Source organism: Lytechinus variegatus, chromosome 15 (genome assembly GCF_018143015.1).
Source record: "Lytechinus variegatus isolate NC3 chromosome 15, Lvar_3.0, whole genome shotgun sequence".
In the NCBI taxonomy this organism is placed as follows: Eukaryota; Metazoa; Echinodermata; class Echinoidea; order Temnopleuroida; family Toxopneustidae; genus Lytechinus; species Lytechinus variegatus.
This window is the reverse complement of record NC_054754.1, coordinates 18,858,478-19,002,656: the sequence shown is the minus strand read 5'-3', so window position 1 is coordinate 19,002,656 and position 144,179 is coordinate 18,858,478. Positions and strand designations below refer to the sequence as shown.

The window sequence follows — 144,179 nt, the reverse complement described above, 5'->3', positions numbered from 1 at the left end:
TTCTAAATCCTTGATATTTAGTGTGTAAGATGGCAGTTTTATCTTTAGATCTAGCTGAAGGAAGTTGTTTGAATGCTCACTCTATAATCTTTTTTTTACAGCCTGAAAAGCTACTATCACTGACCTCATGCAAGTCAGATACGATTGGTATCTTAAGATCCGCATGCATCCATAAATCCACTGGCCCCGTTTTACTCTTTTCTCCATTCCTTCCCTAATGCATCTTTACACTTATCCATAAAAAAATTACCAAGTGTGAATGAACATGTCAAGAAGTATAAATGAACATCTCGGTGCGAATGACCAATCCATATTGCCCTCCTGATCTTGCCCCATGGTAAAAAAATAAAATGTCAAGAGCAACAACTTGCTTAGTGAACATATGAATTAGCGTTTGTTATGCTTTCCCCGTCATCATCATTGTCGTCACCATCATCATCATTATAATCATTATCATCATCACAACCGTCATCATCATCACCATCACCACTACCATTAACTTCACCATCATCACAATCATCACCACCATCACCATCATCGTCATCATCATAATCATCATCACCACCATCATCATCATTATCACCATCATCATCATAATCATCATCATCACCATCATCATAACCACCATCATCATCATCATCACCATCATCATCATCATCATCACCATCATCATAATCATCATCATCATCATCACCACCATCATCATTATCATCATTATCACCATCATCACAATCATCATCATCATTACCACTATCATCATTATCATCATCATTAGCAGCAGCAAATCATAATTTTTACCAGGTCATGATAGTCACGATCATCATTAATGTATCAGTTCTGCCAAAGAGAAAGGTTGGGAGAGGAGAGGAAGGGAAAAGTGGTTGGTAGAGTGTGAGAGAGGGGTAGGGGAGGAAAGACAGAGATGGGGGGAGAGAGATTGATAATGAGCAGAAATGAATCCATTCTAGACTTGTTCATCTTGAGTAGATGTAAAACAATTCCCTGGATAACAAGTTTGAAGTTGAAAACCTTAATTCGTGCGACCCCTCTTTCCACCGTCCTTAAAATTGAACATATGAATTTCATTTGTTGTTATGATTTCCTCTTCATCATCGTCGTCACCATCATCATCCTTATCATTATCACCATCATCACAATCATCATCATCATTACCACTATCATCATTATCATCATCATTAGCAGCAGCAAATCATAATTTTTACCAGGTCATGATAGTCACAATCATCATTAATGTATCAGTTCTGCCAAAGAGAAAGGTTGGGAGAGGAAAGGCGAGAGGAAGGGGAGAGAAGAGTGGTTGGTAGCGTGTGAGAGAGGGGGAGGAGAGAAAGACAGAGATGGGGGAAGAGAGATTGATAATGAGGGAAATGAATCCATTCTAGACTTGTTCAACTTGAGGAGATGTGAAACTATTCCCTGGATAATAAGTTTGAAGTTGAAAACCTTAATTCTTGCGACCCCTCTTCCCGCCGTCCTTACAAAGTCTACAAATCTAGACTTGTAGTTATTTTAAAAATATTTCCATGGTCAATGACGAATGTTGACCATCTTATTGTTTATATACCTACAGTTTCTATTTTTCTTCATTTGTGTTCTTTATAACAGTTCGCTCCATCAGTAAAGGACATACTGTTGTCCGCTGAGACCCTAAAAAGTAACACAAATTTTAAAAACACAGAGGAATACATGTACATCAACAAGGTCAAATATCTAGAAAGATTTATTGTAAATAGATAGCAAAATAGATGGTTTTGGTTCTAAACATTTTTTTAAAGACAGAAACCATATAAAAAAAAAGATGATTCCAGGCGATGGAGCCAGCAGAAAGGTTTGTGTATACTGCTCCTGTGAGTTTTATGCAAAAATGAACAATTCAATCATACAAGTATTTTTTTTCTTCATTTTGCTGATCATTCTATAATGAAAAAAATTATCAAATGCTATCATTTTACCAGGAATTATTGAATATATCACTAAAATAATATTGAAAAGGTCTGGAAACAAGACTACGCAAATGAACACTAAAAGGTCCTCGTGGTGCCTTTGGGCCAACAAATACGGGTGTCTGGAAAACGAAGACCGAAGACCGAAGACCGGGGACACATATCACACTCGTGTGAAAGCGTTTGTAGTTCACGCACGAAGTGTGTACAAAGCAGTGCAAAGTGTGTACAAAACACGTGCGCGGGTTAGAATGGACTTTGGACCTTGCCCCCTACACATGTTCTCCCATTGACATAACGCATGTCCCCGGTCTTCGATCTTCGTTTTCCAGACCTGTTGTTGGGTGTCTGGAAAACGAAGACAGAAGACCGGGGCCATCGCATCCGTCTAGCAAAAATAAACCATTATTATATTCAAATCAAATTCAGGAATATTCTGATATTGGATATGTAATGAATTATGATTGGTTGATAAGTTAATGATAATTGATTGAGCAATATATCGCGCTCAGCTCAGCTGGCATTAAAATTTTATACCATTGACATAACGCATGTCCCCGGTCTTCCGTCTTCGTTTTCCAGACCTGTTGTTGGGTGTCTGGAAAACGAAGACAGAAGACCGGGGCCATCGCATCCGTCTAGCTAAAATAACCCATTATTATATTCAGATCAAATTCAGGAATATTCTGATATTGGATATGTAATGAATTATGATTGGTTAATGATTAATTGTATGGATATCGTAATGTGAATGATAAGTGATTGAGCAATATATCGCGCTCAGCTCAGCTGGCATTAAAATTTTATACCATTGACATAACGCATGTCCCCGGTCTTCGATCTTCGTTTTCCAGACCTGTTGTTGGGTGTCTGGAAAACGAAGACAGAAGACCGGGGCCATCGCATCCGTCTAGCTAAAATAAACCATTATATTCAGATCAAATTCAGGAATATTCTGATATTGGATATGTAATGAATTATGATTGGTTAATGATTAATTGTATGGATATCGTAATGTGAATGATAATTGATTGAGCAATATATTGCGCTCAGCTCAGCTGGCATTAAAATTTTATACCATTGACATAACGCATGTCCCCGGTCTTCCGTCTTCGTTTTCCAGACCTGTTGTTGGGTGTCTGGAAAACGAAGACAGAAGACCGGGGCCATCGCATCCGTCTAGCTAAAATAACCCATTATTATATTCAGATCAAATTCAGGAATATTCTGATATTGGATATGTAATGAATTATGATTGGTTAATGATTAATTGTATGGATATCGTAATGTGAATGATAATTGATTGAGCAATATATCGCGCTCAGCTCAGCTGGCATTAAAATTTTATACCATTGACATAACGCATGTCCCCGGTCTTCGATCTTCGTTTTCCAGACCTGTTGTTGGGTGTCTGGAAAACGAAGACAGAAGACCGGGGCCATCGCATCCGTCTAGCAAAAATAAACCATTATTATATTCAAATCAAATTCAGGAATATTCTGATATTGGATATGTAATGAATTATGATTGGTTGATAAGTTAATGATAATTGATTGAGCAATATATCGCGCTCAGCTCAGCTGGCATTAAAATTTTATACCATTGACATAACGCATGTCCCCGGTCTTCCGTCTTCGTTTTCCAGACCTGTTGTTGGGTGTCTGGAAAACGAAGACAGAAGACCGGGGCCATCGCATCCGTCTAGCTAAAATAACCCATTATTATATTCAGATCGAATTCAGGAATATTCTGATATTGGATATGTAATGAATTATGATTGGTTAATGATTAATTGTATGGATATCGTAATGTGAATGATAATTGATTGAGCAATATATCGCGCTCAGCTGGCATTAAAATTTTATACCATTGACATAACGCATGTCCCCGGTCTTCGATCTTCGTTTTCCAGACCTGTTGTTGGGTGTCTGGAAAACGAAGACAGAAGACCGGGGCCATCGCATCCGTCTAGCTAAAATAAACCATTATTATATTCAGATCAAATTCAGGAATATTCTGATATTGGATATGTAATGAATTATGCTTGGTTAATGATTAATTGTATGGATATCGTAATGTGAATGATAATTGATTGAGCAATATATCGCGCTCAGCTCAGCTGGCATTAAAATTTTATACCATTGACATAACGCATGTCCCCGGTCTTCGATCTTCGTTTTCCAGACCTGTTGTTGGGTGTCTGGAAAACGAAGACAGAAGACCGGGGCCATCGCATCCGTCTAGCTAAAATAAACCATTATATTCAGATCAAATTCAGGAATATTCTGATATTGGATATGTAATGAATTATGATTGGTTAATGATTAATTGTATGGATATCGTAATGTGAATGATAATTGATTGAGCAATATATCGCGCTCAGCTCAGCTGGCATTAAAATTTTATACCATTGACATAACGCATGTCCCCGGTCTTCCGTCTTCGTTTTCCAGACCTGTTGTTGGGTGTCTGGAAAACGAAGACAGAAGACCGGGGCCATCGCATCCGTCTAGCTAAAATAACCCATTATTATATTCAGATCAAATTCAGGAATATTCTGATATTGGATATGTAATGAATTATGATTGGTTAATGATTAATTGTATGGATATCGTAATGTGAATGATAATTGATTGAGCAATATATCGCGCTCAGCTCAGCTGGCATTAAAATTTTATACCATTGACATAACGCATGTCCCCGGTCTTCGATCTTCGTTTTCCAGACCTGTTGTTGGGTGTCTGGAAAACGAAGACAGAAGACCGGGGCCATCGCATCCGTCTAGCTAAAATAAACCATTATTATATTCAGATCAAATTCAGGAATATTCTGATATTGGATATGTAATGAATTATGATTGGTTAATGATTAATTGTATGGATATCGTAATGTGAATGATAATTGATTGAGCAATATATCGCGCTCAGCTCAGCTGGCATTAAAATTTTATACCATTGACATAACGCATGTCCCCGGTCTTCCGTCTTCGTTTTCCAGACCTGTTGTTGGGTGTCTGGAAAACGAAGACAGAAGACCGGGGCCATCGCATCCGTCTAGCTAAAATAAACCATTATTATATTCAGATCAAATTCAGGAATATTCTGATATTGGATATGTAATCAGTTATGATTGGTTGATAAGTTAATGATTAATTGTATGGATGTCGTGATGTGAATGATAATTGTTCGAACAAAATATTGCTAAATTTTAAAATTCAATAACTTTGTTATCCGATTTTGATGAAATTTTCGGTATTTTACTCAGTGAATTCTACTCTATTCATTAAAGTGATTGGTTAACATTGGTTTGACTTTTAAAAAATCTGAGCTAGAAGGTCACACTTGTCACCTGTGTCTGTGATATGTTCCAAAAATGAAGCCCAGAAAAAATTGCGTTCGAAAATGATTATTTAGTGCTTCAAAAATTGAAATATAAAGTGACCGGAAACACCATCTTAATTTCATCCCATACACTTATGTGTACTAGTTAGGTGTCTATTAAGACGCCTATTTACAAAATCGGGGATTGCCTTGTAGTTTTAGCTTTTTATTCTCAATTATGGTTGTTTTCAGGGTTTATTAGTTCTAATACATGCACTTGTACACATGTTTCATCTTGGTTTGAGAATTTTTTTAATCGGCTGCTCACAAAGTTAAACAATTCCTTTAAGCTATACATACTTTCAGCCCGGACCATCCCATTAAAAACTCCGTATAAAATAAACCTAATTGTAATAGAAAGCAATGTCATCGACCTAAGACAGGTGGCAAGCGCGCCCTTGTGAATGTATTTTCCATACGGTCGGCGAACATGAAACAATAGTGCGTCGCTAGCTTACTACTTTGCGGTTAAACCGGCCGAGACGTTCCCACGCGTACATTTCGAGACAGCAACATTCAGTACGCGTTTGGAAGCCCTGTTTACACGTGCATCGGCTTTTGGCTCAGAACCATAGGCCGATGCAGAATTGGCTTTTATGGTCTATCTTGCACCGCAGAATCGGCTAACCCTCTCTGGGAATCGACGGGCGGACGACATTTATACCGTTTTCATACTGAAGGCGAAGTTGAGTTACTCCGGAATAACTCCGGATTGAGTTTATACGCTTGTACTGCGGACCGACTTTAAACCCCCTTTCATATTGGCAAACACCGCAGCGGTGTATCCGCTGTTGTTGCCATGGTTTCCAAGCGAGTTCGCGCCATACGTGTTGCGAGATCACAGCGATAAGTGCATACCGCATTTCCGGTGCGGAGTAACTCCGTTTGTAACCCTCTTCTCGAAGTGGGTTGAGTACACCGCTTTCATATCAATTTGTTTGCGCTCCTTTTTTGCAGTGCGTAGCGTGTTAAATTATTTCCCTATGGAGAATAATAAAAAAATACGCCTTTTTTGACGGATTTGCTAAGATATCTCCCAAACGCGTCAACAAGGTGATCTATCAAAACAGAATAGAATAGAGCAGATTCTCACCTTGAACATGATATGATTTTCATTTAATTTTAGTCAAATTAAGTTCTGTCACTTTTGAGGTTTTTGGAACCTTTCTTGATGATTTTGGAAATCCATTTGTACATGAGCCAATGGGCAAGTGCAGGAAACGAAACGTTTGGTGCGACTTCACATTGTTGTAAAAAAATATATACGTCACAATAGACCCTATCAAAAAAAGACATTTTGCAGAAAATGCTGTAGATTGCGAATACCTAAGAATTATTTTGATTGGATAAAAAAAACCTCTGTCACTTTTCACATTTGCAAAAGCTTTTGCAATAATTGGTCACTATAGTTTGGCGGGTTCAGCCGATGGCATTGTGTGTACACAGTACACACGCATAGCTAGGCAACGCAACGCGTGAAGAATTTTGCACGTTTTCATTATTCGTACAGCGACGACTTGAGTGTATGTTGGATAGGACCGTACCACTTTTGACCGGGGGGTGTGCCAATGAATGCAAGTGATCAAGAACAGTTACAAAACTGAAGGGAGTGAGAAAACAAGGAAAGTGAGAGGGAAATTTATGAAAACAAGTAATGCCAGGAAAAATGATAAGAAAAGGAGAGAAAGGAGAAGAAGTGAAAACACGCAGCTGAGTGCGCTCACGATATGTAAGTTGAACACCCCTGCACCGCAATGTAGCAGCCCGCCACTATACACGTAGATTGCCTGCACGATGCGAAGACAGCGGCGCGTATTAGTGACTGTGCGTTAAACGTCCCATTTTTATGCCTTATAAAAGGAGCGTTTTTTGTACACAACAAATTGATATGGAATCCGGATCAACTAATCTCAGAATTTTCATATTGCCCTCCAAAGTGGAGTAACTCCTCCTGGACTCCGGACTAACTCCACTTCGGCTCTCACTATGAAAGGGGTATTAGTCTCGCCTTCACCTCTTGTGGGCGAGACAAACAATGAGAGTGGGAAAGAATAAAGAAACAAGAGGAGAAAGGAAAAGGACCAATAATTGGAGTGAACACATCTAATCATCCTGAAATAGGGCCTACTAATAAACAAGTGAGAAAGGGGTTAGAAATAAAGAGATGGCAAAGTGAAACAGAAATTTTAGTCGGGAAAGAAATGGATAAGAGCAAAAAATAAACGGGATGCGAAAATGCTAACATGAAATCTGAATAGAAAACAGAAAAAACAAGAAGGAAAAAAAATAAATTAAGAACGCAACAGCTAGTGGCTGTCTCAGGCCCCCCCCCCCCTGAAAAAAATTGGCAGAGCAAAAAAAAAGGGAGAAAGAAGAAAAGATAAAACGAAAAGAAGAAGAAAAGATAAGTGGAAAAAAGAGGAGGAAGACGAGTGAATGAAATAATGTGAGGGGAACACTTGCCAAAAAAAAAATCTTTCATGTTACCATAAATAAATCTTTGCGCTTCGAGCCAGAATTGCCTGTTCGATGAGATTCATATCTTGCTCAATACATCTAGGCTGATATGGAGCAAGTTTTGAATTTATTATACAAAACATAATTAGCTCGGACATCGAACTTTCAATATTTTTTCATTCACAAATGTAAGTGCTCTGTAAAATGTCCGTTTTTGTCTCACCTGCGAAGCAAAGTGAGACTATAGGCGCCGCTTTTCCGACGGCGACGGCGGCGTCAACATCAAATCTTAACCTGAGGTTAAGTTTTTGAAATGACGTCATAACTTAGAAAGTATCTGGACCTAGTTGATAAAACTTGGCCATAAGGTTAATCAAGTATTACTGAACATCCTATTAGAGTTTCATGTCACATGACCAAGGTCAAAGGTCATTTAGGGTCAATGAACTTTGGCCGAATTGGGGATATCTGTTGAATTCCCATCATAACTTTGAGAGTTTATGGATCTGATTCATGAAACTTAGACATAATAGTAATCAAGCATCACTGAAAATTTTGTGCAAGTTTCAGGTCTCATGATTAAGGTCAAAGGTCATTTAGGGTCAATGAACTTTGGCCGAATCGGGGTATTTGTTGAATTACCATCATAACTTTGAAAGTTTATTGGTCTAGTTCATTAAACTTGGACATTAGAGTAATCAAGTATCACTGAACATCCTGTGCACGTTTCAGGTCACATGACCAAGGTCAAAGGTCAATGAACTTTGGCCGAATTGGGTGTATCTGTTGAATTACCATCATAACTTTGAAAGTTAATGGATCTGATTCATGAAACTTGTACATAAGAGTAATCAAGTATCACTGAACATCCTGTTCGAGTTTCAGGTCACATGATCAAGGTCAAAGGTCTTGTAAGGTCAGTGAACTTTGGCCATGTTGGGTTTTTTTGTTGAATAACCATCATATCTCGATCTGTAAGTTTATTGGTCTAGTTCATAAAAAGTGGACATAAGAGTAACCATGTATCACTGAACATCTTGTGCGAGTTAGAGTAGTATTCAAAGTCAGCACTGCTGCTATATTGAACCGCGCGATGCAGGTGAGACGGCCAGAGGCATTCCACTTGTATTGTCTACATATCAGCATTTTTTTAAGCTCACGCTGCGTGGTCACATTGTTTGATTTGCCAAGTTCCTATTATCTATAATATTCTATTAAAGCTTGTGTATAGTTTTGGTAAATCCACCAAAATGCACCTATCACTATTCCAATTCATTGCTAGCTAATATGAATGGATATGCTCTCTAACAGTTATGATGTGGAGGATATGAAATGAAAATGTGTTTTACAGGATAACTTGCGATTTTACATGGAAATTTAACTTGATCGGGTCACCCGATCAAATTAAAATATCTGTGTGTTTTTGTCTTTCAATTAAATCCTATTCCAAATCATGGAATGGGCTGAAACTTTCAAGATATTTTCTTTGTAACTTTTGGATATCTAATTACTAAATTTATAAGATAAGTGCTTGAATGCCCATTTTTTTAATTTAGAACAAGCATCGCCGAGAGAGGACGCTATATATCCAAGATTTGAATATTTGAATTTTTCTCAGAGAACACGAGCTCTACGCTTCAGTAAGACTGTCATATTAGATAATATTCGATTATCAATCACATTATTGACCCTTTACCAAAGCTATACCGAGGCTTTAAAGAATGTATTCAAAAAGCCCAGATTCTAGGTCCAAATCTAAAACATGCGCGATAGCCTGCATGTTCTTTTTTTAAAATCTACTTGAATTATCCAGTTTCACATCATAATATCAATAATTGTCTGCTCGCGCTTCACGATCGCATTAGTAATGATACCCAATTAACTATATCTTATTTATGATTTACAAAATATGAATAGTGTCCCGCTTTTAGGTCTGAAATCTCTTTTTTTTCCTCTCGCGCTTCGCGCTCGCATCCATTGTTTCGTTACATACCTATCCCTTTTATTGATACAAAAAGTAATTACCATTCTTTTAGGTCGGAATGTTAAAAAAATGCTTTATTGAAATATATATACCGTCTTCGTGGGTACCTATAAACAGTCCTTAACAGGTCCCTTTTCGATAATGCTATAGGACAGTTAATAACAATTTCTGCTCGCGCTTTGCGCTTGCAGTAATTATCTAGTTACATACGCATCTTGTTCAGGTTCACAAACATTGCCCAGAATAGTCAATTTTCAGGTTAAAATATATACATGCAATTCCAAAAATTTTCAGCTCGCGCTTCGCGCTGACATATATGGAGCTTAAAATATCAAGATTTGAATTTAATATACAAAACATATTTTATCTCGGATATCGAGCTTTCATTATTTTTTCACTTTTACAAATTGATTTTTTCTTGAAAGTGCTCTGTAAAATGTCCTTTTTAGGTCTAAATATTAACATTTTCAGCTCACGCTGCTCAGTCGCATTATTTGATTTGCATAGGTCTACTTCTTTATAAATTCTTACGTACCGTCCTTAAAATGCATCTTAAACGAATTGTTTACTATCATGATTGCCAATTTGTTTAGAAAAATCAGTTTTTGATTATGTCATATTCTTTACAATTGTTTACAATTTAGTAATTTTGGTACTTAATTTCCTTCTTTAATGTTGCTTTCACCCAAGAGTAAAACACAAAACACTTCTTGTAATTTTACCATTTAGGGCCTAAATGGTAAAATTACAAGGTGTTCTTGTTTGTATTATCTTTGCATAAAGTTTTTGAGCTTGCTGGAATGTGCACCAATCGTTTCATAATTTTTAGCTTCTTATTAGTTGAATTGTTTTAAAATAACAGGATTATAAGTCCTACTTGACAGTGTTAGTGTTGATAGATGCGTTATCGACTTTCAATATATTTTTACCTATAAAGGTGTCTTTTTACGTTTGATCTATTTGCCTGATTTCTTTCCTGAAATTGAACCCGAAATAAATATTCAAAAAATGAGATCAGTTGGAATCGGAGATATTCAGCATTTGTGATTATTATGACTAATCGTGTTCAATTCATCTATGAAAACTTAGTATGAGGGCCAGTTTACACATTTTCTGATGAATATATGCATAGCCAAACGGGAGATTTCGGGTGCAAGACCCCCCCCCCCATTTTTTATGATGCAGAAGGCGCCGCTAAACAAACAAAAAACGGAAAAAAGAAGAAAGTGAGAGAATAGGAAAAAGAGCAATATCAAACAGAAAGAAAAAATTATCAAGGTAAGATAAAGAAGAAAATATTTCGAAAAACCTGTGCCACCTACCAAAACTTAAAAAGGGTCCCGCTTCTAACATTGATGCTGGAGAGAAGGGATGATTTTATGGGGGTAATTGTCCTCAGGCAGGGGAAATTGTCCGGGGGATAATTGTCCTCGGGGGTTATTGTCCAGGGGGTAATTGTCCTCGAGGATAATTGTCCGGGGGTAAGTGTCCTCGGGGGGCTTATTGTCCGGGGTAGTTGTTCGAGAGTAGTTGTCCGGGGGGAATTGTCCGGGGGTGATTGTCCAGGGGGTAGTTGTCCGGGGTGTAATTGTCCGGGGGGTAGTTGTCCTCGGGGGGTAATTGTCCGGGGGTAGTTGTCCGGGGGGTAATTGTCCGGGGGGTAATTGTCCTAGAACCATTCACACAAATAACCATAACTTATCCGCAGCCAATCATAGCAGATGACGTATCCAAGATCAAAATATTCTTGAACTGGTGCAGGCAGGGGTAATTGTCCGGGGATAATTGTCCTCGAGGGTAATTGTCCAGTGGGTAATTGTCCTCGAGGATAATTGTCCGGGGGATAAGTGTCCTCGGGGGCTTATTGTCCGGGGGTAGTTGTTCGGGGTAGTTGTCCGGGGGGAATTGTCCGGGGGTGATTGTCCGAGGGGTTGTAGTCCGGGGGTAGTTAAATTGTCCGGGGGGTAATTGTCCGGGGGGTAATTGTCCTAGAACCATTCACACAAATAACCATAACTTATCTGCAGCCAATCATGGCAGATGACGTATCCAAGATCAAAATATTCTTGAATGGTGCTGAATGATAGGCCTACCTTAGCTAGACAAAATTATACGCGATCCCCGGTCTTCTGTCTTCGTTTTCCAGACACCCAACAACAGGTCTGGAAAACGAAGATCGAAGACCGGGGACATGTGTTATGTCAATGGTAGTAAAATTTTAATGCCAGCTGAGCTGAGCGCGATATATTGCTCAATCAATTATCATTCACATCACGATATCCATACAATATTAATCATTAAATTATCAACCAATCATAACTGATCACATATCCAATAACAGAATATTCCTGAATTTGATCTGAATATAATAATGGTTTATTTTAGCTAGACGGATGCGATCCCCGGTCTTCTGTCTTCGTTTTCCAGACACCCAACAACAGGTTTGGAAAACGAAGATCGAAGACCGGGGACATGTGTTATGTCAATGGTAGTAAAATTTTAATGCCAGCTGAGCGCGATACATTGCTCAATCAATTATCATTCACATCACGATATCCATACAATATTAATCATTAACTTATATCAACCAATCATAACTGATCACATATCCAATATCAGAATATTCCTGAATTTGATCTGAATATAATAATGGTTTATTTTAGCTAGACGGATGCGATCCCCGGTCTTCTGTCTTCGTTTTCCAGACACCCAACAACAGGTCTGGAAAACGAAGACGGAAGACCGGGGACACGCGTAATGTCAATGGTAGTTGCAAACGGCAGTTAAGTTGAGACTGCTTGTACGTGATTGCGCAGTATGAGGTGTATTGTACGTTATAATTGTTATGTATTAATTATGCCCTAGCTGATAACGACATCCTTACAATTAATCATTAACTTATCAACCAATCATAACTGACTACATATCCAATATCAGAATATTCCTGAATTTGATCTGAATATAATAATGGATTATTTTAGCTAGACGGATGCGATCCCCGGTCTTCTGTCTTCGTTTTCCAGACACCCAACAACAGGTCTGGAAAACGAAGACGGAAGACCGGGGACACGCGTAATGTCAATGGTAGTTGCAAACGGCAGTTAAGTTGAGACTGCTTGTACGTGATTGCGCAGTATGAGGTGTATTGTACGTTATAATTGTTATGTATTAATTATGCCCTAGCTGATAACGACATCCTTACAATTAATCATTAACTTATCAACCAATCATAACCGACTATAAATATCAGAATATTCCTGAATTTGATCTGAATATAATAATGGTTTATTTTAGCTAGACGGATGCGATCCCCGGTCTTCTGTCTTCGTTTTCCAGACACCCAACAACAGGTTTGGAAAACGAAGATCGAAGACCGGGGACATGTGTTATGTCAATGGTAGTAAAATTTTAATGCCAGCTGAGCGCGATATATTGCTCAATCAATTATCATTCACATCACGATATCCATACAATATTAATCATTAACTTTAACCAATCATAACTGATCACATATCCAATATCAGAATATTCCTGAATTTGATCTGAATATAATAATGGTTTATTTTAGCTAGACGGATGCGATGGCCCCGGTCTTCTGTCTTCGTTTTCCAGACACCCAACAACAGGTCTGGAAAACGAAGACGGAAGACCGGGGACACGCGTAATGTCAATGGTAGTTGCAAACGGCAGTTAAGTTGAGACTGCTTGTACGTGATTGCGCAGTATGAGGTGTATTGTACGTTATAATTGTTATGTATTAATTATGCCCTAGCTGATAACGATATCCTTACAATTAATCATTAACTTATCAACCAATCATAACTGACTACATATCCAATATCAGAATATTCCTGAATTTGATCTGAATATAATAATGGTTTATTTTAGCTAGACGGATGCGATCCCCGGTCTTCTGTCTTCGTTTTCCAGACACCCAACAACAGGTTTGGAAAACGAAGATCGAAGACCGGGGACATGTGTTATGTCAATGGTAGTAAAATTTTAATGCCAGCTGAGCGCGATACATTGCTCAATCAATTATCATTCACATCACGATATCCATACAATATTAATCATTAACTTATATCAACCAATCATAACTGATCACATATCCAATATCAGAATATTCCTGAATTTGATCTGAATATAATAATGGTTTATTTTAGCTAGACGGATGCGATCCCCGGTCTTCTGTCTTCGTTTTCCAGACACCCAACAACAGGTCTGGAAAACGAAGACGGAAGACCGGGGACACGCGTAATGTCAATGGTAGTTGCAAACGGCAGTTAAGTTGAGACTGCTTGTACGTGATTGCGCAGTATGAGGTGTATTGTACGTTATAATTGTTATGTATTAATTATGCCCTAGCTGATAACGACATCCTTACAATTAATCATTAACTTATCAACCAATCATAACTGACTACATATCCAATATCAGAATATTCCTGAATTTGATCTGAATATAATAATGGATTATTTTAGCTAGACGGATGCGATCCCCGGTCTTCTGTCTTCGTTTTCCAGACACCCAACAACAGGTCTGGAAAACGAAGACGGAAGACCGGGGACACGCGTAATGTCAATGGTAGTTGCAAACGGCAGTTAAGTTGAGACTGCTTGTACGTGATTGCGCAGTATGAGGTGTATTGTACGTTATAATTGTTATGTATTAATTATGCCCTAGCTGATAACGACATCCTTACAATTAATCATTAACTTATCAACCAATCATAACCGACTATAAATATCAGAATATTCCTGAATTTGATCTGAATATAATAATGGTTTATTTTAGCTAGACGGATGCGATCCCCGGTCTTCTGTCTTCGTTTTCCAGACACCCAACAACAGGTTTGGAAAACGAAGATCGAAGACCGGGGACATGTGTTATGTCAATGGTAGTAAAATTTTAATGCCAGCTGAGCGCGATATATTGCTCAATCAATTATCATTCACATCACGATATCCATACAATATTAATCATTAACTTTAACCAATCATAACTGATCACATATCCAATATCAGAATATTCCTGAATTTGATCTGAATATAATAATGGTTTATTTTAGCTAGACGGATGCGATGGCCCCGGTCTTCTGTCTTCGTTTTCCAGACACCCAACAACAGGTCTGGAAAACGAAGACGGAAGACCGGGGACACGCGTAATGTCAATGGTAGTTGCAAACGGCAGTTAAGTTGAGACTGCTTGTACGTGATTGCGCAGTATGAGGTGTATTGTACGTTATAATTGTTATGTATTAATTATGCCCTAGCTGATAACGACATCCTTACAATTAATCATTAACTTATCAACCAATCATAACTGACTACATATCCAATATCAGAATATTCCTGAATTTGATCTGAATATAATAATGGTTTATTTTAGCTAGACGGATGCGATCCCCGGTCTTCTGTCTTCGTTTTCCAGACACCCAACAACAGGTCTGGAAAACGAAGATCGAAGACCGGGGACATGCGTTATGTCAATGGGAGAACATGGTGTAGGGGGCAAGGTCCAAAGTCCATTCTAACCCGCGCACGTGTTTTGTACACACTTTGCACTGCTTTGTACACACTTCGTGCGTGAACTACAAACGCTTTCACACGAGTGTGATACGTGTCCCCGGTCTTCGGTCTTCGGTCTTCGTTTTCCAGACACCCAAACAAATACCTCTCAGAATCTTTTGTTTCTCTTTATGACATCATCAATTCCTGGAAAATGGAGATATATTTATGCAAGAAGAGAAATGAATTTCCTTTCATCAATCTGAGAAAATCTTGTTAAAGCTAGAGCTTTACAATTAAGCTTTGACTTCATGCCTGGCAATGTGAAGAAGATGTGTGTTATTACAGATTTTCTACAACAAAAATCTCCATTCTATTTTAAATGAATAAAGAATGATACCTTATTATTTTTTTTTCATTTCTGTTAAAAATAAAAAGCACAAATCATTTATCATAACTGCCCAGTTGGTCCATACATGTTACTCAACAACACAAATCCAACAATAAGTCACCCCCCCCCCCAAAAAAAAATGACCCCGTCTTGAAAATGTAAGTAGTAATTTTTCTCTTCCACACTGTCAAAGTATGAAGTTGTAATGTTAAATAATAGAAAAGATATCACATTTTTACACCATTTTTTCGCACTGCTTGGATGTTTGCTGAGATTGTGCAGTATGAACATCTTACTATGCTTGATTGAACTGCAAATTTCAAAGCTTGTTTTCTCCTGAATCTACTCTTAATGACTTTTATTTTCCTCTTTTCAAACTAGTCTAGTTTTTAAAGTATTATTTCTCCTTGAAATTCCTCATCCCTGCTGTAAACAAAGCGTCACACAGTGTATTCACATGCACTGTTAAAAGGCTAGAATTCAACAGTGTGAAAACATTTTCATACTGTGAACACCTAGACAGTGTGCGACTGTAAAAACATTGATATTTTTTATACAATGCTGATTACTATAGAACTTTATACGGTAGTTGTGTAACAGTTTAAACAAGTGTTTAAAATTTGAAACACTTGTTAATAGCAGGAAGAGCGAGTCCTCTTTAAGCTAAGAACACTGATTTCGTGAGAAAGTCTGTAAAACCAAGGTTAAGCATTACTATATCATCATCAATCTAGATCTCATACAGTTAAACTGAACTTTGTGAAATCATAAAATCTAAGCTAAAAAGCAATCACACTGAAGCTCGCCAACACAGATCGGCACACGTGGGACAGTGTATATTATATTGCTGGAATGAAGACCCAACAGAAGTACCTGAATCCATGCTTATTTTGCTTATTTCTCAGCAATTACACAATTTCTTCCAATATCCTTCAGCACATATCTTTTATTCATATAAACAGACACTTGGGTGGTCATTATATTGGATTCTGTAAAAAGTCACTTTGAGATCGTTACCACAACTGGCATTTATCTTTAATGTGATTTAATCAATGCAGTGATGCCTTTCTTTTGCATTGCATGAAGTGGCTGGGAACTAAAGTGCAACTTTAACCCCCCCCCCCCCCCCCGGTAATCCTCTCTAGCCTGGTCTAAGCAATAGAATCATCAAGGGGGTTGGTTATTAAAAGTTTTACACCATGTTTTGTATATAACAGAATACCACAGAGAGTGGTAATGTGAACAGTCATCGCAAGTCAATAGCCACGCAGGTCTGGAGGGTTCGTAGAGGCCTGCATTGATTTGCAAATTGGGCAGCTGTTTTCAGACAAATGACCAAAGCTTGTGCTGAACTCCGCCGTTCTCCTTAGTCTAGATCTAGACGTTGGTAGTTATTTGTTCAGAAAACTCTACATTCGCTCATGTACGCACCAGTACACATGCTCCCACTTTTCACAATCTCGAACTGCAGGTGGTAAGTATATACCTGTACATTGGTGGGTATGCGACACGCAAAGAATGAGTGAAGCGTTTTCCAAACAAACAAATAACTACTAAGTTCTAGATCTAGACTACCATTCTCCTTGCAAAGAGTCATTCAGATCCTGTGGCAAGCTTAGACATGATACTTCAAAACGTTCAACTCTGTATAATGCTAATAGCCTAAATCATGATGTAATTCAAACAATTTTACAAGATGAAAAAGCCAATTTACAAGGTCAATTAACTTATTTGTGAAATACATTAAAATATTCATGCAGTACATCAACTGATTTGTGAAATTGATTTATATCAAAGTAGGGCTGTTATAAATTATAGATAACGTCTTTATTGCTAGTCCTGTCGATAATCGCTTGTTTTTGCCACTTAGCGATATCAATAACCTTCACTCGTTATTGATAATACCTGCTATTATGTAGGGGCACAGTGATTTTCCGCCATTTCACAGAATTCACGAAAACGACCCTTTGAAAGTGGCTTATCAAAGAGAAAATCAGAGAAAAAAATATTTTTCCTCAAACTGCACAGAGCAGGAACTGAAATCATTCCAAAATCTCAACAAAATACTAACCACAAAACACGATCTCACCCCCACTTATAATATTATAGCGAAGTGGGGGTGAGATCATGACAATCCAAACGTGACTACACTCGACTACATTTGATCGAATAAAAAAACAGCACAAGCTCAATTTTAGCAAAGTACCAACTAACGTAGATGGCAGCTAGCACACAGCCGTGTGTTGCTGCCCTCTACGTTCAAAGATGTACAGCGCGATATCAAAATGGTGGATAGGTGAAAACGTTGACTGCTCAGAACGATGTCCATAAAGCCCCAAAATTATCTATAAAACTTCATCCAACCCTAAATTAATGAAAGGTGAGGATGTATTTTATGCTAAATATGTTTGTTAAAAGATGTTATGTAGTCATTTACATCCAATCAACGTGGATTTTAAAGCATTCTTAGTACAGTGGCAGATAAAAAGTTTGACCAACGCGAGTATGTGACATCGCTTTAATGCATAAAAACTGCGTACTGATTATGTTCTTTTGTCGATAGTTATCGATATCGGTAAGATATTTTTAGCATGATATCGACAGAGAATTTTCTCAACGATAACAGACCTATATCAAAGTGAAATTGATGATTTCTAACAAAATAAACTAATTTGCATATTGAAAATTTACGTAATAAGAATCAATAAAGATAAAGGTGCGCAATCACGCTTGAACTTCAACTTTTCTTCCAAAGTTGTTTCACAGGGCTTTTTATATATATTCAAATCAGCTTTTTTTCCATAAGATAAACAAAGTCACTGATCATTTGATGTAAACTATTCTCAATTTAAAATTGTCTTTTCTACTCATCCCACCACCCACCCACCAACAAAAGGAAATGAAGAATTAGGAATCTGCGCTATTTCCGTACACCACATAAATATAGTATCTAGGATACCAAGCTAATGTCAAAGCCTAACAAGTAGGCCCATATACTTTATCTTTTTCAATCATGTGAATATTACTCTATGTATTCATATTCATTCACGCAACCTCCATTTCTCAACATAATTTTCCATTTAGAAAACATTGTGCATACCACATGATCAGGACAATCGATCTTGATTAAGCCAAGCGTTAGTATTATCATTCCCGGTTGCAACAACGTCACACAATAAATTGCAATATAATTATCATTATTGTTTCATGCAAGGAAAGGTCTTTAAAATCATAGTAAATTGTTAACATAACTTGAAATTCATATCATTAGAAATGACATACACTATAGTTAGGTCAAAATGCGATGAAATGGGAATTCAAACTGTACTAAAAAGAGAGTAATGCTAAAAAAAGATGAATATCACCAACACTAATAGCAATATGTGGGCACTGACATTGATTACACCTTGGGGATGGACACCTAATGACAGAATACCTCACTTATTTTGCTAATTAATTAGTATTCAATCACTAATCATCGACTGGAATCGGTCAGGACTTATTCAAATAAAGTAACACTTGGTGGCCAATTATTAATTTTCATTGTTATAGTTGTATCCCCTGAACAGAGTTCGGAGGATATTATGGATTTTTGGCCTCGTAGCACTGCGTCCGCCGCCGCCGAAGAGATTTTCTTGTGAGCGCTCTATCAGTTACATTTCGATTGTTATAACTGTATTTATGATGGATTTTGTCTACTGTTTTGTTGGAAATGAGAAAAAATAAAACTGAACTGAAAACTGAAGTTGCATTTCTTCTCCGATTATCTTCAAATTTGGCATGAAGGTAGAGTATGGTATAGGGAAGCCGCCTATCGATTTTGGTGTGGGCGCAGACATCGTTGCCATGGTAACAAGAGTTTTTGTCTCGCCCACCAGAGGTGAAGGCGAGACTTAGAGATCCAAATGTCGTCTGTCCGTCACAAGCCTTGCAATATAGAGCTCACACAGAAATTTGACAAATAAATACAATCATTATGGCGACAATGACCCTGCCCACATTCTGCCTGTGGGTACCAAGTTTGATGACAATAATATGACGTAGCAGATCTCTAGGTCGTTTTGTGATCATCACCAAAACTGGATTGCTCTTTGAACCATTGTACTATAAAGTGCTGATCAGACATTTCAACCATGTACATGAATAAAATTATCTCTTCTATACATGGCAATCCCACATCCATTAGGGATCAATTTGAAATGAAGCATTCATTACAGCCTTGAAGCTGAGTGACATTGATTAAATATCCAATATAAAGAGCTAATCTACCCCCACATTAATACACTGAATGAGCCCCCCCCCACAAAAACATTAAATTGCTGGCAGGCCCACATTATCTGTAAAATAGTCACATATAGATAGTGAGTAAATGGGCAATTCTGATTAAAAGCACACTGAAATTGTATTTTCCCTGATATTGTAGATCCTTTAATAATGTGAAATTGTGTTGAAATCCTCTACAAATATTCATTACAATAAGCCCCCCCCCACTACCTCCATTAAGTAATGGTCTTCTAACTCCAGCATAATGGATAATGTAGCAACGAATGAAAATCTAATAACTGAGTGAGCACTGAGTGTCTTTTTTGCTCTTTCATCCCTTCAACGTGAGCAACATCGGTAATACATGTTTTGATGTGATTACTGAATACCGATGACTTTTTCTATGAACAGAAACAGCACTTGAGTTTTCACTTTTTCTATTTCATTCTCCAATGTAAGATGCCCTGTCACATCCTGGCGGGTAATCACTCGCAACAAAACTTTGAGCATGCTCAAAACTTTCCTCCGTGCAAATCGGACTCGCGTGCGCTTCTGCGGGCCACCTGCCAACCTCTGGGAATGAAAAATTGTATTCCATGATAAAAAAGGTGTATTGATCCCCAAAAAAGTGTATTTCAAAATGAAATATGTGGCGCACTCGCTCATCGCAGCTCTCAAGCTGCATACAAGCTAAAATGCGAACTGCTCTTGCAGATGAAAAAAAATTTAACATGTGTATATCTCACCCTGGTTTTAACAAAATGATTGAAAAAAAAACAAGTTACCTGAAATTACATTGATCTAATAACCATATTTGTGTAAGTTTTATGAAATAGAGACATACAGAGACGATTTTCTCAATAAATTACGATTTAAAAAAAAAAATATTTTTTACAAAAACATTTTTAAAACAAAAAAATGTACTGCTGTATTTTGGTTGCAAAAACGTACTAAATATGCCAAAAACGTACTGGTTGGCAGGTCTGGCCATTGCGTGTGAGATTCATGCAAGATACTGTCAATGCGGGTGACATGTGGGTTGCAAAAATCATCATCCACAAGTCACACGGAATTATGTTGTTTAGGCCTGTCACTCTAACAAACATTGTTTAAGAAATAACAGGCTAGATAGGAGAGACAGAGAGAGAGAGAGAGAAAGGAGGAGACATGGATATCATATGTAGTCTTGGGATATATCCCTTTTCCAATTAAAATATTAAGTAGAGTGCAAAGGAAACAAACAAAAAAAGAAAATAGAGCATATAAAGAGAAGTACGATGGGGTCCTCAGGTCTGCGCATCTAACAATTTGAGTTAAGATTAAACATGAATTTCTTTTTATTTCAAAAAATCTTTCAGTTGATATTTATAATGTTCCTTACATCATTATGAGTAAGTGTACCAAATATCTCATAAAAATTGAAAGAAATCATAGGAATTTCTTGGAAAAAACGTCGGGCAGTCATTGTCAGATTGAACAAAAAATGGCACCCCATGTCTGTGCACCCCATTCACTTTGCACACAATTCGGGGAATTTGATGAGAAAGGCTGCATTTTGAGGCCGTCAAATGAAATGCCCTAAATTCATTATTTTTCCACCGTTTTGAATCAGATTATTTAATGAATATCTGTATATGTATTGCATGTGTAAAGTCTGTGTTTGTTGCATATCTTCTCTTACGAGAATCTCGCAGACTTGGGGACCACCATCATACTTCTCTTTATATGCTCTATTTATTTTCTTTTTTTGTTTGTTTCCTTTGCCATCCTATGGTAACTTTCATGAAATCCTTGATTTTTTAATAGTTGGTGATCAGCGTTACCATGGTAATTACCATTGGATAACAAAGCTACCATAATAATAACTTTTATGCAATGGGGCCCTTGCGAGCAAACAAAATTATTTTTGACACAACTATGTCAGTTACATTGATTGAAGGGCATAGAACAACATTTTCCCCTCATCCATGAATACGCACACTATTTCAGTGTTGTCAGCATGAAGCGCTCCGTAAATCTAAAGCAGGCTAAGTATGAACGCACCATGAGAGAGCTAATCTCTCCCAATCTTCCAAGCTTTGGGGGTGATAGATGCCTAAACGATGGCATCCAATTTCCTCCAAAAGAGGCTGATATTAATGGCTTCCCTTTTATTGTTTACATAACGAGATGGTTGTTTAGATCATCCTAATAAACACAGCCAGATCGTGAAACAGATACTCCACAAAGCTCCAGGATTCTTCCAGTTAATCTAATATGCTTTTCACACTGCATTTCCTTAACCCCATACTATCCTTAACCCGGACTACCCTTAACCCCATACTATCTTTTTTTTTAATTCACACTGTCTTTCTTAACCCCATACTATCTGCTAAATCATGGTTAATGCCTTAACCCCGGACTATCCCTCAGCTCATGAATATTGATGATTTTACGTACCATACAGAGCGCGATTAACGTGCAATTCGACTTCTGTGTTTGGATAATGCTTAGCCCCACTTTCCTTAGCCCTGTTTCGTTTTCACACTGCATCTCTTAGCACCGCAATGATGGTGCTAGCACCACAATAAGCCAGCTAACCCTGCTTTTTTACAGGGCCAGATAGTACCATACTATTTACCGTGCTAGCCCACTTTGCTAAAACGTAGTGTGAAAACGAAGTGGGCTAAGCTTAACCCCGGGAAATTGATGGGTCTAAGACCCCCCCCCCCCTTAGCCCACAAATTTCCCGGGGTTATGGAAAAAAAAGTGAAGTGTGAAAAGCATATAAGAGACTTTGGAGTCATTTAAGAATTCTTAAGCATGCCTTGATTTATATCCATATGGGATTCAAATATTGAAATTAGATTACTAGGTTAGGGTATGAGTTTGATCAGCCTATATTTAAATGGCTTTTTAATGTGCATTAAAACGTAAATCTATGCCAAATTGATTTTCATGGAAATAGAGAAATCTGTGCGCTCTCTCTCTCCCAACTATCGCTCCCTATCTTTCTCTCTCTCTCTACAATTAAGCATATATCTCTCGATGTCTCATCTATCTACATCTCTCACCCTCTCCCCTCTTTCTGTATTTTACTCTCCCCTCTCCCTGTCTTTCTCTCTCCTTATCTTACTTCCCTGTGCTTCATTTCTCCATTTGGCCCCTTTTAGGGGAGTTGGGAAGTATCCTGGAAGTAAGTAAGTAAGTATAAGTGAGTAAATAAGTAAGTAATTAAATAAGTAAGTGAGTAAATAAGTGAGTAAATGAGTAAGTAAGTAAGAATATGTGGCTAAACCCTGCTAACTAGAGTGCATGAGAAGAGATTAAAGTTAACTTCCAAACAGTTGTAGGGACTAGATGATCTTGAAAACAATATTGTGCAAAAGAGAACAAACCCCTAGCTCTGAAAGACACACCAAAGCAGGGTCACATTATTGTAGACAAATTCAATCTAGAAATTTTCAATCATTCTAGTATGCACCCTAATGCAATTGCCATTGCACGCCAAAGATGAATGAAAATCCAAAGGGTAAAATTCAATCATTTACATTTGTTTAAAAGCTCTTAAAGCTTACAGAACAGAGTGTATAGTTTTGGTAAATCCACCAAAATGCACCTATCACTATTCCAATTCATTGCTAGCTAATATGAATGGATATGCCCTATAACAGTTATGATGTGGAGGATATGAAATGAAAATGTGTTTTACAGGATAAATTTTGCGATTTTACATGGAAATTTAACCTGATCGGGTCACCCGATCAAATTAAAATATCTGTGTGTTTTTGTCTTTCAATTAAATCCTATTCCAAATCATGGAATGGGCTGAAACTTTCAAGATATGTTCTTTGTCTATACTTTTGGATATATAATCACTAGATTTATAAGATAAGTGCTTGAATGCCCATTTTTTAAATTTAAAACAAGCATCGCCGAGAGAGGGCGCTATATATCCAAGATTTGAATATTTGAAATTTTCTCAGAGAAGTGCAGTTGGAAAAATATCTAACGGTCTCTACGCTTCAGTAAGACTGTCATATTAGATGATATTCGATTATCAATCACATTATTGACCCTTTACCAAAGCTATATACAGGCTTTAACATTTTTTGTTTTTTATATTTCTGATTTGCAATCAGTTGTAGAAATAATAATGACAATAGTCTGCTTTCGTATGGTGTTCAATACAACAGAAAACTAAGTCTTTCAGCACTTTATCCTGGCTTGCCCACACACATTGTATGCACTTTCTCCACTCCCTGGGGAACATTTTACAAGAGTTTTCAAACTCAGTAGGTATGCATACGAGGCCTCGCACCCTACCAGTTACTTTGTAAGCACCTGGGTGGAGAGTAGCAAAGTGAAGATTAACATCTTGCCAAAGGATAATAGGCTGGATTTGAACACACGACCCTCTGATTACAAGTCGAGAGTCAGAATTGCTATACACCAAAACCCTCCACAAATTCAAGCCAGAGAGTGAATCCTAGTTTCAGATGTCATATCGGTAACATCCTTTAACATTTTACAAGATGGATTAAAATCAAAAGAGCTAAACTACATCATTCATATTTTTCCAAAGCTCAAAAGCATGAATTGCATCCTAAAACATGATAAGAGCAAGAAATGACTTTTCAGAGATGTCAGGTGAAACAAATTTGTTCAACATCGCTTAAAACATTTAAAACATCTTAGAAATCATTTCAATGAGATGGATAAAATTCCAGACATTTAACTCCTCTCCGAACCATTTTTTCAAAAGCTCAAAATATTTGTTTATGTATTTCTGACCAACAACCACTGGCAGACCAAAAAGCACCATAAGTCTTCTTGATGTTAAGTCAGATGAATATGTTGAACCTCCTTTTAAAACAAACACCACATTAAAGATTTTCAAAGAAGAATGATATTCAAGAGTCTAAACTGCTTCCTGATTTTTTTTTTTGAAAAGCTAAAAACATTTGTTGGTACCAGTAACCTCCAATAAGTAGTATAGATGAGATAAAAGCACCCAAAAAAAAATTCGCAATGACAAATCAAAGAAATTTGTCAAACAACTAAGACAGACAATATGGTAATGAGATGAATAAAAGTTCAAAGACTTAAAACAATTTCCTGCACATTTTGCAAAAAAATGCAAATTTATATCGTTTGCTGGCATCACTAACCTCCAAAAACTGGTAGAGATAAAAGCACAAAATGATTATCCTAATGTAGATGTCTGTGACGGAAATTTGTTGAACATCCTTTAAAACAATGGCACACAATAATAAAGATTTTCCTGATTTAACACAATTCCTAGATTCCTCCTCTCAAGATATTCTCCAGCACACGTGTGCATACCTGGCTTGGGCAGAGTTCGGCTAATATCGCATTGACTTTTTGGGGGGAACGACAATCGGGTATCATTTGCCCGAAAAACTGTGAACTCCCGACATTAAAAGGGCGCTGTGACACTGAGAGCTTCGCCACCCCGGTGCAATAATGTGGAATGGAGTGAAACAAGAGTGACTGGCCGCACTAATCTTGCTCCTACCGCTCACTTCTCTCACTCTCATCATCTCTTATCTTCATGGAATGCGGATGGAGAGGGAGAGAGAGGGGGGAGAGAGGGAGAAATATGATCACTGTCAAGATCTGACTTTTCTTACATCTGTAAAGCAGAGGTGGTTGACTGGAAGCTATACAGAAATCTTCGCCGGGCTTCATTTGGCGAACGTCCGAGACTTTAATAGGGTGATATCAATAACCCTCTTCCTCGCCTCACCTTTTTTTCCTACCGGTAAACCGATGGAGCGTCCGAGCAGACAAACCCGGGCAGTGTTTCATGGAGTGATTTGTCAGTGATATTCATTGCCAATTGTTATAAGCTACTGAAAGGCTTGCATTTGATTGGCTTAGAGTTAATTAGTCAGTGAAATACTGCCCAGGCTGCGTGCAGAAGATCTCCATGAATTGACCAATCCATTCATTATCCAGAGGGGGTTAATGTATAATGAGGGATAGAGTTCAATCTTAATTTGGGAGATATTAATATCTTTCGACCTTAACGACCTTCCATCTTAATGTCTTTCCAAAAAACTGATTATCCTGCAGGATTGAATAGAAAAGCAATTACAACAGCTTTCAGTGTGCTGGCCAATCAATGAAATTTCCTTCCATATGACAAAAGAATAAATCACTTTTCATTCATAAATATGAGAGTAAATAATAAAAATTACCATTATAGAAAGAAAAAGCACAGCAACATTAAAAAGAAAAGATAATATGATTATTTTCTAGACAACAGGATATGTCTGTCCACAATATGTGCTAGTCTGTACTCAACATGTACATACTGTGTTGTCCTAACAGCTCCTACCGTTGCTCAATGTTGCTTGTTTTTCTGTAATTATATGGACGAGTCAATACTAGACTAATTTAGGGTCTGTTAACAACAGCACAATTGACCTTTAAAGATCTGCCTCCAATATAGAAAGAACAATAAGATACCGCTGAAAATAGCTTCGAAGGATGTTTTTTCTGTCTCATGATAGGAGGAATTAAACGATCACTCTGCCATATACACACCATGTAAAGAAGAAAGTCTGGGTGCCAATTAGACAGTATTTCTTGATTTCTGTAGCAATGTAGGGGTTCTCCAGGATAAACTGTCAAAATGAAATTTACGCCAAAGTTGACTCTGTTTTGACTTGGAATTGACAGATTTCCACTTGTTTAGAGTCAAAGTGACTAGTTTCTGAGTTGTTTTGACTCGCATTGAGTGACGTTCACCTCATGTAACACCATTCCAAGTCAAATGATTTGAAATCTGAGTGCCTTTAACTTGGAATTCCATTGACTCCAATCTGGGTCAAATTTGACTCCATCAAAATAAGTGTAGAGAGCTCCAATGAAGAGGATAAAACTAGGAAGTAAAAAAAAATGAATGAATCGAAAGTAGGCCTATATATAATGTTGCATGCCATCTGAAAGCGGATATTACGCTATTACGAATTGGTGTTACAATCAGTCAAAGTTTGAATTCCTCTCTTGCCACACACCCGACTCAAATTCTGACTGCCATGATAGAAATATAGATACTTTTGGTCTTTATTCATGAGCGTAACACTTCCCTTATATTGCTTGACACATCCAAACAAAGTCAGTGGAAATGTTATGCAGATAAAAGTAAAGCATGCATCAGAATAATGAGTTTTCCTGTCATACACAAGGAAGCATGTTTGCACACAAAGCACATGGAAGGACGTTTGACTTTACAGAGCGCCATTCCTCAGGGAACAATTCTACCAATCTTCTCTTAATTACTTTTTTTTCCTCCACATTCTCTTTGATGTAACATCCTATATTTATGATGACAATCATCTCCCTGGTATATCTTGCCTTGGATACCATCTCGATAAAGAAATAAAACATGAGCCCCATTTCTAGTTCATCAAATCATACTAGCAAGAATGTCGCACCTTATTTGATCAGAAAGCGGAATGGTTGTCAGTTCTGTTTGCTGAACGACCAGGGAAGGGTGCCATGAATCATCTTCTCAGTGATTTTTCACTCACTAATTTGCTCTGAGCCTATCAGATCCCAGGATTTCGGTAGCTTGTAAAAGTTCTCTGTGCAAACCTCAGACGAGTGAGGCTGCGTGAAATGTGTGACATTCTCCCGACTGTCATGTATTGAACATGTGATCATTGTTGAGAGATTCAATGTTACACTCACATTGTAACTGGAGATAATTTTTTTTCAAACAAGTTCTTGATACAAGTAGGGAACGTGAAATTTATAAATAACAGCAAATGGTGTTCAAGTAACAACAGTTATGTGTAATATAACACAAATATGTGATGATAATAATAATATAGGGTATTTATATTGCGCACATATCCACCTTGTTAGGTGCTCAAGGCGTTCCTATATTACCCGGCTAAGCTAAGCGTTCAGAGCGCACACAGCTTCTTAAGGAATTACTTCCTACCGGTACCCATTTACCTCACCTGGGTTGAGTGCAGCACATTGTGGATCAGTTTCTTACTGAAGGAAATTATGCCATGGTTGGGATTCGAACCCACAACCCTCTGTTTCAAAGTCCAGAGACTAATCCACTGGGCCACAATGCTCCACATGTACAACCACAGCATGAATTCAAATACTGGATTACAATGCTTGGTGTGGTCATCTGCAAGCACTGGTAGATTTAACACCACAACATAAGACCCAAACTCTCAGAGAAAGCTTTTTTTTTAATATGCTGACAAAGCCCTGATGGGGGATTGGCAAGAAATTAACACTCAATTGGAAATCTATATCTAGCATCCCTACTTCAACCATACACTGCAAAATGCTGGTGTTAATTTAACACCAGCCTGGTATCTATATCATTCCACACCAGAGAGGTGTCAAAAGTAAAACACCGGTTTGGCATTAGGTTAACACCAATTAATGTTAAACCAATATTGGTCTAATTCTTAACTGGTGTTGTTTAAACACCTCTCTGGTGTGGACCGATATAGATACCAGGCTGGTGTTAAATGAACACCTGCGTATTTGTAGTGCTTATGTCTTGCAATTAATCTGCTAATTTGCGATTGATTTCTTTCTATTTCTTTCAACAAGGAGTGTTATCTCATTAATTGCTACAGCTAAAATTGATATATCAATTGTAAATTTTGTGAAAGATGTAATTGATTCCAAATATTTTCTTGTAACACCCCCCTAAGAAGCCTCAATGCAAAGGAACTCGGAAAGGTTGAGTGGGTGTCCTATTTACTTTGGTTACACATGAGATCCCATCATGTAATGAAGAGACTACTCTATCAGAGGCTTTGACCCCGTTCTCATCTACTTTATTGAACCGGTTTCCCCGAAGCCACTTCGAAACACCAGTTTAAGATTGCTTCGCTAGCGTTCTCATCTTAGCCTCCCGAACTGGCTTCCGAAACCGATCAGTGTAAAGCAATCTCAATGCTTTAGAAATGCTCTCAGTGGGGTCATGTTACGTGTGAAAGAGCCGCAGCATATAGGCATAACACGCAGCATACACCGAGTAGCGCACCCAAAATGCACACACAAATCGCACCTCCATGCAACATGCAAAGATATCTTTCCAAAGAACAGTTATCAACAGTTTAACGAGGCAGAGCGGTCTCAAAAACCATTTCCCATGGTGGATTTCCAAACTGGTTTGGTAGACCACTGAAGATCGCTTCAAAGACCGCTTTGACTTTCACATGGCACGTTAAAGTGGATTCCACAAAACTTGTTTTAAGAAAGCAGATGAGAACGGGTCCTAATAGATGATTTATTTGCCATGTTCATAAGGTAGGTACCTGTAAAATTCAATTTAAGAGTTCAGGGCTGGTATTCAATTTGATACATAATTTTAAGTATCCTACTCAGTATTTTGCTTGAATAAAATACTTATCCATCTTCAGTATTCAATGACATTTTTTGGCTAAGTCCTTTGCTTTAATCCAAGTTAGCCTCCTACCAGACTTAAGTCTGGCTCGCGCGCAGTTTACAAACGTGATGTGCGCAGTTATACATTCTGCGCACAGATGAACACATACATTGCGCGTTATTTGGCTCAAAAGTTTATGATGTCGCAATGGATATTAGTAAGTATTTAACTTAAATTTGACTTGATAAAGTAAAATACTGATCTGAATACGAGTTGAAGCATTTTCCTTAGCCAAGATAAGTGCTGAGTAAAATGTTTACAAAATCAATGTTTTCAATTGAATGCCGGCCCTGTGTGCCAAGTAAAACTGGCACAGCTCAAGGTAATCTTCTAAAGATATGAAACCATTATGCCCGAGACTGCCTTCATCTTGTTGGGGAATGTTGTCCTTCCTAGCAGCCTACCATTGGGCATACAGAACAAAAGGACAGCGAGACACGATTGCAAGTGGCAAAATAAGCAGATTTGAATCGGAACAAAGGGAAGTAGAAGCAATTTCCGCCGACAAGGACTACTACACGCTCTGAAGGGGACTTCTGTGTTTGCAGTTATTCAATTATACTCGCAATGCCAAAAGAAAATCAATATGAGCAAAATGCCAGCTAAATGTTAGCTGATGCTTAAGGGCACAGGACAAGGAGAAGTTGGGGTTGTATCGATACAATGTTACATTACATTCATAAAAGATGTTTTCACACCGGTCTGATCATGAAATATCTGTTAATCGTGAGAACTTGCTCAGACAACAAAATATCCGATGTTGCCTTTGGACAATCACACCTGCCGGCACCAGACTGAATTTCTTAAAGTTATGAGCCAGCACCGAAACTCTTGTGTAATGCTGTACAAATGATGCACATTAAACTTGTCTCACATGTCTTCCTAATTTCTTGGATTAAAGAATCATGACTAAATACATGCCACAATGGATCCTACAGCAAGTCCCTCTTATTTTGAAACATACCATCAATTTGCCTGTGTTGACTTTTTCAAGAGTATTTCTGGTTCTTTGTATTTCACACTGGAAAAACAAACACCTGGTATCTTCTAAAATGGTTCCATCACATTTGCTCTGGCAAATTCCACACACTTGACACTCTAACTTCAAACCTAAATTTCATGCTACACCCTACCCAAACCTAGCCCTACACATAACATAAAATCCCATTGCTACCTTTACCCCAACCCTATCTATATCTTAGACGAACTGAAGCCAAAAGCAAATGTAATGTCACCGGTAAAATCATACAAAAATGCCTGGGGAGAGTTTCATAAAACTTTATAGTCAGTGATTTCCACTGACTTTTGTTATAAGCTACTGAAATCTTCGCATCTGATTGGCTCAGAGCTAATTGGACAGTGAAACATCAATGGAAATAGCTGGATTTATAAAGCGCCTTTTGCCTGAGGATACAAAGCGCTGCTATCATTACCCCGGCTTTAGCTTGAGGTACCATCACTGGCACTCAGTGCATGCAAGGAATTACTCCTGCCGCATACACGAAATGCTGCCCAGGTATTGTTGATGACTGGGATGGTGTAGAAGGACCCAAAAAGAAGTGAAGGACGTACACGACTGGGGACGGGTAACAGATTTATCAGGACTTATGCTGCCTTCCATTCAGTCTTTTCTTCGTAATCTTCATATTAAACGTGGTGCTCTTTGCGATTAATCTTGATAAAATCAAGAAACCCCCATCTCCACCATCGCAAGAATAAGAGAGATTCTTGCTCGAGCGAAGTATCGATGCATTATGGTCTGACGCCGTGAAATAAATAATTCTGAGTGCGTCTGCTCCTGCAAATTAGCGGGATAATTTGTAAAATAGCGCGCTATTTTTTTGCAAATAATCCCAAGTTGACTTCGGATTGCAATCTCGAGATTGATCCTGCGATAATTGCGTCTCCATTACAAATAATCTCCAGATCAGATCAGGATAACTTGCCAGATCAGAAATAGCATGCTAATTTGAAAACTCGATATTGACATTACAAATTACAATTGAAGAAAATATGAATACTGTTAAAAACTGGTGGAAGTAATATAGTTCCAAATAACAAGGGTGAGGAAAAAAATGGTAATACATATGAAAAAATAGAAAAAATTAAGAAAAAAAATAGAAAAAATTAAGAGCAGCAGCACAATAAGGAGTTTAAGGATGTTTTTATTGAATTCCGACCTAACACATTTCTGCTTCGCAGAAAAAAAGACATTTTTCCCTGAAGAAAATATTCTTGCATTACTGTCAGGTAAATTGTTAGGGCTTCATCACATCATTTGCTATCATTACATGAAGTACGACTAGCCTTTATCTTCTTGATATATTGATTACTAGGAGTCCATATCAAACGGAAACCAAAAATCTAATTGGAAGAATGAGAAAAAATCTTTTTAGTTTGATCTCAGAAAAACAATATGAACAAAGGAGGCTTTGCGAGAAACTAATTTACTACTGACAATCAATTCTGGCTATTGATTTTACAATTGCAGAAAAGTATTCGAATTCAAATTGGCAAATTATGAAGACTTGTGATTGAATTTGGGACCTAAAATTGAATTACAACAAGAGAAATTGTCTCTCAAAGACCGTAAGAACATACCATTCTTGTCCAAATGTTGAGTTTAGGGGGTAGTCCTTTTCCGGATGAAAAGTACACAGTATATGAAGCCTCTATCAGGGAGTTCCTTACCATGGAAACTTTCAGAAATCAGTGGGGCTTGTAACACAGAGCTTAGCAATGATCGTAGAACATTTTTCTACGATTGATTCCATTGACTACAATGCACAATCAATCGTGAAAATCAAGTGTACGATTTATCGCTACTCTTTGTTTTACAGGACCCAGAAGCGTCTTTCATTGCGGAATCCCAAAGTGAAAGATGATATGGAAGAATTAGAAATCAGGATTAAAAAAAAAGAGTGATACAACATAGTGGTTGAATGTGAGTACTTGGATTATGGCAGGCAGTGTCGTAAGCAAGATGTTTGTTGTAAAGAGGAAATAGGGCCCCCGTTCAATATGGCAAGTGCAAGTGTTATAAGTGCAATTCAAAGTCACACTTAAATCTTAGTGAACCCCCCCCCACCACCACCCAGCTGATTATCACTAATAAAATGATTAAAAGGGCAAACTGGTATAAAAACCCTTGACTCATACAGTACATGTCACTGCTGACCTAAAATAACTGCAATTCTACATTACCGTCTCCTAAACATTACAATAAAGTCTGTGTTTGTAGACTAGTAGCAAAGTGCATGGAGCCAGTGCACAAAGGATAGAGAGATGATAATTCCGAGATAAGTTTCCATTGCTGTGAGCAATTCACCATCTACAATCAAAAGATCTTTGCAGTCTACCTGATTCCTCCTAATTCTCGTAAGTTTAAACTTCCCCTCAGAAGTGGAATAGAGTATTACGATGACGCTGCTTGTAATTCTACACTGGCAGTGCAAGGTTTTAAGGTTAAAAGGTTCATGGGGATTTTTTTTCTCTTCCGCTTCTAAAGTATGAAAATGAAGAGGGAAACAAGAAGAGACCTTACTTGATAGCTTTTTTTTCATGATTTTTCAAGAAATTTCTGAAAAGCATCCAAGAAATTTCTTCCTACCAGTTCCCATTCACTTCACCTGGGTGGAGTGCAGCACAATATGGGTAAATTCTAGCCAGAGGAATACATGACATGGCTTGGAATCAAACCCACGTCCCTCAGATTGAAAGACAAGACTCATAACCACTCGACCATGGCGCCCCTGTACTGCAGTGTATCTGTATCTTATCATTCAAGACTACACTGCAAAGAGTGTTGCATTGTGGGTTAGGAACCTGACCAGATATGAGCAGTTGAGGACTGGAGGTAGTGACTAGGCTGGTGGCTTGTTGCTTTAAAACAGACGCTAATCCTCGTGCCACACCCCAATGCGTTATTACACCCGAGACTTTAAATGTACACCCAAAGTGTTCAAATTCGAACTAAATGTATTAAATTCATACAGACAAAGCCAGGTGATTGCCATAATAAAGCAAATTTGAAACAGGTCTACGTAAATCGATGTGATCCTCCATGATGATTAACACAACACTTTGTACTTGAATCCAAACATAATAATAATAATAATTATCTGCTTATCTGCTTTTATATACACTTAATAGTAATACATCAGAACGAGATGTCTACGCGCTTTACAGTCTGTATATTATTCCCCCGGTCATCGGATTCAATCAGTCATTCCCGCACACAATGTATGCACATTCTCCACTCCTTGGGGAGTATTCCAGTCAGTCACCGGTGAGGCGCGCACGACTTTCACATCCTACCGAGTACCCATTGAGCACCTGGGTCGAGAGTAGCAAAGTGTGGATTAACGCCCTTGCCAAAGGACGCCAGGCTGCGGTGGGATGTGAACACATGGCCCTTGGTTAACAAAGCGAGAGTCAGGACCACTACACCACGGCTCCTCCACAAACATAAAATCTTACTCTGATACTAATCTTAATCCATATCCTTGTATCTTCATGAAAAATTTTAAAAACTCAAACTAAAATCAATATCAAAAGCAAAATCATATTCCCTAGTACACATACATGAATCTCTAGAAAAATTAATAAGAGCATTATTACTATTAGGTCAGCATAGTGGTTCTGATTCAATCTACTTAAAGGACAAGTCCACCCCAGAAAAATGTTGATTTGAATAAATAGAGAAAAATGAAAAATAGCAAAACACTGAATATTTCATTAAAATCGGATGTAAACTGAGAAAGTTAAGACAGTTTAAAGTTTTTCCTATTTTTCAAAAAAAATTGGTATGCACGACTCAAATGAGATAGTTGGTGATGTCCCTCACTCACTATTTCTTTTGTTTTTTTTATCGTTGAATTATACAATATTTCATTTTTTATATATTTGACAATAAGGACCAACTTAACTGAATCATGTAGTATTAAACAATACTCATTCCACATGTTCAGGAAGGAATTAATCGTTGTTTCACTCGATAATGAGGAGAAAAATAGAATATTCCCTATTTCATATAATAAAATACAAATGAAATAGTGAGTGGATGACCTCATCAGTCTCCTCATTTGCATCTATCCACCAGGATGTGCATATAACTGTTTTGTGAAATTAAGCAAAACTTTAAAATGTCATAACCTTCTTATTTAACATCCCATTTTGATGAAATTTTCAGTGTTATGCTTGTTGGATTTTTCTCTTTTTATTCAAATCAACTTTTTGTTGGGGTGGACTTGTCCTTTAATCAGAGGGCCATCAGTCCAAATCTCACCTTATGACAAAGTCAAATTCTTTCAGCCAAAATGTTACAAAATACCTTCATCCACTTTGTGGATACATCGCTTCAGCACCTCACGACTCTGATTTTATAATAAAAACAAGAAAAGAGGAAGATGTCCTGTTTTTTTTTTCATCCTTTCTTCGGGTCCCTCCTTTGATCATCCATTACCTTATGGGCAAAATCAACAAATTACTTTCCGACCATGCATTAGATTAATTGCAAATATTGCTTTAATCTCGTTAGCATTGTCCATATCAGGGAAAAAACAGAAAATGCTATTTTCCATCTAGAACAGAGGAGAGGTCAGAATATTTCAGTTCATAACAAGTGTTAAAGGGTGTGATTTCTTGGTACTATGACAAAAAGAGATGAGGGGTTATGTTTTATTACTGTAATTGTAAAGTATTGATAACATGATATGTATTGGAAAAGCGCTTAGAGATACTATCCACATATGTATTTGAGTGCTAAAAAAAATGGAATATTATGGTCATTATTAAAACATCATATATATTATTGTCATTATTACTACATTCTATGCAGGTCAAATACCCCCCCCCCCTCCCTTACCCTGTCTCCTACCCCCCCCCCTTACAATCAATACATAGAATCTATCAAGTTGTGTTCACTGACCACCATGAATTAAACATTCTCTCTTGGAAGCCAGCCACTCTACCACCTTCCAATCAATACTTTATCACATCTACACCTGATCAACAAAAGAGATACAAAAATTACAAGTGCATGCTCCAATAGCCTCTTTGCTCAGCAGGGGATCCTTTGTTTTACGACACTCACGCACGCGTACCCTCCGCCCACTCCTCACCCCCACGATCATGCCCAAGACCCGATCTTCATCACGAAAATTGCCTTTTTAACAATTCACAAGAAGTACTTTGGATCTGGTAAAGGTCATCCGCAAAGCTTGCATCATCATCATCATCGCTTTCCGTGAAGCTCGTCACCAACCCGGCACGATGAGAGTTGACATTATTAATATCCTCTCCCCGGAATCTATGGATATAATCACGCCGGCATTAGCACCACGGCTGAGCACAAAGTCGGCGGGGGCAAATTTGTCTCCGGAATTTATTGTGTTTTGATGAATTTGGACGGCCGGTCTGGCGGCAGATGCGGCTGATGATGAAGTTTGTCAAAGGTCACATCCAGTTCCAAGGGCCAGGGTTGGTGAGGATAACTAAGTTTAATTAATGGCTAGATTATATCATAAAAAACTTAACATGCAACTCATACATTGAATTGTGAATGGGTACCAAAACACTGAAGAACACTGAATGTAGTAAACCATTATTCACCTTTCCAACAATAATATTTGCACAAACTATATGCCCAACTGTGGAATGAAGTACATCGATGGCCATTTAAGACAGGTTGACTGTTAAGGTCTCACAATCTCTCAAGTATCAAAAAGGGAAATTTTATTCTTAGAAAGCATGATTAAGAAAACTGGGTCAATGGAGGCATCATTAGTCAAAGTCACAACGGTTTGCGATCAAATTTGGTGGTGAATCTAGCACGGAAAGTGGTACCATACCATGTATACAGGTCAAACACAATGCTAATGGAATAAACATTAGAAGGTGAAGAGTCCATGGGCACATAAATTAGGCGCAATTCAATTGTTTAAAAAAAGCAAGGTCTCGGACAAAATAATGATTATCGTGTGAAAATGCTCATATATTCATCTTTTTTTTTCTTTTAATGTTACAAAACAAAAGTTTTAAAGGTATTGAATAAATCATGACTAGAAGTGATATGTCCCTTGCCCATTTTTCTTCCCCCTTTCCTTTTATTATATTTTAAGCAATATAAGTGACATCACTTTTAAATAATGAAGACCCGGTATTTCTATCATGGTTTTCATGAGCCTTTTCTTTTCCCCCGGCTGCTATTATTTCAAGCTTTCAGCTTACGATTGCTGGCCTCTGCATTTAAATTTACTTTTTATTGTTAACATGAATTATGTCTATATCTACTTAACTACTATACAATTGTCACCTTCGTAATTTGATCATTATGTATGTTTGATGTTATATCATTGTTATAAATTTTCAATTTTGATTATTAGTATGTAGCTTGGAATTTATTCAAATTAGTGTTTGAAGATTTTTTAAAGGAAAAAACAATACTGTTGAATGCCAAATAGTAAAATTCCATGTCATAATGCTTTTTTAATGATAAAAACCTATTTCACGATACCTTTTCAATGACATATCCTGTTTCATAATGCTTTTTAAATGATATAACCTATTTCATAATGTCTTTTCAATGACAAAACCTACTCTAAAATCTAAATGTAGTTTCTATCAGCTGTAAATTGTGATCAGTCAATGTGTCCGATTATCCTGGGGTGTGTTCATGCTTCCATTGCGTAGACAGAATCAGCGTTTTCAAACATCGTTTCAGAACGCTGATCGTAAACGTGGTTCTGGGAGTGCTATTTATGCTTAACTTTTCAGAGACGAAATCATGATCTCCAGCTGGTTTTGCATCGTAATATTCGTTGAACAGGGAAACGAGATCGAAATGGGAGGGCCTTTTTTCAAAAGTTTATTTTTTATGAGTGTTGTTATGGTCGACTATTATCTAAACATCGAAAAATTACTGATATTTTAGTAATTGCATGGAGTTACTTGACATAGAATTTCCATGATGGTTTATGAACAAGGTTCTGTTTATACTTCCCCAGAAAGCCTGAATCTGGTCAAACAACGTTTACAAACGAACCTTTTTGTGAGCTTACAATCAGCGTTTTGAAACATTTAAACAAAAGTAAGCATGGACGCAACCGTGTTTTAGACTAATCACGTATGGAAATGCAGATTCTGGCCTGAAAAGTGGAAGCAAAAACACAGCCTTGGTTTATCCGAACATAAGTAGGTAGCAGAATAGTCCCACATGTACTGAAATCTGTTGGCTCAGGGTAATTATTTGATCAATATACCACGATACAAAAACCCTCCTTTAGAACACATAAAGGCTTCATTAACTTCCTATTACTAACACAAGCTTTGTTGTCTAAATGTCCATCACCTCTGTCGACGACGGGGATGTGCTTTACATTATCACTCATTGTACATAAATTTGCCAGCCATGGTTCCCGGCAACATCTTAATTATCAGTTCCTGCGAGATGTTTTCAGCATTTCCAGTGGATAGGAAATGAAATATTTTCCTAGCATAGATTAGCATTTAGCAGAAGAGCCAGAAGAGGCGTCAATTATATTGACAAACAAAACATTAGTCCCCAAAATGAAAGGGACTTTGATGGGTACGCCCTCCCGGTATCCTTGCCCCATTGTTATTCTTTATCATTGACGTATGAAAACGTCATCGTTCTGATTCAGTGAATAGTCTCTTCATTATCTTCACCTTCTTCTAAAATTACACTACAATAATACGTAGCCAAGATAAGTAGCCAAGATGCTTTTTAAGCTGGTGGACACCGACTTTTCATATTCCCAGTGGCTTTGTGCGGGTCTTGAGGCTGTGCGATGTATGTTGACGAAAGCCTCATTTTCTGACGTCATGTAAAGCATCTTCATATCAGCAAAATGCAGCTCTACAATATGGAATATCTTTCACTTGACAATGAGAAGAAAATTAAAATATTTCATATAATAAAATACAAAAGAAATAGTGCGTGGATGACGTCATCTTTCACCTAATTTGTATACCAAACAGGATGTGCATATAACTGTTTTGTGAAAATAAGCGAAACTTTAAAATGTCAAACCTTTTTTATTTTACATCCGATTTTGATGAAGTTTTCAGTGTTATGCTTGTTGGATTTTTCTCTGTTTATTCAAAATCATTTCTGTTGGGGTGGACTTGTCCTTTAACTCCATGTATCCATCCTTTTCTTCTTTCATCCACCTTTTATTCTCTCTCCCTCCTATTCCATCTTCTTTCCTCGTCTCCATCATAAGTTTGTCCTCTTCCCCATCCCAACTTCTACCCCTTTCCTCTCCCTCCCCCTTATCTACCTTCTTCCACTCCTCCTACTTCCTTCCCTTCCTTCCTTCCTTTCTTCCTTCCTTCCTTTCTTCCTTCCATCATTTTCTCCTTCCGATCCCTACATCTACCCTTTCCTCTCTCCTAACCTCCCTTTATCCATCCCTTTCTTCTTTCATCCTTCCCCCACGCACTCCATCCTTTTCACTCTGCCTCCTTCATAGTTTTGTCTTCTTGTCCTTCCCAACCCTACTTCTACCCTTCCCCCTCTCCTTCCTCCATGTGTCCTTCACTTTCTTCTTTCATCCACCTTTCATTCCCTCTCCCTCCTATTCTATCTTCTTTCTTTAAATTTCCATAAATTTGTCTCCTTTCCCATCCCTAATTCTACCGAGTACCCCCTCCCCCTATCCACCATTTCTTTTTGCTCCCTTTTCGTTCCCCCTTCCCGATTTGCATCATCTTCTCCTCTCTTCTCCTTCCTATCCATATTTCTACCCTTCCCTCTCTCTTGTTACCTTTACCCACTGTTTCTCCTTTCATTCCTCTTTCATTCCATCCCTCCCTCTCATTTCATTGATTTCTCCTTCCCTCCTTTCTCATTACATCCATCATATTCTTGTCATCTTCTCCTCATCATCCTTACTGTTACCGTTCCCTCTCTCCTTCCTCCCTTTCTTCTTTCATCATCCCCTTCCAATTCCATCCTTTTCTCCTTTCCTCTCCTTCCCACTCCCCTCTGCTTTTCTTCGGACTCTTGTTCCCATCATCTATCTGCTCACTTATCTCCAAAGGGAGCCTGGTCATAATCGGCATATCAGACTCTTTCAAAAGCCAGATACACAGGTAAACACGAATGCTGACGATTAATCAAAATGTATCAACAATCCCGGTGCCGCCACCGTAAGTCTGAAAAATAAACCATCCTTCAAACGAATTCCTAAGCATGTCCTATCTTTCCCGATTGATAGATTTCTTTCTACTCTGGAAGAGGAGAGTGGTCAAATGGTTTACAAGTGGGAAGGTCTGATAGCAGTTAAAACATGCAAGCAAACAATCAACTGCTTGCTTGTCACTGAAGTATTCACCGTGAGGCAAATGACACATGCACAGATTTCCTTTCTTATTTTTTTTTCCAATCAGGAATGGACTTCTCAGTTGCAATGTGGTGCGGTTGGTTAGAATAAACAAATGGTTACAGTTTTAGACATATGACAAACCTTCATTAATTTCAAATTTCCAGGGGCATTTCATGGGAAAAAATGGACATTTTAACTTTGTATCAAAACAATACAATCAATGGGGTTGTAACTTTGCATAATGGGGGAGTATTGCTCTACAGGGTGACTAAAAAAAATGTTAAAAATCTGAAAATTCCTAGACATGGTAATGACGGTATATATACAGTTATGACACAAAAAATAATAATGGATTGCATTCTTTACAAAGTACTATCATTAAATTTGGCCCGAGTTTGGAAGCTGTAGTTGATGACTCTTTATAAACAAATATAATCCCGTCACCTACACATACCCCCATAATTATCAATAATAATAATAATAACATAGGGAATTTATATTGCGCACATATCCACCTTGTTAGGTGATCAAGGCGCTCCTATATTACCCGGCTAAGCTAAGCGTTCAGAGCGCACACAGCTTTTGAAGGAATTACTTCCTACCGGTACCCATTTACCTCACCTGGGTTGAGTGGATCAGTTTCTCGCTGAAGGAAATTATGCCATGGCTGGGATTCGAACCCATGACCCTCTGTTTCAAAGTCCAAAGACTAATCCACTGGGCCACAACGCCACAATAGCAGGACTTACATGTCCAATCAAAAGGTTGTGATGGTGATGGTTAAATATACAGAGCTGCCGACCTTTCATAATAACGAGTAGTATTCCAGAAGCTCAAAAGTCATAATTTTGACATGTAAAAATCATAATTTCATATGCATAATGCGGTACTATTGTAAATTTCTTTGAAAAGGTAATATAAAGAACAGTTTCTTAAAAAAAATGAATCCTCTAAGGCTCAGATTCAGAATCATTTCTGGTAGACTACTCTCTCTTTTGTGTAAATCAATGATAAATCCAAGAGGAAAAAAGACAAGATCGAGTCAGTATTTCATGAGATGATAACATTCAAAGCAATGTAAACAAAGATACACGATCATGCAAATAAAAAAAAAGAGCATCGTTGGCCCTTTTCAGATGAGTTCACTACTGCCCAGTGTAGTATAGTATTATATGTTAACATGCTTCTTTGCCCTGAAAAGTGTAATATAAAGGTCAAAGCATATTGGCATAATTTGACATGAAAATCAAAATAGTTGGCAGCTCTGAATATCATCCATCACATTTGTAGTTTTATGATAATTTATTAGTTTAGTGTTGGTTATGAAGGGGGACATGTCTGAACACCTAACTATTTAAGTTAAGATTAAACGTGAATTTCTTTTTATTTCACAGAATTTGTCAGTTTATAGTGTCCTTTATATTCTGAAGAGGTGTGCAAAAAATCTCATAAAAATTTCAAAGAAATATATGATTTTATGGCAAAAAAAAAGCTCGCCAGTCATTTTCAGAATGAACAAAAAAGTGGTGCCCATCTCTGCGCACCTGCTCACTTTACACACAATTTGGGTATTTTGATGAGAAAGGCTACATTTTGAGGCCATCACAATAGGGCCTAAATGCCCGAAATTCATGATTTTCCCACCATTTTGGATCAGATCTTTTGATAAATATTTGTCTACGCATTGCATGTGTTAAGTTTGTGGTCGCTGCATGTCTTCTTTATACTAGAATCGCGCAGATACGGGTATGCGTGTGCGCAGACTTAGGGGACCTTACCATACAATTCTGGTAAGATCACGAGTTTGTTAACTGCAGTAGATATGAACTCATTATGGGGTGATATGTTCATATCAATGGGTGCACTGCTCAAATCCCTGGAAGATATGTTTCAATCATTGGAGATCGAGTTCACATTATTTAATCGGTAGATCTGTGAACATGTTAAGTAGATGTGTTAACATCATCTGGTGATGCATGTGTTCACATTATTGGGTAATGTGTTCAAATCATTGGAAGATAAATTAAAATAATTGGAGATGTATTCATATTATTGGGAGATGTGTTCATACAATTAATGTGTTTACATCACTGGGCCACTGGAAGATGTGTTCACATAACTGGACAAAGTGATTAAAAGATGATTAAAAGGAAAAAATGATTAAAAGGAAATGAAGGACATTGGCACTATTCATGCTAAATGTATAACGTGAATTTCCCAGAAAAACTATAACACAGGAATACATATTTTTATGATATACTGATGAAAACAAATGATAAAGGGGCCATTCAGGGAGGATACTGGAACAAACATGCATTTACACACAAGACCAAAGAAACAATTAAATAAAAACTTGTCCAACAATTGCAAGTAGAATATATTGAGATTAGTTTACCATTTTCTCTCTCTCTCTCTCTCCCTCTCACTGTTATGTTTTGCTACATAGTGACACATTTCAAGGAATATATTGTAAGTTGAAGATAATCATTTTGTTGACCACTTAGAAATGACCTCATCATATGAAACAGACAAGACCCTCTACTGCTGTTGAAAAAAACATTTTATTCTAAACAAGATGCCAGGGGATATTGTGTTAAAGGATTTGTACATGAAATTGTAATGGCAGAGAATTTGACCATGTGCTGTAATTGGAAGAAAACGGGTATATCAGGATGAATTTCTAATAGCCTATTAAGACAGATGTAGATATCTGCTTTGCATTGCATTGTCACGTTATCTTATTCAACAGTGATTTAAATATCACAGAGATCGTCTTTCATCATCGTCATCAATCAACATTATCATCATCCATGTCGGTGTCTCCATAAACGACATCACCACCAACAACATCAACACCACCAACATCACCACCACCAACATCAACAACACAATTATTGTTGTTATAATTATCCCTACAGCTCTCACTACCACAACCATTACAACCACCATCATCACTAGTTGTACCAAAGATGTAACCATTACTTTCATTAGAACTGTCATTGCTACAGCCTTTAATTGAAATCATGAACAATTTACTATCACAATAATTACCAACACATTACAACTACTACAATCGTAGACTATAATTAGTCTGCTATGCAGACTCTGAATGGCTCATGAGGTGGGATCTCAGCGGGCGAAGTGCACTGCTGCTGGTTTGTGAAGCAAACCAGACTGAAAGGGTGAGCGAAGGCGATCCACAATCTGCAGCCATACTAGACCTACATGTCTCGTTGAATCAGCTGTGGTACACACACTGCAGATGTGGGTCTACAAGACTTGACTATAATAATCACTACAACCGTCACCACTTTACACCACCCTCATCACCATCGTCATCATCATCAACTTCTTCATCACCATCATCATCAACATCATATTCACCACCATCACCATTATCATCACAATCATCACCATCACCACATCATCATCACCACCATCACTATCATCATCACCGTCATCATCACCATCATTATCATCACCATCATCATCATCATCACCATCATTATCATCACCATCATTATCATCACCATCATCATCACCATCATTATCATCATCATCAGCTTCATCATCACCATCATCATCATCACCATCATCATCACCATCATTATCATCATCATCACCGTCATCATCACCATCATTATCATCATCATCATCATCATCATCATCATTATCATCACCATCATCATCATCACCATCATTATCATCACCATCATCATCAACATCATCCCCATCATCAATACCATCACCACCATCATCTTCAATATCACCAACACCATCCTCCATCATCTACATCAAAATTCTCCTACCTTTCCAAGGCTGGTGTACTTGACCGCCATGGCCTGCTGGGTCAAGACTCTCTGCCAGGACCTCTTCAGCTTGACCGAAGGAGCACGGAACACGATGGACCCCTTGTGGCAGGCCGCATCATGACCCCCAGATGAGAGCACAGGAGTAATGTGAAACTCACGAGCTATAACGGTGCAGAGAAATAAATTAAATAATTTTTTTCATATTTTAAAAGCACAATTTTTATGATGGTATATGCATGATAAACTGTGCAATAGTGTACATAGTAAGAGTTTGCATGTTTAAGGGGATAACCTAGATAAGTAATTTTATTTTTTGTTATCCCCTCCACTGCTTTATAATATGCTTACTTTGTACACTTTCATTTTGATTGTGGAAATTCAATAAATTCATTCATTCATTTAATTCATTCAATTCATACATTCACTCACTCATTCATTCAATTAAGTTAAATTCAATTCAATTAGTTAAAGGTCAAGTCCACCTCAGAAAAATGTTGATTTGAATCAATATAGAAAAATCAGACAAGCACAATACTGAAAATTTCATCAAAATCGGATGTAAAATGAGAAAGTTATGACATTTCAAAATTATGCTTATTTTTAACAAAACAGTTATATGAACGAGCCAGTTACATCCAAATTAGAGAGTCAATTATGTCACTCACTCACTTTTTCTTATGTTTTTTTATTGTTTGAATTATACAATATTTCAATTTTTATGAATTTGATGATTAGGACCTCCTTGCCTGAAGCACAAAATGTTAAAATAATGAAATTCCACGTGTTAAGGGAGAAATAAAACTTCATTTCACATGACAATGACGAGAAAATACAAAATATTTCATATTTCTTATAACATACAAAAGAAATAGTGAGTGAGTGATGTCATCAGTTCCCTCATTTGCATACCGACCGAGATGTGCATATAACGTTTTGTGAAATGAAGCGAAACTTTAAAATGTCATAACTTTATTATTTTGTTGGGGTTGACTTGTCCTTTAATTCATTCATTCAATTCATTTGATTCATTCATTCATTCAATTCAATTCAATTCATTCATTCATTCAATCAATTCATTCAATTCAATTCATTCATGCATTCATTCAATTCAATTCATTCATGCATTCATTCATTCATTCATTCAATTCAATTCAATTCATTCATTCATTCATTCAATTCAATTCATTCATTCACTTTATTGTATGAATAGCAATGGAGTATACAAATAACAATACAGATACATTTTATACATTGAATAAGACATAACAAAAGAGAGTCCGAGGACCAGTGGCAAATCAAGCCAGGTAAAACACACAATACAATCTTGGATGCCTTACATGGTCTCTGAACAATATTCACCTATTGCGTCTAATCCGGCTAGATCAGCGCCTGCCCAGAACACCAAAGCAGGGCAGATTACCTTAATGTTGCAGTTATTTGCAAGAATAATACCATAACTGAATATCAGCTGAGTTCAATTAAAAATGTTATGCATAAAACTAAGATCAATGTCTGTCTTGGAAAGAAAAGGGAATACTGATGAGAGGACAGTTTTATTGGGGTGATGCGAAACCAATAAGCAATTCATTTTCAAAGGAAATTAGACAATGAGAAAAGTCTATTAGATTTTAGATTTCCATTTCATTTATTACTGCAACAAACAAAATTGTAAAAAAGGTCCAAGTATGAATAAAAACCAAATCATGGTTAAAGGACAGCGCAGGTGTGACTTAAAACCTACAAGTTATTATTGGTCAGAGAAATTAAAACAGTGGATTAACATATCTCTCAATGCAATGTATGAACAAAGCGGTACTATGAAAGAACAGGAAATCATGGTCAGAGGCCACCACGAGCATGTGAAACCTACAAGCTATATTATTTATGAGTCAGAGAAATTAAAGAATGAAAAGTAGTTTATATCTATGTTTTCATTCGTTACCATCTCTAATGCAATGTCCTAAATATAAGAGGCCCCACTGTGAAAGAAAAGGGAGAGTTAAAGGTCAAGTCCACCCCAGAAAAATGTTGATTCAAATAAATAGAGAAAAATCAAACTAGCATAACACTGAAAATTTCATCAAAATCGGATGTAAAATAAGAAAGTTATGGCATTTTAAAGTTTCGCTCATTTTTCACTGAACAGTGATATGCACAACTCAGTGTCATGAAATGAGTCAGTCAATGATGTCCATCACTATTTCTTTTATTTTTATTGTTTGAATTCTACAATATTTCACAACGAGGAGAAGATTAAAATATTTCATATTTTATACAATAAAATACAAAAGAAATAGTGAGTGGATGACATCATCAGTCTCCTTATTTGCATACCGACCAGGATGTGCATATAACTGTTTTGTGAAATTAAGCAAAACTTTAAAATGTTATAATTTTCTTATTTTACATCCGATTTTGATGAAAATTTCAGTGTTATGTTTGTTGGATTTTTATCTTTTTATTCGAATCAACTTTTTGTTGGGTTGGACTTGTCCTTTAAGTTCAGAGGTCAGCAAGGGTGTGATGTAAAACCTTCAAGCTATTATCAGTCAGAGAAAATACAACAGTAAAAGTTGAATATTCAATTTTCTACATCCATTATCCTCTCTTAATGCAATCCCTTAAGGCAATGTAAAAAAAATATGATCAAAGACCTACTGAGAAAGAGCACAAATTAAAGGTCAGAGTTCAGCATGGATAAGTGAAGGTGAAACCCAGAAGCTATGATTAGTCAGATATATTCAAACAGTAAAAGTATTCTATTCAAATGTTTAAATCCATTTTCATCCCTTAGGTGAGCTAAGTGATGCAATGTCCTAAATATGGAGAAAGCCTTTTGTGTAAAAGAACAGGAAGTACAGGTCAGAGGTCAGCTTGGGTATGATTCGAAACATTGATCAGAGAAATAAACACAGGACAATTCCATAAAATGATCAGCCTTTTGGTATGTCAGACCCAAATTTTCTCTAATCTTATTTCACTTCATAAACTGACAAGTCATGGTCTTTTGAGAACATTAAAGACTAAAATTAATGGGGTGCTGCAAGAAACTTGCGATCAATTGCAAGTCAATTATTGGTCCCTAAATCAATTATGTCTTGCGGTTAATTGCAAATTAGTGATTGATTGCTAATTTGCTACTTGAAACAAGAAGTTTAATCTCATTTACTACTGCTAATGTTGATCTATCAGTTGTAAAATTGCAACAGAATATGATTGATTGCAAATATTTTCTTGCAACACCCCCTAAGAACAAGAAATCAGGGACAGAAAATTTCATGAGGGTCCCACATATAGGGGGTCGGACCGTCGGACGTACATTGGACAGCAGAGAGGCAATTAGAATGTTTAATCCATTTTCATCATTCGGCAAGAACTAGGTGGTCCCTGGACTATGGGAATTACAGAATTGGGTATATTTAATCAATCGATACATTTAGTCTGAAAAAAATAATTAGGTGGTTTCAGACGGCCTCAAAGTTTGTCAGTTCCAGGTATTTTTTTATCAGGATATTTGCCCTGATCAGAAAATACCACATAATTTTGGCAGTGATAAAGCAAATTACACACAATATCCCCGAAAGAAAATACCCACTAAATAGTCGGTACTTGTCGATACTACGAGAGCTTTCGCGGGGATTCTTCCTAGATTGGAGGTATTTTGGCAGTGTGAAAGCAAATTATGGGAACTTTCTTAGTTGGGCACAGACCTGCCAACCTCTGGGAATGAAAAAGTGTATTCTGTGATATAAAAAGTGTATTTTTCAAAAAAAAAGTGTATTTCATAATAAAATGTGTGGCGCACTCATTTTGCAGATGAAAAAAAAAACTTTTAAACATGAGTATATCTCACCCTGGTTTTAACAAAATGATTGAAAAAAAAAATTACCTGAAATTACACTGATCTAATTACCATATTTGTGTAAGTTTTATGAAATAGAGACATATAGAGATGATTTTTCTCAATAAATTATGATTTTGTAAAAAAAAATGTACTGGTTGGCAGGTCTGGGGTAGTTGCAGAGCTAGCGCTTTTGAATCAAGCGCATTGCCTGCTTATTAGACAATTCTGTGCATGCTTTGTAACTTTGGGAACTTTCCCCGAAGGATATGTTTCGGGGTGGTGTGAATGTAGGAATGATTATCAGGTATTTTTTTTTTTGTAATTTAACAGGGATTCTCGTGATCAAGGCAGTTTGAAACCGCCTACTGAGATAAATCATTCAAATGTCTAGACTTGATCAAGAGAAAAACAAATAAAGGAGCTTTCATAATTGACTAGCATAGCAGATGTTCTGTTCTTTGTCAGGTGCAATGTACTTTACCTAAACAATAGATCCTCCATGATTTTACTCCCAAAAATGGATGTGATTTCATCAGTTAACTTCTACGTGAAATTTCTTTTTCAGGAAAAGTACTATATTTCTTAGAACCTCAGTCACATTTACTCTACAGCGGCTGTACGGCGAGTCAAAAACGGCCGTTTTACTAATTTATTGTAATAGCTACATGTAGGTGGTTTAATTAAAAATGAATAAAACGGCAGTTTACGACTCGCATAGAGCCGCTGTAGAGCAAATGTGACCGAGGTATTATAAATGATCTCTGCAAAGTTAGAGGGGGAAAAATACATGAGTTTTGCCTCCAAATTGTAGAAAATATCCCTCGAATTGGAGAAAAAAGGCCCTTGTATTATAAGCTGTGAATGAAATCTATCCAAGAGGAATAAAACTAGGGGGAAAAATCCCTCTGCAAAAAAAAATCATTTCAACCTATTTTGTAACCAATATTCATATTTCATAATGAATACCGGTAAATTCATGCAAAAGATAATTACTTTGAGTAAATGTGTGCATTGCGTGGAATCTTGCACATAAAGAGAGATTGGTAATTAACTGCGACCTTTTCAATTTTTTTTCAAATTAGTTTTACTATTCATCCAGGCATTCTCCGAGTCAATTTTGCATCAGCAAATATCGGAAAATGGAGAATTCAAGCGTCAACCTTTTGCCACAGTCACACTAACTCAATACTGACTAAAGTTATTGCGTTATTACCGTGACATAACATTCATTGGTTTGGTGTTAGTTTCATTGATGTGACTGACATTGATTTCCAGTGCGGTGCTGGCCTTGGTGTTGGAATTTGGATTGTTTCCCCTACATGTAGTTCTAAAATTTATTAAGTTTGTGAAACTGAACAAGATCACATTATTGGCATCTCAACAACTAGTGAGCGACTTTTCAGGACCATCTTCATTTTATGTTGGTGGTATGATGGTGTAAAAATTTACATCAGCATCAGCAATATATGGAAGAGAAGGTAGTCCTGTAAGTCTTCCGGTCGCTTTACCTTACACCAACACCAAAAGGTCAACACTGAACTTGAAATTCCCCAATGTTCCATCATGATTTGTTTTTTTTTATTTATTTTGCTTGGTTCTTGTTTTTTTTTGCTGCTTTTTTGTGTGTTTGTTTTTTACTAACTCTCCTCCCCCTTTATTATGCATTCCTTATCAGGGAGAGGAGTGGTAAAGCAGATGAAAAAAAAAAAACATTGAAACATCTTTATCTCACCCTGGTTTTAACAAAATGATAAAAAAAAACAATTACCTGAAATTACATTGATCTAATAACCATACAGTATTTGTGTAAGTTTTCTGAATTAGAGACATTTAGAGATGATTTTTCTCAATAAATTGCGATTTTGTTACAAAATGAATAAAAAAAATAAAGTTGTTTTTTACAAAATCATATTTTTTTTAAAAGAAAAAACGAACTGCCATATGTTGGTTGCAAAAACGTACTAAATACGCCAAAAACGTACTGGTTGGCAGGTCTGAAAAATGTTCATAGTATGAATTATGATTCAATTTATATAAATGATTTCATTTTATTCATTATTTTCACATGTTACATATAATGAGTGAAGAAATAAAATAAGATCTAAAAAAAAGTCCATCTACAAAGCTTTACAATCTCACCACAGTGAATCATGATCTTCAGATATTTTTTTCAAGTACATAGATATCAACAGCAGAGGGAGCTATCACTATTTCATGATGCTGTACAATTCATCATGCCATCACGGGTGAAAAATAAAGTAGATGGGTTTTGGTTTGGCTGCTTCTCCTTTCACATTCTTTTTTTGTTTTGTTGTCATTTTGTTTTTGTTTGTGTTTTATATATAAAATCTTTGTTCATATTGCTGTATATTCTATTTTTAAAGGTCAAGCCCACCCCAGAAAATTGATTATTTGAATCGATAAAGAAAAATCGAACAAACCTAATGCAGCAAATTTCATCGAAATCGAATGTAAAATAAGAAAGTTATGACATTTTTACATTTCGCTTATTTTTCACAAATCAGTTAAATTCCTAACTCAGCAATAGGCAAATGAGAGAGTTGGTGATGTCCCTCACTCACTATTTCTTTTGTTTTTTATTGTTTGAATAATACAATATTTCCTTTTTTACAGATTTGACAATAAGGACCAAATTAACCATAAACTGTTAAAATAATGGTAATTTCACATGTTCAAGGAGGAAAAACATACATGTATGTTTCACATGACAATGAGGAAAATAACAGAATTTTTCATATTTCATATAATACAATAAAAAGAAATAGTGAGTGGGTGATGTCATCAGTCTGCCAATTTGCTTACCAACCAGGATGTGCATATAACTGTTTTGTGAAAATAAGCGAAACTTTAAAATGTCATAACTTTCTCATTTTACATCCAATTTTGATGACATTTTCAGTGTTTTGCTTGTTGGATTTTTCTCTTTTAGTTTCCAATCAGATTTTTGTTTATACTGTCTTACATATATGAAGATACATATGAAGATATTTTTTTTCAATAATGCTATAACTTTCTCTCTCCATTGAAAAAAAATCATTTCATATATCCATTTTATTATCTGCTCAGAACTTAAGAAAAGCCTTATACTTTGGAATAGTTTTCATCATATGATAAATAAGAGTGAAATTAACTGTTTTCTGTTTGAATTTATAGATTATGATCATTTTTGTTTTAAAAATGTACATGGAGAGTTTTGTTCCGAAAAGAGCTCAATCCAGTTTGGTATTTTTCTGTAAATCAAGGGTTTTTTTAATTCACCTCTTTCCCTTAGCCACTGCTGTTTTATTTTGATATATGATAGCACTATCATCTTGGATTAATTAAATTTCGAAAATCTATAGCATTCATTGTCAGTTTTTAAAGAATTGTTGAAATTTAATATTTTTGATGGATTTAGCTCCTTTTGCAACAAAACCTTAGTAAAATGTCAATTTTGCCAATTAAAACATATTGATAGTGGAAATTGAACACGAAACACATAAATATTGCTAGCAGAGTACATTTCACATCTTTTCTGATGTTATCAATTGAAAATTACAAAAAGAAAAAAAAAGATATTCGTCATCTTTTCTAATCCAAAAGTATTCATAAAAATATCAGCAAAATTTGCACTGATGGTGTAAACTTGTATCCACAACATGTACCTAAACAATTGCATGCATAACTTAATGTAAAATACAGAATTATCCAATTTTACATAACCATGTAGTGGATTTAGCGCCTTATGAAACAAAACTGTTTTGGATTTAGCTCCTTTTGGAACAAAACTCATATTTTCAATCAATTTTTGCCATCTTTTCCAATTTTTTTTTCAAATGCAATATGTTGCATTTGATTCCCATGTCTAAGATACATTATACACATATTTGTATAAAAAATTTATTTGGTCAAAAGTGGATTAAAGAGCCCCTTTCGGAATCAAGCTCTTCATATCACGATGTATATCATTTACCCTTGTGATATTGCTCTACACTTAATTTTGTATATGTACTTTATTTACTATGTATGTATGAGAAAATGTAATATCTGTATATGAATAAAGGCTAAAAATCATTTTTTAGACAGATTATTGGTTTCTGTCTGTATTTCACAGGCTATGATAATATCTATCTATAATTGTAAACATTTATGTCACGAAGTACATTAGTTTCCTTTCTTTTTTATATTGGTGAATATCTCAATTTGTACCATATATACTATAAACAAGAAAAAGGGTAAAATTATCATCTGAATACAGGCTAAAAAAAATTAATACAGTATTGAGCAGATAAAGATGATGAAGATGATCATAAACATGATGATGATGATGATGATAAAGATGATGATGATGATAATAAAGATGATAAAGATGATGATGCTGATAATGATGATGATGGTGATAGTGTGGTACGGTATGTTACTGACACAGCTCCCGTAGGACTAGCGTGCCAAAATTGATTTTTTGGTTGTTTTGGCTTCAATAGGGTCCCCTTAGGCCAAAAACGATGGGGTTCAAATTTTCAGACCCCTCCTTCCCTTTGTGGGGGGTCATTTTTGGCGCCATATTGGCCTGTACAAAGCCCAATAGGATAATCCATTGTTTTCAACCTTATTTCTCACTTTTCTTCACCAATTATATTTTTAAGTTGTCTGACAGTGGCGTAGACAGGTCCTTAGACCTGGGGGGGATGATCCCTAGCTGGGTCATACTTTATAATATATATATATATATATATATAAATATACAGAATGAAGGAGATAACGTACTCGATAAAAACAAAATATCATGGGCTAAAGCAGACGAGTTAAAGATAACAAAATAACACGATCTGCCTCATGGATTATCTCGTGTGTCTTTTAATCACTTTGCTTTCAGCAATAAACAGGGCATCCAGTAATAAACAAACTTCCTTGCACATTTTTCATGGCAGTAATCTTTTGTTTGATTAATGACAATGAGTAAAGATGATCATAAGAGAAGTGTCATTTGTCGGATGTCTAGTTATCATCTTGGTCATGACAGTCCTGCTAAACATGATCTAGAATAACTAGTATTCCTTATTTTACTAGTATAGTAGTATACTCTTTTAAAAGTAGCGATATTGTTAATGATCAAACGAATGAATCAACAACTAAAGGAATAAACAAATAAACAGCCAAATAACTAAAAAAAAATCAATTACAATTATAGTAATACGGGTAAAATAAAAAAAGCTCAACATTATATTTCTTATCCACGTGCAGATATGCGGACACTGAAATGATAAGCACACTCTGTTTAAAATTACCATGATTACAAAGGCTTGATTGAATTAAGTATGGAAATGAAATAAACCTCACCGGGTTGTCGGAAGTAAACTGTATAGATAGTAACTTGTTATAATTTCGATTCATTTCTTATTATGTACCTTGTTATGATGATTATGATAAAAACATAGGTAAGGAAATGTAACAGTTTATAACCTTCAAACCTAGAAGACTGCGCACGTACAGAAATCACTGGTATAAGTAATTCCAAAATACATTGCGCCTCGACTTACTTCTTCTTGAAACTGGAAGACGTTTATTTTCACCCAATATAGTTATGCAAAACAGTCCTTAACAGTAAAGGATTATAATGCCCAACATGAAGGAAAAACAGGCATACTAATGCTTCATATGGCAGTATCAGGTAACACGCTCGAAAGGAACATACTTGCTAAGTTCCTATTCTCTTGCGAGTTAGGCTTGTTCTGTGATCTTAGACCATAAATTAATCTTATGCATGGATTGATTCAATCTGCCTTCGTGAATTAAGGCATGTCTATATATTGGATGATTCTACCTTCTTTGAAAAGCGCAAAGTACTCTGAAAAAAAATTAGTGAAATAGTTCACTCTTTAAGGAGTGAATATATGAAAGAGTGAATATTGAGTGAAAAAAACCTTGGATATCACTGAGGCCATCCAAAATTTGCACTTTCATTCCAAAATCATTCATTTACTAATTCGCTCCTTAGAGACTGAAAATTTTCACCTTTCCTTTGCAAAGTAGGGGTTGAGGACATGGCCAGCAGGGAAAAGGGTCAGTGTATGTGTATAGGTAATTTCTTATTAATTCGTTTGAACAGTGTTAATGTGTTATGAAAGCAATTGCTCTGAAAGGGAGTGATTAAGCGACACTTTCTTAAATCTGTAATGAAATATTTTGAACTTATCTCCTTTGCAAATACATAATTATTATAAGGAAATGTACTTGGTGAAACTCTAAATAACGATCCTTAAATGTATATGACGACGCAAGACAGTTGTTATTACTTAAAACTTGCAAGTTGTAAATGCATATAAGATGATTGACACTGAATAAAAGTCCAATTTTGATCATGTTTGTCATTGCTGTACGTTATGATTATTACTGCTATTATTATTGATTGATTTTAACTAGCGTTCATTGCTTTATTACTGTATAGTTTTGCTTCTTCCCCCACAGAAACCTGGGGGGGATGATTGTACACACCATCCCCCCCACCTAAAATTCTGGGGGGGATGCATCCCCCCCATCCCCCCGCTATCTACGCCCCTGTTGTCTGAGGTGTATGAGAATGAATATTTGATGATGTTGTGATGTCAATGTTTTTTAAATTTTACCATATGGGGGCGGACTTTACGAAAAATGCCCCAAAATTGTAAAATATTGCCCCCAAAATAATATTATTCCCTTTTTTGGCACTAAAATTAGGAAAAAAGGATTACAAAATGAAATGAATATGTCTTTTTATACAATCCAACAACAGAGGAATATATCACCTGTAATATATATCATCATTTTTGGTCAATTGATGTAAAAATCATCCCCATTTCAGGATTTTATGCAGTGAAAACCTTACTACAACACTAGAGGGCGCCATAACTTATGATAAGCACTTCCCTAAAAAAAATCAAATTCTAGGCACTGTAATTTTATCAATAAATTTGAAAGCTGACACATTTCAAGAGCAATTATTTCCAATGCCGATTCATAGTATGGGCATCTAATTTGTTTGATTCTACCCCCCCCCCCCCCCCCGGGGGGGGGGGGAATAGCTGCCTTAGGTTAAAATAAAAAAATCCTGGATTCTTTTTTTTTTTTTTAAATGACCTTTATTTGGTTTCTATTCAAAGATTTTTAAGGCTGAAGAAGTATATCGGGAAAAGTTGCAAGGACCCAGAAATCCAAGATGGCTTCCAAAAATGGAGTTTAAAATGGCTGTTGATACTTTAAATGGACATAGCACATTTTATATACCTGAGATAGATGGAATTGGTGTCTAGACCATGGTTTCAACGATCAAAATTGGGACAAGAATACCGTTTCCTTTTTTTATTTATTTAACTTTTGGAGGCCATCTTGGACTCAACATACCGGGACAGTCGGTGGTCCGGTATGTTAAAAAATCCAAGATGTCTTCCAAAAATGGGGTTTGAAATTGCTGTTGCTGCTTGAAAAACCAATACAGTTTGTTCAATATCCGGGAATATGAATGTGTGTGACTACCATGGAAAAGTGAGTCTAATAATACATTAGACATGTTAGAATAAGTTACAAGGAGAGTCGTTGGTCGAGTATGTTAAACAATAGAATATAAAATAGCTACTGTTATTTACAAGTGGACATGTAATATCCATCAAGAATATGGTTTGATGTCTAAACCATGATTTTTAATGTCTGAAAATTAGTTACAACCGTTCGGGTGTTATGGCCTAGTGGATTGGTCTTTTGACTTTGAAAGGGTCGTGGGTTCGAATCCCAGCCATGGCATAGTTTCATTCTGCAAGAAATTCATCAACATTGTGCTGCACTCAACCCAGGTGAGGTAAATGGGTACCCGGTAGGAAGAAATTCCCTGAATGCGCGAAGAAATTCCCTGAATGCGCAAAGAAATTCCTTGAATGCTAGAGCGCCTAGGCAGCCCATCTAAGGCAGGGATAATAATAATGGCAAGGCCAGCTGGGAGAACAGTTTTTAGTACTGAAGTGGCTTCCCTAGGTAAATATACCTATATTATTAATATTATCATAACAAGGACAGTCATTGGTATGTCGTTAAATCCAAGATGGCGTGAAGAAATCTGAGTCTAAAGTGAATGATGTTACTTAAAAATGGACATAGTTCATTTAAACTTCACCAAGGACATATGATTTTTGTGTCCACTCAATGGTTTCATGATTATAGTGATACTTTCGACTAGTTACAAAGATATGCACTTGTCCATTTTGCCTAAAAATCCATGAAAGTTTTCAAAATGACATCTAAAATGATTCCTAAAACTCATTAATAATGGTCAGAGCTCATACAATATTAATATATGTGAGGAATAATTTGGATGTCTACATGGTGGTATAAAGGGTCAGATAATACATTCAACAAATAACAAGGATATTTAGTTTTCCATTTTGTCTAAAATCCATGGTAGATTTAAAAAAAAATCATCAAATGGGTGCTAAATAACTCATGAATCAATGTGATAACTATATACATTTAACATGTTTAAGTGTATACATTTAATATTTTTCACAGGTTTGTATTGTTTGAATAATTTCTCCACTTTTAAGTAACAATAGTCATTTTGGAACCCATTTTTTAAAGCCAACTTGGATTTTAAGGCAAAATGGATAACTGCATAGTCATTGTAGCCAGTCCTTAATAAATATTTTTAATTTCAACTCTTGAAATATCAGTGTAGACACAAAAATAATATCCCCAGGTGTATGTTTAATGTTCTATATCCACTTTTAAGTAGGGGAAGGCGGGGTAAGTTGTGACACTTTTTGCATTTTGCATGTTAGAATTGATATGACTAATAATATTGTAGAAATAAGTACCTTGCCTTTAAATTTGATTCTTGGGAAATATTTTTCACCTTTATATAACTTTCTACCCCCACACTGAAATTCACTGTGACCTTTGAAAAAAACGATGTCAAATGGCTCAACTTGCCCCATATGTGGGGTAAGTTGTGCCACCTTCTGGGGTAAATTGAGCCACAAAAACTATGTACAAAATGTATGCGGGAAGAAGCAGCATGTCAATTTTTATTTACAAGTCTTTTCACTTGCTAATTCTCTATAAATACTAACATCCTCTAAAAGTAAAAGAACTGTCATGTGAATTTACATCTTTCTGCCTGCATATCAATGGCTTTTCAAGTTTTTTTTTTATTTTTCATTCTTATTACCATAAGAATTACCATGGCTCAACTTGCCCCATGTTGGTTGGCTCAACTTACCCCAGTCTGAAATTAATGCGATATTTTCAGATCAACACATTTCTTATGTATCCATCATTTAAAAGACTATAACAAGAATGAAGATCCATACCTGGACTAACAATATTGTTTTTATTTCTTTATTATATTTAAAGACGTGTGTGGGTAAATAGCACTCCTCTATTTTACACCCTTTTTTACTTTTTTAGCTGAAATTTGCATTTTTCCATCTAAAAAAGTACTTTTTGTTTCAAAGTCGAAAACAATATGGTTGGGTGAAGGGTTATGTAATGGGTCATCAATACATCACACCACCGTAATGTCTGACTCATTCATTATTGGCCTGGGGGTGGTGGCTCAACTTGCCCCTATGCTCAACTTACCCCGCCTTCCCCTACATGGTATAGCAGTCATTTAAGCAATCTTGGATTTTTGATAAACTTACCATCCGACTGTTCTTTCAACTTTAAACAATACTTGATCCTTTAAACTCTAGTGTAGACACCAAAATCAAATCCAAAATGTGCATTTCTAATGAACTATGTCTACTTTTAAGAACCACAGTCAATTTAGACCCTGCATTTTGGAGGCCATATCGCATTTCTTGACATACCAGACCACTGACAGCCCTTATTTACTTATCCAAATGTCTTATTTGACCCTTGAAACCATTGGTTTAGACACCAAACTGGGGGCCGTTTCATAAAGCTGTTCGTAAGTTAAGAGTGACTTTAAGAACGACTGGTTATCCTTTCTTACGCGGTAAACCATCGCCTATGGTGTATACCATTTACCAAAAGAAAGGATCACCAGTCGTTCTTAAAGTCGTTCTAATCTTACGAACAGCTTTATGAAACACCCACCTGATATCTCCCAGGCCGATATGAAATGAACTATGTCCGCTTTAAGTATCAGCAGCCATTTTAAGATCATTTTTTTGGAATTCATCTTTGATTTTTGGACATACCAGACCACTGACTGTCCTTGTAACTTATCCTTATATATTACTTGACCCAAACCAGTGGTTTGAAATTAAACATCGAAATCACATTTCCATGGACGATATGAAATCAGCTATGTCTGCTTTAAGTTTAGCAGCCATTTCAGAATATTTTTTTTGAAGCCATCATGGATTTTTGGACCCACCAGACCACTCACTGTCCTTTTTCCAATTTACTACTTCACCCTTAATATCATTGAATCAAAACCAAATTGCGGATTTTTAGCACACGGTAGCCTTTTTTGATGCCATCTTATATTTTCCAGCTAGGTATCCTGGGGTCATAATTCACTCTATCCTGTGTCAACAAATTATTTTAACTCCTAGACCATGGAGTATGAAACTAATTAGGATTCTAGGGTGGATAATGAGTGAGTCGTATTCATTAATTTTAAGTGAATGATGGCCATCTTGGATACTATCTTGAAAATAACCACTTTCCCTGATGCAGATTTTGGTAGATTTTTAGTACATTATTCCTGAGATCAATTAGTACTAAAAACTGTTGAAAAACAATGTAAGTTCGGAAGTTCTCTAAACACCACATGTTATTTCAATAATGATTATTTGCATGTGTGCCTGTGTGGGGGAAGGGGCTAAAAATATATTGTATGTGTTTCTTTCTGTCTATCAGTAATTGGAAATTAGCCGAGAAGTATATAATTGACAATTCGAATTGAAGTCCTTTAATCGTAAATTGTACTCTAGAACGAGTGGCCGAATGGTGAAAGTTGTATGCCAGTCAGTGGGGGGGGAGGGGGAGTAGGGGATATGGTTGGTAGGATGCTCGTCTAACTTGAAGCCTTCAGATAGGCATTCTAACTGTCTAGGGATGATAAAATACCATAAAACAATTCATTTTTTAACCGGGCGCAAAATTACCAATACTCCTGATTTTAGTGGGTCTTGATATAGGTGACCCCTTCGGGCAGTGGGTGAGGGTGGGGAAAATTAGAACCCTATCATTTCCTGATAGATTGGACCCAAGTGAATAATAAAAAAAAAACAATTTCGGCACAAAAATCCTGCAGGAGCTGTGTCATGATATACCGTACCACACTAATATCATCATGATAAGTTATGGCGCCCTCTAGTGTTGTAGTTAGGTTTTCACTGCATAAAATCCTGAAATGGGGGTGACTTTTACATTAATTTACCAAGAATAATCATATAAATTACATGTGATGTATTCCTCTGTTATTGGACTGTACAACAAGACATATAAACTTTATTTTGTAATCTTTTTGTCCTAATTCTAGTGCCAAAAAGGGGGAAAATTATATTTTTGGGGTAATATTTTACAATTTTGGGGCATTTTTCGCAAAATCCGCCCCCCGTATGGTTAAAAGTGAAAATATATTGACATCACAACATCATCAAATATTAATTATTGTACACCTCAGACAACTTAAAAATAAAATTGGCGTGGAAAAGTGAGAAATAAGGTTGAAAACAATGGATTATCCTATTGGGCTTTGTACAGGCCAATATGGCGCCAAAAAGGACCCCCCACAAAGGGAAGGAGGGGTCTGAAAATTTGAACCCCATTGTTTTTGGTCTAAGGGGACCCTATTGAAGCCAAAACAACCAAAAATCAATTTTGGCACGCTAGTCCTACGGGATGACACACCATACCCCACTATGATGATAGTGATGATTAAGATAAAGATGATTATGATGATGATGGGAATGGTGATGATAAAGATGATGATGATGGTGGTGATGATGATGATGATGATGATGATGATAAAGATGGTGGTGGTGATAATGATGGTGATGATGATGGTGATGGTGATGATGATGATGGTGATGATGATAAAGATGATTAAGATGATGATGACAATGATGGTTATGATGATGATGATGATGATAATCAGCTGGTTTTCTTTTACCTGCTTTGGTCAATTCCCATCAAATTTACTTTGGCTTTTTTAACCAATTCATTTCAATGCAATCAAGGGGGGGATTAAGTTCTGACTGCAGAGCAAGAAAACATCCTTTCCGTACTAGATATCAAGCATACCTATTGTATACTTGCAGACTTACACAAGTTAGATTCTCAAGGTCACAAGACAACAAACAAAAAATTTCATAAAATCATGCCAACTTTCCCAAGATCGTCAGCCGAGAGCTCAAAAAAATGGGGTTGATTCTCCCCCCCCCCCCGTGCCAGCTAACAAAACCCATAAAAGCCTGGCTTGGTTAGGCTTTGCAACCCTAACCCTACGTCTTAGATAAAATAAAGCCCAGAGCAACTATTGCAGGAGCAAACGATGTGTCGCATTTAAGAGGTACCCACCATTTTCACAGTTGAAGTCAAAGAGGCTGATATCAAGGATGAAGAGTTGGGGATAGATCACCCGTAGGCGGCCATCTTGATGCTGGGATCGGGCCATTACAAGGGCATCATTGAATAGGAGCACAAGGACCTACAAGAGAGAGACAAGAATATATTACTACTAACAATTAATATAAAAGTGGGGTGTCCTGGGGAGGTGTTTCACAAAGATTTATGTATGACAATGGCCCAAATTCACAAAGGTGGTTTTGAAAACCCATTGGTTGAGTCCATGATTTATGCAGATTTCCTGTATGAATTACGCTTAATTTCGCGCGGATCGGGCGCGTGTATAAAAAATGTCAAATGCTGATGCGCGCTTTTGTCACAATGCGCCAAACTGACGCCTGTTACCATGGTTAGATACGCTATTTTATTCATGAGTGCACTGTTTGAAGAGTGGGCTCATGAATAAAAACAGTGGACTTATGAATAAAATAGCATACATGTATCTAACCATGGTAACAGGCATCAATTTGGCGCACTGTGACAAAAGCGCGCATCAGCATTTGACATTTTTTATACACGCGTCCGATATGCGCTAAATAAAGCGTAATTTATACAGGAAATCTGCATAAACCATTAAAAATCAACCGTGGGTTTTCAAAGCCATCTTTGTGAATTCGGGCCTTAGAGTCAATCTTAAATGCCTAGTTGTGTACAGCATAGAAGTCATGACCGCATTGGTCAGATCATGCCAAGAGGACGCGCACTACTGCGCAACGATAAAAAATATGGCGCGTTGCAAATCACGTACGCGTCGGCATTTAAGTGCAACTCTAAGTCACACTCAAATCTTTGTGAAACACCCCCTTTGCCTAGTATTTATGACTCTCGTCTTTCAATCTGAGGGATGTGGGTTTCCATTCCCAACCATGGCGTGATTTCCTTCAGCAAGAACTTAATGCAAATTGTGCTGCACTCAACCCAGGTGAGGTTAATGGGTACCCGATAGGAAGAATTTCCTCAAATGCCAGAGCACCTGTAGGCAGCACAGTTAAAGTAGGGTTAATAATAATAAAAATGACATTATTGTAATGCGCACTTGAGTATATACGTATAGAAATTGGGCAATATAAATGTACAAATAATAATTATTATTATTAATAACAATAACCACTCTTATTCCCTGCACTCATGGATTAGCATCCCGATATAGTGAACAAATATGTACGGCTGCCAAAGGAGGTGGTTGGAACTATGGTTCCCGAAATGATGATGGAATATAACTATTCTCGAGCGTTGTGTGGAGCGTTGTGGCCCAGTGGATTAGTCTTTGCACTTTGAAACAGAAAATCGTGGGTTCGAATCCCAGCCATGGCGTAATTTCCTTCAGCAAGAAATTTTATCCACACTGTGCTGCACTCCACCCAGGTGAGATGAATGGGTGCCCGGTAGGAAGAAATTCCTTGAATGCTTTGAGCACCTAGGCAGCCCAGCTAAAGCCGGGGTAATAATAATTGCAGGGCCCACTGGGAGAACAGTTTTCGGAACTGAAGCAGCTTCCCTGGGTAAATATACCTATATTATTATTCTCCTGAGGGGCACAGCCCTGAAGGAAAATGGTTGCATTCGTATCACTGACGGGATCTGACGTCACGGCTCTTGGTACTATTCCCAGGTTGTGACGTCAGATGCTGGGATTCATGGCATTTTGGCCAATTTTGTGACATTGGTTGGAAACACTGAACTAGTGGTTGGAACTATATTAGGTTACATGACGGTGTTTAGACTGATCATCTGTCTAGATTATTATTATGATGGATATAATCTTCTTTATATCAATCATTACATCCTAACATCCGAACTAGGTCTCTGTGCTCTCCGATATCTGGTTGCCTTTTGGTTGCAAAAGATTCAAATGCTTGGGGTCCCATATTGTGGAATAGACTTCCTGAAGACAAAGATTGTATCTCTGTTGAGTCCTTCAAAAAAATTCTTAGAACCTTTCTTTTGACTTCTTAATTTCTTTTATACGCCTTGGGCACTCTACAGACTGAATTTGATGCTTCAGAAGTCATATGTATCATCATTATCATTCACTCACTTTGTGACTTCAATTATTAGTTTATTTTCCAAAAGGCCAATTTATGTATGATATTCTACACTGTATGTATTCTTAGCACTTAAGGGTTCCATTTTTTTATGTATTTACAGATAAAATTTGCTTATAACCAACACAACCCCAACAGAAGAGTTTCACCAGCAGACTGAATGCATTTCCCCTCCCTTGAGGATTTATTTTATTATAAAATTCAATGATTCAATCTATTTTACTCTGTTCCCTCGGTCAGTCTATTTTACGAAAAGCTTGCAATGTTGTACTGTAGTAGAAGTGTTGAAGCTCAATGGATTAACCTCCCGACTTTGAACCACTGGGTTCGGGGTTCGAATCCCACCGCAGCACCCTCATCCTTTGCCAAGGCGTTTATATATACTTTTGCCACTCTCCACCCAGGTATAGTAAATGGGTGCCAGGTAGGAAGTAATTCCTTGAATGCTCGAGTGCCCGATCAGGGTAGCCTTGCTAAAGCCAGGGTAATAGTATGCAGCGCTTAGAAGCATTTGTATTAAGTGCTTCATAAATGTTGCATATTATTATTATTATCATTATTATTAATAATAATAATAATAGTACATTTCTTAAATACGCATGACACCTACAGGTCTCTATGCGCAAGTGACTCAATCAAACATTCTGAAAAAGGTGGGTTTTTAATTGAACTTTGAATTTCTCAAGCTGGGTAATATTTCTTAATGTCGATGGAAGAGAATTCCATTGTGCTGGTGCAGCTTTCTGGAAAGCCCGATCCCCATATGATTTGGTCTTGACAGTAATTTCAGAGAGAAGATTTTGTGAGCCAGAACAGAGATTACGCTTAGGTTTATGAATCTGGACAAGTTCTTGAAGATAAGCAGGGGCAATACCATGAATACATTTGGATGTTAATATGAGAAGTTTATATTTGATCCTTGATCGAATGGGTAGCCAATGAAGGTCAGATAAGATAGGGGAGATGTGTTCAAATTTTCCTTTTTGAGTTATAAGTCTTGCAGCAGAATTTTGGATATGTTGTAATTTATCGAGAAGCGATTTCGATATTCCGAATAGTTAACTATTATTATTATCTAAGTGACTTAAGATGAAGGCATGTACTAATTTTTCTGTTGTTTTCCTATCAAGATATTTTCTCATTTTCCCAATTTTGTGTAACCCAATTGCAGCAGCCCTACAAATATTGTTAACATGGGACTTCATTTCTAATTCATTCTCGACAATTACCCCTAGATCTCGTGCCTTGGAGACTGGCTGAATAATAGAACCAGCAACATTTAGAGTTGAGACATTATCTGAGTTTCTGTGACGCGATGTTATGTGCAAGATTTCAGTTTTCTCAGAATTCAACTTGAAACCATTCATAATTGACCATTTCATAATTTCATCTAAACAGGACTCTATCCTAGTGATAATTGAACTACGGTCCTTATCTGAGAACATCATATATAACTGGGTATCATCTGCATATACAATTCTGCTCATACCTTGCTCCTCAATAATGGATTCTAGAGAAGCAGTATACATTATATAACACAGCGGTCCCATTACAGAACCCTGAGGTACGCCATCTGACAACGAAAACGGTGCAGATGACACACAATCAATTACTACACTCTGAGAACGATTTCTAATATATGAGTTGAACCAGTTCAATGCTAGACCTGAAAAACCATATCTGGAGGACAGACAAGATAGCAAAACATCATGATTAATACAGTCAAAAGCAGAAGAGTAATCAAGCAACACAAGAAGTGCTTCCTTGCCCTTATCAGCCGTTAGCAGGAGGTCGTTGTAGATACGAAGCATAGCTGTTTCAACACTATGGTCCTTTCTATAAGCTGATTGTGTTTTGCCATACAGATCATTGGATGAGAGATAAGCATGAACCTGCTTAGCACATGCCCGCTCAATTATCTTACCAATGAACTTCAGTTTAGCTATCGGCCTGTAGTTTTTCAGCACCTCAGGATCAAGTCCATGTTCTTTCAAAAGAGGATTGACATTTGCCTGTTTAAGCAAATCTGGAAAGTGGCCATTTCTGAATGACAGGTTGATGATTCGAGCAATCACAGGAGACAATTCATCCACACATTTCTTGACAAGCCATGTCGGTAGAGGATCCAGCTCACAGGAGGTAGATGGGGAATCTATAATCAATTTCTTCACTGCTTCAACAGTAACACAGTCAAACTCTAACATACAAGGATGCTCTCCTGGTGGCACATCAGTGGCTGGTTTAGGTGAACTTACAGGTGCTGACGCAAAAGAAGACGTGTCCCGGATCATATCCAACTCACACTTGATGTTGTCAATTTTGTCAGAGAAGAACTGTGAGAAATGTTCTGCAAGTTGGCGCCTGTTCATACCCTCGTTTGAAGGAAGGGTTTTGCTTGAAGATGGTGAGGATAATCTACAAACTTTCTGGAACAGTTGACGTGCACTACAGCCTTCAAAAGAAAGTCTGTAATATTCTTTCTTTCTATTATTATTATTATTATTATTATTATCATTATTTTTATTATTATTATTATTATCATTATCATTATTATTATTATCATTATTATTATTATTATTATTATTATTATTATTATTACTACAACTATTATTATTACTACTATTATTATCATTATTATTAATTTATTATTATTATCATTATCATCATCATCATATTCATCATCATTATTAATCTATTATTATTATCATCATCATTATTATTCTAGGAGCAACTGTTTCAGGAGCAAATATCCTGGAACCCCCAAACCTACAACATGGTCAACTCACCTCCCTGAACTTTTTACGCCTGTTGAAATAAAATAATCTGCCAGCATGGACCAGATCCCGATCAGGAGGACCTAGGGGAAAGGGCTACGGTGAATGAAAGAAAAACATACAAGAAAGAAGTGAGAAAAACAGAGGGGTACACTGACTGTTTGGATGGTCTAGTGTTCATAAAACGATTACCAATACATCAACATCAAACAAAATGTGTTATCCTACATGAATAATAACGATATTAAAAATACTAATATTCAGTTCTTAGAATGTAAAATACCATACAAATAGTCTTGAAGCATCAGAAAAGTGAATTGTAAAATTAATGGCTAAAAGCTATTAATAATAATGTCTTCAACAATGGTTTGCATCCATTAACCTCCATGACTGATCTCATATCTTTGGGAATATTGCTCGACATCGACGGCATAATTTGAAGAAAAAAAAGGCTCTCTCAGCGAACGTCTGGATTTCTAACATATCTGATTGTAAACACAGATTTTTGACAAGGTTGATATTTAAAGACCATCGAGCCTAATAAATCTTAACAAAGATTCTGTTGTATACATGTGTATCTTTATAGACTACCTTTTCACAAAAATATCAGAAATGCAGCTGGATTGAATTGTTTGCGGTGGGGTGGACAAGAAATAGATACGAGCTCAAGGTTGTATGAAAAAGAAGACAGATAGCTGCATGAAGAAAGAAAACTCTTTATAAAAAAGGTTTAAAGAGGGAAAACTAAATAAATTTCATGTACCTCTATTCCTTTTGCAAACAGCACCTCTTCCATCCTTCCAAATTGGGCAAAAGAGCATCTCATCTTGGTACTCCCATCTTCATCATCTTCATCTCCATGGTCATCCTTCCGGAAGCTACGAGTACTTGCTCCCTTAACGCTCTCCCCAGGACGGCCTCCGATCCTTTCATTCACATAGTGTCTAGGAGGCACGGGAGGTTTTGCCTTGGCCTTCTCGCGGCGGAGTGATCGTGACAGGGCAGCAAACGACTGGCTCTTCCCTTTCTTCATGAGGTGCTGATTGGCGTAGAGACTGTCTGATGATGTCACTTGAGGCTCACGGAAGGCGTTGCCATCGAGAACATCTTCAGACTTACTCCTGAATGTCTCCCGTTTGATTGGTGCCACTTTGGCTAGTCGTCGCTCTGCGACATGGGGCTTTGGCTTCACAGGAGATTGTCTTTCTAGTTCACCAATAGACATGGCAGATGAAGCGAGCTGCCCATCGTAAGGGCTTGACTTGTATAGCTGGGGTAAACTGGATTTACGTTGTGCTACTGGAGGAGACCTTCCATGTTGCCTTTCAGAAAACAAATCCTTCTTTGTAGCACTCTCGTCAAGTTCCCCTATGGTCATTGTGGATGATCCAAACTGGTTGTCATAAGAGCTTGCTTTCATTATATGAGGTAAACTTGTTTTCCGTCGAGCTACCACAGGAGGTTTAGCTAGGTTTCTATCAGAATGTGATGATTTCAGTGGACTTCCATTTTCTTTCATATCCATCTCTCCTATTCCCATGGTCGATGCTGAAAATTGCTTGTCGTAGGAGTTGGATGTCTGCAGGTGAGGCAGGCTCATTTTACGTCTTCCTGTAACAGCTTGTTGTCTTGTCAGGTGCCTTTCCGACAGAGAGGATTTGAAGGAGCTGCTCATGCTTCCATCAAGTTCACTCAGTGACATACTGGACCTGGCCAGTTTCCGTTCAGTCTGTGGCATCTGCTGTAAACTATTTCCACCATCTTGGACACTAGCACTCAGTGTCGCCTCGCCATCGGGACTCCATCTTTTGGGCAGCTTAGGCTGCACAATGATCTGCTGGGTGAAATCTTCAGAGAGTTTCCTGATCGGCGATCTTGGAGGAACAGGAGGACAAGTTGGACAGAAGCAGTTGGCTTTTTCATAAATGCTGCTCTCGTCCTTGGAACTCTTTCTTGGCATCATAATCCAAGCGTTTTCATACAGAGTGGTTGACTTCTTAGATGAATCGTCAGATTCTTTACTTCCTTCAGAACTACTCCTGGACGGTATGCTCACTGCATCCTGCAGAGAATTCCTTGCAGATCCTCTCGGACTATCCTGGGGAGGGTTCTTCAAGAATTCTTTGGTTGCTTCCTGGAACGAGTTCCTTAATGAAGAAATCCTCAGAGAGTCCCTTGCTGCATCGCGTTGTGGACTTGGTATGGTGATGCCAACTCCCTCAGGGATTGAATCCCTGATGGAAATCCTTGCAGAATCCCTCAAGGACTCACTGAAAGAATCTCGCATCGAGCTGACCATAGATTCTCTGGAGGACGAGGAAGATGAGGCCCCCTCTGGTGGCATAAAGACATCATCATCTCTACTCTCTGTAGTAACGCACTCGGTACTACTTGACCACCTCCCTTTAGGGCCGTTCCTCTCTCCAAGAGAGGTATCATCTTCTTTCTTCTCATTCCCAAGAAATACGGCCTCCATCAAGAGCTGATCTTCCTCACTCAACACCACCATCCGGTCTCGTCGCCTGGCGACCGTTGCAATGAGTTCCCGCTTCAATCGCTTCTGGACTAGACCGATGGACGGCATGGTCATGGAAGATCCTGCAGGCAATGATAGCATCATCCCTCTCTTCTGCATCATGGCCGTAGCTTTCGCTGCAGAGACCTTGACACTCTTCATTCTCTTGTTGCGGATGTTGCGCTTCATCTCCTCCTCTTTTTCCCCATCTCGAAGCTTGCGTCGGGGCTTCGACGGGCGCGGTGGAATAGCCGGTCTGGTGGTCGGGTCAGAGTGACGCTGCACCAAGGCTTCAATTTCGTTATTTGTTTGCCTAAATTATAAAATACAAAACAATAGAGATCACCAGAACAGTGACATAAGTTACAAAGGTCAGCAGTTAAATTTTGCAATGGAAATTGCTAAAAATGTAAAATGGCTGAGGAACTGTTGCCGAAGGCTCACTTCTACTAACATGTAGAAAGATATTAATTATAAAAGCATATTTTTAGTTGAATCGACATCCTATATGAACACATGTATTCTAATTTTGACATCGATATCAGGAATATTTTCGATTCAGATAGAGATCAGCTTTCAAAAACTCATTAATGCCATCAATATCTTTTTCTCTGTACTTCAGATTCATTTTCACACACAAACTTGGTTTGTTGTATGCATATTTTGGACTCCTCATTTGAGTGTCTCGACTCCTGCTAGCTCAGCTAAATGTGCAGTAATTCCCCCAAAAGACATAGGTTCCATTACACAGCGCTTGCCAACTTTCATCCCCAATTATTAATTCCTGTGACAGGTAACATCAGCCCTCATGAAACTCCTTTTGGTACAATTCAGACGGTCTTCTTTGATTCTTCATTAATCCATGATTAGGTCCCTTAACACAAATCACAGTAATTGATCATAAAGTTGATTAGTATGATTGATTGCATTGTTCCGGTAGTAGAAGTTGAAGCTAAATGGATTAACCTCCCGACTTTGAACCACTAGGTCCGGGATTCGAATCCCACCGCAGTACCCTCATCCTTTGCAAAGGCGTTTATATCTACTATTGCCACTCTCCACCCAGGTGTAGTAAATGGGTACCTGGTAGGAAGTCAACAATGTAGTCAATCATGAATCAGCTCTACAATCAAACACTACGCTTTGTGTTACAGGGTTCGGGGGCGTTGAAAGTTGTCAGCACCGACAATTTGGTCAGTGTGGACAACTTTCATTGAAATACTTGGTTTTGATTGGCTGAGAGGCACTGGCCTCTGGCTGTTACTATGGTAATCCTCAGAGAAAGACAACTTGTCAGTGCTGACAACTTTGATGAAACAGTCCTTAGAATATCATATAGATTAGTTGTGATTTGTAATGTTTATTACTATCATTATTATTTATTACTACTAATTTGTAGTTTAAGAATTTATCTCTTCTTTCAGAACTCCGTCTTACAAATAGTCACGATTGAACCGATCAATCGCAACTCTTTGTAAGACAGGACCGAGGTCTATGTTTCCTTTCACATCTTTGACTTACTTAAGAACATTCTTGATTCCTCTGCTGTTGATCCCAGCTACATTGTAACCTCCAATCTCAAGAAAGTAGTCTCCTTTCATCAGACCCGATGATTCTGCTTGGCTCCCTGAAAATATTCAAAAAAATCTTTATTTATTACGAGGCTTAAAGACAGTATCCATTATCAAGACTACGTTACTCTCTAAAAATTGTCAATGAATTAAAATTTACTTGCATGGAGCTTTGTGTCCATCCAACTAATTGACAACTCAACAAAACATGTCACCGATTCTGATATTTTTACAAAGGGGTTTGGGCAGGGACATGTTTGGAAGGATAGGAATGTACTCGCTTAGTACAAGCCTGCTTTACGAACATGTGACAAGCCGATAGTGGCAAAGTGAGCAAAAATTGTTGAGGGTGCCAGATATTGTGTATTGTACAAAATTTGTAAGCAGTTGCAAGCAAACGAAGCGAGCAAGCAAAAATTTTGACATTTTTTATTGCAAAAAATCAATATTTGTGATAGATATCAATAAAAAGGATTCACATTTTTGTAAGCAAAATGGCAGGTATCAGCGAAGAGAATCAACAATAACTTGAGTATTATTAAAAGTTGATTATCTCAGATTACTATCTCGCATCTTCAGCAAAATAAACCCAATGCGATTTGTTCCAAAATAGGTTCGTGGACCTGGATGGTGTTTCATAAAGCTGTTCGTAAGTTAAGAGCGACTTTCAGAACGACTGGCGATCCTTTGTTGTGGTAAATGATACATGTATGTTCACTGGTAATTACTTAGCTCGTAAGAAAGGTTCACCAGTCGTTCTTAAAGTTGCTCTTAACTTACAGCTTTATGAAACAGTCCCCAGATGTGCAGAGGTCTTTACACACAATTAGAGAAAATTTGCAATCGAGCTTTAACCTTCTGCTAACAGAAACCAGGTGGCTCCTATACAAAGTCTATGGGAGTTACGGCATTCAGGCGCTGATGGGTTAATACTAAAGTTACATGAGGGTGAGATGAAAGTGTGGCCCAGGTTGATAGGTCTATATTTAAACCTTGTATTCTAGAACACAGGAATCTTGAGAGGAAGCAGGAGGTAGTAAGCAGCGAATTATTTTCATCTACGTTGACGCAGACTTCCTTTTGGAACATTTACGACTTCGACGCTCTTGTGGGCCAGAGGTGGACCTCATGAAGAAATTTCCTCCCTAAATTTGATAATTGACCCTCTAAAATGTAATGATTTGAACATATGCATGCAAACATGTAGGTTTACTTCATGGTAAATAAGTGAAGAAAGTAAGAGGGATTATGGATTGGCTTGGCATTTACCCAAGGAAAAATATTGAAGAATATTGAGGATTTTTTTTTTTCTTTTGGGGGGTGAAGCATAAAATTAGATGATGAAAGTCTCCTGTCCTTTTCCACCCCCCACCCCATCCCTCTCTCTCTCTCTCTAATAATCAAAAATTTGTTTCCACAGTGATTACAGGCTCATAGTGCAGTAAAGAGAAGAAATAGAAGAAAACAAGGGAAGAGGCAAGAGCAATGTACTCAACTAAGCATGTCTGGATAGCCAGGTATTCAATGAGAAATCAAATACTGAAGTATATCATCTCTTTCTCACTCTCTCTCTCTCTCTCCATCACTCTCTGCTCTGTCCCTAAGTCACACGCCCTTGAAGAGTGGATAGCATCCACAAAAGTCGTACAGAAAAAATAACCCTAAACGAGGATTTGCAGGGTAGACTGCTAAGACACGCTAAACATCGATTTTGTGCAGATCCCAGATTTGCACACTCGAAACAGGAATTTTTTGTGCAGATTTGGAAATACATGTAACATGTGTGCGATTTACAGCAATGTAATTCAGGATTGTTGTTTTTGTCCCTTACTTTTGGTGCTTTTGATACTCTACTCGCATTCCGCGCCCACCCGCTATAAAAAAAACCTTTTCTGTGTTTTTTGCTTTGTTTTGGGGTCTTTTTGCACATGCCATCCCTTCTTAATAGCAGTGACCCCCACACAGGTGTTCATCAATCGGTAAACTTGGTCATTTGGCAGATGTAAAACTCTCAATCTACAACGTCAATATCATCCTGTTTCTCATCCTGTTTTGCCTCCTTCTTTACTTCCAACATTCCCTTTCTAGGTTATCTAAGTCATCTTTTGACTTTTTATTTATCAATATTTTCTTGGATATTCAATATTCTTATCTATCCCCACATTTTCCTCTGCCCTTCCCCTCTTTTGATACCTTGATATCCCCCTCCTTTTTTCTCCTCCTCCTCTTCTTCTTCTTCCTCTTCTTCTCCTCCTTTTTCTCCTCCTCCTCTTCTTCTTCCTCTTCTTCCTCCTCCTTCTTTTCCCCCTCCTCTTCCTCCTCCAACTCCTCTACCTCCCTCCCCTTCTTCCTGTTCTTCTCCCCCTTTTTCTCTTCCCCCTCCTCCTTCCTCTTCTTCTCCTCCCTTCTTCTTCCTCCTTCTCCTCCTCTTCCTCCTCCAATTCCTCTACATTTCTCCCTTTCTTCTTCCTCTTCTTCTCCTTTCTCTCCTTCCTCTTCCTCCTCTTCTTCCTCCTTTTTCCTCTTCCTTTTCTTCCTCCTTTTTCCTCGTCCTTTTCTTCCTCCTCCTCTTCCTCCTCCTACTCCTCTACCTCCTTCCCCTTCTTCTTCCTCTTCTCCTTTCTCTCCTCCCCCTCCTCCTCCTCCTCAGTCTTCTTCCTCTTCTTCTTCATCCTTTTTCCTCTTCCTCTTCTTCATCCTTTTTCCTCTTCCTCTTCCTCCTCCTCCTCTTCCTCCTACTCCTCTACCTCCTTCCCCTTCTTCTTCCTCTTCTTCTCCTCTTCCTCTTACTTCTATTATGGTCTCTACTTCGCAATATTCTCCCTTTCTCCCTTTTCTGCATTTATTGTTCTTTCTTCGGCCCAGCCACCTTTTTCTTATATTCCCTCCTCTCATTTTCTCATCTATTTCTAATAAGCCAGTTCACAGTTAGCTCATGATCAACTTTTCTCAAATGACCTTTGTGATTTTTCATTAGGATAAGCACTATCATTGTAGATGTTGAGTAAGCTTTACCTGTAGAGTATTCAAATTCTAAGAACAAAAGGAATTGTATACACCAGGTGACTAGAATAGTACATCAGGGATAAAGTTTGAAAATCTGTTTTATTGTCTGCCTTTGGCACATTTGACTGTTTAGGCTACTGTCATATACCAGTGATTATTAAGGCTCTATTTATTACTCTTCAGCTTGGATGAGATAAAATGAACATTTTGAAAGGAATATATGAATAACAAGTGGAATGCCTCTGGCCGTCTCACCTGCATCACGCGGTTCAATATAGCAGCAGTGCTGACTTTGAATACTACTCTAACTCGCACAAGATGTTCAGTGATACATGGTTACTCTTATGTCCACTTTTTATGAACTAGACCAATAAACTTACAGAGATTCACCAAAAAACCCCAACATGGCCAAAGTTCATTGACCTTACATGACCTTGGTCATGTGACCTGAAACGTGCACAGGATGTTCAGTGATACTTGATTACTCTAATGTCCAAGTTTAATGAACTAGACCAACAAACTTTCAAAGTTATGATGGTAATTCAACAGATACACCCAATTCGGCCAAAGTTCATTGACCTTTGACCTTGGTCATGTGACCTGAAACGTGCACAGGATGTTCAGTGATACTTGATTACTCTAATGTCCAAGTTTAATGAACTAGACCAATAAACTATCAAAGTTATGATGGTAATTCAACAGATACCCCTGATTCGGCCAAAGTTCATTGACCCTTAATGACCTTTGACCTTAATCATGAGACCTGAAACTTGCACAAAATTTTCAGTGATGCTTGATTACTATTATGTCCAAGTTTCATGAATCAGATCCATAAACTTTCAAAGTTATGATGGGAATTCAACATCCCCAATTCGGCCAAAGTTCATTGACCCTAAATGACCTTTGACCTTGGTCATGTGACGTGAAACTCATGCAGGATGTTCAGTGATACTTGATTAACCTTATGTCCAAGTTTCATGAACTAGGTCCATATATTTTCTAAGTTATGATGACATTTCAAAAACTTAACCACAGGTTAAGATTTCGATGTTGATTCCTCCAACATGGTCTAAGTTCATTGACCCTAAATGACCTTTGACCTTGGTCATGTGACATGAAACTCTAATAGGATGTTCAGTAATACTTGATTAACCTTATGGCCAAGTTTCATGAACTAGGTCCATATACTTTCTAAGTTATGATGTCATTTCAAAAACTTAACCTCAGGTTAAGATTTGATGTTGACGCCGCCGCCGCCGTCGCCGCCGCCGTCGCCGCCGCCGCCGCCGCCGTCGGAAAAGCGGCGCCTATAGTCTCACTTTGCTTCGCAGGTGAGACAAAAATCATCAAATCACAAATGCCTATGTCAGTGAATATGAAAGCCACCTATATGGTTTATCTCAAATGACCTTTTTCTGCTCATGCACAGTTCACAACCGTGAACAGGCTTATTATCTTATTACTCTAATATCACTTCCCTCTTCCCTTAAGAAATAAACGTTAGTAAGAAATATTTACTAGACAACATTCTGTATCAGACAAGTCATTGCAATACCTCAGCTACTGTTACTCTATCTCTCTTTTTTTCTCTCTTTCCTTGACAAATCGTTGCAATACCTCTCCTACTCTCCCTCTCCTTTTCTCTCTCTCTGTCAGCACCTGTTGTTAGGTAGCATGACTCGAACCGACACGCACTTCCATCTCTTAATCCTAAGCCTCTCACGATCATCAGAACCCCTAACCTCAATCCCACACCGACACATTATTAGCAGTCAATATCATAAGGCAGTTTCAAACCGCCTCGATCACAAGAATCCCTGTTAAATTACGAGAACTTTTTAGGCTAAAAAATACCCGTTAATTATTCCTGCATTCACACCGCCCCGAAACATACCCTTCGGGATAAGTTCCTGTAGTTGCAAGCATGCACAGTCTGATAAGCAGGCAAGGCGTGAGATTCAAAATCACTAGCCCAGCAGCCACCCACAGCTCTCGCGCCCAATGACACGCTAGGCTAAAAGTTCTGTAAATTGCTTTCACATTGCCAAAATACCTGCGACCTTGGAAAAATCCCAGCAAAAGTTCTCGTAATTTTGCCAAGTACCAACTATCTAGCGGGTATTTTCTTTCGGGGAAATTACGCGTAGTTTGCTTTCACATAACCTAAATACCTGGTATTTTCTGATCGGGGTAGATTTCCCAATCAGAGATTACCTGGAACTGACAAACTTCGAGGCGGTCTGAAACCACCTATAGTGAACCAGAAATCCAATTGGCAAATTCACAGGGGCTGCCGCATTCCCAAAATATTTCCTACGTTGTCAAAAACGTCAATGGATGACTCATGCATGTCAAACTTATGACAGTTATGATTGTAAGACACCTAGATAGATCCTTGTCATTTGATTGGTTGTTTGTTATCGATCATTCAGCCCATTTACAATGACATCATCAACCGTGCAATTTCAGACCCATTCATCGTGCAATTTTGGATCCATACCATTTTGTCCATTGCACGCGCGCACCGAGACTGCGGGCACCACAAGTAAAACCACTGGTGTTTGCATGCAGCGTGTAGGTTGTATGTACGCGACAATGAACAGACTGAACTTGCAATGCATGATCATATTTTGCATCGAAATCGATAAATTTCATTAAAAATTTTTTTAGGTGTCATATAAACCAAATAATGAATGTTCAGAGAAAGATGAAATGAATGATCCATTCAACGAGGTGTAGCCGAGTTGAATGGATCATTTCATCTTTCACCTCATGAAGTATTCTTTCCATTGCACTCATGAACATTCATTATTTGCATCATGTGTCCCCCCACCATTATGATAGAAATCTATGAATGATACCCTCTTTCAGGAGAGACATTCTACTCATTTGGAGACAGTTCTCACTTTATGAAAACAAATATCCTTTTTGCCATTTCAACTTATTTTATCTCGGCACGACATGATGAACAACCTCCACACACACCAAATTGACATGAAATGGTTTGTGGTGGTCCAATGATTGTCCAAATGAATATATAATAGGCCCCCATTGAAGTCAGTGTTAATTAGTGCAGTTTAAAACCGAACCAGGCTTATTCAAAGCAGAGGCGGTGTTTCACAAAGATTTAAGTATGACTTTATTAGAATCGCATACATGATATGCAATGTGCAATCTTATTGATCAACACACAGTAGTGTGCGTCCTCTTGGCACGATCTGATTTATATGGTCATGCCTTTTATACCGCATGCAACTAGGCATTTACTTGCGACTTTAAGCCATACTTAAATCTTTGTGAAACACCCCAACCCCCTGGCTAATTGCCACTGCTTTCTTTATAGTTAAGTAGGTATTCATACAACCACGTTGTGGGCCTCCACTGACCAACGCAAAAGTTGGGTTGTGGATCATTTTTTTTTTTCATCATGCCTCACTAAGATAACTGTATGTAATTAAAAATGAAAAATGTTGAAACGCAAGAAAAAAAAGTCTTTTGTGACATCACTGCTTCAGTAGGGGAAGGCGGGGTAAGTTGAGCATAGGGGCAAGTTGAGCCACCAGCCGCAGGCCAATAATGAATGAGTCAGACATTGTGGTGGTGTCATGTATTGATGACCCATAACATAACCCCTAACCCCACCACATTGTTTCCAACTTTGAAACAAAAAGTAGTTATTTAGAGGGGAAAATGTGAATTTCAGCCAAAAAAGTAAAAAAGAGTGTGAAATAGATAAGTGCTTTATAAACACACACGTCTTTAAATATAATAAAGACATGATAACAACATTATTAGTCCAGGTATGGATCTTCATTCTTGTCATAGTCTTTTATATGATGGATGCATAATAAATGTGTGGATACAAAATTATCGCACTAAGTTCGGACTGGGGTAAGTTGAGCCAAACAGCATGGGGCAAGTTGAGCCATGGTAATTCCTATGGTAATGTATCTTAAAAAACAAACAAACCATAAAAATCGATTGAAATGCAGGCTGAAAGGAGCAAATTTACATGACTGCTCTTTTCCTTTTACAGGATGTTAGTATTTATAGAGAATTAGCAAGTGAAAAGACTTTAAACAAAAAATTGACATGCTGGTTCTCCCCCATACATTTTGTACATAGTTTTTGTGGCTCAACTTACCCCAGAAGGTGGCTCAAACTTACCCCATATATGGGGCAAGTTGAGCCATTTGACATCGTTTTTTTCAAAGGTCACGATGACTATCAGTGTTGGGGTAAAAATTTATAAATAGGTGGAAAATATTTCAGAAGAATGAAATTTCAAAGCAAGGTACTTATTTCGACAAGATTATTAATCATATCAATTCTAACTTGCAAAAAGCAAAAACTGTCACAACTTACCCCGCCTTCCCCTACTCATTTGCAAGATGTAAAGACACATTCTTCTTGCCTGGAAATAATCATTCTTGTCATTCACTTTCACACGGTGAATGTCCAACATCCTGTGAGAAACTCCTGCACAAGTTCTAGTAACTATGTCATGGTTCTACTATTTTTTCTTTGGTGATATCTGGGCCCTGTCTTACAAAGAGTTCCGATTGATCCAATCAATCGCAACTATGGAAAGCCAGCAACATCAACATGTATTACGCGTGTTTTTTTTCAAAATATTTTCGAGCTATGATGTATATCAATGCATGAATTGTTTTCTTAAAAATTCAGTGTGCTTCACTTTCTTTACAAAGGGCATTGTGCAAATTTCCTTTCGAAAAATTTATGACACTGATGGATTTCCATAGTTACGATAATTGGATCAGTCATAACCCTTTGTAAGACGGGGCCCTAGAACTACTTTGCTATTACGCAGACAAAATACTTGATAATATTATTGATCCGGCCAGGAGGCATAATTATGTATATTGAATGCTCTGGGGAAGTTCACTTTCTGACATGATTTCCAAAGAGTTTCAGTGGAAACATGGAGAACAAGAACATAAAAATAAGTATCAAAATTCTAAAATGTGAAGTATCCTAGTGTGGGAGTGTGAAAATTGTAAGTGCTCAGAGCAAAATAGCTAGGTGTTTAGTGCTAAAGGCTAAGTCTTGAGGGACTAAGTGTGAAATATTGAGTGTTTGGTGCTTAGTGTTAACTGTCAATTAAGTGTTAGCGTTACCTGTTTCCACACTCCCGACCTGAACCGGAAGAGTATCGAGCAGCGTGAAACCGTATTTGCCATTCTTATCCTTGCTGAGCACAACCTAAACAAAAGTTAAAACGTAAAAATGAAACATTAAACACCAGGGTCAAAAAGGTATACAAGTATAATTTTTCTATGTCTAAAAATATGATTTATAACTGATTGATGTGTTTCATTATTAAATGAAAACTACTGAAGCTGTCGAGTCTCAGGGGATAAGTCTCTGGATTTTGACCCTCAAGGTCTGGGGTTCAAATCCCACAAAAGCACTTGCATCCTTTGGCAAGAGGTTCATCTACATTTTCCAATCTCCATAAAAAATGGGTACCGATTAGGAAGAAATTCTTTGAGTGCTCGAGCACCTGATCAAAGTAGCCATGTTTATGATGTCAGGAGGTCAAGCTGTCAGAATGCATATTTGTGACACAGCCAATGAATCTAAAAAAAATGCTTACATAATGAAGACTTATCCAAGAAAGTAGCGAGTCTGGTCGATCCATGCAGCCTGTCTCTGAATCACTGGAGCTTGGTCCTTTGGTTGATGGTTCTCCCTTAGCAGCAGACCTCTTCTCTCCTCCACCCCAAGTTCCTGTATCCTTGAGGTTGTCCGATCTTGCTTCCTGTGACCCACTACTCCCAGAATTTATACTTTTCGCATCAGCACCCCAAGCTGGTACCTTGTCCGCAAAGTCAAGGACCTGGTACCCATCAACAAGAGTCTCTACGATCTCCCGATCTCCATGGACTGTGTCTATCTCTTTGTGCCGCAGCTCCTCAAGGTTTCTGTCTCCTTCGCTTCTCTTCTTCTTCTTCTCCTGGTGCAGTCCGTCTGTCTTTAGCCACCTTCTCTGTCTGTCCTTCTTTCCTGCTTTTGCTCCTCCTTCAATCAATTCTGCCTTCTCTGTTTCTTCTAGTGAGTCATCTTCTCTCTTCCTCTTGCGGGTGTTCAAGTTTGGTCTCGTCCAACTGTTTGTTGGGTGCTCCTCTTTCTTGTCCTCTGTTGCGTTGACCTTGAGGTGCTTGGTTCGTCCTACATCTTCTCTCAGGAGATGGTACCAACCGCTGATCACCTGAAACAGGAACAAAAAAGAGGAAATACGTGGTTATTCACAGTGCAAGGTGCAATGTACTTCCTCCAAGAGACAATATGCAATGCACATTCCTCAAAGATAGTACTAACAATAATAATAATGTCCTATCTTTTTTACCCAGGGTAGCCACTTTAGTTCCGAAAACTTAACATGATAATGTTATTACCCCGGTTTTAGCACGGCTACCTTGATCGGGTGCTCAAGCATTCAAGGAATTTCTTCCTACCAGATACCCATTCACCTCACCTGGGTCGAGCTCAGCAGTGTGGATAAATTTCTTGCTGAAGGAAAACAAGCCATTTCTAGGATTCAAACCCATGACCCTTTGTTTAAAAGGCATTGGTCAGAACCACTAGACCACTACGCACCCACTAGTACACAATTCAATGCTTTTTTATTAAAGATAGCAGACCTTATGAGCATCATTGCGCCGTCATCTTAGTGGCCTTAGATGCTGAAGTCATTGCCTTGCATGCAATGATGATCTGCAGCTGACACAACTCTGACTACTCTGTTTATATGTATTCCCATATCCTTTGAGGGAGGGCGCTATGATATTTTGACATCACATGCATAAGGCCTGTAGACAATCTCTTCTCCTTGGGTAAGTACATGTAGTAGTTAAAATGTTTAACACAATCACCAATCATTTTACCAATAAAATGAGATTAATATTATGAGGAAAAAAATAAAAATGAATACTTGTCATGAAAATGTGGAACATTATTAAAGGTCAAGTCCACCCCAGAAAAATGTTGATTTGAATCAATAGAGAAAAATCAGACAAGCACAATGCTGAAAATTTCATCAAAATCGGATGCAAAATAAGAAAGTTATGACATTTCAAAGTTTCGCTTATTTTCAACAAAATAGTTATATGAATGAGCCAGTTACATCCTAATGAGAGAGTCGATGATGTCACTCACTATTTCATTTGTTTTTTATTGTTTGAATTATACAATATTTCAATTTTTACGAATTTGACGATTAAGACCTCCTTGCCTGAAGCACAAAATGTTAAAATAATGGAATTCCATGTGTTCAGGGAGGAACGAAACTTCATTTCAAGTGACAATGACGAGAAAATGAAAATATTTCATATCATAAATTACAAAAGAAATAGTGAGTGAGTGATGTCATCAACTCTCTCACTTGGATGTAACTGGCTTGTTCATATAACTATTTTGTTGAAAATAAGCGAAACTTTAAAATAACTTTAAAATGCCATAATTTTCTTATTTTACATCCGATTTTGATGAAATTTTCAGTGTTATGCTTGTTGAATTTTTCTCTTTTTATTCAAATCAAGTTTTTGTTGGGGTGGACTTGTCCTTTAAAGAAATATATAGCTTGGTCATTTATTAACATCTCACCTATAGGTACCTGATGGTGTACCTTACCGAGTGGTGAACATCTGCAAATGCAGAAAAACATCAATTTTGTCTTGTCAGATAAGTTGATCTGACATCTTATATTAAACAAGTTTGAAAGCACTTATTAAAACACTTTTACAAATTTCAGCAGGAAATGCATTCTCCTTTCCAACTTTTTGCAACATCATCAAACTATTCGCAAACTGCTTTCCAATATTTCCAATGCAAATCAACAACTCAGAGCAGAACTTGACATTTTCTTTTGCCACGTACACTCAATGAGATTACTCCGGAAGGATTTTTCGGTAAGGAAGTCTTGCCAGTAAAGAATATCCTGAAAATGAACGGGTTGATATAATGATGGTCTATCAAACAGGCTATTGAAATAGCTAGTTTTAAGTTGCTTGCTTTCATAAATTTCCTCTTTTTTTAATTCATTAGGTAGCTATATGATTCATCTTAATAAGTCTTTCACATGCAGCCATCTCAGACCTTGACACAGAGAGGGCCATCTTAAGCAAAAACCTCCGCGGAAACAGATGAAAAACAACTCCCTCTTTTTAGGTCAGGGATATGCGGATCTCTTGTGTTTTTGATGGCACACCCCTGCAAAGCCGTAAGAACACTCCGTCCCCAGTCAGGAAGTTTTGGTCTGGATCGCTGGACAATCCCAGGGGCGAAGCAGAACCGACCGAAAGACCGAAGCTGCGATAAGAATCACCTTCCCTCCTGGGAGGGTTGGACCAACACAACATGAGGTGATAGTGGATTGTTTCCCCTTGGCTTCCCGGAGAGGGAAAGGCCAATTAGACGGATGGCCGGGGACAGGAAGCTGGGAGGGGGAATGTTCGGTGTTGATGTTGTTTCAGGGCGATTAGGATAAGTTTGAAATTGTAGATTAACGACCCCCAGTGGGGCTTTGATACGAAACTGGAAAGAGATAGGAATCGGTTATGTATGAATGATGGGAAGTCTCCAGCAAGGAATGGATCTATTTTTAAGGACATTTCTTGGCTCTTCTTGGTTCAAGTTATGAACAAAATTCTGCAATGGTTTGAGGAGTCTGCCAAATCAAGGTCAAAGGCTCCTATGTTATATACCTTCTTTCAAAGGCTTACAACGCATTGTCTTTAAAAAAAATGATTCTAATCAAATTAAAAAGTAAATAAATCTCAACTAATTTACCTTGAATCAGCGATCCGTCCATGAATGGAACAAGTTGTCAATACAGAGCTGATAACATTGACAGTTTCCAGGATCCCCTACCGAGATAATACTCCCATTCGTCCTCATAACTTGCATGCAAGTTAAAGGTCAAGTCCACCCCACAAAAAATGTTGATTCCAATATATATAGAAAAAAATCAAGTAAGCATAACACTGAAAATTTCATCAAAATCAGATGTAAAATAAAAAAGTTATGACTTTTGATAATTTCGCTAATTTTTCATAACTCAGTGACATGCAAATGAGAAAGTCAATGATCTCTTTCATTCGCTATTTCTTTTGTTTTTTATTGTCTGAATACAATATTTCATTTTTTACAGATTTGATAATAAGGAGCAAATATTTAACCATCCAAAGTTGTTTAAAAGATATTTTCATAAATCAAATGGTAGCAGACCACATATTCACTTGCTTCCATGTCTCAAAAACAAGCCCCCTCCCCCTACATTTGAAAACAAAAACATTTCTACTAGTAATAAGCTTGAGGTACTGCACAATACTCCATACCGCCCCCCCCCCAAAAAAAAAAAAGTCCCAAGCCTATCCAACAGAATGCATTCCACATACATACTGATTTGCCAAACGTCAATTTCAAGTACACTCATACTGTCAAAAGATATTGACAAAAGAACGTCAGGTTTATCGATTTTGTCCCCAGAATCCCCAAATACCTTCTCGCATCTCCCCAAATTTGCATTTGTGAAGGCATGGATGATGAAAATTATACAGCAAATCTGGCGATGTCGTTTGTTTGTGGTTAGCAATAGCAGTAATTTTTTTCTAGTCAGATTTTATACATATTGTTTCAAGCATATTTCATTTCAAGCAAATTTTCAACAAGTATCAATGTGTTCGCACTGCAATTTTGTTTCTTCTTCTTTCTTATACGAGATATTTAATAAAGGCAAAGTCTACACTGGTCAGGAACATGTTCATTTGAATAAACGGAGAAAACTGAAACGACAATACATTGCAAATTTAATCTAAATCAACTGCAAAATAAAAGTTAAAATATCTTGAAGGTTTGCTATTTTCAGAAGACAGTGATTGCACAAAGCCATTACTTCTTTGTATGTTATTCATGGAGCAGCAAATATTCCATATTCATTATTTTCCTCAAAATAATGTAAAATTCAGACTTAATCCCCTATTGATCATGTGATTTTGCCATTATTATCTTAACTTACATTTGATTTTCATTAAACTTCTAGCATTAAGTTATAGTATTATTTTATTTCAAGGTCTGTGACCTGAATAGGCCAAGATCTACTTATGTGCTAAAGTTATACAAAGCCAATTGAGGGGTAGGGTTGGCTTGGTCATTAAAACGCCTGCCTGTTTCAAACCTGAGGTTGTAGGTTCAAGTCCACTGTGGGTGGATGACTCAAGCCTGCATTGTGTGTAAACGTTTCCCTTCCCTGTTCCATAGATGCAGGCTATGTTACAGCACTGGAAAACACTCCGTTCCTCAGACTGGACGTTAGATATAGAAGCGTCACCACCTTTGCATTAAAGAACTCACTGCCCCATTCTTATAAGAATAGGGGGAAACCCCAGCAAAAATGTCTTAACTTTCTAATAATTTGACATCCAATTTCTAGAAAATGTTCAGCGTTAAGCATATTTGATTTTATTATATTTTTTTAAATCTTTTTTTGTTGAGGTAGACTGCCCCTTTGAATTAGACAGGATTTTTTCTCAAATTAAAAGATAGTTTAGAATAAAGAATACAGGTTGGGTTTGTCTTTTAAAAACAACTTATACACAGTAAAAATGATGAAATTTATACAATGCTGTTTTTGCAAACCTAAAGTAATTTAAACCATGGTTATTGAGAATTAAGTATTAAGAATTGAACTTTATTCTTTAATATTTCATTCACTTGTTTAACTGCTGTTAAACAACTACTATAAGGTTCATACAGTAAACAACGTTGAATAAAGTTTGTAACAGCATTTTTATACGACTGAACCGATCCAAGAACCTGTGTATTTTTAGAGGAGTAGCATCATCACACCAATATGGAAGTAGGTACCCATTTTCTGACTCATGACAGTCAACAATCGCTTATCAGACAATAGACGATGACGAGAAGGAAATCAACAGGAAGGACAAGTTCTAAATATACAGACGTTTTTTACTCTCGTTCCATACTCTTAAATTTGATGAAGTTTCCTCTTTCCTTGTGTGCCAATGGCCAACATTTCACCAACTACTGAGCAAATTAAAAAAAAATCTAACTGAATCTGTATAAAATCTAACAGAAATGTGTTGCTTCTTTCATGCAGTAAAGGTCTATTTTTCCAAACTCTCCTGATACTTCCCCAATGCTGACGTAGAAGACAAGAAGTAACTCTTCATTTCCAAGAGTTATTCAGGTTGAAAAAGACTTTTGAATCCAAGAGGAAATGGGAAAAAAATGTTAGATAACACAGTGCTAGTAACTAAAAAATTGAAATCAATTTATTTGCTAAACCTCATTAAAAAATTCAATCTAATCTTTGGTAAAATAAATCAAAATGGGTTAAATAGTTAGATGTCTTGGGTTGGACTTGAAATATAAGTCTCTGGAATTTAACCAGCTTGTCACTAACTTTACTCATAGTGAACTGATCAGCACATTGTGGATCAATTTCTTGCTGATGGAAATTAGGCTATGGCTGGGATTTGAACCTATGTCCCTCTGATTCCAAGTCTAAAGACTAATCCACTTCCTTCCATGTGAACCCTGCTTGTCTGTGAACTTGATTTCTATTTGAACATAATTTTTGGTAATATTTAATGTTTCTTACATTCCTCTGGGTTTAATACTCAATGATATGAATGGATATCTACATTACCAAATTCCATGCAATATAATTAACAATAAGTATTCTCAATCTCAATAAAAATATTGAAGTAGGGCAATGCTCACACAAATTTAGAACTAAGAAGCACGAAAAATGAATCATTCCAACCACTGGCAAATTTTTGTTTCAGCTCTTTACCATAAAAGGAGAATGAAATCATCAGAATAAGAGAGCTTTCTATGAAAACAGAAAAATAAAAGAATAAGAAAAAGTTTGTTCTTTTTTATTTAATTTATTTCCATTAAACACAAATAACAATACATTGAGTGTGAAACTGAGTTAAAACAATACATTGATTGTGAAACTGAGTTAACTGACAAATGAAAATGGCAGGATGGCCCTACTCAGCAGCATCAATCATGGTGCTGCTGGTCTTCCGAGGGGTCCTCAAGAAATGAAAAGTTTGAGAACAGTTGGACACATCATGAGAAAGTCAAGAAAATAGAGAGCAAAAGGCATTTTATGTCTGGACGATGACAGAACTTCGCAGTATTCATCGTTCATCTTCAGGTGAAAAGATGCATGAAGGAAATTTCACTGGGGAAATCTAGAGATACAAATGACATCATTCCATTTCCTTTCCTCTGAGCCATTGAAAATTCCCCAGACCAATGACCTTTATCATCCTTTCAAACAAATGTGTAATGTCTAAACAGAGTACAGTGACGAATGTTTTCTTTTTCTTAAAGTGATTGGTTAACAATGGTTTGACTTTTAAAAAATCTGAGCTAGAAGGTCACACTTGTCACCTGTGTCTGTGATATGTTCCAAAAATGAAACCCTGAAAAAATTGCGTTCGAAAATGATTATTTAGTGCTTCAAAAATTGAAATATGAAGTGACCGGAAACACCATCTTAATTTCATCCCATACACTAATATGTGTACTATTTAGGTGTCTATAAGATGCCTATTTACTAAATCGGGGTTTGCCTTGTAGTTTTAGCTTTTCATTCTCAATAATGGTTGTTTTCAGGGTTTATTAGTTCTAATACATGCACTTGTACCGTACATGTTTCATCTTGGTTTGAGAATTTTTTAAATCGGCTGCTCACAAAGTTAAACAATATCTTTAATCCTTAGTTTTCTTTGCCCCAGATTACAGAGCATCAAACTGATGACGTCGCAAAAACTGTTAGCATTTTTTTGTTCACCATAGCTCGGCAGGGCATGACAAACACTCACACCCCAAATTTGGTGGGAATCGGTCCATGGGGCCCCAAGATATGACCTCATGAATACATAATTAGCCTCATTACAGTCAATGTAATACAATGACTTTAATGAGGCTAATTATGTATTCATGAGGTCATAGGTCCGTCCCCCATGGACCGATTCTCACCAAATTTGGGGCGTGGGGGTACATGTATTTCATGCTCTACCACAAAATGGTATAAAAATGTTTAAACTTTCGCAAAAGTAGATAACGTGATGTCCCACTTCGGTACTGTATATCCTATAACCTCAGACTTACTTTATCTTTTTTATTTTTTACCCTTACAATCTTTTTTCTTTCCTGAAGAACTATGAAATCCAATAATACTTCTTAAATTCAGCAAACTGTGGTGAATTTTGAAGGGTCAGCCCAAAGACAATTGTCATTAATACTTGTCCATTTTTTTAATAAACACAAATAGGAAATGACTAAGGATGGTCGAAAATTATTTTGAGGTCAAGGCCTCCCCCAGTATTCCAGTTTATGCTTAATGTTAATGGTTGCCCAGTTAGGTTAGAGGGTGGGGTATATAGGCCACACCTATAATTTGTTCTATGGTTTGGCACAAACTCACTAAATTAGAATCTCTTGCTTGTCCAAATGGAAGAAAAGTAGCCTGTAGGCACATAATCAACACGTGGGTCGCAAGTTTCAACATACTGTATGGATCGGAGAAGCTCTAGTACACAAAACCAATTCGGATTAGTTAGGAGGCGCCTGCAAATTCAGACCACTTTCAAGAAACACATTTGCCCCCATTAACTAATGCGGACGGGGGAGGTGATAAGACAGTATCCACTCAAGCAGACGAGTGACCTTTATAAAGCACTATAGATCTGTAGAATCGTCTCCAATCAATACTCATAAAGCTGAAAGGCAGCAAAATGTGAAACTATGATGATGGAGATGGTCTCACCAAACTCTCTCTCTCATCGTTGATTCAGTTCATGCCCGAAAGCTCTTCGGGAGGAAGAAGGATGGTGATATTTGGGATGAGGGGTGCCAATAGGGTGCATAAGTAAATACCATTGCCTTTATTAATATCCTGATGAGAAGGGCACCAGCACAAGGCAGTGGGAACAGGGTCATAAATCAAGGTCATCTTCACAAGGGCGAATAGTAATCACTGTTGCCTACATTAGAATACTAAATTAGGATTTACACACGCCTGAGCAGTACCCGAGGTATTAAATGGGAAGAAATTATCATCACACCTTTGCCATTATAATATATATCATTATTCTTCACGTTCAAAATCAGGGTTATATAAGCCCTATATTATTAAAAAAAACTTTAAAAATGTCAAAGTATAAAAAGTTAATTAAAAGAACCAACTTTCTAACTAATTATATTGACAGCTATCTGAATATTTTCAACACGGTTATGCCAGAACAAAATCTTCCATAACTTCACAGTCAGTATTGTTGCAGAGATTACCATGACTACCAGTCAGTCACCAAATATGGTTTGTGAAACATCCCCCTTTACTGCAGAGTGCAGATATTACCATAACTGTGCATTATCAATGGTGTAATACATCATCATTTTTATCCCTTAATACTGGTAGGATTTCAGCAGTTATATGGCATGTTTTAAACTACCTCAAGGGCAGGGACAAGTCATTAAGTCAAAACCATATTACTCACACACTTACATCACTAGTCGTTAATCTCATTGAATGTGATCGAGGTTGCCTGATATGCTTTTCACACTGCACCTTTTTTCCTTAAAGGTCAAGTCCACCTCAGAAAAATGTTGATTTAAATCAATAGAGAAAAATCAGACAAGCACAATGCTGAAAATTTCAGCAAAATCGGATGTAAAATAAGAAAGTTATGACATTTCAAAGTTTCGCTTATTTTCAACAAAATAGTTATATGAACGAGCCAGTTACATCCAAATGAGAGAGTCGATGACGTCACTCAATCACTATTTCTTTTGTTTTTATTGTTTGAATTATACAATATTTCAATTTTTACGAATTTGATGATTAGGACCTCATTGCCTGAAGCACAAAATGTTAAAATAATGGAATTCCAGGTGTTCAGGGACGAATGAAACTTCATTTATAATGACAATGACGAGAAAATAAAAATATTTCATATTTCATATAATAAAATACAAAAGAAATGGTGAGTGAGTGATGTCATCAACTCTCTCATTTGGATGTCACTGGCTCGTTCATACAACTATTTTGTTGAAAATAAGCGAAACTTTAAAATGCCATAACTTTCTTATTTTACATCTGATTTTGATGACATTTTCAGTGTTATGCTTGTTGAATTTTTCTCTTTTATTCAAATCAAGTTTTTGTTGGGGTGGACTTGTCCTTTAACCTTCTTTCCTGGGGTTAAGCTTAGCCCACTTCGTTTTCACACGGTTTAGAAAAATGGACTTGCACGTACAGTACTATCTGGCCCTGCGAAAAGCAGGGTTAGCCAGCTTATTGAGATGAAGAGATGCAGTGTGAAACCTAACAGGGCTAAGCATCAGCCAATCACAGAAGTCAAAATTGCACGTTAATCACGCTCTGCATGGTAAAATCATCAATATTCATGAGCTGTGTGATAGTCCGGGGTTAAGGCATTAACCCCGGCTACGAAATAGTATGGGTAGTATGGGGTTAAGAAAGACGGTGTGAATGAAAAAAAAGATAGTATGGGGTTAAGGATAGTCCGGGATTATATTAAGGATAGTATGGGGTTAAGGAGATGCAGTGTGAAAAGCATATTAGTGTGACAACTTTACAGCAGTCTCCCTTAATATCATACTTAACAGTCGGAGACCAAATACAGAGAGTGGTTTAAAGGTCAAGTCCACCCCCGAAAAATATTGTCACTGAATCCATGAAGCGGCACAATGTCCCAAAATCACATGAAAAGCCAATTTTATTTTTTTTTCAGTTTTAGTAATCTCTCGCTGTGGTCTATCATTTCACCGAAATACAGAACCTGATTTTCTCTGTTATTAATGAGATAATTAAAGTGAAAAAAAATGACACAAGCCTCAATAATCCACGTATTGGCAGGCAGATGCACGCCGTTTCTATGCACGCTGAAGTAATATTTTCCACAAAACAACACTTGTCATGTTTGTGTTTGAATCACTTCTATGTCAAGATTTGATGTTCATTCGATAAATCTTTAACATGGAAGGCAGCAGTAGATACCTGGCTCTTGGTTTGTGCTTTCTTTATTCTGTTAAACTTCACAATTGAACAAATCTTGAATCTTGAAACAATCATATATAGCAACGGGCAGTTTAAAATGTAATATTCTTTATTCGCATTTATCTAAAAAAGAGATGTATTTTCAAAAGAACATACAGAAGCATGTTATCTTGTTGATATTTTGTGCATTCCCACTGTAAGGCATTGTGCTCGAGGAGAAAGCCACAAATCCCTGATAATTAAAGTACATGACAAATGAGGAACATCACCTCTACTACTTGTCAAAATCCACTAACCACATGGCCAATTTGAGATTTATGTACATTCTAAAAACAATACACTCAAAATGAAAAAGACAAGTGCCAGAAAGGCACTTAAAATATCGTCGGCGGTCATCCGAACCGTCGTATCCACGGTTGAAAACCCATTTCAGAGAACATCGACTTCAAAGTTTACTATAATGTTCACTCTAAAATCTCCAGCCTTACAACATATTTATTGCTAAAAAAAATACATGGTATAGAAGGACCAAGACAATTGCTTGAAAATTGTATCCTTATTTTTACACAAAACCAAGGATTATAGAAAATATCGCAAAAGAGCTCTGTGCTTGTAATTTCAGTTTGAGCATTTTAGATTTTCCCTGTACAAAATCCCCTCATATCTCAGAAAATAAAAAAATTGCCGCCTAGAAATTCATTTCTGAATAGAATAGGACTTGTACATTCATTTTCTGCAAAAATCTGAAAATCGACCAAAATTTACTGATACTACAGTTCCGATGAACGCCGAAGATATATAAGAACTTCCATTTAAAAATTAATTAGATTTTTGTCAAATTTGAAATCAACATGACATGAAGATTTTTGTCATTACAACAAGAAACTTTTTTATGTTATTACTTAAATAGTGCTTATCTGATTAGATATAGATCAAATTTGAGTAAATTGTTTTTGGTATATAAACTTAGTAATCTCATGTTGATTTCTTCTAAATTTTCATTGTTCTGTTTTAATTTCTCATTTCCTCCTCTTAAACACATCATTTTTATATCACAAAGTTTTAATTTTGTCCGATTTCTTAAAAAAAAATCACCATTCAAATTTTCTCAATTTCTTCTGGAAACACATCATTTTGTCACCAAGGTATCTTGATATGTATTGAACATGGCATATAGATTTGTATTTGTTTTTAAAGTAGAAAGGAATTGAAGGTTCTTCTTTAAATTCAACCCCTGAAAAGCTGGCATTTTTTTCAACTGCGTATTGCAAACCATAATCTAGGCTTAGCGAGCTGCAATACCCCCCCCCAAAAAAAAATAAATAAAATTCTCCTTCCTTCGACCTCCTAATAACCAAACCAATAAAATGCTAAGAACATGACTTGGCATTCAAATGAAGTGGGCAAATGAATTATAGAGCACTTTCAGTGCTTAAAGCTCTGAGGCCCACTACAGTATAACATTATCAAGCTGCAATATGGCTAGAATTTATTGAAAATGATTTCTTTTTTAATTAGTAAGGACATATATATGGAAATGTCTAAGAGTAAACGAAGGCTTTGGGACAATGGTTTATCGAAATCAATTCTCACTATGTTAAATATTGCCACTTATGCTATAAAGCAGCTGGCAAAGCTTCCTAATCAATTATAAATGTAATTGCCTAATGGTTATCTATATTTCTGTTTCCCCCTATTAGAATCCCTCCCTCTCCATTTCTCTCTATTTCTTTCTCTCACACAATTATAGCACTCATTTTCTCTCTTCCTCTCTCTGGCCCGTATTCTGAAGTCAGGTTTAAAGTTGTGGTTTAAGTATGGGAAGCCAAAAGTATCAAATTTTTTTATAAAGGCGTACATTTCTTGTTTACTGTGCTCTATTCATCGATGGTGAAGACAATAATCTATATATACTTCCTAGACAATTATGAAGGATTTGAGAGCCAAATGAGCTGAAATATGATATCTCTACTGTTAGTGATTTATGTAACAATTGGCTATCCATATTTAATTTTAAACCACAACTTTAAACCTGAGTTTAAGTTAAACCCGACTTCAGAATACGGGCCTCTGTATCTTAATAATATATCCCTCTCACCAAACTTATTTATCTTACGTTCTCTATCTCTCAAACAATCATCATAAATTTAAACTAATTCCATTCCAATCACATGGGTTATCTTGGAATTGAATGATGAGCAATAGATGTTATCAAATAGAATTTCAAAAACCACAAAGTATAGTCTACACCTTTGGGTTGGATAGTTTTGTTTGTGTTGATTTCATGGCAGTGCCACTCATCGGGACCAGGAAATTGAAATAATGCAATTTGAAATCACAACTGTGTCACATCACACCAACTTCAACGTAAATGGAAATATACTCTTGAAGTTGGTCTCCCACATTCCTGGCGAGTATCTGATCCATTTTTGACATTTACTAGTTCAAAAATATCACTGCCAAACAAATCTGTTTATTATGGAAAGGTGACAAGAATAACTCCTGGACAAAAGATACAAGAGTTAAAGGGGAAGTTCACTCTGAAGAAAACTTTGTTTCAAAAATAGCAGAAAAAATAGTAAAAAATATTAGTGAAGGTTTGAGGAAAATCCGTTAAAGAGTAAGAAAGTTATTAGAGATCAAAGTTTTGCATTTGTGACGTCATAAACGAGCAGAGCAGCTGCCCCATGTGTTATGTAATATAAAATGCATGAATTTCAATTTTTTTTATGGTTCCTGATGACTTAATTTTGTTTTCTATTCATGATCGGGTGTGAAATGATTTGTCTATTGATATACAAAAGGTACAGCGAAAACCATTATCAATTTTCTGAGAAAATGACATTTCATTGATTTTTTACCATTCGCTATGTAGGAATGCTGCTCGCATATGACGTCACAAATCAAATAATTGAAATTCTAATAACTTTTTAATCATTTGATGAATTTTCCTCAAACCATCGGCAATATTTTTTATTATTTTTTCTGCTATTTTTACAATAAAATTTTTGTCAGGGTGAACTTCCCCTTCAAAGAGTGATTAATAGTAATGATAATAGAAATTCATATAGTGTCATCTAACTAGAAATAATTTATTCCGATGCGCACCGTTATTATTACTTCGGTTTTAGCGTCAGTTGCCTCCTAGCGCTAAGTGCATTTAGGGAATTAATCCTGCTGGGTACCCATTCACCTTACCTGGGTTGAGTGCAGCACAATGTGGTAAAATTTCTTGCTGAGGGAAACCATGCCATGGCTTGGATTCAAACCAGAGTTCTTAGGAAAGACAAGGGTTGCTGCACCGCTAGATCAAGACACCATGCAAGTTATGCATATAGGGGTCAATGAAGACTAATGCCTTTTTACACAGGATTTTCTTAACCCCAGACTATCGCTAACCCCGTACTATCCTTAACCCCGTACTATTTTTTTTCCTTTTCACACATGCCAAATTGTTATTGCTAACCCCGGATAAGGAATGCTTGCTTTTTACACACGAAACTCGCTAACCCCGGACTAGTGGTTTTTGTCAATCATTCGTAGTACAAGTGCTTCACTCGTACACTTTTTACACAAGCTACAATTTCCTTAACCCCGTACTATAGGTAGAGCCAAATTGCCATTTAGCCCCACCTATAGTACGGGGTTAAGCTTAGCCCACTTTCGTTTTACACATGCGATCTTAACCCTGTACTATTGCTCTTAGCACCGCAATTGGTGGGATAACCCTGCTTTTTTGCAGGGCCAAATAATCCCGTACTATAGGTGGGGTTAGCCCACTTTGCAAAAACGCTGTGTAAAACGAAAGTGGGCTAAGCTTAACCCCGTACTATAGGTGGGGCTAAATTGCCATTTAGCCCCACCAATAGTAGGAAATTTTTCTTTTTTTTAGCCTGTCTAGAAAGGGTATCTAAGTTAAATTCCATTGGTTTGCTCTGTGCATTAATCAGCACTTACACATTTCTATCAAAGTCATGCACCTAGCATGAAGAGAATATTTTATACTAATTATTTAACATACGGAGCGTGTTTGTATTGGCTTTTGAATATTTCTTAAATTGTTAATTTTATTTTATTTCTCACTGTAAAAAAAGCTGTTTAAATTTTAAGCACATTGTTTATGCCAGTCCTTTTAACAGCAATACTTTAAATTCTTTTTTTCTAATTGCTTAAATTTTAGACAACTTGTTTAAATATTTAAACAATTATAGAATAGGCGGCTTAAACAACATGGTTAAAATATTAAAAAGCATTTTAAACATTAATATATTACAGTAACTTTGACAGAATGGTAATTTCCCTGAAATCCTTGATTCTGATAGGTTACTTAGCATTGCTGTAACCATGGTAATTACGACTGGATGGCAAAGTTACTATAAAAGCAACTTTTATACAACAGGCAGGGGAATTTCAAACTTATCTTCGTGCACATGAGTGCACGAAGACAGCCAGAAATCTAGATCGAATGAGCATGACTCATTTCTCATGCTAATTAATTGGAGTCTTTTTGGCTCATATTCAGTTTTGGATTTCTGTCAAATAATACCATCATGTCATTATAAATGTAGAGGTATACTGATTGATAGCATCAGCAGTCCATGGACTACAGTTATTTGGCTATCAAAAAAAGAAGTGTTTATAACTGCAAAATCGTAAAAGAGCCTTAAAAACGGACATATTGAAGCTTTTCGTCATGCACTCATTAGAGTAAAATCGCATTAATGACCAGAACGCTTGAGCAAAAGAATACATAATAGAACCAAAAGTTACTTGGTTTACTTTGCCAAATGCCTGGCGGCTCATCCAGGTTCATTTTTGTGTTACTGCAAAAGTTACTTTTGTCTTTGCAATGAAAGTGTTTGATTTGTTTTATATCGTATGTATGTAGTCATGACTTTTACAAAGCACGCAACTAGGAATTTAAGTGTGACTCTAAATCATACTTAAATCTTGGTGAAAATCCCCCCCCCCTCTTCCCGGTTGGGTGGTTGATAGGAAATTGTGTTTGTGTCAAAATGAAATGCACCTCCTACGCGTGCACCTCCAGTGGGCTGTTCTAAAATTTCATGCAACAGACCACAGATGTATCAAAATATTTCGGTTCTAATGTCCTAAAAAAAACAACCTCACCATACTCCTCCAAGAGTGGAGAACAACAACAAAGCATGTACTTGAAAAGTTCTTTATAGAGACAGCACTTTGAAGAATGTTATCATTATCACCATCAAAGGGTACTTTATCCACTTTCTAAGGGTACTTTGGGGGATGGATATATTGGAATAACATAATGTGTACATATAAGGGTGATAAAAGTCATATAGGGTGATAAGTCATATTTACTCTCAATATGTTTGCAAGTATGAGCTAGGTTTTATAATACCATTACCAATAGACAAACAGGATAATTTTCTTTGATTGGGATAAACATGAGTATCCTATTGAGAAAAGATACATGATAAGTATGTATCAAAGGACTAATCCAGTTAATAACTAATGTGTCAAATAGCCCCCCCCCCCCATTTTTTTAACTACGAAATAAGAAGAGAAAACAAGCAAAAACAATCAGTAAAATTTAACCTTTTGCTTTGACGAAGGGCGATTCAAGCTTCCGAGTGTCTACTACCTAATTATCGATCGCTACATCACTAGGTCAAGTCGGGTCACTTTGGTCGTCGCTGAAGAATGCAGCAGTTAGCAGCCGAAAATTTTGAGATAATACTTCAGATTTTTCTTTGTGTTGTGAGCAAAATGTTAAATTTTACTTATTTTCAATCAACACAGATGATATTTCATGAGCAAAAACAATTTACTTCCCATATACCATTCCATTCCCTTAACTCCCCATAATTCAGTATTTCTCATCTTAGGAATATTACAATGTTATTATAAATTCATGTTAAGAGTCGGAACTTAAGTTAGGCTGCGTACCCCCCCCCCTTCCTTTCCAATCCTCATGGTTCTATTCTTAACCAAATCTGCTCATTCAATATACTATGCATTACTTGTTTTATATTTGTTTCAGTACATAAACTTTCTGTATTGATTCTATGTCCCCCTACATCATGTTTACTTAGGACACATAACCTGGGCTTAATATTGTTTTGATTGTTTTTATCTATGAAAGGTGATTAATCCCCCCACCCTTCCCCCCAAAAAAAAATAATAAATAAATAAATGAAATAAAATAAATAAAAAATATATATATTGATATAAATCATATAATGATATCCATTAATATACCATACATTACTGTAAAGAAAGAATATCTAAAAAAAGAGGTGAAAAGAGATTTTCAAATCCTCTTTTAGAATTGAATTGATTGGAAAAAACTTAATGATTCTTACTTACCAAAATAAATTTGATAAAATCCTGATTAATAGATTTCCAATAAAAGTCAAATGGCAAGGACACTAACTGGTGATCCACATTCTAAGCCCAAAGGAATGAAAATACACACTTGATGACATCAATCCACCATGCAGTGTTGGGCCCCTCAAAAAGAGCTCGCACTGTAAATAAAAAAAATCCATCTTTCGGCATCATCGCTGCATTGCTAAGTCATGTGCGTCCAACACCCCCTGATAAACATGAGACGTGTGTGAGAGAGAGAAAGAGCAGTCACCCCCTCACGTTCACTCGCTTGGTCGCTCTTACTTCTTTCTCTCGCCGAGCCGACTTGCTTGCGCTTCCTCCCCTCACACTGAGTGGAGATCACCGTAAGAAGACTTTGAAATGGGGAACCACTCTGTCTCGGGCCAGGGACGTACAGTCATCGTCGTTGCCATGGCAGCAGCAGAGTTCCTGTCACGTGGTCACTGCCAGGGAAGGGTTAGTCATATATACCTAAGCTCTGGGGGGAAGCACAAACTTCTCAAGATGATATGAAAAGACATATCGAGAGTCAGGTAGAGAGGGCCAGGTGGGGGGAGGGGGGGGCTAGTCTGATATTATAGTGCATGTCGCAGAGTCTGAAGTAGAAAGGCTAGCTTCGCTTTAAAGGACAAGTCCACCCCAACAAAACATTGATTTAGATAAAAAGAGAAAAATCCATCTACATGTAGCATAACACTGAAAATTTCATCGAAATCAGATGAAAAATAGGTAAGTTACGACATTTTAAGGTTTCGCTTAATTTCACAAAACAGTTATATGCACATCCTGGTCGGTATGCAAATGAGGAGACTGATGACGTCATCCAATCACTATTTCTTTTAATATTTTAAATTGTGAAATATTCTCATTTTCTCCTCATGGTCAAGTAAAACAAAGATTAATTCATCCCTGAACATGTGGAATTAGCATGTTTCAGTCAAGTTGGCCCTTAATATTGTCAAATCAGTAAAAATTGAAATATTGTATAATTCACACAATAAATAACAAAAGAAATAGTGAGTGAGGGACATCATCGACTGTCTCATCATTTGCTCGTGGCTGATTTGTGCAAATAACTGTCTTGTGAAAATTAAGCGCAACTTTAAAATGTCATAACTTTATTATTTTACATCCAATTTCGGTGAAATTTTCAGCATTATGCTAGTTTGATTTTTTTCTCTATTTATTCAAATCAATTTTTTTTTTCAGGGGTGAACTTGACCTTTAACATGTATTTCTGGTATGAAAGACTGTGCAGTACCAGCTCTACTAAGCCTATCATATCAAAGATATTTCCTACATTCAAACCACAAATATTTGGTAATCACTATCCATCTGGGGGAAAAACCACACTTTTCACCAACGAAATATCCCTGAATCCTATTCTCTAATACCCTTTTTACACACGCTAAGCTTAACCCCATACTTTAGGTGGGACTAAATTGCCATTTAGTCCCACCTATAGTACGGGGTTAAGCTTAGCCCACTTTCTTTTTACACAGCATTTTTGCAAAGTGGGCTAACCCCACCTTTAGTACGGGATTATTTGGCCCTGCAAAAAAGCAGGGTTATCCCAGCAATTGCGGTGCTAAGAGCGATAGTACGGGGTTAAGATCACTAGTGTAAAATGAAAGTGGGCTAAGCACGCCCATTCATGCCCCGCAACAGAGCCGGCCCTGTTGTCCAATCAGAGGTAAGCATAATGAATATTCATGAACAGCGAACACGGCGATGAGAAAAAGCGAATGATCGACAAATGTATTTAAAGCCACTACCACTAGTCCGGGTTTAGCGAGTTCGTGTGTGGAAAGCAAGCATTCCTTATCCGGGGTTAGCAATAACAATTTGGCATGTGTGAAAAAAAAAAGTACAGGGTTAAAGATAGATAGTAAGGGGTTAGCGATAGTCCGGGGCTAAGAAATTCCTGTGTAAAAAGGGTATAAGGCTGTGTTTATGCGACCTCAAGCCAGAATCATGATTTGAATCTTGATTCAAAACACAAACATGAATCACAATATCACAGTCGAACCGAAAGTAGCCCGACACAGTGAGGTCATAGAATCATGATTGAAATCACGATTGCATTTATACGACCTTTTTCTGTGTTTCATGTTTGTGATTTGAAAGACGTTTTCTTTCACTTTTGACTAAATGCAATCGTGATTCTGCAGAATTATGATTTGAATCATGATTCAGATCATGATTTTAGGGTAAAAAAGTGGCGTATAAACGCACCCTAAGGCTGCATTTATGCGATCTCAAGTCAGAATCATGATTCAAAACACAAACATAAATCGCAATACCACAGAATCAGCGTTTAAACAACCTTCATTCTAACGCCGTTTCTCCTTGGAGTCGGGTCTATCCAGTGCACATCACAGTGCGCAGTTTGACCCAGGAAGTACATTGTATAGGTCAACTTTTTGTGCTTGTTTTTGCTCTCGAAAAATCAATCTTTTACTTCCAGAATTTAGTCTATTATACCTCATTTTGTTTACTTTTATTCATCTTGTTGGCTTTATTAAAAATGGTGTTCAGAAGTGACAAATCTGAATCTGAATATGAATTTACTAGAATTTCGCTGATGTGGTTTATGGTGCACCATGTGGACTTTTAAAAATCACTCTTGAATGATTGATATTCCACTCCATCAGGAGTGGTCCCTCAATTCACTCTGAGAGGAGTGTATGATTAGGGATCAGATTCGCTCCTTTGCATTTTGAGAGTAATACCCTTTTCATAAACCTATCCTCCAATTAGCCGCCTAAGAGTAATGCGGATAATTCAATAAAAATTGCGTTCATAAACTCCGAAAATAAGCCGCATTATTTTTACGAGCGCCCGTCCTGAAAAAGGCGGATAATCGCCATGACAACTGGACATGCCCCCTCCGATGCAGTTGTGTTGGAAAAGGGTGACCTTGCGACCGCACCATGGCAATTATCCGCATTATTTGGAAATGCGTTCATAAACTCAAAATCTTATCCCGATGCCGCTATTATGCGGATAATAGCAGCATCAGAGTAATGCGGATAACTCTTGTCCTCCTCCAATTTTACGACCAAATTATGCTGCTATTAGCCGCCTAATTCATAGTAATTGGGTTTATGAAAGGGGTATAAGTAATATTCCAATTTCTTAGGGCGTAAAATACATCATGCAGTGAAAGAAAAGTACTTTGAATGCAGATAGATTTTTAATTTATATGGTATTAAAAATAATTCTACTTCAGATAAGTTTTCTTCTTTTTTACAAAACTCAGTGGTGACTTGGGCATTGAACAGTATTTGCAGATATCTATAATATATATTCGTGATCATCAAGTGCATACCAGCATGAATTTCCTTTTATGAACTCTCTTTTGATTCAATAGATGATCAATCATTCAATTTTTATCTAGGTTATGGAATGGTCTTCCCAAATTCTTTTGACATGATCACCAACTACCCATCTTTGAAACTGGAATACAATACTTTATTTTTCAGATTATTAACAATGGGTTATTTACTCTTTTAAAAGGATCTGTTGGTGAATATGTATGTCAAACCAATAAAAATGGTCTATATCAACCAAAATTTTGGTAGATGATAACCAATATATTGGTTGATTTGAACTTATTTTTTTTGTTGGTCGCATACATATACACCAAAACATCCTTTTATGCATTACATGTAAAGTCATTATTTTGGGGTTTTTTCTGTCTCATCTAGGTCTTTCCTTGGCAACTACATAGGAAGTGGATACAGGGGTAAATTACCAATTCGTCTATTGACAACTCGTCCACTCATAACATCGTCTAACATCACTTAGTCCAATACCATTTCGTCTTAACAACCATTTGGTCCAATCATCACTTTGTCTAATCACCAGTTTATCTATGACCATTTCGTCTCATAACCTGTTGGTCTAATATCCCAGGCCTCGAAATAATCGACGGCCATCGACGGCCATGGCCGTCGATGCCCCCATTACTGGCCGTCATGCCCTTCTTCTTTTTGCTAAAAGTTACGGCCACTAAAAATGTGCCCTTTTTTATATGGCCGTGGTGCCCTTTTTCTCATAAATGTGCCCTTTTTCTGATATATAATGTGCCCCTTTTGAAAGTCTGCACCTTTTTTTCTGAGCGAGGAAAACTTTTCTCCGATCTCAAAAAGTATCCAATACCTTAGCTTTACCAGCAACGTCCAGTGCATGTATGCAGTCTAGTCCGAAGCCGCGCCGAACGATATGAGCTAGCTATACACCGCTAGCGCGCTTTACATATGCTATGTAAGCTGCAGCATAAGAATGGACGAGCCCTCGATACACAAAATGAGTTCATTGTCTGCGTGCACAAAACAATAAGAAAACACACAACCAAGCTCACTTGAGCTGATTGGACCTTCGGATAGCCAATGAAACTTTTGGGGAAACAAAGAAGGCACGTGGTTCCCTTATCAGGAGAGGTCATGACTTCAGAAATAAATTGACCCCTCCCCCATCTGTGTGTGTGTGAGGGAGAGAGAAAGAAAAGGGTGGGAGCCGGAGAATTCCTTTCATGTTTCAAAACAATAATGCAACCTTTTTTCTATCCCCCTCACACAATGAAAACTACATTCCAACATGCGCCCGTCTTCACCGGTACTTTCTCGACTAGTCTCCAAAAATAGACCCAGTTATACATGTAGGTTCAAATGATAAAAAATCGTAATTTTAAAAGGTATTTCAAATTAAATATTTTGCAAAATATTTTTTTGAAATACATGATGTGTAGAATCATGGGCAGTGCCACAAGTGGGGGCGGGGACATGGTGTGGGCAAGGGATGAAATTGTTCAAGAAATGCTCCACCTGGGGTCAGTCTCAAAGAATAGTTCATGAATGAGTTGTTTACATCTTTGGGCTTTGGACTTTGGACTCGGCTGATCTGGGCTGATTCATTCATATGCAGGGGTGTGGCACTTGGAGGGATGCATGCATAATACGCATAATACCAGAGTACCAGCATGGATTTAGGAAGGATTTTCATTGGAACAATAAACTGAAAGTTTTAATCTCATTTCATGTAGTTTCTTTTGATATAAATATCATGGAGAAGGGGAAAAAGGTCCTACTTTCATTTATTCTAAACATGTGACTTTGATGGAGATTTCTTCATGGGGTGGGGGGTCACCATAAAGTAGGTCAACTATTGTGACTTAAAAGACCTGATTCCCGACGAACAATCAAATCATTCGATTATTTTTTCAGGAAATTATTGAATGGTAAAAATGACAATCGTCCCAGGCCTAACATCCATGCACCATAGCGGTCACGCACAGTTCTCAAACTCCTTTGCTATTCGTTCATTGTGTGCAGAGAGGGCGGGATAAAATGACAAACACAGTACAACTCCTTTGCTATTCGTTCATTGTGTGTATAGAGGGCGGGATAAATGACACAGTACAAGTACATGTTCCTTGTATACAATGCATTTATTCCAAGTTCCACTCCCATCATATCAGCCCATATCAGTAAGCGCAGCTACCGGTAGGTCATGGAAGTAGGTCAATTTTTGAGTGCGTGATTTCTGATATTCCAGGAATCTCGATTAATCGAACTAATCGATTGTTTCCTCTGGCGAACAATCGAATGGCAAAAAGGGTATTCGTCCCAGGCCTACTTGGCATGCCATGAGGTAATTTGGATAAAGAATTAGATGAAATTAATTTACTTCTACCAGAGGTACTTTTACTTGATTTGTTAATATGTACATGTTACATGTTGGATGATTCAAGACTCAAAGCAATGCAATGATGTGTTATCCTGTCCTGAAGTGATTCTGAAGAATAATGAAACTTTCTTTTAAAACCTTATACAGTGAGTGTTGTCAGACTATTAAAGTTCATTTTTTCTTAAGTAAATAATGTGGTTTGGTAATGAATCTGATGTATAACATCGACTATGGAAAGCCCCCCCCCCCCCCACGCCGCGAAACTGTAACACCTACAAATAATTTATTACATGCCCCTTAAAAAGTGGCCTTGGTGCCCCTCTGTATGGCCTTGGTGCCCTCTGCTGCCTGGCCTCAGTGAAAAAGTGCCCCTCAAAAAAGTGGCCTTGCCCCCCAAAAATCCTATTTCGAGGCCTGATATCCCTATCATTTTCATTCACTTCAACCAATTAACACTTATACCCCTTTCATAAACCCAATTATACGGATAATATCCGCATAATTTGGTCTTAAAATCAAAGCGGGACCAGAGTTATCCGCATTATTTTGATGCTGCAATTATCTGCATAATAGCGGCATCGGGACCAGATTTTTACTCTATGAACGCATTTCCAAAGTAATGCGGATAATTGCCATGGTGCAGTCACAAGGTCACCCTTTTCCAACATAACCCCATCGGAGGGGGTGTGTGCAGTTGCCATGACAATTATCCGCCTTTTTCAGGTCGGGCGCTCGTAAAAAATAGTGCAGATTATTTTCGGAGTTTGTGAATGCAATTTTTATTGAATTATCCACATTTCTCTTAGGCGGATAATTGGATGGGTTTGTGAAAGGGGTATTAAAGTCCAATTAGACCAAAATGGTACATGGACTAAATTGCTATTGGACCAACTGGTTATTAAACAAAATGGTGAGTGGACGTACCCTGTGTCTAATGCACGAACTGATGGAGGAGCACATGATACATGTAGATGAGTTGATAATTGGACGAATTGGCATTAGAACAATCGAACACAAACCGATCGGGGGGGGGGGGGCTGGGGGCTCCTGGATGGTCAGCCGAAATAGTAACTCTATGGAATGGATGCCACTGGGTCCCATGTATTTGTGATGGCACTTAATTTTTGCTTGTCATATTTGGTTGTTGTTTTTTTTTATGACAATGATGTCATTCTTGCCAACAGGGACATTTGCTATAGTTTTTTTAATTTTTGCAAACAAAATGGAAGAATTTTCTGGGGCTCTTATGCAAATCAAGGATAAGCCTCCTACTCTGAGCTTGATATTGGTACTATATACTAATTCCAGGAATAGATCACTACAGTAAAACTAAAACTTCACTCCATCTACTCGAATCAAAAGTTATAATATAACATAAAAATCAACTGTTTGTTTACAACAAGAAGGGGATAATTATAAACACAAACTCTTTGACAATGTCAATGAGTTAATTGGAACATACAAATCATAAAAAGATACCTGCTAATATCATCACAACTTTGTCAGTTCTATCTGAGAAAGATCATAATATAATTTTTTTCTTCTTCAATTATCTGACAGATAAGATTCTAGGTCTGTCTTTCCTGATGAATCCCCAAGTCTGGTGGCATTTACAGAATGCTGAGGCAGGGGAGACAATACTTCCTTTCCAATAAGACTCTGCGGGTCGGGTTACGGCATCGCGAAAAGAAGAATCTGTCCATACAGGGTTTTATTCCTCAAATCTAGAAACTGATCTTTAGTTGGTGTATAGCTTATTCTATGGCATAGGCCTAACATCATCATACATGTGGCTGAGTGGATTAGTCTTCTGAATTTGAAACAGAGGCTCATGGGTTCAAATCCCAGCCATGGCGTCATTTCATTCGGCAAGAAATTCATCCACATTGTGCTGCACTCGACCCAGGTGAGGTAAATGAGTACCTGCCAGGAATATATTCCTTGAAATGCCACTGCACTGTAAAAGGCTGCGGGGTTAAAGCCAGGGTAATAGTATCTTAGAACTGAGTGCATAGGACACATTTGGCAGTGATATGCACAATAGCATGTTGGTATTATTATTATTATTACATATTATCATTATCATTATTATTATTATTATTTATAATTATTATTATTATCACTATCATTATCATCACCATCATCATCATCATCATTATACAAGGGACTCGAGGAATAACACTTCTATTCCATTGGATATCATTGATATTAACATTCCTTTGTGATGATCTTTGAATTGAAAAAGCACTTCCTTAGCTTCAAAAATGACATAACTTGTCAAAGTTTTTCAACAATGTCAATATCTCGCACAAGTAGACTATACTTGATTGAATGTAGAATGAATTCAGCAAGAGCCTCAAGAAATAATAAAAAAACAGGGTTTGAAGTTCGGGACTTACATGTACTTCAGCATGAGATTTGAAAACTGTGCAATCTCTATGAAGTTTCCGATCAGCCCCCCCCCCCCCCCCATTAAAAAGACTCTAGAAACTCATCATATTCACAACGTAGTTTTACAACTTTATATTTTGAAAGTATGAAGAAGGAGAATCACTCTTACAGAGCTCTTATTGTCTTATTTTTACTTTTTGAAGATCAAGTTCTCATTTTTAGCTATTTACAGAGAACCATCTTTTGGGTGTGGCTGTTCACATATAGCAATATTTAATTCAAACATTAAAAAAAATGAAATCATCAATTGTTTCATTAAAGTAAGCATAACAGTGTCATATCCCTAGATTTAAACTTAGTTTGTATAGACACATTTTAGTAACCGAGGCATTTCGCCTCCTGTGCATACAATAATGTGCACTTCCTCGTAACCTATGCCAAGGTCTACCGGCCAGAGGCCATAATATCATGAAAATATTATCTCATAAAGGGAAAAGTATTAATTTTGAAATAACGTCCACCTAGGTGAGGTAAAAGCAATGAAGCTCAAACACATTTCTTAAGTTTGTTGATGGAACAATTGTATGCATGTTATACAATGAGTAAGCTGATGATGTTACACCCCTTGTAATGGTTTTTTTTTAATAATTCATTTTCATTAACATACAAAATTTGCATCCCTTTCAAACAAACAAGTTAAAATAATGAATAAATCCTGTGTTTTAGAAGCAAAACATCTTTAGACAATATTGTATTTTTGTAATGAAATACCAAAAAGTGGTGATAATGTTTCATCAGCTTTCTAATTGAAAACAAAATGATATAATGGACATAACAAATATAAAGTTGTATTTAAAATACAACTTTATATATTTGATATCCGATATTGATGGAATTTTAAATAGTGTGCTTCTCCAATTTTACTCTATATATTCAATTCATATGTGGCTGGTCACATATAGCAATATTTAATTCAAACATAAAAAAAAATGAAATCATCAATTGTTTCATTAAAGTAAGCATAACAGTGTCATATCCCTAGATTTAAACTTAGTTTGTATAGACACATTTTAGTAACGAGGCATTTCGCCTCCTGTGCATACAATAATGTGCACTTCCTCGTAACCTATGCCAAGGTCTACCGGCCAGAGGCCATAATATCATGAAAATATTATCTCATAAAGGGAAAAGTATTAATTTTGAAATAACGTCCACCTAGGTGAGGTAAAAGCAATGAAGCTCAAACACATTTCTTAAGTTTGTTGATGGAACAATTGTATGCATGTTATACAATGAGTAAGCTGATGATGTTACACCCCTTGTAATGGTTTTTTTTTAATAATTCATTTTCATTAACATACAAAATTTGCATCCCTCTCAAACAAACAAGTTAAAATAATGAATAAATCCTGTGTTTTAGAAGCAAAACATCTTTAGACAATATTGTATTTTTGTAATGAAATACCAAAAAGTGGTGATGTTTCATCAGCTTTCTAATTGAAAACAAAATGATATAATGGACATAACAAATATAAAGTTGTATTTAAAATACAACTTTATATATTTGATATCCGATATTGATGGAATTTTAAATAGTGTGCTTCTCCAATTTTACTCTATATATTCAATTTATATAAGTCATAGACAAGGCAAGGGTACTCTTTTAATACAAATAAGAAGTTTTTTCAAAGGGTAGCCCCATGTAGGATATGAACTTGGTTCTATTTCAGGCAGTCTTGGCAAGGGAACTACATGTACACCATTTCTTTCATTTCCATTTCTATTAATTCTTCCCACTCTAAAGAAAGTCTATGAAAATGTACATGTATGTTAGGAAATTCAATCACATGTTAAGCTTATTGGGGCTTATTGAATATCCGTAGAGGAAAAGAAAGTTATAAAACAAGTGAGGGTTTAAACTCAAAGAGATGATTAAATACTGTGAAATTATCAACAGTTGATAGAAATGTACATATCTGAATATAAGGGAGTTATTGGGGATGAAATAAAAATTCAAATGTGATTTCATAAATTACGTGATTGATTGACATTCTAAAATCTCTTTAGATTCAGTTGAATTACATTTTCCCCTTTAAATGGTTTGACCCAACATTTAAATTGTTGGGACTCACGTGGGAGCGTCGTGGTCTAGTGGTTAAAACTTTCGGCTTTCAATCAGAGGGACGTGGGTCAAATCCAAGCGATGGCATATTTTCCTTCAGCAAGAAATATACCCGCATTGTGCTGCACTTGACCCAGGTGAGGTGAATGGGTACCCGGCAGGATTTATTCGTTGAAGCCAGGGTAACAATATGATACCAAGTATCAAGCACAGTAGAGTATAGAAGCTGCACTATACAAATGAAACATATTACTATTATTATTATTATTCAGCTTTGTTCGAGGTTGGATATGACATTTGGAAAAGGTTGTCACTCCTCCAACCTTTCAATTGTTAAAGGTCAAGTCCACCCCAGCAAAAAGTTGAATAAAAAAGAAAAATTCAACAAGCATACAACTGAAAATTTCATCAAAATCGGATGTAAAACAAGAAAGTTAGGACATTTTAAAATTTTACTTAATTTCACAAAACAGTTTAATATATGCACATCCTGGCTGGTATGCAAATGAGGAGACTAAGACTTCATCCACTCACTATTTCTTTTGTATTTTATTGTATGAAATATTCTAACTTTCTCCTCATTGTCAAGTGATACGATTAATTCCTCCCTGAATATGTGGAATTAGCATTGTTTAATACTACATGGTTCAGTCAAGTTGGTCCTTATTGTCAATTCTATAAGAAATGAAATATTGTATAGTTCAAACAATAAAAAAAAAATAGTGAGTGATGGACGTCATCGACTGACTCACCAAATTGTGCATATCAGTGCTGTTTTGTGAAAAATAAGCGAAACTTTAAAATGTCATAACTTTCTTATTTTACATCTAATTTTGATGAAATTTTCAGTGTTATGCTAATTTGATTTTTCTCTATTTATTCAAGTCAGCATTTTCCTAGGGTGGACTTGACCTTTAATATAACAATTCAGTTCTTAGAAGGTTTGCTTTAAATCTTTGTTTCCATATTTATAGATCTGAATAAATTCAAATGAAAGGGTTGGAGGACTGACTGTAACTTCAATTCTTTTGGACTTGTTTCAAATTTTGAAAGTTTCAATGGTACCTCAGGTAGGAGATTTCGCTTTTCAATTTTGATTCTTTTTCATCAAGATTTGAACCGATAATTTCCTTTTATTCCTTTTTCTTTTACCAATTTGCTCTGATGCATAATAATAATAACATTAATAACAGGCATTAATATAGCGCCATCTATCTAAAAATATTCTATTCCGAGGCGCATTGTTTATTATTATTATTACTCAGACTTAAGCTCGAGCTACCTTTCAGCGCTCAGTGCATTCAAAGAATTAATCCTGCCGGATACCCATTCACCTCACCTGGGTTGAGTGCAGCACAATGTGGATAGATTTCTTGCTGAACACATAATTTACATGAAAAAAAGTTCTATACAACTTCTATGTATTCATTAACAAGTTTATTATTGTTTTAAGCATTGTGTCCAATTTTAGTAGTAAAAAAACCTGATCTGAATAGGAATAAATAAGTTAAATTATCTGCCTTAAATATAGCATAAATGACAGACATGTAAGATCATACAAAATTTCATTTATGATATCTGGGCCCCGTCTTACAAAGAGTTACGATTGAACAAATCAATCGTAACTATGGAAATTCATCAGTGTCATAATTTTTCTACAGGAAATTTGCAAAATGTCCTTTGTAAACAAAGAACATACCAAATTGTCAAGTAATCAATTAATTCATGGATATATTATGTACAATAATTTTTGAGCAAACATGCATTTAACATGTTGACTTTTACGGCTTTCCATAGTTGGGATTGGTCAGATCACTCACAACTCTTTGTAAGACGGACCCTGGTGCATTTCAGTGTGACAAGCTGAAACAAAATAATATTAAAATATTTGCCTCGAGTCAAAAGATAAATATGCAAGATCATCAAACATTTACTCATGATATCTGTTGTATTTCAGTGCAGTATTTATTAAAAGTATACTTTGAGAAATTAAAACAGAAATGAAAAGATGGAAAATGGGTAATAAAAAATTGTGAACCCCTACATGTACAAAGAGCAATTTTGTTTAACTAGTATTTTTCTTCTTTAATCAGATTAATTGACAATTCAAACTTGACATCTTTTTTTTAAGTTTTTACTCCTTTTTTGTCAAGACTTAAATTGCTGTTGATATTTGAGAAATATGCCAGGATTTATTGGTACCGTACCGCTAATCAGCTAATTCCAATGACCTTCTTCGACCAATTTAAAACAATTAGCAATTCCTAATTCCTCTGAATTATAAAGTGCATTCATGTTAACATAATTAGGCATATTGTTACATTTTGTAACATGAAACTTAAAAATGATTCTCCAATGGTGAAAAAAATCAAAAGTTTTATGTCTTAAAGCCTGTGTATATATTGTTAAATTTGCATATTCAGATCTTTCTTATTCACAGGTTAGTGTATATCCTTTAACATAAGATAATGGAAATGCTATGTACAAAAAATATTTATGGGTAAAATGTCACATGAATACTTTTAAGTGCCCCAAAGTTTGCAAGAATTTGTTTTGCTCAGATTTAGGGAATATTGGATAGCCTTGAGTGGGATGCGAAGAAATATTGTTCTTCAGCGAGTAACAATATTTCAACACATCCCACGAAAAATGGTCATCCAATATTATTATTATTTAGATACCCCCACAAAGCTAAACATAAAGTAATGAAGCAAAAAAAAATTGTTTTTAGTAACCATCATTTATGGCAATCCTGTAAATGAGCATGGCGCCCGAGTATTGTCATTTTTAAAAAAGAAATATCTGTAATAAAGTAAAGATGCACAAGCATATAGTGCAAGCGCATTTGAATTCAATAAATTGACGCTCCTTTACCACACCTCCTGGCAACTAATATGCAATGCAATTTCATTGTGACATAACTATAGCTTCATGCACACAATCATTTATTAACAATGATAATCTTGTGGGTGGGCAAAATATTCATTTCGTCCAATATTTTCAATATTGGATGGTTTTCATAGGCATGCACGTTAAAAATTAGTTGTAATATTTTGTCTCTTTGAAACAACCTCGCAAGACATCAAAATATATCTGCGCCTCTAAAACCCTACATCTAAATAATAATAATGAATATGGTTTACATCATTAGTTCTTTATCAGAACTGTAGATAGGTCTGGTTTAAATTGAGGTTCCTTCTATCTGCAAAGGCTTGAAATCTAGAACAGTATAAAATTCAGACTCACATTCCTTGATTCCACTATTCAGTGATCATATGTCATTTTCTTGTAATTTGAACCTAATTCTAGTGTATCTAGTTTACAAAAATTGAATTGTGATACTGATAATCTGATTCTTCCTATTTTCTATAGTTCTTTAGTTTCTAGCCATCTTTGCCCCCCCCCCTGCTTATCACTATTCCCCCCCCCCCATATTCTTCTTCATAAATTTACCTCCTTCTTCCCTGCCAGCCCTCCCTCTTCTCCCCCTGTCTCTATTAATTAATCCCCCTCCCTCTCTCTCTTTCCTCCTCTAAATTTATATCCCTTCCCCCTTGAAAACACCTCTCTCATCCTCCATTTCTCTGTCTTTCTCCCTTCCCCCTTCCTCTCTCTCTTCCTCTTTACCCCCCCCCCCCTCCCCCTTCTTAATCTAATATTCAGCTGGTCACTATTCACAGCTGATCTGGGGGGTGTTTCACAAAGATTTAAGTATGACTTAGGTCACACTTAAATGCCGGCGCGTACATGATATGCAACACGCAATGATCGCAATCTTATTGATCAATACGCAGTAGTGCATTTCCTCTGCCTTTTATACTGTGTGTAACCAGACATTTAAGTGCGACTCTTTGTGAATTGTGATACGCCCCCAGGTCATACATGTATAATCGGTCACAGTAATTGGATTAATTTGAATCCTATACAAGCATATATTTGTCTAAATAATAATTCTCTACATATGTCAGTGTTCGACTTTGTGTAAATATCTCCTTTTTCTATGTTCAAATACCATGTAAAAATGTAAATTTTCATTTAATTACTTAGGCAATAAATGCTACCTCATGAAACCTTATGAACCTTTTAAAACCTTTGAAATGATGCGGATGTCAACACCTATTTTCCGTAATTTCCCATTTCCAATCTGATTGTTTACATGAAAGCTTATAGAGGAAGTAATCACTAGTCTGTGACCATACAACCATATATCCATCCAGGGGTGCGGAAAATGCCTGGTAGGGCAGAGGTCGCTGGAGGTCAATTTCAATCTGAATAGCACCTGTCCAAGGAGTTACATGCATTCCTTGATCTGTCCCATCAAGGAGAAAGGGTACAATTCATACCGACAGCACCCCTTTTCTTATCAATGCAAAATCATACAAAGATCTTTCACTGAAGCACGACCATATGACTCTAATCTCCAATCCTTAGAATAACAATAACAACACAAGCATATATGATTTCATCCAGTCATATTGTGCTTTGATATGCACGGCATACGGACACACCCACGCAACCTAGTAAGATGGAGGCCGACTCGAGTGTACGATGGCAGACGATATTCACATTCATTATTATTTACCATCGTATCAGCGGAAATTTATAAAGAAAAAACATCCTGGTACTAGTATATGGCCGAGAGGTCAAGCAATTGGATCAATGGTAAGGATTATCTGTTAACTTTCATTATTTTTATGGATTTTCATGTTTAGGGTGAAGAAAGGAGTCAAAGGTACAAGACCTCCTGTAAGAAAGTGTTGTTATCATACTTGATGGGTATAAGCCTATTTAACATGAGCAGGTATACAGAGTCATTTTACAATTGCATGTAGATATGAATGATATGCACATACAAACATAATTTGAATATGAATTAGTGGAATTCAAACAAGATGTGCTTGAGGCAATGTCTGTATAAGCATGTCAACAAAATTAATTTTCATTAAGTTGGACAATAAACAACAATAAAAATATCATGTATTGGCTTATATCCTGCTGCATTTGAAATTGTTTGATATGATTTGTTTACAAAAAGCATTAGCAGGCACGCTACAACTGTAGAGTTATAATATACAGAGTTAAAATCATAATTTGAAAATGATATGAGTCGTGATGAATAGTATACTAGTAGTAGTGTAGAAAATAAAACATACAACTGGATAAAGAAATTTGAAAAATGTTCCCTCACTATCAATATCATAAATTCAATGATGTTCAGGTTTGTGATCAGATAGTGGCTATATAACATGGAAGAGCCATGGTGTAGTGGTTCAGAATCTAGCCTTGTAAACAGAGGGTCGTGTGTTCGAATCCCACTTCAGTCTAGCGTCCTTTGGCATGGTGTTAATCCACACTTTGCCACTCTCGTGCTAAATGGGTACCCGGTAGGATGCGAAAGATGTCGTATGTTTGATTTTGCCAGCGCCATAATGAGGCTGCAATGAATGCTCCCCAGGTAGTGGAAATTGTGCACTTTTCGTGCGGGATTGAAATGAATCCAATGGCCGGGGTAATAATACATGTATGCTGTAATGCCCTTTGAGCCGTTCTGGGGAAAGCGCTCTATAAAAATTGGCTATTATTATTATTATTATCATTATTATCATTTTCAATGTTTTAGTCTATCCTGAACCTGATTTGTACAGTGTCACAATTTATTTAAGTCCAGCATATCTAACAATATCAATACACAATCATAAATTATCAGTACATTACGCTGTGAGCGTGCATGTGTTGATTAGTATCATGGGTCTTAATGTTCACAGATAGGCCTACACATACTCCTAAACCTTATTTCAAGATGGTGTAACAGTGCCTACAACAAACCAATTGTAACTTTATTTCTAACAAAGTCAATGGAATATGAAGCGATCAAAACGCCCTTGAGACACAAGATGCCTTCCCCCGCCCCCTTTCTTGAGGAGTGGGGTTTCTCTGGGCTGAAAACAGATTGGAATCAATAAATTTCTGAAAAGGGAACACCGTCTTTAGAGTTAGATATAAAAATTAAAGGTCAAGTTCACCCCAGAAAAATATTGTTTTGAATAAATAGAGAAAAATCAAGTATTATGCTGAAAATTTCATCAAAATCGGATGTAAAATATAAAAAAGGTATGAAATTTTAAAGGTTTTGCTTATTTTTCACAAAACAGTGATATGCACAACTCAGTGATATGCAAATTTATGTGCCAGTCGATGACATCCATGACTCACTATTTCTTTTGTTCTTTATTATTTGAATTATACAATTTTTTACAGATTGACCAACTTAACTGAACCATATAGTATTAAACATTGCCATCTACACATGTTCAGGGAAGAATTACTTGTTGTTTCACTTGACAATAAGGAGAAAATTAGAATATTTCATATAATAAAATACAAAATAGTGAGTGGATGATGTCATTATTTTCCTCATTTGCATACCGTCCAGGATGTGAATAGAACTGTTTTGTGAAATTAAGCGAAAATTTAAAATGTCTTATTTTACATCTGATTTTGATGAAATTTTCAGCATCATGCTTTAAGGAAGTTCCTCTTTTTATTAAAATCAACTTTTTGTTGGGGTGGATTTGTCCTTTAATAAGGAATGTTCCAGTGCTCCATTCATTAAATAAAAACAGCTTTGACTCTTTCAGAAATAATGAAAACAATTTGCAGTCCCGGGTTGGCAATATTCTGATTCAGACTATTTGAAGGTGAATTAATGAACGGGGTACTGGACTAGTTTGTCACAACAGGGACCGGGGAGTTGCAGAAATATTTGCAATCAATTGTAAATTTAAGATGCAAATTTTCAAGGGAAAGATCAATTTCAACTGAAATCAATTCATATTTTTTAACATTGTCAATTTCTTTTATTCTTGCTATTTGCTAAATATTTTTTTAAGTACCATATTCTTCCTTATCATGTATATGAAGAGTTGCAAAAACAGTGAATGAAATGAAATTTTAAAAAAATCATACTTGTTGATGCAAGAGGCAGACCACAAATCAATTGCAAATTTGAAATGAAATGCAAGACTTGTGATTGATTCAGGGACCTGGAATTGACTTGCGATCAATTACAAGTTTGTTGCAATACCCCACATGTTTGATACATCTCAAACGGAATGTGAAAATAAGCAATCCAACAAGGTCAGTCAAAAATAGAAATTAAAATCATAGGAATTTTAAACACTTGGGGTGTGCATATGAATCACAATCGAGTGGGTGAGTGCTAATTTAATTACCAAAGTGATTAAAATATCTTGAATATGAAGTTCATATTGACATAATTCGATATAGAAAAGTAATGCAACATGTAATAGACTCAACACAAGTTTAATTCAAAATATGGTCTAAGGTTGTGGTACTATGGAATAATATGGAAAGCCAATGTGACACAAATCTCTTCAATTTACCACATCCATTGAAAATTGATTCATTTATGATTTGTCTCTAAATATCTACATGTACAATAGTTTTCTTTACTATAAAAAAATCTGGAAAATAAACAGTAAAGACAGAAAAAAAATACAATAACAACATATTAAAGGTTTTTTAGCTTCAAATGATTTTAGCACCTGCATGACCAAAGTTAAACTAGATTTCAAAAAGCATGCCAATCAATGATGTATTCAGAAATTTATGGGGTTCACTTTAGTTCTTCTTTTTGCGTTTGCAATGGATTCCATATTAATCTATTAGTGATCAGTATCACATTTAGAATCATATCTGCATTGCTTTCTTGATGAATCCATGCATTGGTATATCATGAGTCATTGCATTACGATTATAAACCTGAATATGAAACAAGATTCATGATTAACATTGCTGTGAGTATCAAATCGCAGATAATATATTTGTATGCATATCATCACACAGAAACATCTCGAGTATTCACGATATTCACTTTCACCTTTCGAGAAACTAAACTTTTTACAGATCACTTTCTTTTCTTTTATAACAATTACTTCACAGATTTATATCTTAGAACTTAAAGGGAATGAAACCTTTGGGATAAGTAAGCTTTTGTCGAAACAGAAAAATCAAAGAAACAGATCAGCGAAAGTTTGAGAAAAATCGGACAAACAATGAGAAAGTTATGAGCCTTTGAATATTGCAATCACTAATGCTATGGAGATTCTCCCATTGGCAATGCGACAAGGATGTGTGATGTCACGTGTGAACAACTTTCCCTTTGATGGACTATAAAATGCCCCCAAAATGTCTCTTTTTGCTTTTTCTTATGCTGATACAAACTCTTTATCCATGATGTATTCTTTAAAAATCTAATAGATATGATAAAAGAGGCAATTCAAGTGAAATATATACTAAAGTAATGGGGAGTTGTTTACAGGTGACATCACACATCTTTGTCAAATTGCCAATTGAGGATCTCCAAAGCATTAGTGATCGCAATATTTAAATGCTCATAACCTTCTCATTATTTGTCCAATTTTTCTCAAACTTTTGTTGATCTCTTAGATTTTTCTGTTTTCACACAAGCTATCTTGTTCTAAAGATTTCATTCTCCTTTAAAAAGCCTACATTTGTTCTTGGTAAAAATCTAAGTGAATGTCACTATTCTGATTCCAAATTAGACTATAAGAATGTGTATGCCCTATAAAAACAATCATATGAAAGATATGGGGGGATTTTTTTATTGAATATAAATTTTGCATGAAAATCTGTTTTGATCATGTGCAAGATCAAAACAAAATATCTGGGAGTTTATTCATACAATATAGATCTTTGAATCTGTGATAATGTGTTATTCTAATGTGAAAAGAATATATCATTACCATGTGACTATTCTTATTGTAAATAATATAATTTTGTTAAAAGTGCATTTGGGATACATGCATATTGACCAATAATGTGTGTCACAGAAATAAAAATAACTCATATTTAGTGAAAATATTAAAGTGTTTATAAACCGATGATTTTAATATATCACTCTGCATCCACATGCTGATTATTACAGGCTTATCAAAAATTATACAGTAAAACTGTAAAGTGCATATTAATCATAAATTTCTAGTTAGTACTATCGCAGACAGCACACTTACCGTTTATACTTGGGATCCCCATGCAGCAAGCGATAATACATATAAAACAAATGTGATTTGCTGTTAATGATACTAGTTGAAACTAAAGTGAATATCTCTGCTTGGCATTTGGACATGCAGGAACATTTTATTGATCCCTTGTCGGAATTAGGGATTCCACCATAAATCTATACTCCATATCACATTACAAAGCCATGGCTGAATTTCCAACATATAGAGGTAACCTGACGAATCTTTCTGATTTCATTAAAACGTGTTGGCTCATATATATACATATGAAATATCTTGGCATAAAACGTGTCAGAGGGAAAGAGGTTTTTAGAATTTTGAAAAAAAATGTTGGTTTCTCTTTGCAGTGAATATTATAGGTGCTGTACTAAAACGAGTGCTCTAAATAGAAATTAAAAAAAAATCACTTCATTTGCACCCAAATGACCCGATGAGGAGCGGACATTTTAGGAGTTAAAATTCAAATGCATGAGCTGCGTACGGATGTAAGTTTTACATAACATGCCGAAAGACTACAACATACCCAGTAAATATGTTGTTTAAAACTTTTATACAACACTGTTTTATATGAACCTTACAGTAACTGTTTAGACAATTCAAACAAGTGTTTAATATCTTAAACAACAAAGATTAATTCATTATTTGTATCTCTCAATCAATCAAGAATGGTTGTTTAAACTTTTAAACAACTTCTGTAAGGCTCATATAGTAAACAGAATTGTATAAAATTTTGAACAGCATTTTTACTGTGATAGGAGCTTTGACACAGTAAAAAAAACTTTTAGAGTGTTTGTTTAAACCTGTCACTCTAACAAATTGTTTTTAAAAAATTCAAATTGTTTAATTCTTTTGTAAAATTGTTTAAACATTTTAAAACAACTTGCTTAAAACTTTAAACAACAGTTGTTAGAGTGAAGGGCTTAATCCATGCACTTAAAGTTTTAATCAGCATTTTTACAATGTAAACCGTATCTTCATTTTATATTCACTTTGAACAATTTAAATAAGAATTGTAGAAATCTTACCTTAGATGAAGATATCATATTCTTCATACCAAAGGACATACAGCCAATGACATCATCAAATCTGCAATGAGAGCACAAAAAAACGGACAAATGAAAGATCATTTATTTTAACAATTACAATAATTATGTACTGCACTCAACCCAGGTGGGTGTTTCATAAAGCTGTTCATAAGTTAAGAGCAACTTTAAGAACGACTGGTGGTCCTTTCTTGTGGTAAATGATATGCACCATTTAATGTTCATTGGTGGTAATTTAGTGCGCAAGAAAGGTTCACCAGTCATTCTTAAAGTCGGTCTTAACTTACGAACAGTTTTATGAAACACCCTCCTGGTGAATGGGTACCATTAAGAAATGTTGTTGATGGATTTCCATGTATACTTGAGGTTGAAGCCTAAAACGTAACTCTTTGTAAGACAGGGCCCAGGACCAAAGATGATGCTCTTCAAGGTAGCCGTGGTGTAATGGCTTTACTGTTACACGGAACAAAATGATTCTTAAAGTCGCTGGTAACTTACGAACAGCTTTATGAAACACCCTCATGGTGAGGTAAATGGGTACCATTATGAAATACTTCTTCAAATGGCTAAGAGTACCGGAATCTGTAGACTAGCTTGACCAGAGTAATATCGGAGTGTCTTGAGCACCCAACAAGGTAGATACGTGGACTATCCAAATACCCTATATTACTGTTGTTGTAATGGTTTAGAATATGGGAGAATCTTTGAACAACCACAACCCCTACACACTGTACGGGTTAACTATATGAAGAATAGCTTGATGATTTGAGAATTGAGCTCATTTTATACATCCTTGTATGATTTTTTCTATGATTTTTTTTCATGTTTCCATATGTCTTTCTCCTATTTTCGACCTCTCGTATCATATTATTTATCGGGATATACTCCTTCCCCACCCCCATGGTAAGCTGTATAAAGTGCCTTACAATGTTGACTTTTGGGAAACACTTATAGGATATAATGTTATAATCAATGGGTTCCTGGCAGTATTGGTTTGAAATGCCTGAATCACTGTTCTTCACAGATAATGATCATTTGATTGGTTTATTGAAGTACTTCTGACCTAGAAGTATAAAAGGGTCAAGGAAGTCTTTTAAAGGTAATATACCACAGTTATCTTGTATAAGCTTCAACTCAGTCCTTTAAAGGACAAGTCCACCGCAACAGAAAGTTGATTTGAATAAAAAGAGAAAAATACAAGTTTAACACTGAAAATTTAATCAAAATCGGATGTAAAATAAGAAAGTTATGACATTTAAAGTTTTGCTTATTTTTCACAAGACAGTGATATGCACAACTCAAGTGAGACAGTCGATGATGTCCCTCACTCACTATTTCTTTTGTTTTTTATTGTTTGAATTATACAATATTTCATTTTTTTTATAGATTTGACAATAAGGACCAACTTGACTTAATCATATATTATTAAACAATGCTAATTCCACATGTTCAAGGAGGAATTAATTGTTGTTTCACTTGACAATGAGGACAAAAATAGAATATTCCCTATTTCATATACTAAAATACAAAGGAAAAAGTGAGTGGATGACGTCATCAGTCTCTTCATTTGCATACCCACGAGGATGTGCATATAACTGCTTTGTAAAATTAAACAAAACTTTAAAATGTCATAACTTTCTTATTTTTCATCTGATATTGATGAAATTTTCAGCGTTATGCTTGTTGGAATTTTCTCTTTTTATTCATATCAACTTTTTGTTGGGGTGTACTGGTCCTTTAAAGTATCTCTACGAAGTTCTAGTAAATATCAAGCAAGGTAAATTGCAAATGGGGCCAGTGTAAATACTTCAGGGCCCCCATCTTACAAAAGACTTACGTTTGATCAGGGGGGCGTTTCATGAAAGGACTTGTCGGACGTTTTATCCGACAAGTCCCATTTTATCCGACAGTTACCATAGTAACAGTACCTCTCAGCCAATCAACATCTGAGAAAGATGTCAGATCTGACAACTTATTGGATGAAAATGTTGATGAAACGCTCCCCTGATCAACCACAACTATGGAAAGCCAGCAACGTCAACATCTAAACTGCATGTTTGTTCAAAATATTCCGTAGCTATGATGTACGTTCATACAGTCACTGTTTTCTTGTCAATTCAGTACATGCTTCTCTGTTTTCAAAGGACATTGTGCAAAGTTCCTAAAGAAAAACATGTCATTGATGGATTTCCATGAAAACTTGAGGTTGATAGGATCAATCATAACTCTTTATAAGACGGGGCCTAGGACTGGCGATGATGCTCTTCAAGGTAGCTGTGGTGTATTGTCTTCAAATTTCACCATTACAAGGGACAAAATGATTTTTCATACATGCACTTTAAGAAATTATGCATTCTGGGTAATTAATTGGGACTAGTTTGAGTAGTTCAGGATTGGAGAGGGTGGTCTTCATGGTAGCTTCGGTGTATTTCCTTTGAAAACTTCACCATTTCAAGAAAGAAATGGATTATAGTATGCACTTTAAGAAAAGTTTCATTTTGGGCCATGAATTAGGAACAAATTGGGTAGTTTAAGACTAGAGATGAAGTTAATTATTAGTAGCTGTGGCCGATTACTTTTTAAAGAGAAATTCCAGTAGTTGCAGTTAACACTGATTTCATGAGAAAGTCTGTAAAACAAGGCTTAATTGCAAGTATATCATCGAGGATCTAAATCTGGTACAGTTACATTAACTGGACTTTGTGAAATCTTGAAATCTACGCTGAAAAATGTTCACACCGAAAATCCCCAACACAGATAAGCGCACGTGGGACAATGTATAATTATTGCTCAGGGCGTCGGGCCCGACGCCCTACCCGAATCCCGTGCTTATTTGCTGATTTCTCAGCAATTACACAATTTCTTCCAGAATCCTTTGGCACATGCGTTTTATTTATACAAACAGACACTTTAGTGGTCATTTCATTGGATTCTGTACGAACTCATTTTGATATCGTTACCAAAACTAGCATTTACCTTTAAGCTTCACCATATCCTGTTACAAAAATGTCATCGTAGCACACCATGGCTTGCTAACGATTAACCAGCTGATGTCAGTTCAGGTTGGGACAGTCCTGAACCTTTCCTAGGTACTTTTGAATTAGTCACATCAGAGATCTACGATGGTGGCGTCAACGGAACTCCGCATGTCACATGACCCATAAATGTGTGCCCTTGACTTCCAGGGTGGCCAGGGGGAGGGGGTTAGGGGAAGTGACATAAGGAAACATGAAACCAAGGCTTTTGGTGGGATAAGAGCAGTATTATGTGCAATGAGTCTAGAATTGCATGAGTTTGAACTGTGTTATAGTTTGAGTGACAGAAAGGCTTTGTTTGATTTAACACCTTTTTGACAGTTAAAGTCATTTGGGGAGTAAAAGTAAAAGTTAATTTAACCTATTAGGTTTTTGATGGTACTTGAGGGTCTGTTATGTCCCTTGTTAAAAGACAAAATAGCAATAGCTCCTTACATCTCATAAGACCTAAATTTATTATGTATATCATAAAGCCCTAGGAAACAAAACTGAAAGTAAGATATTCATCAGATTGAAGGGGAAAAAAGGGAAGATTAGAAGAGAAGAAAAAAAGGAGGAGTAATACAGGAAGATGATGACAAAGAAAAAGGAGGTGAAAACGACAACAAAAAAGGAGAAGTACAAGAATTAGAAGAAAAAGAAGAATGAAGAGGAGAATGATGAGGAGGGAAGGTAGGTGGGAGGAAAGGTAGATGGAGGATAAAAAGGATTAGGGTTAGGGTTAGAGGAAGAAGAAAGCAGAGAATGCGGAGAAGAAGAAAGAGAAGATAGAGAAAGAGAAGTAGAAGAAGACATTGGAGTAGAAGAGGAAAGACAGTGGAGTAGAACAAGAAGGGGAAGAAAAGAAAGACGATGAAGACGATGATGACGGAGAAGACGGAGATGCAGATGACGACAGCGAAAAAGAAAAAGAAAAAAAGACGACAAAGCTGATAACAAAGAATAAGGAGAAAAGGAAGAAGAAAAGGAAGAAGAAAAGGAAGGAGAAGAGGAAGAGCTCAACTAAGAAGAAAGCAATGACAACAACAAAGACAAGATAAAAAAGGAAAAAAGAAAGAAGTAGAAAAAGACAGGAAGACAGGGTGTGTAGAAAGAAAAACAAGATGACAATCTTTTTACCTTTTTCCTGTCTGTCTGTTGAGATGAATGATGAGTCTACTTGAGATTTGAACCAGTTCTAATGGACTGTGATGAAAGAACAGAAAAAATATATATTTCAAATTTCAATCATTTTACTTTTCTTCCACATTAGTACATCTTTGATATGAAATGATGTAATACCTCCTAATCATGTTCGATTGTCATTTTTAGTCATCAAAATCATTATTATTATCAAAACATTTTTCAATTTTCATAATATTAAGACTAAGAATTGTTTCTAAACAATATGTCAGAAGTTACTTGCTCCTATAATTCAAAGCATTGTCAAAAAATATGATTGCTACATATAACAAATCTCTAGGTCGATTACTGTAAATACTATACTTCCACCCTGCCAGCTCCATTTTATATATGCATTCCTATGCTACTTATCACAGATTTATACTTTTAATCAGGTCATTCACTCTTATTTCTGAAACCAGACAGGTTGAATTTACACATCTTTATATAATGTCGCATACACAAGCGAATCAAATATGGAACATAAAATTTTTCATTAATGAGATCATAATGGATTCTTTGGACTGTCATTCTTCATCAGACTACAGATTAAATTCTCAACAAAGGGCTGTAATTAGGCAATAAGCCAGGTGCATTGCTTTCAGTGCATACATTATTTTTTGTTAGGCAAACTTAGGTGGTTTCAGACCGCCTCAAAGTTCGCCAGTTCCAGGTATTCTCTGATCGGGAAATTTACCCCGATCAGAAAATACCAGGTATTTTGGTAATGTGAAAGCAAACTACGCGTAATTTCCCCGAAAGAAAATACCCGCTAAATAGTAGGTACTTGGCGAAATTACGAGAACTTTCGCGGGGATTTTTCCAAGGTCGCAGGTATTTTGGCAATGTGAAAGCAAATTACGGGAACTTTTAGCCAAGCGTGTCGTTGGGCGCGACGGCGTGGGTGGCTGCTGGGCTAGTGATTTTGAATCTCGCGCCTTGCCTGCTCATCAGAGCATAATGCGCATGCTCGTAACTTCAGGAACTTATCCCGAAAGGGTATGTTTCGGGGCGGTGCGAATGCAGGAATAATTAATGGGTACTTTTTAGCCTAAAGAAGTTCTCGCAATTTAACAGGGATTCTTGTGATCGAGGCGGTTTGAAACCACCTAAAGAAGCTGCCCAGTAAAGCCAGGGTTAACACCAAAACGGAATCCTCCCAAATAAATTTGGACCGATTTTATGGCCTGATTCGGATGGATTCTGTGGTTTCGTTTCAGAACCTATTTGTTTCTGATTTGGTGAGCTCCCCAAATAAGAGGTGAATAGGTCCAGGACAGGTCCCAAATCAGAGCAGAATCATCTAATATTGACTGCCCAGAATACCCCCATGCCTCTCAGAATCCAACAAAATTCCATCCAAATACATCCCGAATGTGGCCCGAATAAAACCACATTCGGTAGTATTTGGGGGGGGTATTCAACTGGTTTTGAACATTTCAAATCAAGCCAAATCCCTCTATGAATGTTCTTGCATTCGTGGAGAGATAACAGAATAAATAATTCTGAATCCTGATGAATATGTCTATTCAGATGGATTCGCAGCTGATTTGGTTCCGGTGTAACCCTTCCATAAGAAGTCTTTGAAACAACTATTTTGGGGAGGGGGGAGGGTTCAATTATTATTCAAAGGGAAATCATTTTTACAGAATACATCTCACATGTGAGATTATCAAGTGCTGTTCACATCAGCATACTTACATATAGAATGTTTTGTCAAACTTTGGTTCTCTGGTGTCATGTTGGACAGATGTGAACTCCCTCAGGATCTCTTTGCCTCGAGTGACGACAGATATCTTCAAATAAAAAATGATTAATAATTACAAATTCATAAAACTTAAAGGCCCAAATTCACAAAAGTGGTTTTGAAAACCCTCGGTTGAGTCCATGGTTTATGCAGATTTCCTGTATAAATTACGATTTATTTACCGCGTATCGGGCGCGTGTATAAAACATATCCAATGCTGATGCGCGCTTTTGTCACAGTGCGCCTAATTAACGCCTGTTACCATGGTTATCTACGCTATATTATTCATGAGTCTACTGTTTGAAGAAAAACAGTGGACTCATGAATAAAATAGCGTTGATAACCACAGCAACAGGCGTCAATTAGGCGCACTGTGACAAAAGCACGCATCAGCATTGGATATGTTTTATACACGCGCCCGATACGTGGTACATTAAGCGTAATTTTATTCAGGAAATCTGCATAAACCATGGACTCAACCGTGGGTTTTCAAAACCACCTTTGTGAATTCGGGCCAAAATGGCCTTTTTCTTGTCAGAGAGACCAAGGGACAAGACCTTTTTTTCAAAAGGGCACTCAAAGGCAGTGCTATTTCTAGGGGACATCCAAGGTCAATCAAAAAGTGCATTGATAGCAAATGTAGGACTAAACATTAGCAGTGGCCCGATGGCCTGGGGCAACCAAAAATGAGAGTCGGGCCATTGAAATTCTCTAAAAGCCCACACTTGGTGGCCCGGTTGGATTACCAAAGTTTTGATAAATTGTAACGCTTCCTTTTGTTTTGCTGCCAGCAAATTTGCTTCACAGGCCCCCAAAAATATGAAATTGGTGATTTGGGGGAACGATCGGGCCACCAACAAAAAAAGTTAGTCTGGAGCATCGAAAAATGTACTTTCAATAGGACACATGCACTGGAATAATGCAGGTTACAAAGGCCAAAGGCAAAAAGGGCACTCATTTTTTTTTTACTTTTAAAGTCTACAAATATTTGGAAGGGCATCAAGGCCAATCTAAGGATATCGGAGGCCATGGCCTCAGATTGCCTTGAGTTTAATAATTTGAGCCCTGTAGTCATCACATGGTACCCCAAGCTATCCGTTAACACCCAAACCCTTATTTTCTCAAAGCATTCTCAATGCCAAATCCTTTCTTGATCAAAATGTCAACTCCTGGGGAAAAGCAAGTTGAAAGACGCTTGGATGAAGAACAATACCTTCTAAATTTAGGGTTGATATGGAGTTGACTGTATTTTTGGCTTCGTACCCCCGAAACCCATCTTTGCAGCGTCCAAGACAATTTTAATTTCCTCCGAGCCAAAAACCACTCCTCAGACCAGAGGCCTTTCGGCAACAAGAGGGGTATTGGACAAAACATGGAACTGTGAACTTTAAAAATTCAATCATTTAGAAGGTAATTCTTAGGATACAGTAAATAGCTTAGACAAAACAAATATATAGAAAGAAGGAAGGAAATAGTGAAGGAAGAAGCGGATTGATTGAATGAATGATTGAGGTTTAATGACACTATCAACACAATGTGTCATAATAAATGTCTGCATATTAATCATTTTTATGTTAAATGGCAGAATTTGTTTTCTGAATGTTATCAATATCATCTATAGATTGAATTAACAAAGTAAATGGAGTAATAAAAAAAAGTTAACTACTTCACCAAAGATATCTTGCCTGGACAGTCTTCAGAAGTAGTTAAAGGGGGAATTCACCCTGACAAAAAGTTTGTTGTAAGGAAAGCAGAAAAAATGAAAAAAAATATTGAAGGTTTGAGAAAAATCCATCAGACTATTAAGAAAGCTATTAAGTTTTTGATTTGTGATGTCACATACGAGCAGCTGCCCCATATGTTATGTATTAATGCATAATTTTCAAATTTTTAATGGTATGTGATGACTCATTGTTTCATTTCTTTCAGGAGCAGGTGTGTAATATTTTTTTCTATTGATATATTAAAGGTACAAAAATCAATTTTTCTGAGAAAATTACATTTCATTGATTTTTTTTTACCATACTATCTGTGGAAAAGCTGCCAATTCTTCCAATAACTAAAACATCTACTATCATTTGGTCTACCACCAGTTCGTCCACTATCCACAGGGTCTAATTGCCATTTCGTCCACCCACCATTTCGTCTAATAACCAGTTGGTCCAATAGCCATATAGTCCATACACCATTTGGTCTAATAGGACTAAGTGTTAATTGGCCAAAGTGAATGAAAAGAAAGTGGGTATTAGACCAACTGGTTATGAGACAAAATGGTCAAAGATGAAATGGTGAATAGATGGAGTGATTATTGGACCAAACGGTTTTTAGACAAAGTGTTGATGGACGGAATAGCCCTACTAAATGAAGGTAGACCGTGTGATGAGTGGAGTGTGCAATGGACGAATTGGCAATTTACCAAAGGAATAGGATGGAAAGTAGGTGCGACTGAAAGATCAGGGATTGGTGCTTATTTAGAGATTGTATAACATCTTCATCTATTTTGCAAATTAGCCCAAGACTTTGGCAGAATAATATTACTGAATGGGAACAAGGAGTGAATAGGAGTGTAAAGAGTGGTGGGGAATACTTTGGATGGACAGTCTGCAGAAAAACAGAAAAACCTGGAATGAAATACCAGGAAGTTCAGACTGTTGTCAAATGCGACGGTAACTTGCTGCTGAGTTTCGTCATCTCTGACCTTTGTTGCATGTTGTTGTATGAACAAGCATTAAGCCTGCTTATAAAGTGTGGAAAATAAGTGGATAATGACAACGGGAGATAATCTTTATTCTCAAACTCAAAGTTCATAAAGCAAAGACTTGGCCATTTGGGAATGAATAGATTTCAAAAACATTCTTAGATGTAAAAACTTTCTCCACATTTTACTTAGCAAATGAGCACAGAAAATCTGAAAATGGCAATGTGATACCAGGAATATTAAACCCTAAAATAGCATAAAACGCAGACCAAAAATGAGTTTCTTTACAATAACAAAGCTTTGTCATCTCCTGCAACTACATTGATACACAAGAGAGCTTTTAATTAAATCAATACAATAGAAACCTAAACAGGGCATACTTGTTCTTGTCTCAATTGTCCACGAGACAATCAATTGTTACAAAAATCCCAATTCTACTTTTAACAGGAAATTCTTTTCTGCACTCAGCCCATTTTAGTTCAATCCAAATATTCTACCTTGCCAAGAAAAATCTTAAGATAGTTCCATCATCAAATGGGGAGAAGGGGGCAAGATTGCGGGGGATAAAACTTGGCGATGAACATGAATATCCGCTTTTGACTCATCACACAGTCACACACCCGTCAAAATCAGTGACATTTCAAAAGTTGGTCTCCAGAGTTGGTAGGTGGTGACTTGCAGGTTTCATAATAGTTTTTATTTGTTTAAATTAATTAAGAACAATTATTTGAAAGACGGTTTTCCACAAAAGGTACATTGTAGGTGTTCGTTGTAATTTCTAGTAGGTTCCATGGTAACGTACATGTCTAGCCAGGATCACCAGGCACTACTAGTTCACTTCTCCTCTTTTTCCTTCTCTTGCTCCTCCTTCTCATCCTCCTCTTCTTCTTCTTCCATTTCCTGTTTCTTCTCTTGCTTCTTCTTCGTAACATTCTTTTCCACTTCCTTCTCCTCCTTCTCTTCCAATTCCTCTTCCTATTTTTTTTTCTTCTCTTTCTTCTCTCTCTTCTTGTTTTCTGATTGCTTGTCCTCTTGTTTGTATTCTCTCTTGCTTCTATTTCCCCTTTCTTCTCCCTTTCTTCCCTTTCTCATTCTGCTTCTCTTCCTCCTCCTCCTCCTCCTTCTTCTACTTCTCCTTCTCCTTTTCCTTCTTCTAGTTCACTTCTCTTTCTCCTTCTCTTGCTCCTCCTTCTCATCCTCCTCTTCTCCTTCTTCCATTTCCTCGTCCTCCTCTCGCTTCTTCTTCTTCATAACATTCTTCTTTCTCCTTCACTCATTATTCTTTCTGAATCTCATTCATCACATCCTTATTTATCTTCTACTTCTAATTTCCTTCTGTATCACTATATTTAGTTTGTTTTTATTGACATTGATTTCCATTATTTCGCCCTTTTCACACTTTGACGTACAGAACAATGGAGAAAGTTGCAATTTTATGACTCAATTTTATAATTCCTTGAATTCCTGATAATCCCACCCAATAATCAATTATAAATTAGGCACTGAGAAATCTACTTCTGATGGGCAACAATATATTTTAACATGAACATGAAACTAGAATTCCCAGAGGAAAACTCCAATAAAGCAGAACAATCAATTGCCAAATTTGGGGTCCTCGGCAATTTAAGGTAATCAAAACCGTTGTTCATCCACGGTTAGATCAGTCGCAATCTTTGGCAAGCCAGGTTTTAGGAGAGACCTGGAAAATAATTAGGGGGATCTGGGAAGGTGGTTCAAAATGGCAATATGATTGCCAAATTGGCATTAATTTAAGCATTACTGGTCATGTCGGACCCATAAATCTTGCTATTTTTGGAAAAATTACTGGCCGACAATGATATTTTTTTACAGATCAAGTCGGACAAGTAAATCTTGCTCTTTCTGAAAATCTACTGGCCCGACAGCGATTTTTACCGGTAGGGGACCGTCAGACCGGCACTAGTGTCGCGCCCTGCTGTTATATATAAAATGAAAATAAATTCTTGGCTATGTCACAATTGTGATTGATCAGGGGCTAATACAAATAATTGATCATACACAATAATCAATGCAATCAATCCTAGAAAACAGTCCCAGATCAATTGCTAAGCTTTATGTTACAAGGCCCCTGATGCAAGTTTCTCAATTAAGACAGGGTCACGTATCTTCAACCCTGGACATTAAAACATAAGCTTTGTAATTGATCATAAGTCCGATATCTATGATTGATCATACACAATAATCAATGCAATCAATCCTAGAAATCAGCCTACGATCAATCACTAAGCTTTATGTTACAAGGCCCCTGATGCAAGTTTCTCAATTAAGACAGGGTCACGATGTGCATCACTGGACCCAGTAACATAAAGCTTTGTGATTGATCGTTGAGCAGATTTTACAATTGATCATACCCAATGATCAATGCAATCAATTGTAGAAAACAGCCTAACAATCAATCACTCTGATTAATGTTAAATGGCGCTGATGGGTGCAAGCTGTTTGTAAAGGCCACCACACACTTTAAGATTGGTCTGTGACCCAATTTCGGAATAAAACATAGTAAAACTTGATGCCAAAATTGATACGTGGAACATCCTTTCAAAATTCTAAATCATAGTATGAATATTCATGTTCAAATCTGTGACTACACTATTACAATATCATCCCTATTAGAATAAATGCAAACTGAATTTATTGAAATGTAATGACGTCATAGCAAACGTATTTGGCAACTATGGAAACCAATTTGGCCTTTACTCCAAAATAAAGGCTTGCAATCACCCAAAATTGAAAACTTTTCATTCATATTTTCAGCAAATAAGCAAAATGTGATTTGTTCCAAAATCTGACCGTGGACCAGTGGTAAGGTGTACAGAGGCCTTAGTTATGAAGTCTGCAACATGTACTTTGTGTATAAAACCAGAATCTCAACTTTTATTGCAATCACAAGAAGCTATTCACACAGATTAGAATTCTTGCATTCAATTGCAAGAAAATAATAACAATTCAAATCCCAAACAAAGGGTGGGGAAGACATTCACAGAACTGTTGTAATTGACCAACATAATTCAAAACTAAATCATAACTTTGTTATCCAAGTTCTGATTTTGATCCAATTTTAAATGTTTTGTTTGTCCAATTTTACTTCATCTGTTCAAATTATATTTTTTTTTCTACCAGGGGCCTGTTGCATAAAGCTTTTTACCTGAGAAAACACTGGTAAAAACTGAAAACTAAGGTTAGTCTGATTTCTGCCATTCACTTTAACACAGGGCAAAAACTCTGGTAAAAACAACCCGAGTTTTCTCAGGTAAACAGTTTTATGCGAAAGGCCCCTGGAGTACCCCTTTAACCAGCCCAAACCAGCCATATACTACTACCAAAGTAATCAGTAATCATCTTTTTTATTTTTTGTTTATCCCTCTCTCTCTCTTCTTTATAATATTTCCCTTTTCTTTCTGTTCTAAGGGGGTGGGAGGGCACGTTTGGATAGAACAGGTCATTGATTGAACTTTCAACGCTGTCAAGGTCTATTTCCTTAATATTAATTTTCATTCTGCATATAAAAAATGCACACTCACCCTTGCATACAATCTGCACTCCGGAGTCCTGGTTGGTATTTTGAGTTCCTTGGCTCCACAAACTATGGTGTGAAATAAAAACAGATGACACAAAGGGATTTATGAGTTTGGCACATATTTCTCTGCACACTACTGACAAATAACCTAGATTACTAGTAAGATCATTGTGAATAAGTGGGATTAATGATCATCACGTCCATCTTCTTTTGTTGGCATTCATGTAAATCCCCAATTGCTTTGTCGCTAAGCTAAGCTTAAAAAGACACATCACATCAATCAAATAGGTAATGCATACTAGGTAAAGTATATTGATCATGAATTTTGTAATCTCATTTTGTTATAAATTCCTGAATTAATTAAAGATGTACTCCAAAATGATACTATTGTAACACTGAATATTTTATGTTTGTTAATATATATATTTTTGTAGTTATGGTAGCGTTCGATGGCGTATCGAGGCCAGTGTTACAAACGAAAAAAGATGACAAGGCGATAAATATTCAGTTCTGATATAATATATTTATTCACCCTTTCCTGATGGTAGAAAGGATGTAATAATGAAGCACAAAAGGAATATCGATGAGAAGTATACAAATGAAGAAATATGAATAACAATATATATGAAAGCTATAGGACTACTTTGCTTACGGCCATGGGATGGGCCAGGAGAATGAACTGTATGATTTTATGCGGGGTGGAGCGGTAGCTCAATAACCCCCAAATCTCTCTGAAATATCTATTTTGTAAAACTGTATTTATACCCTGGACTTGATATACATGTATGACAATCACAATGTTTCTATATTCTTGGACCAGTTGACTCATACCATTTCTAGATAAGAAGGAAATGGGTGTGAGTGAGAGAGGGAGAAAGAGAGGCCCAAGTATGAAGCAGAAACCTTGAGTCCGAAATGGTCATTTTCATGGAAGAAAACTTTGAGTGTGACATAGTGAACAAGTGGACTTAAACAAAGTAGTATTGGGTTAGTGAACTCTTTGATTACAGTTCAACTAATGTTTCTTATTTTAAATCATATATTGATTATTTCTACTCTTACACTATCAAAGAAACATATTCAAAATTGTAAATATACATACACGTATATGCTAAATTAAAAAACATTGTGAGCTTCTGGATCAATCTTTGATGGAACTGTTCATCATCTGTGTCACAGTCACAATTAGAGGATGTTATTTCTGATATTGAGTGTTTTCGTGTTTGAAGTTTAAATTCATCCTGGATTATGCTCTGAAGCTGTTAGAAACCGTCTTTCTCCCTATCGCTATCTTCCCTCTTTCTTTCTTCCTATCTCTCCTTTTCTTTTTCTAACCTTTCCTTTTCTTTTTTACTCTTGGTTAACTTTTCAATGTTCTGCATATATGGGTGTGTGTGTTGGTATGTTGGTGTGATTGTGTGTGTGTACGAGACAGTTTTTCTTTTTATCTGCTTTACGCTTTAACAATGTAAGATCTGTTTTGTTTTGTAAATTATTGTACAGGGCCCCATCCTCGCAAGCTATGCTTTTCTTGGGGTCCTTCCGATTTTTAGTTATGAATTTTGTATGTATTTATTTTGATTGAGTTTTTAATGGAAAATGAACTGAACTGTCTCTGATGATTTGTTTCCAATCCCATCTAAAAACGTTAAAACTGATTGACATCTCAACTGGTTTCAACTGATTCCAACTGTTATCATAAAAGAAATTCAAAAGTAATCCAGTATCTACCCATTCAGTGTTTTTCTCCTATCATTCATCAAATTTTCCTCACCAACATACACATTACACACTAGTCATATACACTCACTGTATTAACAATTTGTGAAAATGTAAAAAGTAAAAATAGCATCTCTATGATGTAGAGCTCTTGGAATTCCAGTGGGTGATGCAAACCTGTATTTTTTTTTCTTTTTTGTAAATTATGTACCGGTTTGTATTTTTAGTAACTTAAAGAGAAATTCCAGTAGTTGCAGTAAACACTGATTTCATGAGAAAGTCTGTAAAACAAGGCTTAATTGTCAGTATATCATCGAGGATCTAGATCTGGTACAGTTACATTAACTGAACTTTGTGAAATCTTGAAATCTACGCTGAAAAATGTTCACACCGAAGATCCCTAACACAGATAAGCGCACGTGGGACAATGTATAATTATTGCTTAGGGCGTCGGGCCCGACGCCCTACCCGATTCCTGTGCTTATTTGCTGATTTCTCAGCAATTACACAATTTCTTCCAGAATTCTTTGGCACATGCGTTTTATTCATACAAACAGACACTTTGGTGGTCATTTCATTGGATTCTGTACGAACTCATTTTGATATCGTTACCGAAACTAGCATTTACCTTTAAGATCTCTTTGTTGACTTTGTTTACATGTATTTATATGTAGTTTATATACATGTATATGTATCCAAAGGAACTGTTGCTGGGCTAGCGCCATGAGCGTCTTTAAATGGTGTGTGCACTCAATAAGACATCACCATTATTATAATATTTAATCAAGACAACAAAGACTTTTATTTGCTCAACCTGCATTGCATCAGAGTCATTAATAGAGAGTTTGGCAATTCTGGTTTCAATAGGTTACCAACATCATCAACATGGGGCAATTTCTTTCGAATTGGGCTTGCCCAACAAAGCATTATGCACTGTGTTGGTAACCCATTGAAACTGAGTTGGCCACACTCTCCCTCTATTAATGGATTTGCATTGCATTCCGTCATACTACCCTCTGTTGTTCAAATTGAGCAGCATTCAACTTTAGCTCCATATGGGCACTGTTTCAAAAAAACTTGTTATCAATGGAGGGATGCACACTCCGGTTATAGGCTACTGGAATGAAGCTTTCTGACTGTCTGAGAGTACATTTGCCTTGAAATTTCAGTATTTCACATTGAAAATAAGTGTTACAGAACAAGATCAGGATAAAGGCCTTTCCCCAATCATTTTCCAATTTAGTTTTAGTTTGGTCATACATGTATATTCAAGCAATTAACTATGCATTAATGTATTTATATCATTTCCAGGAAAGATGAAATACAAGTACCTCGAAAACATCAACGCATTGCATGTAAGTATGCTTTGGTAGAATCAATTGCAATAAACATAATTTAAATAATCATAATCATTTCTGGAAAGGATCCTACAGTTTTGATTAAAAGATTGGTGAAATTTATTTTACATCACTCAGTCTCATGACTGGAATAGTATCTTACCTCGAATTGAGAAACAGCTTGACTTTGTCTTGATTAAGATCTTCAATTTTCCTGAAAAAAAAATAATAAAAAGAGAAATTATAAGATTTTTTTTCCTTATGCAAAAGTGTCAGTTACTCTATAGATTGTATCAATAAATTATAGTAAGAATCATAATCCTTATCATGGTCATCACCAATAACCACATGTATCATCTTCCAAATCATAACCACCATCACCATCATCATCATCAACATCATCATCACCATCATCATCACCACCACCATCATTATCATCATCATCATCGCCATCATCATCACCATCATCATCATTATCCTGATGCTCAATACCATCATCATTATTGAAATCACTATCATTACCATGATCACCACCACCAACATCATCATTATCAACATCATCATCAACATCATCAACATCAACATCATCAACATCATCATCAACATCATCAACATCAACATCATCATCAACATCATCAGCACAGCAGCCACAGCACCATCACTATCATCATCATTCTCATCATCACCAACATTATCATTATCATCATCATCATCATCATCATTATCATTATCATCATCATAATCACCAACATCATAAGCAGCAGCACCATCACTATCGTCATCATTCTCATCATCACCAACATTATCATTATCATCATCATCATCATAATCATCATCATAATCATCAACATCATCATCATCATCAACATCATCAGCAGCAGCAGCAGCACCATCACTATCATCATCATTCTCATCATCACCAACATTAGACATCATCATCATCATCATAATCATCATCGTCATTACATCATCATCAACAACATTACCATCACTTTCTTTACCATCATCATCTATTATCACCTTAACCACCACCACCATCATCAATATCATCATAATCATCTCCATCACCTTCACTACCATCATCTTCATCATCACCACCACCACCACCCTTTATAATCATCATCATCACCACTATCATTATCATCATTGAGATACTGCCCTGTGCCCACTAATTGTCTTTTTGGTATCTTTCCTTCAAATTGTTTTTATTCACTCATGTGTACATAAGGAATCAAACGAAAGAGGAGCCACTAGCTTAACAGGTTCTGATAAATCATTGAAAAATTCTGGGTCCGGTGTTTTATGACTGAGACACACTGTATACAGAAGTGGAAACTGCTAGACTCAAAATTTAATAGCAATTAAGATTTAATAAATCCCAATGCCAACTAACAGTCTTTATTCATGTTGCACTTGCAAAAAAATAACCGCTTTCTGAAGTACTAGGCTCTGTAGGCTTGCAATCGACAATGACCAATCACGATCATCGTCGTGATTGCACAATACACAATTTGTTTAAAGCAATGATAGTAGGCGGCAAGTAGTAAGAATTCCAAAAATTTTCTGTAGAATCTGATTTTTTGTGCTATTTCTCCTATTTTTAGGGTGCTGAATACGAATCTGCTTGTTGCCAAATTTATAAATGCCGTCTTCGACCGTTGCCATGGCAACCGATTAATTTCTCAAAAATAACATGTATTCCCATGTAAATGGTAAATAAACATGATATAAATTAGCCAAGAGATTGAATTCAAGGTTCCGATTAAATACAAATAAAATTCAGAAATATTTAAGATCATCAAAATAGTTCCAATTAGCCCGTTGCCATGGTAACGGCTCATTTTTCCTCCAGAAAAGTAAAAAAAAATTATTTAAAGTTGTATAATCTGTTTTTTGTTTCATTTTCCCTGCGATTAGGGTGTTAAACATAGGGAGTGATTTTGCTAAATGTATAAATACACTCTCATTCCGTTGCCATGGCAACCAAATAATACCTAATTTGGTAAAAAAAAAAGAGATAACATGTAAAAAAAGATAATGGCAGGAAAGACAATAAAAGCTACTTAATCTACATGTGTTGGGTTTTTCCCACTCATTTAGAACAAAAACTACATAAGTGTTATGCATGAGATTATTGGAATGATAGGAATTGATGTTGCCTTGACAATGCTTGAATTTAAAAAATATATCAATGTTGCAAATGGCCCGTTGCCATGGTAACATCTTATTTTTCTCAGAAAAGTACAAATTTTGATAAAATCATGTAGAGTCACGTTTTTATCCTTTCATTTCCACTAAGTTTAGGTTGCTAAAAATTAATATGCTTGTTGGTAATTGTGTAAGTACCATCTCAGACCATTGCCATGGCAACCAAATACCAACTTATTTGGTAAAAAATAACCTGTTGAAAAAGGTAATGGTGGGATGTACAGTAAAAACGAACTAATCTACATGCGAAAGGCTTGACCCATTAATTTAATTTTTAAAGCAAAATTCCGGTAAGTATTCTGCATTAATTAATTAGAATGATAAAATGGATATTTCCTTGGCAACGCTTGATTTTATTAATAAATATCAATGATGCAAATGGCCTATTGTCATGGTAACGGCTCCATTTACACCAGAAAATAACAAATTTTAATAAAAATATGTCCAATTATTCTTTCATTTCCGCCAAAGTAAACATGTAGGTTGCTAGACATTGATATGCTTGTTGCTGTTGCTTTGATAGTGGTTAATCAATTTAATTTCATATGATAAATATCAATGTTGCAAATTGCCTGATGTCGTGGTAAACATCACTCCTCGCAAAGTTCCCTCCTGCAGACTTTTCAACCTGAAGAAAGTAAACTGTGAGCAGTTTTCCATAGATCTGGATACATATCTTCAGAACCTCCCTGCACTCCCTACTCATTACGACACATTTTTAGAGCTGCTGAAGAAATCATCAAGGAAGTCCCAATCTACATGTAGGTCCCAAGTTACCGCCGGTCAAGTGGCCAGCCAGCTTCTAGTGAACAGCCAAGGTAACCCGCGAAGTTCCAACCTCAAAGTTTGGGAATAGCCTGCCAAGAGTCATCTGAATTCACAAGAACTTTCAGCATGAACGACTTGTGCAATGCTATCAAAGCAATGAAGATCAGCAAGGCAGCTGGATTGGACGATGTCCTCAATCTGTGAACAGATGAAACATCTTGGACCTGTTGCACTCCAACGGCGGCTTGACATGCTAAACTACTGTCTTGAGTGAAAGCACAATCCAAACTTATGGAGGAAATCAAGGGTAGTTTGCCTTACTCAAGCCAGGCAAAACACCAGCCAGCCCAAAGAGCTACAGGCCAATATCTCTGCTTTGTCATACAAGATCTTTGAAAGGCTCCTACTCCACCACATTGCTCCCTTGGTGGATGAGCTCCTCATTCCAGAACAAGCAGGATTTAGGCCTGGAAAGTCTTGTACTAGTTAACTGCTGAATCTGACACAGTACATTGAAGATTGCTTCGAGGAAGGGTTGATAAAAAGAGCAGCCTTTGTTGACCTCATTGAAGCTTATGACACAATCATTGAATACTCACAAGGAAAGTCTTTGAGATGACAAAGGACCTTAGCCTGACACAGACGATTCAGAACATGCTCTCAAATCAACGGTTTTGTGAATCTCAGTGGTTCCAGTAGCAGATGGCTGACACACAAAAGGTCTCCCACAAGGAAGCATCATCGTCCTACTCTTTATCATCTACACAAATGACCAACCAATCCACCAAATAATGAGAGCTACCTGTCCGCTGATGACATTTGCAGTCCTTTGAAGAGATGAAAAAGCACTCAGCGATGCTCTGGTAGGCCTGACTCCTTACTACGCTGCAAATCATCTCTGGGCAAATCCAGAGAAAACCCAACTCAGTGCTTTCCACCTAAAAAACAGAGATGCAGACCAGTAACTAAGGGTCAGATGGTATAGAAAATGGTTGGAACACACCAGTAAGCCAATCTACCTTGACGTCACCCTAGACAGTTCCCTTACCTACAAAGAACATTTTGCCAAGACAAAGGCTAAAGTTGGAGCAAGGAACAGCATCCTGAAGAAGCTTTCCAACACAAAATGGGAACAGGTGCAAAACCATCCGTGCGACAGCTCCTGCTCTTTGCTACTTGACTGCTGAGTATGCAGTCCTCATCCGTTTTAGGTCATCACATGCTGCCACGATTGATACAGCCCTGAATGCTGCTTGCAGAGCAATTACTGGCTGTGACAAAAACAAGAGCAGATGATCTCTAGCTACAGTGTGGTATTGCCCATCCACACATCAGAAGAGAGGTATCAGCACAGTTGGAAAAAACAAGCAAGAAGATAACCATCTTCATCCACTCTTTTAAGTATGAACCTGCCAAAAACAGACTCTAATCAAGATGTAGCTTCCTTCACTTGACTGAATCCCTTGATGGCTCTAATCATAATAAAAGGGTCACCCTATTGCCCAAGCACCTACAGTCTGTGGTCAACGCTCAATCTCTCCAATAGACCTAGCAAATCGCTTCCCAGGTTCAAGTGAGGAATGTGTAGTGTAAAGATTTTTTTAACCATTTGTGCTCTAATAAATTTTATAACGAAAAAAAAAGTAGCCAGTATGCCAATTTTTCTAAGGGTTTGTGAAATTTGGGAGAATTCAGCTAGAGAAAATCTTGAGAATATTTTGGGCAATTTGGCCTAGAAATCTGACAGAAGTAGTGATTTAGGGGTAAAGTTTTTAAGAACTTGACATGCGACATCTATTTGCTGAATTGAATTACCCCCAACTTCTAACTCCAAGGTTGCTGCCAATTTAAGTGTCACAAATGATTCCATTTTGATAGAGAGTTGTTCAAAATATTTATTTGGGGGTTTTAGAGTCAAGAAATCAAAATTGGGGCCCTGTTGTACAAAGAGTTGCGATTGATCCGATCAATCGCAACTATGGAAAGCCAGCAAAATCAGCATATGAAATGCATGTTTGTTTAAAAAGATTTCTAGATATGAATGTATATCTGTAAAGTCATTAATTTCTTAACAATTTTGTGTGATTTCCTTTGTTTATAAAGGACATTGTGCAATTATTTCATAGAAAAAATTATGACACTGATGAATTTCCATAGAGTTACGATTGATCGGATCAATCATAACTCTTTGTACAACAGGGCCCATTTACATTTGACACACTGACCTTGGCTTTAAAACGAATGGCGGTCGGTAGTATTTGAAAATGGGTGATGGGTTTGAATATATGGCGTTCCTCAGGGTTTTGTACTGGGACCTACACTTTTTTCTCTGTATTTATTACCACTTGGGGACACTTTGAGGCAGAATAATGTTGAATATGATTTCTTTAGTTCCCAAATCTCCAACTAGTTTTCACAATGCTATTGTATTCAGGAAATTAATGTATCAATGATAAGAAATAAAGTTAAGCCTACTCTTGAATGAACAAAAAGTCCTAGACATAGACACTATTTACCTGCCCATGTTCATTTGTGAATTGGTAATTCTGAACCTGCTGAATCTGTTAGAATTCTAGTTGTTGAACTTAATTCGTTATTAAAGGTAAATGCTAGTTTTGGTAACAATATCAAAATGAGTTCGTACAGAATCCAATGAAATGACCACCAAAGTGTCTGTATAAATAAAACGTATGTGCCAAAGGATTCTGGAATAAATTGTGTAATTGCTGAGAAATTAGCAAATAAGCACAGGATTCGGGTAGGGCATCGGACCCGACATTCAAAGCAATAGTGTCCCACATGCGCTTATCTGTGTTGGGGATCTTCAGTCTGAACATTTTTCAGCGTAGATTTCAAGATTTCACAAAGTTTAGTTTATCTAACTGTACCAGATCTAGATCCTCGATGATATACTGACAATTAATCTTTATTTACAGACTTTCTCATGAAATCAGTGTATACTGCAACTACTGGAATTTATCTTTAACGAGTAAGTAAGTAAATTTGCTCTGAAAAACCCAAAACTCCCATTTATACAAACATGGAGCTACCATGATACAATATAATGGCCGGAAAGATATTGACGGATGATGCTTGCCATCATGCTGTTTAATCACTGATGTTCAGGCGCCTAGATATAGTCAAAACAGCACATTCAGAATCGAGCAGTAGGTACCATTACAACAGCCAGAAAGTATGATCATGTTTCCTTTGTTCAAAGAGCTTCACTTGCTACTGGTCAAAAACAGAATCATAGAAAAATTGCTTTGTTTACTTGTCGATTAATAACTTGACACCACAATACATTTCATGCTGGGTTTTTTCATATCCTTTTCTATCCCCAATTTGGGTAAACAGTGCACAAGTTTCAAAATCAGCTCATGCCTTCTGTACAATTATTTTTTTAATTTATAAATAACACCCTCTTTATATATTGCAAGCACTTGAAGAGTAGAATTATTAATTTTTATAATAATAAATGAAATGATATAGCCTAGGATTTGTATATTGCTCCTATATTACCCTTGCTAAGCTAGTCTACCGCATCCGGTGCTCACAACTTCCTTCAAGTATCCATTTACCTCACCTGGGTTGCAGTACAATATGGATAATTTTCTTGCTTTTAAAAGGAAAACACACCCCGGCTGGGAATCGAACCCATGTCCCTCAGATTGAAAGAAAGAGGCTTAACCACTAGACCACGACGCCCCCACAATGTTAAGCTATATTGGAAAGTGCTTTAAGCATGTTTACATGAAGAACTTGCTGTAAATGTTAAAATGTATGAATTTGTTTTAAAGGACAAGTCCACCCCAACACAGAATTAAATTTCATAAAGAGAAAAATCCAACAAACACAACACTGAAAATTTCATGAAACATGAAAGTTATATTTTATATTTTCGCTTAATTTCACAAAAAACAGATACTGGCATTTTCTGGTCGGTATGCAAATGAGAAGACTGATGATGTCATCCACTCACTATGTCTTTTGCATTTTATTATGTGAAATATGAATTTTTCCTATTTTCTCCTCATTCTTATGTCGAATACAAAGTTTTATTCCTCCATGAACACATGTAATTAGCATGGTTTAATACTATATGGTTCAGTCAAGTTGGCCCTTATTGTCAAATCTGTATAAAATGAAATATTGTATAATTAAAACAATAAAAAACAAAAGAAATAGTGAGGGACATCATCAACTGTCTCATTTGCGTATTACTGAGTTGTGCATATCACTGTTATGTGAAAAATAAGCAAAATTTAAAATGCCACAACTTTCTTCTTTTACATGAAATTTTCAGCGTTATGCTAGTATGATTTTTCTTTATTTATTCAAATCAACATTTATCAGGGTTGGACTTGACCTTTAATAGAAAGCTGTTAAAGATAATAATTATAACTCTAAAGTTTATTTGGCAAATTGACATAATCCTGGCCTTCTATTAGATACAACTGACCTTTTGAGGATACAAGGTAAAATTCTTCCATGTTTTAATGTAGACTCAATGTGGAACTTTCATGAAAAACCTATGCATTTAATAATAGAATCCTGAGGTGGTTTGTTTTACCTCAAAAGACCCTTAACCTTGTGACATGATATATAATTAACTTGAAAATTAATAAACCTAATTCAAGTTTTTGATGTTGATACCACAGTACAGTCAAAGTTCTTTAACCTGAAAATGATCAGTGAAAGTTGAATACCTATATGCACTCTCAAAGTTTTGCCTTATCAGAAACTTGATGAGATTCAATGATGATAATACAACATGGCCAAATCTTGGCGATCGTAAAAGACCTAAGACCTTGATCATATGACCTGAAACTTGAACTTTATGATTAATAATAATGATTATGTCGATTGGACTTTATTATAAATTGAAAATGGCCCGAGGGAGTATTTTTACTTTAACAAGCATATGGATGTTGAACACCCTAACAATAGGGGGAATGAAAGGAAAATCAGAAGTTTTTATCAACTTTGTAATTTTTTGAGAAAAATCAGCTGTTACCATGGCAATGGGGGGGGGGGTTGCAACATTCATATTTATATTTATATTAAATGCAAGTTTTACCAAGGCAACAGTAATTATTTTCTTTCAAATGAACTCATGCAGACCACTTACCGTATGTTTTGTTCAATATTAAACGAATGGTTCAAAATTTACGCAAGTAGATTGTGATTTTTATGGTTATTTCCATTATTATCTCCACCATGTTATTCGGTTGCCATGGCAATGGCTTAAGATGGTATTTATACATTTAGCAACAAGCATATATAGATATAGCATCATGTAATTATAGGAAATGAAACAAAATTCAGATTCTGTAATATTTTCTATCAAATGGATACTTTTCTGAGAAAAATAAGCTGTTACCATGGCAACGGCCAATTTGCAATATTCCTATTTATCTTTAAATTCATACATTGTCAAGGCAACATCAATTCCTATCATTCCAATAAACTCATGCAGAATACTTACTGTAGTTTTTGTTCTAAATGAGTGGGAAAAAACCCAACGCATGTAGATTAGGTAGCTTTTATTGTATTTCTCGCCATTATCTTTTTTACCATGTTATTCCTTTTTTACCAAATAAGGTATTATTTGGTTGCCATGGCAATGTAATGAGAGTGTATTTATACATTTAGCAAAAATCACTCCTATGTTTAACACCGTAAACGCATGGAAAATGAAACAAAAAACAGATTCTACAACTATAAATCAAATTTTTTACTTTTCTGGAGGAAAAATGAGCCGTTACCATGGCAACGGGCCAGTTGGAACTATTTTGATGATCTTAAATATTTCTGAATTTCATTTGTATTTAATCGGAACCTTGATTTCAATCTATTTGCTAATTTTTATCATGTTTATCTACCATTTACAGGGGTATACATGCTATTTTTGAGAAATTAATCCGTTGCCATGGCAACGGTCAAAGACGGCATTTATAAATTTGGCAACAAGCAGATTCATGTTCAGCACCCTCAAAATAGGGGAAATAGCACAAAAAATCAGATTCTACAGAAAATTTTTGGTAACCTTTAATATTATGACGAGGAGCTGTGTACTATGATCAGGAACCAATCCCAAATGTCTTTTCATATTTGCAGTCCATCGTGCACATTTGTGTTACAGCACTTTAATATAAAGACTAATCCATCAAGTTAATATTGGTATTATTTTGATTAACTCTCGATTGCAAGTTTGTTGTGTGGTATTTAGAGAGACAGACCTCGATAGGTCAATGACCTCCTGTCTGTCCTTCAACTGTCACATGACAGTTTTTTCTTTACTTTATTGTTTTTGTTTGTTATTTGCTCATTTTGTAAAACATTAATATTATGATTATATTGTAGTCTTGTTATTTCGATATTTGTGATTTTTAGGAGAAATTTAACAATGAAATTGAAATTAAAGTTGATCTTTAGCAAAGAATGAAAAATACTAATGCTGCCAACACAACATAGGGATTAAACAAACACATTGTCTTGGAGGAGTAGACGCACCTGTCAATTTAGCAGCCTCACTATCCCCCGTGTCACACCGCTTGGCAGCTAGCCTCTTGCCACTGCGTCTCACCGACTCACTCCTGCTGAAATAACCATACTTCTTGCTATCCTGTTGCTGCTGCCCTCTCTTGTCAGGCTTCATATAGTTTTGCTGGCCATGGCTGCTGCTGCTGCTCTTGGGCTGGAGGGTGGCAGAGGGTTGCTGGTGAGTTGTAATAGCTGTAGCAACAACTCTCGGCCTTGTTTCCCCTTTGTTGCGATGAGTTGTGGATAGTGAATAGTAGGATCTGGATGCCATGTTTATGAGAGCCTTTAGCACTTTCAGTCTGCAAATGTGCAAACAAAATATCATTTGAAATAACACTGTATCAACTCATGATACGAAGCTTTATTAATAATGCATTGATGTGCTTGTTGATTGATTTGTTTACTTCATCTAAATATCAAAGGGGATTGAAAACTTGGGTGACAATGGTAAAATTTGATAACCAAAGCGATGACAGTTTGAGAAAAATTGTACAATTAATAAAAGAAAGGAAGGATAATTTTTTAATGTTGATACCGATTATTAATGATGTGGATATCCGCCCGTTGGCAATGTGACCAACATGTGAAGTGTCGTTCACCTAATTACTTTCCAAAGATATACTTAAACTGTCAAAATTTTATCAAGCCTATCCATGTAGATCTAGTGGGTTGAGTTTTTTTTTCATTTAAGGCTTGCGACAGAGGTTTCAAAATGTGTATCATGGATAAAGAGTTTATATAGGCCTACTATCATTAGAATGAACAAGAGATGTTTGGGGGCATATTTTCAATGTAAATAGGGGAGAGTCGTACTTGTATGACATCACAAATCTTGGTCGCATTGCCAATGGGAGGATCTCCACAGTATTAGTGATTTTTTTACATTCAAATGCTCATAACTTTCTTATGGTTTGTCCAATTATTCTTTTTCCCAAATATCATTTTCATGTGAGGCCTCATGCACTTCTGTACACGTAGAATTTTCATTCTCCGAATCTTGGCCCTTTGGTTATCAAGAGTGGTGTGGTCAAATTCCATATTGCTGTCTCCGTAGGTGGCAGATTTCGTTGCCAGATAAACGTGATAATTTTTTTTTGAAAAATTCTTTTAAACATATTTAGTGGGTGAACCACTAGAGTTCCTTTTGCCGACAGCCACAGTCTCAAAGTGAAAAAATATATATTAGGGTTAGGGTTGTGGTTAGGGTAGCTGTCACAAAGGAACTATTTTCAGTTAGTGGGAGAATTTTAAAACAATTTGGGGAAAAATTTGAGATCTTTGAGAAGTGTAGGGGAGACCGGGGTTAGTTGGAACATGGGGTAAGTTGAAACATTGCAATTTTCTTTAACGCCTGTAAAATAAATTTATGCGATACTGCCCTCAATTTATTTTATAGCAACAATAATTCAACACTGTTGTATTATTAATAGCAATAAATTAAGGGCAGTATTGCATAAATTTATTTTACAGGCGTTAAAGAAAATTGCAATGTTTCAACTTACCCCATGTTCCAACTAACCCCGGTCTCCCCTACTTTTAATGCAGGGATAATGAAATGTTATAGCCTATACTTTAGGCCGACATGCAGACTGTTCTCATTAAACTTAAAGGGGAATGAAACCTTTGGAACAAATAGGCTTGTGTAGAAAAAGAAAAATCAAAGAATAAGAATAAAGAAAGTTTGAGAAAAATCGGACAAATAATGAGAAAGTTATGAGCATTTGAATATTGCAATCACTAATGCTATGGAGATCCTCCCATTGGCAATGAGACAAGGATGTGTGATGTCACTGATGAACAACTTTCCCTTTGGTGGACTATAAAATACCCTCAAAATGTCTCTTTGTGCTTTTTCTTATGATGATACAAACTCTTTATCCATGATGTATTCTTAGAAAATATGTATTACATGCCCTCATGTAGAAAGAACACATGATCTATGGTTAGATGTGATAAAAGAGGCAATTCAAGTTTAATATATACTAAAGTAATGGGGAGAGTTGTTCACAAGTGACATCACACATCTTTGTCGCATTGCCAATTTGCTATCTCCATAGCAATAGTGATCGCAATATTCAAATGCTCATAACTTTCTCATTATTTGTCCGATTTTTCTCAAACTTTTGTTGATCTGTTTCTTTGATTTTTCTGTTTTCACACAAGCTATTTTGTTCCAATGGTTTCATTCTCCTTTAACTGTTCTCAACTCAAGACAAAGGAGCAAAGTCATATCTGTGCAGTGGCTGCAGATCTAGGCCTACACCCTACACCTAGCACAGCCAGCAGATGGATCACCTGCACAGCGTGTCCAATCATCTGGCCGGAGCGTGATTTTTCCATATACGATAATACAAATTAGTTCATGAATATTCATTATCAAAAAGGCCAAAACAATAAGTGAATGGGAATATCAGGTGTAAAAAAAATTGGACAGACATCACAGTCATGACTGTCAGAAAAGTGGTGTCAATGTCAGGTGCACGTCAGGAGAAAATGGGGTGACATAAATGGAAACACCGATTGTGAGCTTGTGAGACTTGAACGTAATTAATATTTCTAGTGCCATCATGACTGGTTACCGATTCCCCCCTCTCTCCAAAAACAAGGAGGCATAATTTCAAAGATCAAAAGCCTTCATGCAGATTCATGCAGTAGGATTGCAACATCGCCATCTCCAATCTTGGAAGAAAATTCAGTTCTGACAGACAGTGCATGCATGATTATACATTTCTAAAATAATGAATTTATAAGATTTTCACCCCCTTTAAGTTAACATGACTGCCACCTGGATGAGCTGTCCCTCTTTACTTTAGTAATACCCCAATATCCAACAATAAACATGTCTAATTCCCATTCCATTAATATGTGAGCCAGGCTCGTCGAAGCATCACAACTTGCTCAGCCTCAGTTGCAGCTCAATCTCATTTTCGACAATGCAGCACACATGTATGGTAAAAGCAGCTCCATGGTAAAAGTAATGGGGATTCGACTGACTGGCCGTGTGTGATTGAAAACAAATTATGATCAATTAATATTAAATCGATTTAGTCTTCATGCAGGACGCAAACAATATTCTGTAATTTTCATGATTTCCTAACGTCAAATGTAACATACAGATAAAATATGAAGGGGAGATACTCACCATTCACCGACATTAGAGAAATCGCCAAACTTTGCAAATACGAAAAGACCGCCATATTCAAACAACGGGAGCTCTGCACGAGTCACACTTGACTCGACTTCAATGCATGCATGCAATGCACTGCACTGACACTGTACGTGCATGAACTCTGGGGAATCGCGGGCAAACAAAACGTAAACAAACATTGAGCGAAGCCAATAACTGGTGAGCACTGTTTCGGTGTTGGTGGAAGTGGTGGTGGTAGTGATGGTGGAGGTGATGAAGGTGATGGTGGTGGTGATGGTGGTGGTGGTGGTGGTGGTAGTGGTGGTGGTGGTGGTGGTGGTGGTGGTGGTGGTGGTGATGGTGGTAGTGGTGGTAGTGGTGGTGATGGTGGTAGTGGTGCTTGATGGTGGTGGTGGTGATGGTGGTGGTGGTGGTGGTGGTGGTGGTTGATGGTGGTGGGTGGTAGTTGGATGGAAGTGGTGATGGGGAAGATGATGTTGTTATGATGACGAAGGGGCTGCGGAAACTGGAATCTTTAGAGGGAATTTGAAGAAAAAAGTTTTTGAAATAACCGTCTGATTTGGAGGATGCGAGATCAGCCAGTAGTCAAGCTTAGGATAAGGGTTGGGTACCTTCGTTGGGTACCTTCGACAGGCTCTTGCGGAACTATGTTTTAAGGTGTCCGAATGTAATTGCTTGCGACTTGCAGAGCAATCCCTCCTCTAACTTTTCCAAGAGGTTAACGCTTTTTGCCCTCATACCCATATAATGTAATATACACTTTTCTTTCGCGAAACTCATGACATGCATTTATGCGTGCTAGTCACACCACCAAAGGCGAGGCAAGACTGATTGAGTCAATTGTACTCTTTTGAAAGGCAAGCTATAGTGAGCGCATTTAAGTCGGTATCACTAGTGTGACTATGACGGAGGTTGCTTTTTGGTGTCATTTTATCGCAATATCGGGGAATACATTTGGAAGTATTTTCCCTATATCTAAGCAAGTTAATAATACTGTCATGAAGCATATCAATATTCTCGTTTATATATTCTCTTTCGTTTTGAATGCTGATATTTTTCATTAATTGTTGATATCAATGACAAAACAGAAAGATATCAATGCACACGCAAATTTTTACCCCAAAACATGGAAATTTTTGCATAAATTCTTATATTTTTTCAAAAAAATATTAACCGGACTGTCCAGAAAAATGATTGCAATCGATTTCTACTGTCTAAATCATTGTGAAATGCGTATTTATTTGATATTTTTCCATTGTTTGCACAAAAAATATGAAAATAATTGATTTTCATAAAAAATCCAAGATGGCCTAGGCGAAATTGGGGTCCTCTGGGCCTTCCGTACAGGATATGACCCGGCAGCAACACATTTTCTTGACCACTGATGTCATGCCAACATGTTGGGACCATCAAACCTTATGTACCCGATCAGCTGAATAACCCCCCCCCCCCCAGCCCCTGGACTATTACCTCCAAAACTAAATAGACCTTAATCCTAATCTTTATATTATTCTGAACCAAAAACTCTATTACAATCCTAGCTCTAATCTTATGCCTTCTGAGATATTAAGACTGGAGCAATTGTCACAGGAGCAAATGTAGTGCTACCACTTAGGT

At 36.7% G+C, this 144,179-nt stretch overlaps 2 protein-coding genes across 2 annotated transcripts; both read right to left on the bottom strand.

Annotated features, from left to right (window-relative positions):
- Positions 1-43,522: 43,522 nt before the first annotated feature.
- On the bottom strand, positions 43,523-94,731 carry LOC121429063. Its single transcript, XM_041625968.1, has 9 exons — positions 94,726-94,731; positions 94,307-94,387; positions 77,492-78,106; positions 77,013-77,097; positions 68,819-68,924; positions 65,546-67,610; positions 64,795-64,878; positions 59,916-60,045; positions 43,523-43,710 (listed from the first exon to the last, which is right to left on the bottom strand). The coding sequence occupies exons 1-9, from the start codon at positions 94,729-94,731 to the stop codon at positions 43,532-43,534; spliced, it is 3,351 nt and encodes a 1,116-aa protein (XP_041481902.1). The 3' UTR covers positions 43,523-43,531.
- An 18,277-nt stretch (positions 94,732-113,008) lies between these two features.
- On the bottom strand, positions 113,009-142,828 carry LOC121429259 (regulator of G-protein signaling 3-like). The gene is made up of 8 exons (XM_041626237.1): positions 142,557-142,828; positions 139,385-139,713; positions 130,056-130,106; positions 126,841-126,902; positions 120,537-120,631; positions 118,794-118,859; positions 114,622-114,682; positions 113,009-113,595 (listed from the first exon to the last, which is right to left on the bottom strand). The coding sequence occupies exons 2-8, from the start codon at positions 139,683-139,685 to the stop codon at positions 113,584-113,586; spliced, it is 648 nt and encodes a 215-aa protein (XP_041482171.1). The 5' UTR covers positions 139,686-139,713; positions 142,557-142,828; the 3' UTR covers positions 113,009-113,583.
- Between the last annotated feature and the right edge of the window lie 1,351 nt (positions 142,829-144,179).

Excerpts from the sequence above, each read along its gene's own strand:
- LOC121429063 (XM_041625968.1), bottom strand. Across the intron at positions 68,925-77,012 it reads GGTCGGGAGTGTGGAAACAG|GGAGCCAAGCAGAATCATCG; the intron begins GTAACGCTAACA and ends GAATATTTTCAG. Across the intron at positions 60,046-64,794 it reads GGCGTAAAAAGTTCAGGGAG|GTCCTTGTGCTCCTATTCAA; the intron begins GTGAGTTGACCA and ends TCTCTCTTGTAG.
- LOC121429259 (XM_041626237.1), bottom strand. The coding sequence starts at position 139,685 with ATGGCATCCAGATCCTACTATTCACTATCCACAACTCATCGCAACAAA. Across the intron at positions 130,107-139,384 it reads TGAGGCTGCTAAATTGACAG|GAAAATTGAAGATCTTAATC; the intron begins GTGCGTCTACTC and ends TTTTTTTTTCAG. Across the intron at positions 120,632-126,840 it reads AGTGCAGATTGTATGCAAGG|ATATCTGTCGTCACTCGAGG; the intron begins GTGAGTGTGCAT and ends TTTTATTTGAAG.